At 42.3% G+C, this 121509-nt stretch overlaps 2 protein-coding genes across 10 annotated transcripts in view; both read left to right on the forward strand.

Annotated features, from left to right (window-relative positions):
* The first annotated feature begins 3394 nt into the window (after positions 1–3394).
* NAMPT (nicotinamide phosphoribosyltransferase) lies at positions 3395–65528 on the forward strand. 8 transcript variants are annotated; one of them, XM_043497124.1, is made up of 14 exons: positions 4166–4296; positions 30761–30996; positions 31118–31220; positions 31609–31765; positions 33430–33533; positions 36306–36434; positions 37071–37229; positions 37664–37800; positions 41112–41337; positions 45555–45674; positions 49124–49141; positions 57400–57540; positions 58219–58353; positions 62691–65528. In XM_043497124.1, the coding sequence occupies exons 2-14, from the start codon at positions 30980–30982 to the stop codon at positions 62802–62804; spliced, it is 1560 nt and encodes a 519-aa protein (XP_043353059.1). In that variant the 5' UTR covers positions 4166–4296; positions 30761–30979; the 3' UTR covers positions 62805–65528. The 8 variants fall into 8 exon arrangements, with proteins under 8 accessions (XP_038256931.1, XP_043353077.1, XP_043353059.1 ...); XM_038400994.2 differs by lacking the exon at positions 49124–49141; XM_043497118.1 differs by lacking the exons at positions 4166–4296; positions 30761–30996 and adding an exon at positions 5221–5368.
* Positions 65529–119836: 54308 nt separating this feature from the next.
* SYPL1 (synaptophysin like 1) overlaps positions 119837–121509 on the forward strand; it is a 9917-nt gene continuing 8244 nt past the window's right edge. The window contains exons 1-2 of one of the 2 annotated variants that reach the window (XM_038418705.2): positions 119837–120175; positions 121337–121455. In XM_038418705.2, coding sequence (XP_038274633.1) covers positions 120107–120175; positions 121337–121455 — 188 coding nt within the window. In that variant the 5' untranslated portion in view covers positions 119837–120106. Of the gene's footprint in view, positions 120176–120367; positions 120531–121336; positions 121456–121509 lie in introns of those variants that run through there. The other variant, XM_043497153.1, reaches the window with a different exon arrangement.

Consider the following 121509-nt stretch of genomic DNA (forward strand, 5'->3'; position numbering starts at 1 on the left):
TGGGGGGAGAAATACCATGGGGAAATAGTTTTACTTTGTGTAATGACTCATCCATTCCCAGTCTCTATTCAAGCCTAAGTTAATTGTATCCAGTTTGCAATTAATTCCAATTCAGCAGTCTCTCGTTGGAGTCTGTTTTTGAAGCTTTTTGTTGAAGTATAGCCACTCTTAGGTCTGTGATCGACTGACCAGAGAGATTGAAGTGTTCTCCAACTGGTTTTTGAATGTTATAATTCTTGACGTCTGATTGTGTCCATTCATTCTTTTACGTAGAGACTGTCCAGTTTGGCCAATGTACATGGCAGAGGGGCATTGCTGGCACATGATGGCATATATCACATTGGTAGATGCGCAGGTGAACGAGCCTCTGATAGTGTGGCTGATGTGATTAGACCCTATGATGGTATCCCCTGAATAGATATGTGGACAGAGTTGGCAACGGGCTTTGTTGCAAGGATAGGTTCCTGGGTTAGTGGTTCTGTTGTGTGGTGTGTGGTTGCTGGTGAGTATTTGCTTCAGATTGGGGGGCTGTCTGTAAGCAAGGACTGGCCTGTCTCCCAAGATCTGTGAGAGTGATGGGTCGTCCTTCAGGATAGGTTGTAGATCCTTGATGATGCGTTGGAGAGGTTTTAGTTGGGGGCTGAAGGTAATGGCTAGTGGCGTTCTGTTATTTTCTTTGTTGGGCCTGTCCTGTAGTAGGTGACTTCTGGGTACTCTTCTGGCTCTGTCAATCTGTTTCTTCACTTCAGCACATGGGTATTGTAGTTGTAGGAATGCATGATAGGCAGCTCTCCAACACCACTTTCTACAAGCCATTACCCTCTGATCCCACTGAGAGTTACCAAAAGAAACTACAGCATTTGCTCAAGAAACTCCCTGAAAAAGCACAAGAACAAATCCGCACAGACACACCCCTAGAACCCCGACCTGGGGTATTCTATCTGCTACCCAAGATCCATAAACCTGGAAATCCTGGATGCCCCATCATCTCAGGCATTGGCACCCTGACAGCAGGATTGTCTGACTATGTAGACTCCCTCCTCAGGCCCTACGTTACCAGCACTCCCAGCTATCTTCGAGACACCACTGACTTCCTGAGGAAACTACAGTCCATTGGTGATCTTCCTAAAAACACCATCCTAGCCACTATGGATGTAGAAGCCCTCTACACCAACATTCCACACAAAGATGGACTACAAGCCGTCAGGAACAGTATCCCCGATACTGTCACGGCTAACCTGGTGGCTGAACTTTGTGACTTTGTCCTCACCCATAACTATTTCACATTTGGTGACAATGTATACCTTCAAATCAGTGGCACTGCGATGGGTACCCGCATGGCCCCACAGTATGCCAACATTTTTATGGCTGACTTTGAACAACACTTTCTCAGCTCTCGTCCCCTAATGCCCATACTCTACTTGCGCTACATTGATGACATCTTCATCATCTGGACCCATGGAAAAGAAGCTCTTGAGGAATTCCACCATGATTTCAACAATTTCCATCCCACCATCAACCTCAGCCTGGACCAGTCCACACAAGAGATCCACTTCCTGGACACTACGGTGCTAATAAGCGATGGTCACATAAACATCACCCTATATCGGAAACCTACTGACCGCTATTCCTACCTACATGCCTCTAGCTTTCATCCAGATCATACCACTCGATCCATTGTCTACAGCCAAGCGCTACGATATAACCGCATTTGCTCCAACCCCTCAGACAGAGACAAACACCTACAAGATCTCTATCATGCATTCCTACAACTACAATACCCACCTGCTGAAGTGAAGAAACAGATTGACAGAGCCAGAAGAGTACCCAGAAGTCACCTACAACAGGACAGGCCAACAAAGAAAATAACAGAACGCCACTAGCCATCACCTTCAGCCCCCAACTAAAACCTCTCCAACGCATCATCAAGGATCTACAACCTATCCTGAAGGACGACCCATCACTCTCACAGATCTTGGGAGACAGGCCAGTCCTTGCTTACAGACAACCCCCCCAATCTGAAGCAAACACTCACCAGCAACCACACACCACACAACAGAACCACAAACCCAGGAACCTATCCTTGCAACAAAGCCTGTTGCCAATTCTGTCCACATATCTATTCAGGGGATACCATCATAGGGCCTAATCACATCAGCCACACTATCAGAGGCTCGTTCACCTGCGCATCGACCAATGTGATATATGCCATCATGTGCCAGCAATGCCCCTCTGCCATGTACATTGGCCAAACTGGACAGTCTCTACGTAAAAGAATGAATGGACACAAATCAGACGTCAAGAATTATAACATTCAAAAACCAGTTGGAGAACACTTCAATCTCTCTGGTCACTCGATCACAGACCTAAGAGTGCTATACTTCAACAAAAAGCTTCAAAAACAAACTCCAACGAGAAACTGCTGAATTGGAATTAATTTGCAAATTGGATACAATTAACTTAGGCTTGAATAGAGACTGGGACTGGATGAGTCATTACACAAAGTAAAACTATTTCCCCATGGTATTTCTCCCCCCCACTGTTCCTCTGATATTCTTGTTAACTGCTGAAATTAGCCTACCTTGCTTGTCACCATGAAAGGTTTTCCTCCTTTCCCCCCCCCCGCTGCTGGTGATGGCTTATCTTAAGTGATCACTCTCCTTACAGTATGTTTGATAAACCCATTGTTTCATGTTCTCTGTGTGTGTGTATATAAATCTCTCCTCTGTTTTTTCCACCAAATGCATCCGATGAAGTGAGCTGTAGCTCACGAAAGCTTATGCTCTAATAAATTTGTTAGTCTCTAAGGTGCCACAAGTACTCCTTTTCTTTTTGCGAATACAGACTAACACGGCTGCTACTCTGAAATCAGTGATGATTGAATCTGGTGATATTCAATACAAAATGACCTCTCACCCATGCGCTAGTAGGTGTTCCTATCACATCACACTGACTCAGACTTTCTAGACTTCAAGCTTGGGGGGTGGGTGGGTGTGTGGGTGTGTACTGACCATCTCCCACTCTGTCCAGGAGGCTCCTGTTTACAACCAAAAAGTTCCTGATTTATCTCCTGGAGGAGGGGCAGCTGGGCTAACTCTGAACCCCACGTGCCAGGCAGGCCAATCGCTCAAATGTGGCCTGGCTGCCGTGACGAAGGAGCTCGACAGAGCGTTACACGGGAGGTCAACCAGCGAGGGGGGCGCAGAGGCGCTGGTCGTGGTAGGCTTGTGCGTGCAGCGCTCAGGAGAGCTGTGGCAGCAGACGCCTCCCCTCGGGAAGAGGGACCTCTCCGGACACACCACCCTGCAGGGACCGCCCGCTCCGGCGTAGGAGCAGGGTCCCCGGCGTAGCCGGGGGGCCGGGCCGAGGCTCGCTGAAAGTCAGCAGCGGGCACGTAGGCTCTGTCCCGCGGCGGGGCAGGAGCCGGGGCATTCTTGGCGAGGGACTGGACTCCAGGGCTGAGCCGAAGCGTCTCCCACCAACTTTCTCCCGCAGGCCTTCGCCGATGACCAGTAACTTCTACGGCAGCCCTGAGCCCTCTTCATGCGGGCTTCAGAGGGGACTCCGGGCCGGCCTGCGCGCCCTGCTGCCCTTCGGCAAGCTCCAGCCAGCCCGGCAGCGGCAGCGGGGCTAGGGGGAGCGGCTGCTCCACAGAGCGGGGCTCTCAGCCGCGCTGGCCCCACAGACCCACCCCATCCCCGTGGGCGGGGACCCCGGAGCGGCCAGGGGCGGGGCGGACTGAGCCACTTCCCCGCGCCCACTGCAGCTCCGAAGAATCGAAAGCAGCGAGCTGGGCGCCAGCGCGCATGCGCAAGCACTCCTTCCTCTCTTCCCCCCCTCCCCCCCGGTCACCAGCTCTCCTGACTGAGCGTCTTTCCCGCCCCGGCCGCGCAGCTCAGGGGACCCCCGCCAATAGAAAGAGGGAGTGGAGAGGCTACCCTTGTAGCGTCCCCGCCTCCTTCCTGCCGCTGGGCCATCGAGTCCTATGACGGAGAACGTGACGTGCTGACTCCGCCCCGCTCACTTCGAGCCTGCGTGAAGGCGCAGGCCCCGCCCTCCTCTGAGTGACCTCATAGCCCCATCTCCGCCCCTCGCCGGTCGAAATCTAAGGGGGGCGGGGGAGGAGGAGAGGAGGAGTAGCGGTAGCTCCACCCCCACCCCTCAGGGAGGCTCTTGGCGGCGGCGTAGCTCGTTTGTGATTGTCCCCGCTCGCGGCGGCGGCTCGCGCTCGGCAAGATGGAACGTGCAGCGGCAGGCGCAGAGTTCAACATCCTGCTCGCCACCGACTCCTACAAGGTAGCGGGGCGGCGGGCCTGGCCGGGGTCACCTCTGCGTGCGTGGGCTCGGCCGGCGCGTGGCGCGCAGGGCACCGGGCTCCCGACGGCGCCCGGCCGGAGGCTAGCGGGGCACGGGGGGCGCCGCGCGCGGCGCTGGCGGGACCTGAGGCCGCTGCCCGTCGGGCTGGGCAGGTCGCCGCAGAGCGGCACGGGGCCGGGACTGGAGGGGACCTGGCCCCGGGGGGAGGCTGGCGGAGGGTCCCGGTGGTGGCATGAGGCCGGGGTACCCAGTGGAGGGGGTTGGGTTGCCCCCCGGGGCTCCCCCTAGCTGCAGGGAGGGTGGGGCGGCTGCCGGGGGGTGGCATGAGACCGGGGTGCCCGGTGGAGGAGCCGGGCGGGGGGCTGGGCTGGGCCTGGCAGGGTATCCCCGGTGCTGGGGTGGTGCCCTCCGTAAGCGGGGGCGGGGGGGCGCTGCCAGGAACTGGAGAGTGGAGGCGAGCTGGAAAGTGAAACCGGCGCCGGGTGACGCTCCGCGCTGGCGGGCATTGGCGCCGCCTGCGGCAGGTTTGTGGGGGCCTGAGGCCCGAGGGGGTCAGTGGTACCGCGGGGCCCGCTGGCTGCGCACGGGCAGTTGCCGAGCGCTCAGCGGCAGCATGTCACTTGGGGCGTACTAAGAAAAAACCTCGCGTTTGGAGAGCGACTAGCCTGGGTGCCTAGGAGTGGCAGCAAAGGGGAGATGCTGCTGCCTGGCTCGCCTTGCGCTAAAAAAAAAAAAAAAAAAAAAATCCTCTTGCCAGCTCTAAAGATGGTGTTTTGGGGGATCCCAAAGAAGGGTGGGGCGGGCTGTGTTGAGAAAATTGTAAAGTGAATGTTATTGAAAATCCCTTGTCCCTGTTTCTTTCAGTTCTTTTAAGAAGCTGTTAGTATGTTCCATGTCTAGGTTTTCTCAGTGAGGGCTCCCCTGCTCCCCCATTCAGCTTTGGACAGTGAAGCTGTGCTCGTTGGCTTCACGTTTGTTTCGTTTCTAGTTGTGACTTCACAATGCTGTAAAGGGAACAATCAATGCTAATATTGGGTGTCAGATCCTCCAAGTAAAATCTCCAAACCCAGGTCCTTAGCTGCTCACCTTCCACTGAAATGAATAGGAGTTATGACTAAATCCCCTAATTGGCTTTGAATACCCCAACCTTTGTGTATTTTTTCCCCAAATCCAAATTTGGGGTGTGAGTTAGTTAACAGTGCCCTTAAATTTTACTATTCTTGCTAATATGTTTGTAATTTATAATATACTTACCATATTATTTTTCTCTAAAGCTTTGTTCAGTCTCCCTGTAGAAGTTGTTTGAGAGATGTATTGCTTAGGATCTGGAGGGAAGGGTCTCATTCTAGAGTAGCGAAGAAAAAATATATTTTTAACTGTTAAACTATGTTTAGGCCTGGTCTACACTAGAAAATTAGATCAGTTTAACCAAGTCAGTCAGAGGTTAGGGCTTGTCTACCCTTAAAGTGCTGCTGCTGCTGCGGTGCTTCAGTATAGACATCTACACCAACAGAAGGGGTTCTTTCATCAGCATAGGTAATCCACTTCCCTGAGAGGCAATAGCCAGGTCGACGGGAGAATTCTTCCATCTACCGAGCGCTGTCTACATGGGGACTTAGATCAGTGTAATTACTTCACTCGGGTATGGATTTTTCTCATCCCTGATGGATATAGTTAAACCTACCTAATTTTATAATAGGTTTCAGAGTAGCAGCCGTGTTAGTCTGTATTCGCAAAAAAGAAAAGGAGTACTTGTGGCACCTTAGAGACTAACAAATTTATTAGAGCATAAGCTTTCGTGAGCTACAGCTGTAGCTCACGAAAGCTTATGCTCTAATAAATTTGTTAGTCTCTAAGGTGCCACAAGTACTCCTTTTCTTTTTAATTTATAATGTAGACTAGACCTTAGTGAAACTGCTTTCAAAATTGGTTTATCCCATATATGTTACCCTTCTAGGAACTATGTCAATGAATTTACCATGGCTCTTTTGGGGAGTGGAGGGGGTGTAAGTAGGGCATCCAGATGTCCCGATTTTATAGGGACAGTCCCAATATTCGGGGCTTTTTCTTATATAGGTGCCTATTATCCCTCACACTCTGTCCCGATTCTTCATACTTGCTGTCTGGGCATCCAGGTCTAAGTGAAGTGTAAGTGAACCTTCCAAGTTGGAACCATGTTTGAGGTTAACCACCAGCAGGTCTCAAATACTGCTCTGTAATAAATTTAAAATACTTTTCAGAATCTTTGTGGTATGGATGCAAATTGTGCTGCATGTTCTTAAACTCAATCTATACTAGATGTTTTTTCGTAGATTTCCACTAGTGTAGCTCCACTGGTGGTACAATAGTAGGAGTGCCAGTATAATAGATCAGTTTGCCAGGGTTTAACTGCTGTGTTTAAAATGCTGCTGACTGCCAAGGGATTCCGCTGCAAACTCTTGGAAAAGGCTCGATTAGGCCTGATGCTCCTTAACATGGTTTAAAGCTGGTAGTTTGGACAAAGTTAATGCTATGGTTAGTTTCCTTCAGTGTATACTAGATACAATTGGAAACCTACTTTTTTTTTTAAATATGATGCAAGTTTTATTTCTCGTTATATGCCTACCTCTGATGCTGTAGCTCACGAAGGCTTATGCTCAAATAAATTTTAGTCTCTAGGGTGCCACAAGTACTCCTTTTTCTTAATAAAAAACCTGTAAGAGCTGTTGCACACATATATGATGTCCTTTACTGTATGCACACCTTATAAAAACAGATGCATAATTCAGCCTCTGAGGAAGAAGCCACCTCTGGTTTAAGCTGCTTACTTAGTGTTCCAATCCCAGTGGATGACTTCCAAGCAACCATTGTCAGTGACACATGATTATTTAGCAAAAGCCAGCATGAACAGAATTTTTATAATCTGTCCTAAATGGGGCAAGACTTTTACTGAACTCCTTTCTAGTGGAGAGCACACTCGGCGACTGTCAGCCCTCCATTTCTGGTTTGTTTGTTTTTGTTTTTTGCAGACACAGACTAACACGGCTGCTATTCCTGTCAGCCCTCCGCTCTACCCACCCATGAATTTGAATCTGAGTTTCATTAGCTTTAGTTTCATTGCTGAATGTAATGTGAAGGGTTGGGGAGGGAGGGAGAGGGACTTAGTTGCTGGCTCTCTGCCCATGTAGGACTTTAAAAATAAGTACTGTGAACTGGACTCTGATCTTTTGGTTAAGGAATACCATGTGCACAATCGGCATGTTGTCCCCATTTCCTTGAAAAACATCTCCCTATCTCATACAGTATGGCAAGAAAGTCCTGTTGGGTCACTGGGCCAATCTATCAAAACTAGGGGTGGCAGGGTATTAAAAAGCTTGTTTTGGTATTGTTCTTCTAGATAAGAGTTAATATTTGATGGAGGGATTTCAGAACTTTGCTGCAGGCTAGGCACATTTTTCTGCAGTGCTGAGTTGCAAGGTCAACTTAACATTATAAATTGGACCCCCAGAATTATGCAGCAAGTGCCTCTAGTTTTTTGAAGCAGGAAACTAAGTTATCCTGTCCTTTTTATGGACCAATACCAAGGTAAATATTTTTTATAACACTTTATACTGTATGACACTAAAAACAATTTTCAGAAATAAAGTAAATTTATTTTTACAGATTGTTTCCTTGCACACCTGTATGTGTTTTGCCTTCCTGCAGTTAGTCTAGTATATAGTCCAGCTCTGCCTGCGTCATTCTCAGTATTGGGCAACCTGTTGGATGAACTGTGGAGACATGCACTGTGTACAGGGACCAAGATCAAGAAGGTAGCACATGCAGGCTTATAGGAAAGTGTTTTTTGTTTTTGTTTTTTGTTTTTTTTGTATAGGGTATCACTTTTGGCTCCTGTCGGTAATTGCTATATCGCTAAATGAGATATTTAGTTAATGTTGGGGCATGTGTCTTGCAGAGTGAAAATGGGCCCTTTTAGTCCTTGATTTATCATTGTTAAATAAAGCTTTCAATAGTTATTAAGGTGGTATTATTTTTTAAAAAGAAAAGGAGTACTTGTGGCACCTTAGAGACTAACAAATTTATTAGAGCATAAGTTTTCGTGAGCTACAGCTCACTTCATCGGATGCATTTGTGAGCTGTAGCTCACGAAAGCTTATGCTCTAATAAATTTGTTAGTCTCTAAGGTGCCACAAGTACTCCTTTTCTTTTTGAGAATACAGACTAACACGGCTGCTACTCTGAAACCTGTGATTATTTTTTAAACATCTCTAAACGAATCTTCAGTGTAGGGGAGAAATCTTAATTTGACAAACTGAATAAACAAATTCATATCTGTGAAAGTCAAAAGCAGTTTCTGAAAACTAAACTTTTTAGTTAGCTAGTGTTCTCGTTGATATGCTAAAGCATTTTTAATATCTTAAAAGTGAAGATACATTGCTATGGTTTTACTGTGAACAACATAGCTGAAAAGGGAAAAGTTCTTCTGATTTAAATGCTAGCAGTCTTTAACTAGAGGGTCACATACTTTATTGCTTTCTCTAGGCTGACCACAATGTATGTGTGTCAGTTCTACCTCACAACTCTGTGTGCCTCCCTCCTTCCCCTTTTTATTTCAGGGACTCCCCGCAACTCCCTCTAATCTGTGCCTGGGGCTCTGTGCTCCTTCGTTTTCCCCATGCTCACCATGGCAGAGGCTGTGTGTGGCCGTAATTGTGATATACCAGGGACTGTTGTTGGGGGGGCCCACAGAACCCTTGTGTGGCACTCTGTACCTGAAAGCGGCACTTTGGAACCCCCATATTCACCACTGTCATATAATTGATATGTTTCATACAAAGTATGCCTTGTGAGGTATCATTTTAAAAGTCTTGATCTGTTGAACACTAATATCCTCCTGTTGGGTTGTATGTACTGTCTTGTATGTGAAGTTATGAAATTTGTTGTGTTACTGAAATATGTTGTGAGGCTAGGAATACCCATAACTAGCCTTTCAGGTACAACAGTGGAGTAGCAAAACCCGCTGATGGCCCATTGAAGGGAATCCACTCTCCCAACAACCATCTTAGAGAGAGCATGTATACAATAGAGACAGCTTGACCCACCTCATATCAAAAGATCTTTCCAACAAGTTAGAAGAAACTGTAAAAGAAGAGGAAGTGACCTCATGACTTGCTCTCACTCCCCTCACAACTCAACACCTGGAAACATGTCTGGAGGACAAAGATTTTGAACTGGGAGGGTGGTCCTGGGCTGGAAGGCAGTTCCAGCCTGTGCCTTGAAGATCTGTAATCTGTTTGTACCATCAATCAGGGTGAGATACTGATTGATTCAAATCCTGGTCAGTTTATAGAACTCAGACTGCAAATTTACTTTTTTTTTTAAGTAACCTACTTTGATCTTTATGCTTACTACCTATAATTGCTTAAAATCCTATTTTTCTGTAGTTAATAAATCTGTTTTATATTTTACCTAAACTAGTGTTTTGATTAAAGTGCTTGGGAGATCTCAGGTCAGTTTACAAAGGCTAGTGTGTGTCCTTGTCACATCGAGATAGGGGTGGGGACTGGGTAATGAACTTAAACTGGCCAGGCTTCTAACCAGGGCAAGACGATATAGTTCTAGGGTGCAAGGTTGGGGAGCTGGGGGAATTGGCTGGAGCCTCTCCATTGTTCATTAGTGGCTGGGAGAAGCATTCATGTAACTCAGTTGGGTGTGTCCCTGCCTGTGGATGTCTGTGTAAGGGCAGTACCTGCCAGAAATTTGTAGCTTGCCAACAGCATCACAGTGGTGAGAGGGAGACCCTGCAGGTTGGTGGGACGGTTAGCTCAGCTGTCCTACGTCCAGGTTGCACTCTGGGAACTCCTTAGTGGGCAGATTAATGGGGGAAGACCGAACTCCTGACATGGGTGTGTCAGAACCCCAGCATGGGGTGGGGGTAGGATAAGGACATGAAATGGAGTCCCCTAGTTTAACATGTTACTTCAAAGGTATATTGCACTGCTAGGCATTGTGCTGCCTGCTCACCTGGCTTTGTTAGACCATCTGAAGTTTGTCTTCTCTGTTCTTAATTATCCAAAGTAACTTTTGTCATCAGTAAATTTTTCTACCGTGCTGCTTATCTCCTTTTCCAGATTGTTAATATATTAACACTACTAATTCTTGTACACAACTATGGCCATGTATACACTACAAACTTAGATAAACATAAATTATGTTGGCATAAAGCCACCGCAGTTAGTGTATCACTCATGCGTGTGCATACCTGGCTTCTTGTGTCAGTGCTGCACGTGCTCATCAGGATTGCTTGTGTCAATGCACAGTGTGATGCACCGTGAGTAGGTATCCTAGTGTACCAATCACCTTCTCTGGGTCATTGGCTTTTGGGACATTTAGACAATGGAGGGAGCAGCAGAACAAATCGTGATTGGGAGAAAGGGGATCAAATCCCCATAATGCCATCCATATCCCATATTTTTTCATCTTTAAAATCCCACACACCTGCAGCATTTTTCAGTGTCTATCTCTGACAGAAGCATGGAGCCCATGTAGATATGCACTATGGTCATAAGTGTTGGAAACACAGGACGCACACTCCTTCCATATTTGTAGAGCCTTCGGAAGAACAGCATTGGGGGACATGATGATTTTGTGGCGGACAGTTTCCTGTGGGACACATAGTGAAAACCAATTCACTGCTTTTGGTGGCATTCATTGAGCAGCAGAAGATGGAGTGATGCTTTTGGGCCCAAGAAACAAGCACTGATTGGTTGGATCACATTACTCATTGTCCCAAACCTACATTATAGTGGGTGCCAAACTTTCAGATGCAAAAGGCCACATTCCTGCATCTGTGTGCTGAGCTCATGCCAGCCCGCCAGCTCAGAGACACCAGAATGAGAGTTTCGCTGACAGTTGAGAAACTAATGGTGATCGTATTGTGGAAGCTTGCAGTGCCGGCTTGCTGCCAGTCAGTGGGCAATCATTGTGGAAAATCCACAATGGGGGCTGTTGTCATGCAAGCAAGCAGGGTTGTTAGTTGTCATCTGCTTTGTAGGCCTGTGACTTGGTAACAAGCAGGATGTAGTAGATGGCTTTGCAGTAGCGGGGTTCCTGGACTGCAGCGGTGGGGGGAATAGATGGCATGCATATTGCTATTTTGGCCCGAGCTTATTTTGCCACATAGAAAACTATCCTCTTCTGTTGATGTACTATGATTATAAAAATGTTGGTGGATCACCAGGGACTCTTCGCCAGTAATGATATAGGTTGTCAGTGAAGGTGCATGACATGCATCTTTAAGAATACAGGATTGCTCAGAAAGTTAAAGCAGGTAACCCCCCCTCCCCCCACGACTAGTGGATTACCACTGGTGAGGTTGAAATGCCAGTAATGGTGCTGGGGAACCCTGCCTACTCCTTGCTCTCCTGGCTAATGAAGCTGTACGCTGGCCACCTTGACACCACCAAGGAGAAATTCAGCTACCAGCTCAGCAGGTGTAGAATAACAGTTGAATGTGCTTTTGGTAGATTGAAGAGATGCTGGTGACAGTGTTTACTCACAAGATTGGATCTCAGTGAGGAAAAATATCCCAATGACTTTAGCTTGTTTGTTGTGTCCTGCATAATATCTGTGAGACCTGTGAGGGGGGAAAATGGCTGTTGCGATGGAGAGAGATGGCCGTCGTCTGATTTTGAACAGCCAGACACAAGGGCTATTAGAAGAGCTCAGCGCGGAGCTATGTGGCTGAGGAACGCATTGAAAGAGCACTTTAACAGTCAACCACAGTAATGTGGTGTGTTGGTGCTCTACCTGGCCCTGAAGTTTCAGGGTCTGTAAGGGATTGTGTAGTACTTGGTGTACACTTACAATTATTACAGTGTTTGTCACTGATCCTATGAGTGCTGTCACCCTGTACAATAAACAAGTTGTGGGTGTTTTGAGTAGTGCTAGGCATTCTACAACACATCTCCTGAAATAACACATTAACTTCCAAAAAAACTTGTTCATACCAAAACTAAAAAATACAATTAATGGAACAGAACATAACAAGGAGAAAGAACATTTATGTCTGTTTTAGTCCACTTTGGCTACCATACACTGATCTGTGTACCATACACTGAAGCTGTGGTGTCCTTACTATCCCCTGGTGTGAAATGGGAAGTATAGAGATGTGGCCCATCATGGCACGTGGAATGTTGAGGGGTGTAGGAAGCTGTTGAAATGGATTTCTCCATTGACTGTAACTGGAGGGGAACCTGTGTTTGTTAAACTTGTAGGTCAGCGAGAGTCTTGTACACAACTATGGCCATGTATACACTACAAACTTAGACAAACATCAATTATGTTGGCATAAAGCCACCGCAGTTAGTGTAGCATTTGTATTTGCTGCTGGAGAAGCTCCATTATGTCCTGGTACAGCTTCCTCTCTGTTTCCTGCTGCGACTCTTGGGCCTTTCTCCTGTATGCTTTTTCCTTCTCCATATTGTCTGCAATATTCACCATCCAGGTCCCTCTGTTCATGGTTTGGTGTAACGCTGACTTGCAAGATCTCGGCAAACATGTCCTCCCGAGTCCTGTTCTTTCTCTTCCTTATTGTGGTCAAGCGTTCAAGGCAGCAACAGGAGCAGCTACAGATAAAACATAGTTAACTTTTGCTTTCTGTTATTACTATAAATGATAAGGGTCAGAACTCCTTCCCTTGCTCCCCTAAAATTTTAAATAAGACATGCTTATGAGATTTTGGCTTTGGAGCACCTTGACATTGCACTGCTGTCCAGTCCCATGTCCCGGTCCAGACCCATGTCCAGTCTCAGTATGGCTGAGGAAGGAATTGTTCAATCGCATGAAGCAGTAAAATTTCTGCCTGTTTCCATTGGTTTGAGTACATGGAAATGTCACCAAGTACTGGCACTGTTTTCCACATGCATTGGTGATTTTTTGATCTCTCGCTCCTGAGTATCACAGGCATAAAATGCATAGCTGCTGCTGGTGTCCTGGAGCCGCTTGGGCCTGTATGCTGCTAGCTTGTTTACTGCAGTGGTGCCTGCTGAAGTCAGCACAGACTGGCATGGAAAAGTGTCCTATCATGGAGGAAGAAATAAGGCTGCTGGCCCTAGAAACTGGGAGAGGACTTTCTGTGAAAGTTTCATTGAGATCTCTCAGGAGGATACAAGGTACTTCCCTATGTACATAAACAACTTGTTCTGCAAGTCCTGTCACGTCCCCCAACCCACCAGTCCAGTCTCACCCAACAAGGGTATGAAAAGCAGATACCAACTCTACCTATTTGTTTTACGACCTCTTCTCATACAAATAAAATAATGAAAAATCTATACCTGTCCTGCTAAGTTGGACGGGGTAGCATCTGTACATTTAAACATAGTAATGAAAAATACATTCACACACTTACCCAAGATTCCTTCCCCTGCATCAAGCTCAGCTGGTGGGACTGGTTAGAGTGCGGTGGAGTCTCAAATGGTCCTAGCTCGTGGCGTAGGTGGACCCCACCAGTTGCATGTGCCCTATCTTTCTCCTCTTCGCTGTTCACAGAAGGGGTCTTTTGGCTCTGGCTCCTCCAAGGTATCCATAGTGCTCTGCAGAGCATTGGTGGAGTCTGTCAAGTATTGCAATAGGCCTGTGGCTCAGCAGCAGATCTGTTGGTCTCCCTTTGTAGTTTAGACCAGGCTAGCGAAGGACCCGTATGTTAATTTCTTTGCCATAATAAAAATCAGCCACTTTTTCCTATTGTTTTTCATCTCTTAACCAGTTTCTAATTCATGATGGTTTATAACTTCCCACCCCATGGCTACTCTAGTTTCCTTAATAGCCTCCTGTGAGGCTCGCTATGAAAGCTTATCTGGAATTTCAAAAAAATTTATTGGTTCTTTTATTTAGCCATTATTTTGACAATTTTTTAAAGAATTCTAATCAATTGAAAGAGAACAAAAAAATCATTGTTACAGAAGCTTGGTTTGTCCCCATCATCACATTAAATACTAAAATTTAATTCATAATGATTATTCCAACCAATTTACATGATACTGAAGTAAAACTCACTAAATTAACTGTAACTACTCAGAAAAGCCTGATCTCAAACAATAAACAAAAAAACCCGAGGAGTGATCCTGGGAATTAAAGATTATCACATTTGCCTCACTTGTCCTCCAGTGTAGTAAAAAGTTTTGTTTGGGAAATTGAGGGAGAAGTCCGGGCTCTGTTGAAATCAGTGACAAAATTCTCACTGACTTCAGTGTGGCCAGGATTTCTCTCTGAATATTTTTCTTTAGCAGTTTAGCCACATAATTTTTAAGTCCTTTTGGAATGGTGGTCCTGGTGACTTGGCTTTTAATGTGTTTCTTTGTTCTAGCACTTTTTTTACACCTCAGTTTCTGCCAGTATCCCCTCTTCATTATATAGAAAGAGTTAGGTGTCTCCCAGCCAGAGCTGGGTGAAATTTTCTCAAGAAATAGATTTTTTTTTTTACACTATTTATTTTATTTTTGATGCTCCAAAACTGTGAATTTGTGTCAAATTTGACATAGTTTCAGCCAACAAAAAAGCTGGAGGGAAAACTTCAGTCAAAATGTTTCATTTCTAAATAATGTTTTAGTTCAAAATTGACCAATTGAGAGAGAGAGAGGAAAAGCGCGCACACACACACACACACACACACACACACACACACACACACACACACACACACACACACACACACACACACACACACACACACACACACCTGAAAATGTCTTGTTTGAAATCTTAAGTTTTTCATCTAAACAAAACATTTAAAGAAAAAATTCATTTTGTTTAGAATCAAGCCAGATTTTTTTTCTGGATTTTTCCATTTGGTCCCTGAACTATAAAATCCATTATTAGCTCAGATCTACTTCTAGCATCTTTTACTTAGTGTCTATGCAATGTCCTTATCCTCAGTCTTCCTTAACTGTACCCTTTATGCTGTTAGTCTACCAGTCCTGCTGACTCTTTTTAAGGCTACCTGTTTTTTTTAATGTACTTGGAGATTCTTGTTTACTTTTGTGTCCTTGGCTACTTGATCTTCAAACTCTGTAGACCATATTAGACTTCCTAATTTTCATCTTTCACTCTATCTGGTGCTGGAACAGTTTTTATAGCGGGTGTATTTAGAGCCATTGAACCAAACTGTAAACCCCGTAAATAATGGAAACCCCTTCAAGCCATGGGGTGCTGCAGTACCCCCCGTATCCATAGTTCCAGCACCTGTGCTACCTGTTGTAGTTTGATGCTCTTGTCTATTGACTTCACAAGAATTGGATCCCCTTTTCTGAAGGATTCCTGTTTGGCTCAATTTCAGAGTAGCAACCGTGTTAGTCTGTATTCACAAAAAGAAAAGGAGTACTTGTGGCACCTTAGAGACTAACAAATTTATTAGAGCATAAGCTTTCGAGAGTTACAGCTCACTTCATTGGATGCATTTGGTGGAAAAAAACTGGTTTTTTTCCACTAAAGCTTATGCTCTAATAAATTTGTTACTCTAAGGTGCCACAAGTACTCCTTTTCTTTTTGTTTGGCTCAAATAACTTCTCTGTGTGTATATAAATCTCCCCACTGTATTTTCCACCGAATGCATCCGATGAAGTGAGCTGTAGCTCACGAAAGCTTATGCTCTAATAAATTTGTTAGTCTCTAAGGTGCCACAAGTACTCCTTTTCTTTTTGCGAATACAGACTAACACGGCTGCTACTCTGAAACCGGTTAGATAATACAGTGCTTAAAATGGCGGCAGCTTTTCCATACAGGGCCTCCCAATGTTTATTTTGGTGCTGAAATAGTATTGGTAACAGTGGGGAGAATTCTACATGATATTTCTAGTGTAGACAGGATCTACTGTAACTTAGAGTTGTACAAGGGCTCATTCAAGAGCTATTACTCAGGACAAAGTAGAGAATAGCCTCCTCTGTGTGTTCTAGAATTTGCTAGTTCAAGAAGTCATCTGAAGAAACTGCCTCTGTAAACTTTTCCCTTTGATAATGTTTAACTAGTTTGTTCCGAGTAGTGGTATTTAAGTCAATTTTCAGACAAGTTTGAGAGGATTATATCCCCCTCACTGTTGACAAAGCTCAGTGTGATACAATCCGCAATCTCTAAATTACACTGCAAACATCATAGGTACCAGCCATGCTAGCAACAAAATTGTTTTAGCTATCTTGTAACCATTTCTGACTTTAATGCCTTATTACTTCTCTTTGTAGTTAAATTTTTTTTGTTCTTTAATCAAATTTAATTAAGTGTTGTGAACTGTGTGGGTAACTCTATTTAAGGTGGCAAGTTGTATATTTTTCCCTTACAGGGACAACAGACCTGAAATATCTGAACTGTCCAGGATAGGGCAGGACAGTATAGAATACCCTTTTGGGAGAAGGAAAAGGTGGGAATTCAGGACTGGGAATGTGTTGGGGTCACCCTGCAAGTAATAACTAAAGCTAGTGGGAGACTGAATGAGACTGGTTTTTCTGACAAGCTGTTGGGGGCAGCGTTTACTCTGGGGGAATTCTGCATCACTGTGCACATGCATATTTAATGAGCCCTGCAGATTTCCAATTTTTTGCACAGAAAAAAGCTTCTGCCAAATGTTGCTGCAGTTCTGCCTTTTGCCCACCAGAGGGTGCTGTGGCAATAGAACAAAGTTGCAGCTACCTGCCCGCAATGGAAGAGAGCTTCCTTTGCAGCGCTTGTCAGGCCAGGTCAGGAGATAGACTGTGGGGTTCGGGGGGGGGGATGGTATATGTGTAACATGGGCTCAGAAGGGCTAGTGGGGGAGGACAGACTGGGGCAGGAGCTGAATTGGAGTGGAGATAGACACATGGGGAAGTGGGGCAGAGTTACATAGAGACAGGGCAGTGGCCTCGTCAGGGCACAGACACGTGGGGGCAAGGGGGGGAGTACAGGGAGACCTAGGGACAGGGGAATGGCTGGGAGGGGACACAGACCCGGGGAGGTGGGGCAGAGCTACATAGGGACGGGAGTGTCTGGGTGAGGGCACAGACACATGGATGGGGCAGATGTGCTGGACTGAATGGGAGAGGCTAGGGGTCAGCCAGGGTCTGCATGGGGGAAGCTCCCCAACAATCCCCCCGCTCCCCAAAAAAAACCACAACCAAACCCTGTTCCATACTTTTCCCACCCATACCAACAGCCCTCCAAAGTTCACACCTAGGCTCCTTCCCAGCAATTTACTTCCCTCTCCCTTAGCTCCTCTGTTACTCCTGACTCCCCCAAGCCTTTGCATTGCTTCTGAGGGGTGGGGGGAATTATTACTCAGAGTTCTGTATTAATATGCCTAGTAAGGAATCTATTTGTCAAAAAAGATTTCCTGAATCTTTTTTGTTGTCTGTCTTGTTGCAGACATACTTGCTGACAGGTTTTTGAAATAAATGACCAAAAAGAATTGAAACTGGTGTGATTATATTGTTTTTTACAAAATATGCAGAATTTTAAAATTGTGCACAGAACTTTTAATTTTGTTGCAGAATTTTTAGGCACAGAATTCCACCAGGAATCAGAGTTGCTAAACCAGAGTTGTGGGCCATATGCACTCAGGGTGTGACCTTCATGCTGGCAGGCTGCTTATGAGTGGCCCAGGTAGGAGTTACATCAGCAAGGTATTGTAAGACACCCTACAATTTTGAGTGTCTTACAATACTCTCTGTGATCTGGATTGCACCCTGAAATGTCATAGTGGTATAAGCACTGGTATTAGTTTTAGGTGAGTCTCAAGTATGGTGGCTCGGGAACAGTCCAAGGAAGGTTACAGTTTTCGGTTTGCTTATTTGGGGGTGAGTGATGGAGAACAGAAGCAGGGGTCAGATAAGTAAAGAAACATATGCCCCAAAACAACAAAAAATGGAAGAATTGTGCGCTAATCAGTGCATATTCCTTGGTGGAAAAAAGACAGGAATTGAGAAACCTCTTCATATATTATAACAAAGCCAACAGAGGGCAGGCAGTTTACCAGGACTTACCTGAGGCCGCAGAGTCTACAGCATTGGGAGGAAAGATTTCCCCAGCTAACAAGGGAGCCTAGAATGGATGTGGTTGGGGAGAAGGGGAGGGAGGGAGAGAGAAACTGCAGCAGGAAACCTTCCAAATCCAATGTAAATGGGAAGAGAATGAAAAGGAACAGAGACAAAGAGCATGAGCATCAAAAGTGGCAAACAGAGATGAGAGCTAAGGAGAGGGGGAGGCAGGACAGCAACAGGAAGAAGCACACCCTCAGAGAGAGGAGCAAGAAGCAGCTGCCTATCAACATAAAACAGATGTACAAAATAAATCAAACTGGAGGGGACAGGACCCACAAGCCATGAAGCCCATCAACAAAGCTAAAGAAGAGATAGAGATGGAGACACAGTATAATCTGGAGATGATGGCAAGGCATGGACAGATTCCACTGTCTCCAGTCACTTCTTTCATCCAAGGAACATTCAGCTGGGACAAGTTGTGCCCTGCATACAAGGAATTGCACTGTATTGAAGAATACCTTACTACTTTTGAAAGGCTTTATGTGAGGTTCCAGAGGATGAGAAAGTCCACACACTGATTGCAAAACACTCTGGTGAAGCTTTAAATGTATTCAAAGAAATGCCAATTGATGAAGCTTTGAAATATCCTGACTTTTTACAAGCTCTTTTGCAAAGATTCAAATCGCCCCTGAAGTGAAGGTTGAAATTTAGGTATGAGTCATTGTGAACATGCCTATAAAATGGGTAAAGGGGGAAGAGGGCTGAGGAATATGACCAATTGTTTGAGCTCTTTGTGCAAGAATATTTCCGAAGGATATGTACTGAGGAGGTCAAAATGTATTATGTAGGGCTGTCAAATGATTAAAAAAATGAGTAGCACTGTTAAATAATAATAGAATACCATTTATTTAAATATTTTGATGTTTTCTACGTTTTCAATTAGAACACAGAATACAAAGTTCAGAGTAGCAGCCGTGTTGGTCTGTATTCGCAAAAAGAAAAGGAGTACCCGTGGCACCTTAGAGACTAACAAATTTATTAGAGCATAAGCTTTCGTGAGCTACAGCTCACTTAAGTGTACAGTACTCATCAAAAATAGTATTTGCACTGTAATAAAACAAAAGAAATAGTATTTTTAATTCACCTAATACAAGTACTGTAGTGCAATCTCTTTATCATGAAAGTTGAACTTACAAATATAGAATTATGTACAAAAAACTGCATTAAAAATAAAACAAAGTAAGATTTTAGTCTGCAAGTCCACTCAGTCCTACTTCTTGTTCAGCCAATTGCTCAGATAAACGAGTTTGTTTACTTTTTTTAGGAGATAATGCTGCCCGCTTCTTGTTTACAAGGTCACCAGAAAGTGAGAACAGGTGTTCACACGGCACTGTTTTAGCTGGCATTGCAAGATATTTACATGCCAGCTGCGCTAAAGATTCATATGTACCTTCATACTTCAACCACTGTGCCAGGAGACATGCGTTCATGCTGATGATGGGTTCTGCGCAATAACAGTCCAAAGCAGTACGGACCGATGCATGTTCATTTTCATTATCTGAGTCAGATGCCACCAGCAGAAGGTTGAGAGAGAGAGGTGTGTGTTGTTTGTTTGGTTTTTTTTTTTTTTTAATCAGGTTCTGTAGTTTCTGCATTGGAGCATTGCTCTTTTAAGTCTTCTGAAAGCATGCTCCACACCTCATCCCTCTCAGATTTTGGAATGCATTTCAGATTCTTAAACCTTGGGTGGAGTGCTGTAGCTATCTTTAGAAATCTCACGTTGGTACTTCCTTTGCGTTTTGTGACATCTGCATTGAAAGTGTTTTTAAAACGAACATGTGCTAGATCATCATCCAAGATTGCTGTGAACATGAAATATATGGTGGAATGCTGGTAAAATAGCAGGGGGCATACAATTCTCCCCCACGGAGTTCAGTCGCAAATTTAACGCCTTTTAATAAAAACAAAAAAACAAACCTCATCAGCATGGAAGCATGTCCTCTGGAATGGTGGCCGAAGCATGAAAGGGCATACAAATGTTTAGCATATCTGGCACGTTAATACCTTACAATGCCAGCTACAAATGTGTCATGTAAATGCCTGTTCTCACTTTCTGGTGACGTTGTAAATAAGAAGAGGGCAGCATTATCTCCTATAAATAATGTAAACAAAGTTGTTTGTCTTAGCAATTGGCTGAACAAGAAGTAGGATTGAGTGGACTTGTAGGTTATAAAGTTTTTTACTTTTTTTGGGGGGGGGGCAGTAATGTAACCAAACGTAGAATTTTTTTGTAAGCTGCACTTTCACGATAAAGCGATTGCACTACAGTACTTGTATGAGGTGAATTTTGTCTCAACTTTACAGTGCAAATATTCATCAGAAATATATATTTTGGTTTCAGTTACAACACAGAATACCATATATATATATATATAATGAAAATGTAGAAAAACATCCAAAATATTTAATAAATTTCAATTGGTATTTAACAGTGCGATTAAGACTGCGATTAATCGACAGCCCTAGTATTATGGGATGAGTCTTTACTTTTTTGTACAGGAGTGGCCATTCTGGCAGATTCTTTTGTATGAGCCAAAATATGTAATGAGTGCAAGACAGAGAAGGAGGGATGCAAACCTGGTGTAAAGCTTTTACCTCATTTTACCTCTGGGAAGGAGAAGAGTGGCTGGGAGAGCACAGGTCCTCGAGGTATCTGTAGGTCCTCTGTAGTTTTTGTGAGGCTTGACCCTACGAAGAGAGATATGAAATTTATTGAAATTGCCAATTAATGGTAGAGTGAATGGTAAAAAATGCATAGGGTGGAGATACTCTGGTGCACAAATCTCTCTACTCGGGGAGAGTGTGGTCCAAAAGACTGACATGTTACCTGGCCAGAAGGTAGAGCTTCTGAGGGAAACCTAAAATGCCTGTGCCTTTGGCTAAGGTTCATTTGGAATGGGAAGATTTAAAGGGTGACTTCACTGTGGGCATGCTGAATAGTATGCCTATGGAAATACTTGTGGGAATGATTTTGCATATGACTAAGGCTTTTAATGTTAGGTTTCAGAGTACCAGCCATGTTAGTCTGTATCTGTAAAAAGCAAAGGAGTACTTGTGGCACCTTGGAGACGGACAAATTTATTAGAGCATAAGCTTTCGAAAGCTTATGTTGTAATAAATTTGTTAATCTGTAAGGTGCCACAAGTACTCCTTTGCTTTTAATGTTGTAACTTGTGGGAAAAGGGAATATTGTGCTGAGATTCCAGAGGAAAATGGTAAAGTCCCAGAAATTGCTGAGAGGAGAGACGAAGGTGCTTCCTGGCCCGCTGTCACAGAAGGGGGGGGGGGGGGGAAGTCAGCATATTCCCAGATGTGGGAGGGGTTGAGACCAGCTCCTGCATGGCACAGAAAAGTAGTATGCCCTATGGGAGAAAGCTTCTTCTGTAACACAGGTCAATTTCTATCCCAGTTGTCAGTTGCCAGCATTTTGAAGATGAACAAAGGGGAGACCCCACTCTAGAGAGCATAAGAGGATGTCTCCTAGAGAGTCCCAGAAAGGGGAAATAGGAAAGGTGGTTGTTTTTTTTGAAGAAGGGAGACACTACAGGGAAGCTCCTATGGGAGAAAACCCCTTGAAAACACTACAAGCAGGTAATTGTGCCTGGCCAGGACTGTGGGGAATTAATGTTTCTAGCCTGTGATTTTCCTTTTGCCAATCATTTGGGGGCAAGAGAATCTGAGAGGTTTAAAAAAATTTTTTTTTCTCTACTGGCCAGGGATACAGAATGAAGAATTATTGCAGGTCTTGTGAATTATGACCAAAAAAAGGGAAGGACCTTTCAGACAACAGAAAGTTCCCATATGTTGCTGGCCTGTAAAAGAAGACATTTTATACAGTATCAGTGGACCTTGTGGGTCCTGTGCCTATCCAAAAGGGAAAGAACTATATCCCGTTGGTAGTGGATTTTGTCACTAGATATCCTGAAGCAATTGCTCTGACTAACATAGAAGCTGATTCTGTGACTCAAGTCCGGTTCACTATTTTTAGCAGAGTGGGTTTCCTTAAAGGGATTTTATCTGACCGCGAGTCCTATTTCATGTCTCGGCTATTCAGTGAGCTATGGAAGTTGTGTGGGGTGAAACAACTGAAGGCATCCCCATATCATCCAGAGGCAAATGGTCTGGTGAAATTCAGTGGAACTCTTCAATCTGTGCTGGGAATGTATGCAAAGAAGAGTTCAAGACTGGGACGAATTGTTGCATTATTTGCTATTCTCTTACAGAGAGGTACCCCAAAAATCAACAAGGTTCTTCCCCATTTGATCTCCTGCATGGAAGGAATATTAGAGGACCTTTAGATCTCAGACTCCTGGGAATTGGACACTGAGGCAAAAGAAGAGCAGTAATAGAATATGTACAAAGGTTCAGAAAAGAGTTTGCCATGATTGGCCTGTCACAATAAACAATACCCAACGAAAGGTGTGCTATGATTAACTTACATGTAAATGCTCTTTTGAAATAGGAGATTTGGTGTTAGTTTTAAGCCCTGTGGAAAAAATACAAAATTCTTAGGAACGATCTTTTGAGGTATCAGGAGAGGCGAATGAAGACACATATGTTAAAAAGCCTCATGGTAATGCTGTCCTACAACTAGTACATGTAAACTGACCCAAGGCTGCAGAGCTGGGGTGACACAGCCTCACTGATTGCCCTCTAAAATATCATAGACTCCAGTCAGCCTAATTTCAGTTAGCTTAATTTCAATACCTGGAAAGATAATAGAACAAATTTATTAAACTATGCATTTATAAGCATCTAGAGGATAATAGGGAATAGTCAATAAATCATGCCAAGTCAACCTAATTTCTGTCTTTGAGAGGGTTAGTGGATGGAGGGGAAGCTGTGGATGTGGTACCTTGATTTTAGTAAGGCTTTTGACACATTTCCACATGACATTGTCCTCTTGGCTTACTGTCAAACTGGAAGGATGTATCTAGTGGGGTCTGGTACTAGTCAAAATTTACATTAGTGACATGCTTAATGGAATGGAGAATATGCTTATGAAATATGTGGCTACACCAAGCTGGGAAAGATTGCTAGCACTTGTAAGTGTAAGATTACAATTCAAAAGGACCTTGACAAATTGGAGAATTGGTTGGAAATCAACAAGACATAATTCAGTAAAAACAAGTGCAAAGAGCAGTATTTAGGATGAAAAAATCAAATCCTCAAGTACAAAATGAGGAAACACTGGCTAGGTGGATACTGCTGGAAAGGATATGGAGGTTATAATGGATCACAAATTGAATGAGTCAACAGAGTTACAATTGTGAAAATGGCTTTAATATTCTGGGGTACATTAACAGGAACGTCGTGTAAGATGCGGAATGTAATTGTCGTCCTCTTCTTGGCACTGGTGAGGCCTCAGCTGGAATACTATCCATTTCTGGGTGCTACTTTAAGAAAGATGTCCAGAGGAGAGCAACAAAAATGATAGGAGGTTTAGCAAATGTGACTTAAGAGGAAAGGCTTAAAAAGCTAGTTGTCGTTAGTCTGGAGAAAAGACAATGAAGGACGGATCTGATAAATCTTCAGATATGTTAAGTGTTATAAAGATGGTGGTGATCAGTTGGTCTTCATGTCCACTGAAGGCAGGACAAGAAATAATTGCCTTAATCTGCAGCATAGGAGATTTTGGTTAGATGCCAGGAAAAATTTTCTAACTAAAAGGATAATTAATCTCCCTGGCTACTGGACTAGAGCCTAATTGTTTAGCAAACCAATTTACAACATTTTTTTTTTTTTAAAAACCTTAATAAAGTCCTTTTCTAAAACTTTTGATAAAGCTGTTAGGCCAAGCCAAACTGACCTCTGTGCTCCCAGAGAAAGTGATTGTTAGCCAAATAATTTTTAAACATTGTTTCCAACTGGCTAGATCTGTAGTTGAAAATCCTGCCAAATGTGGCTACCCATTCTTCTCCTTCTCTCTGCCCCAACTACTGTTGAAGCTAGTTACATCAGTAAGACAATATATTCTAGCATCCATTAAAATAAGGTGCCTATCGTGCTAGCTTATGCCAGGCGTCAAACTCATGGGCCTTGTTGGTGCTGGAGAAATTTTCAATTAACTACAACAGGGTCTGATGCGAGTTTAGGTGAACTTTTGGGAGTCCCATTGTAAACAAATTTCTGCTGACCAGATATATCTTTGGTGTACACAGAGGTAACCATTTTTATCATCTGTCTCGCCTTCTGTTAACACGTTTGAACCTTGCTAGGCACCAGGAATGATCCTGAATCTAGTTCTGCTTGGGTGTGTCTCCTCTTGAGAGTGTGTTAAAACAACTCTGGAATGATTAAAGTGGATGGGCTATATAGTTTTGAAAGCCGTTTCATTAACAGGCTTAAAGTCTGTTGGGTTCCTCTAGATTATGCTAGTGTGGCATTAGTTTTTTGTTTTTTTGTTTTTCTTTTTCAAAGAAAACATTGCTGGCTTTCTAAGGCCAGGTCTATACTACCACTTACTTTGCTATAACTTATGTCATTCAGAGGTCTGAATAAGCCAGCCCTGAGCGACATAAATTACACAGACCTAAGCGCTGATGTGGACAGTGCTATGTTGATGGGAGAGCTTCTCCTGCTGACATACTATCACCTTTCGCGGAGGTGGATTTATTATGTTGACAGGAGAGCTCGCTAGACACACTACAGCAGCGCAGCTGCACCAATTTAGCACTTCAAGTGTAGACTAGTCCTTAGTCTGTGTGACTGCAGTATTTACTTCAGTATCGTTTCCTTTCATTTATGGTGAATATCTATGTATTTCATCTCAAAGTTGTATTTAGCCGCTTCTCAGAGCTGGTTTGCCCACAGTTTGAGCTTCAATTTAACAATCTAGTTTAGTTAAATTGGGTGTTGCATCAGAGTCTTTGCTCAAGTTGCAGTTTAGACTTTGTCTACATATCACCGTGTCACAGGGTGGGTATACCCTTAGGGTAGGCAAGGAAGGGTTTTTTAGCCCTGCGGCTGAGTCCTAATGACCACCCTAAGCCTCAGGGCTGCATGGCCTAGTGCTGGAGCCAGTATGGCAGCCCTCCTCCGCGGGGCCTATTGGCCAGGGCCAGTATGGCAGCCCTCCTCTGCGGGGTCAAGGGGGAAATGGGCTGCCAGGCCGAGGTGGGTGGTGGCCAGGGTAGGGGACCTGGGCCCTCCCTGCTCCACCCATGGCCCTGATAGCGGCAAACTGATTTCTCACTTGGTCATCAGGGATTCATCCAAAACATGATTTCTTTGTCCCAGTTTAACCACTGGACCAATATCTAGTTCCCCATGGCTACTTCCAACTCTATTTTCCAGCACTGCCATCTACAGGTCTCCTGGGTCTCTGGGATCATCGGTTGGCAAAGCTCCCAATGGTTCCATCTACTCTTGGGCTTCTGTGGGCAGCTGGGCATGCTCCTGGATCCATTTGTTTGTTTTGACATCTGGGGCTCCAGCAGCTCCCGGGAAGGAGCCTGCAGTGTGCAATCTCCTTCTTCAGTGATCAGGGGAGACTGAGCTGGGCTGCTCCCTTTTATACTGAGGCTCCAGTTGGAGCATGCCCAGCAGTGGTGAGGCGGCGTGTCTTCCTCTGCCTACAATAGGGGGTTAACCCTTTCTCATCTAGCGTGGGCTGGTACACCCCATCACACGCCAAGTCTGATTTAACAGTGTGAGATCATTGAGATATATTTTTCTTTTGAAGGTCCTTGCCTGATTACCTTGAGTTTTTCTATTGAACTGCATAGTTACTTTTTTCAGAGTAGCAGCCGTGTTAGTCTGTATTTGCAAAAAGAAAAGGAGTACTTGTGGCACCTTAGAGACTAACCAATTTATTTGAGCATAAGCTTTCATGAGCTACAGCTCACTTCATCGGATGCATTCGGTGGAAAATACAGTACTGTATTTTCCACCGAATGCATCCGATGAAGTGAGCTGTAGCTCATGAAAGCTTATGCTCAAATAAATTGGTTAGTCTCTGAGCATAAGCTTTCATGAGCTGTATCAGTCAGTACTGTATTTTCCACCGAATGCATCCGATGAAGTGAGAAGTGAGCTGTAGCTCACGAAAGCTTATGCTCAAATAAATTGGTTAGTCTCTAAGGTGCCACAAGTCCTCCTTTTTCTTTTTATAGTTACTTTTGTTATCAAAAGTTCGTCGTCGTAGGTCATTTTAAATTTGAGTGCTCTGTCCCTTTATATCAACAAATCTTCATCCCTAATCAGTCACCTACAAGTCTCTACCATTTGCAAAATGTATCAAGTTACTCCTGGGTGACAGAATAGTCAACAGTAATTTTTTCCTAAACTGGTCTGTAGGACACATGGAAACTCAGGTGAGATGTTCTCCACATCTCACTCAGTTATTCTGAATGTAGGGTTTTTTTCAGTGTCTTGCATTTTCTCTTGTCTACCTGGAAATGGAAAAAAGTGATTGTAACATTCTTTTGACATTTTTATAGTCAAGTGCCTTATGATACTGATTTTTATTGCTTTCTTTGTTGTCTGTATCCTTTCTGCAGTGTTTTTATTCACTAATGTTTTGTCCTTCTCAAAGCTGTGTTCTACTAAACACAATCTCTGTATTATTCTTGCTGATTGTCACAATGGTGATTTGTATTTACTTGTAAATACATGGTAAAGTCTACAGGCCCTAACGAGATTGAGGCTCTGTTATGTTGGGTATTTGTACAGACACTTGGGGAATGTCTACATTGTGAAGTTGTTGACAAAACTTCTGTCTTTCATGGGTACTTAAAGGCCCCTCCCCCCCGCAAAAGACAAAAGTTTTGCCATCGCAAGTGGCAGCGTGAACGCGGCTTTGCTGGCAGGAGCGCTCTCCTGCCGACAAAGCTAATGCCATTCGTGCTGACAAAGAGTGTTTACACACGCTGACTTTTAGCGATAAGGCTGTGTCATGTAGACAAGCACTTAGTAGGATACAGTCCCTACCCCAAGAAGCTTACCGTGGAATATATGAGGCTGAAAGAGTGGGCTAAAGAAAGGACTAATGTCCTCATTTTACAGATGAGGAACAGAATGATTTAGAGATTTGACCAATTTCACACCGGCAGAGCTTAAAATTGAACCGGATCTCCTGAGATCCAGTGCCACATCTTAACCACAAGACCAGCCTTCCCCTCTGCTTAACTTCTAACATGTTAATATAGTTTGACTATAATAAACAATTAGAACTGCATAGCCTCGAAGTGCTATACTTTCCATTTTTCTGAACAATGAAGTGTGCTAGGCACCTTACAAGGACGCATTCTATACTTTGAAGATCTTTCAATCTTCAAATAAGACAAAGCAAGTGAGAACAATGAACAACATCAGTTTTAATATGTGGGAGGGAGCATACATTGCATATGTCGTGCTACAAATATAATGCAATGATTACTTAAGTATGCTGACAGGTTTCAGAGTAGCAGCAGTGTTAGTCTGTATCCACAAAAAGAACAGGCTTGTGGCACCTTAGAGACTAACAAATTTATTTGAGCATAAGCTTTTGTGGGCTATAACCCACATCATTGGATGCATAGAATGGAACATATAGTAAGAAGATATTTATACACTAATTGAATCTATTTCCCCATGTTGAGTATCCTCACACCTTCGTGTCAACTGTCCGAAATGGGCCATCTTGATTATTACTTCAAAAGGTTTGTTTTTTCTCCTGTTGATAATAGCTCCTCTTAATTAATTAACCTCTTAAAGCTGATACTTCCACCTTTTCATGTTCTCTGTATGTACAAATATCTTCTTACTATATGTTCCATTCTATGCAACCGATGAAGTGGGCTGTAGCCCAGGAAAGTTTATGCTCAAATAAATGTTAGTCTCTAAGGTGCCACAAGTACTACTGTTTTTTAACTGAAGTATAATGTGTCTTAAAATTACAAAGACATATATACCTTGTTCAGTCCATTTAAATTATTTCTTAGTACCCAGTGATCAAGATAAAAAATTTTAACCTTAGAAATTTAATTGAGCTTGAAATCTGTCAATGACTTTTTAAATATTTGAGGCTATGTAATTGACTATTACATTACACAGCATTTCTCTGTGACTATAACTCTCCAAGGATTTAAAACTAAATGAAAAGGTTTTCTTTGGGAAGCAGCTTGGTATATATCTTCAGGTAAGGGAATATTTTTCCCAAAGAAACTTAAGAGGGGAAAATCCATTAACTTTGATATTTTTGAATAAAAAACTAATCTGGTTATTAGTAATCCTGTCTGACTTCAGCCTGCAAACTGTAGTTTACACTTTTTGCACCTTATTCTGTGATCACATTGCATATTTCAAGCTAAGCAGCATTGTGCCAGTTTAGTATTTCTTTGGGAAACTTCCAAAGAACACTTTCTGTAGATGGAGCAGGAAGTAGTGTTTCCGATTCATTATGACCTTGTTCTCACTAAGGCTGTGTATATACTGCGCAGCTTACAGTGGCACAGGTGTGCTGCTAAAGCCTTACCACTGTAAGGCACATGTTGTAGCCACTCTGTCATCCAAAGAGAGCTCTCCTGCTGACAAAAGAAAACCATCCCCAATGAGGGGGAGTCGCGTTGTTGGCAGGAGAGCGTCTCCTGCTGACAAAGCGCTGTCCACACCGGCGCTTGTCATCGGTAAAACTTCTGTCAGTCTGGGGGGTGGTTCTTCCCCGCCCCCCCCCCCCCCACACCCTGGAGCAACAACAGTTTTACAGACGAAAGTGTAGTGTAGATATAGAAGCAGCTTGGGATCTTTCAGGTTGCAGTACAAAATCTAGGTACCAGTAGGTACTGGATCAGAGCCCAGTATAAGTATAGTTAAAATAGTAGGTGTAAATACTAAATTTCAGTATGCAGACAAACTTAATATCCATCACGCTACGGTGATGTAAATCAACAAAACCAGAAAAATGCCTAATGAAGGATCTAATCCTGCAAATTTACACACGCACTAGAAAGTTAATCACATGATTAGTCCCATTCACTTCAGTGTGAAACCTGTCTGGCACAGAATATTAAACATCCAATATCTTGTAATAGCCAAACCTGTTGTTGGTTCCATGCATCCTCTTTTCTTAAAGATCAAGTAATATAATTTTAGTGATCAAACATATTTGTTTATGTATAAACATTAAGTGGAAGTAAGTGTTCAATATACCTTAATTTTTTTCAAATCCTTCCAATTGTAGCACTTTTTCTTCCATACAGGTGTAATTATGCTTGAAGAATTGTTCAGTAAAAGTGGCAATGTCTTTTAAATTCTATATAATGTTTTCTGACTTCTCAAATTAAAACATATCATTTTCCTTGGCTGAATCTAAAAATCCAGTTGTTTGTTGTTCTGACATCTCAGGTAATGCACATTTTGCATTTGGAGTAATTGTGTTTGATACTTGAGCCAGCTTATGATCCTTTAGCTGTATTGGTTCTGCAGTACTTTCATTATTTGAAGTAAATCCAGATACTTAAATACTCTGCCATACTGCCCATGCTTAAAACTTGGGGTTTGAATTTTCCAAGGCCAAAGATGAATAAAAACTTTCATTTTTTATACTTTTTGTGATTTTATTAAACATTCCCTTACAGCATTGGATACCCAAACGCAACAGCATTGTGCTGGTATATGAAAACCAGAAAGTGAAACTGGCCAGTCTAGTTCACTGTCCAAGCTCAGTGAAATGCAAAAAATAGAACAGCATAAATGATGATGAAAAGGAAAATTGGATTTTTAAAATCTTTTAATCTACAGTTTTAGTAATACAGGTAAGGGAAAAATTAAATATTTAATCTTGAAAGTGTCAGATACTTATTGGAAAATAAGCTGGGAAACACTTTTATAAAAGATATAACAAAACAGAAAAATACTTAAGAATTATCACTTCAGTGTCTTTAAAATCCTCTTAATTTGGAAGTAGTAGCAGGGGAAAAATTATTTATAATACCTTGTTCAAACCTAGAAATCTGTCTTCATAGAGATATCCAAACACATCTTGCACTTTTCCTCCAATTTTCTGTCCTGAGCAGTGATGACACCTCTCCTTTCTTATATATTTTTTTTCTGCTGTAAAGCGTGTAGGTGTATATTAGTGTATGGTGTATAAGTATATATTCTGACAGAGCAAAAAATTGTGAAAATTAGCTGATTTATGACATTTAGATAGTAGAATTTGTAAACCAGCCCAAGTTTTCCAATTTACACCATCGTATACCCTTCCTATCTTACATGCAGCTGTAGGTTGTATGTGTAATTTTAACACTTTAAGAGGAATACCAGCTTTGCAAGTTAAAGGCTAAAATGGCCCATCTATGGGAAAGGAAGAAATAGTTACTTGAAGTATAATAGATCTGTATAATGTACATGCTAAGATAGTTCCCATCAGTATTTGATAGAATGCTAGGCACATTTATAACCTTTTGTGTTCACATGCTCAGCTCCCACTAAACATTCACTGTTGGAGTGGAAGATAAGCTTTTATGGAAAGTTTGAGCAAAATCCCTTTAGTAATTTCAGTGGGGAAAATACGACTTTTCCGTTGAAGAAGAAAATCAACCCACTTATTTCACACAACTAGCAGCAATAACTGTGGCTAGAGAGCTGGCATGGACATAATCAGAGCTAGAAAAATCTACTCCTCTGTTCACCCAGGATAGATGGGAAGCTTTTTTGGGTAAGTGCCATCAGCTTCTTCAGAATCTGAACTGCTTAAAGAACTGTTTCTAGCCTTATGACTATGATAACCTGCAAATGTGAATTGAGCATAAACCGAAGCAGTGCTAACTTCTCAACAGGCAAACATCTTCCGTTCCACTGCTGCTACCAGGTTTGCAAAGGCACAGCAGAACGAAAACTGACCAGTCTTGTCACTTTTCATTGCTGCTATTCAAAACTCAGGTCAGTTTCACTCTGCTGATATAGGGAAACCTACTGTATGAGTAGAAGCAGAGGTGGGCACTAAAGCTATTTATTAGACAGAAACATTGGAAAACAGATGGGGAAAGGAGTAAAATAGGAGAAATTGGGTTGAGCAATCAGAAATCCAAGGGAGGGGTAAACCGGTAGAGAGATCCCGCAACCATCCTCCCAGCTACTAGTATGGATGTAGTGGGGAAATGAGAGAATGTTCCTCATTTCTAGCCTGAAAGAGTTGGGGTCATTCCAAAGTCATATGTAGAGAAGGAACTCTGCTGAAAACTCTAACGAGTCTTGTTTGTTTGTGATCTCTTGTCTGTTCTGTGGTGGTGTACTTTTTGAGCTCTTACTGAGGTTTTTCTTAATGTAGGTTACACATTATAAGCAATATCCACCTAATACAAGCAAAGTTTATTCCTACTTTGAATGTCGTGAAAAGAAGACTGAGAACTCCAGATTAAAGAAGGTGAAATATGAGGAAACAGTTTTTTACGGGTTGCAGTACATTCTAAATAAGTACTTAAAAGGTATTTGTCTCATAATTTCAGCAAAAACATAAATCTCCATATTTTTCTCCAAACTTCTTGAATTCTGATAGTTGAAGCAGTTTTTGGATTATTTTAGCTCAGTGTTTGTTTTTTAAATTTGAAATCTCATTTTATTCTCATGACTCTCAAAAAGAGATGTCATCTTTCATAAAATGGTCTTCTACATTCAGTGCCTTCTATTTTTGTTAGGTATCAGAGATATTCAGCAAACTAAAAACTACAAAAATGAATAACAAGTATTTTTATCTTTGAAGATGTTAGTGTTTTAGATAAATGGTCATCTGAAACATCAAAACTTAAAAGATCAGAACCAAAGATAAGTTACCTGGAATCATTAAAAAAGGTAGCAACACCACTCTCTCTTTGAGAGTCAATTAAGATTTGGAGGAAAATAAGTTTTATGTTCAAAACTTGAAAAATGTACAGTCTGTATTTGCTAATTATATGCATGTTTTAGTAACTTGTGTTTAAGTGTATTTTCCTTTAAATCTAGTAATGATCTATAACAATTTTAATTGTGTGGTAGCTAAGTGTGCATTTTTCTCCCAGACCACTTAAGTGTACATCTTAAAACTTCACATTGCATTATAAACTCGTGTTTGGAGGTACAATTTGTTTTTTGCACTTCAAGTAAAAACCATGTATTGTGATTCTTCCTGTAATTTCATTTTCTGTTATACCAAAAAATATTTTTCCTTCATCATTGGTCTCAGACTGTGTGGCATTGGTGGAGTCTTGGTTAGGATTTGCAATCTCAGTTCTTGCCAAATGTTGGCACTCCAGTAAAAAAATCATTTGGCAATCCCATATCATTCACTGTGAAAAGCGTAGGGTCTGAACTTCCTCTTTTTTTTTTACCTCCTTGAATTAGGAAAATTGTCTCAAAATAATCACAGCATGATCAGTATACTTAGTCTCCAAAATCTCATTCTGGGGTGGGTTGGCAGAGACTAGCTGACATTACTATAACAGCTCCTATAGAGATCGAAAGGATTACAGAACACTACTAAACTTAATTCATTTTAGCATTTATGGAATGTGCCAGGTTAATAGTCCTGTAGATTGAAGTCCCCTGTTTAGCCACAAAAAGAGTATGACAGAGGCAATAGCATTGCAAGCTTCCTCAGAGTGTCCTGCTAAGGTGCCTCAATCCTGTTTTTGAAGGGATCATCAGTGTGGAGGAACGTAGCTTCTTATCCACGCTAATTCAGACTTTGGGTGCTTTACTGAGTGTTGTGACTCCTTCTCTGGGAATTGTGTTGAGGGCATCAACGCATTTCATGTAGATGCTGACCAGCCATCCGTTGATGATGACCTCAAATTATTACCACCCTGAGCTGAATTTGAACTACTGATCTATAAGTGAAAGGTCTTCTATTCCAATACCAATTTTCTTAGCCATCCTGTCTCTCTTACAATACAACTTTAAAGCCAAAAATGATGCTTGTAAGCATAGCATTTGCTATTACATGTTTGCCCTTCAAAAGCTCTTTGGACACAAAGTAACTTTTTCATGTCTGGGAGGAGTCTTTGATAATGAAAGCCTCATCTTTTATTTATTCATAAAGAGCTGCTTAATAATGCTTGGCATTAAAAAATTATCACGTTGTCTGAACTTACTTTTAAGCTATTTTTCATTGCAGGCAAAGTGATAACCAAAGAGAAAATCCAGGAAGCCAAAGAGGTATACAGGGAGCATTTTCAAGATGATGTCTTCAATGAAAAGGGATGGAGCTATATTCTTGAGGTACAAAATATTCTTGAGGTATATTTTAATTCACGGTAATTCTAGGTAGAATTTGTGAATCGGAGGATTAGTTATTTCCGTCTTTAGGATCACTGCTGTAGTCTGCAAGGACTAGCAGCTGTCACAGAATAATCAAATAATTGTAAATCCATGAAGCAAAGTAGTTTTCATCCTTACAAATTCCAAATATGGCTTTGTGGGTAATAGGGATTTATTGCTGCCGTCACCTGCTAGTATGAGTTGGGGCTCGTTGGCAAATTTCAATATGTAATACAATATTTAGTGCCTGGTTATGTCATTTAAATCACTTTCTCTAATTAATCATAGTAGTGCTTTCTGCATTAGAAGAAAAGCTACAACTTTTTGCATGAGCAAATAGTAAATGGAGAAAATACATTTTAATTGTTATATGAAAATCGGGTGTCTAAATTTTGTCGTGCTACTTAAAATAAGTTTCTCTATGAGATATAGAGAATAGTTAGAAGTTATTTTGGAGATTTTGTCTCAGAAAAATTATCTTTGAAAATGTTTTCTTAATGTATAATTTTTTTTCAAAGAAATGAGAGCTTTTTCCCTTTTAAGTGTGGGCAGATTTGTTCCAGACTTTCCACTCCCTGAAGCTTGCTGCCTTTCCAATTTTTATGATAGACTAAACTATTTCTTCGAAAGCATTGCATATTTCATTAGTGATCGTGACTGCGGTATTTGATGGTATGTGGGTATGAACATATTGGCGTGTCTGGATGTCCTTCAGCAACCAAAATGGACAATAAGAATGGAAATTCTCCACTTTCACAAAGTGTAACATTAGTGACCAGATGAATCAAACTATTTTTCTCCATTCTACCATTAACTCAAGAATGCTAAAGTGTGTGTGTGTGTGTGTGTGTGTCCACTTCTGTTCATAGATCCTTTGAATACATTAAGATTTTTCCATATTACTTCTCCTCCTGAAGAGAACCAGAACTTATTTTACTGTTTAATCACTTGGTTTCCTTTTTCCTCTTTAGTTTGTCCCTTTTTAACACCATTAGCTCACCAATAAATAATTTAAAGCCTTATTGTAAGACAGTCTTTACTAGGCTTCTGTCTTGGGAGGTTGTAATAGGCTGGGTCATCTTTGGTCAGTCTGGTTAACTGGTTCCTTGCAGTATATAAATATGATAAGGCTCTTAAACAGGAAAGGACTCAGATGATACTTCTAAAACTCTAGTGATTTCTTGGAAATACCTGGATTTCTTGGATGCATCTCCATGAGAAAGTGAAGCAGTGAGGGCAAAAGATCTATCTGGCTTTAAGATTCTACTCGATAAGTTTATGGAGGAGATGGTATGATGGGATAATGTGATTTTGGTAATTAATTGATCTTTAAATATTCAGGATAAATAGGTCTAATCCCCTGAGATGGGATATTAGATGGGTGGGATCTGAGTTACCCAGGAAAGAATTTTCTGTAGTATCTGGCTGATGAATCTTGCCCATATGCTCAGGGTTTAACTGATCGCCATATTTGGGGTCGGGAAGGAATTTTCCTCCAGGGCAGATTGGAAGAGGCCCTGGAGGTTTTTTGCCTTCCTCTGTAGTATGGGGCACGGGTCACTTGAGGGAGGATTCTCTGCTCCTTGAAGTCTTTAAACCATGATTTGAGGACTTCAATAGCTCAGATATAGGTGAGGTTTTTCGTAGGAGTGGGTGGGTGAGATTCTGTGGCCTGCGTTGTGCAGGAGATCGGACTAGATGATCAGAATGGTCTGTTCTGACCTTAGTATCAATGAAAGTGCTTCTGAAATTCTGAATGGAAGTGTTTTATTTTTAAAAAAATTATTCTGATTAATCTTTGATAACTGGAGCTGTTGAAGCAGCATTTTGACATGCATTGGGATATCGCTGGCGAATGTGTTTTGATACTAGCTACAAAACTGCACCATTTTTCTAAAGCAGTACCATTTTGGTACATATGTTCATTTTAACACACTTTTGTACCCTTAATGGAAAGACTCCTAAGGCATGTTCCTTTAGGTCTACCCAACCTGCTACTCATCAGTTTAGTTCATCGTGCTATTTCAGTAGCTTATAATAGTTATTTTACAGTTGCTGTCTCATAATTTATTCATTGCAAACAGGCTGCTACATCATATATTCCACAGAGTGTTGAATATTTCAAACATGAAAGTTAATATTGACAATTGTTTTGAAATTGAAAGAACAAAATTTTGGGAGACTGGATTCCATGGTCAGTGGATAGAGTAGATGAAACTTTTTTAGAAAGAATGTACACTGAATCCCATTTAAAGATATTAGTTCTCTTAAAACAAATGTCTGCACCAAAACATAATGAGACCATTTAAAAAAATAGATGCCAGTTGGCGTAACCATCAATGTAAAACACCACAGAAAACTGAATGGCAAAGATCTGTTAAATGAATGCTTCTGTGGACCAATTTTTTTTTTTTTTTTTTTTTTTTTTAAACAGCAGGGTCTCCTTAAAGGAGTGTGTTCAAAGAATAACATTGTTAAATATCCTTTGGTGGACCATGGTTATTCATTTGGTGGAAATGGTGCTTTTTAAAATTTATAGGTTTTGGCGTATTTGAGTGGTGGGGGCTGTTGGGGGTTTTTTTGTTTTTTGTTTTTTTTAATATTTAGATTTTTCACTGTAAATACTTTCTTTTTAGCAAATATAAAGCCTGACTTTGCTCCACTGAAGTCAATGGAAGCAGGGCTAGCCCAGCTGTTCCTACTGTCTAATGCTACTATTAATTTCTCTTACAGAAGTATGAAGGGCATCTTCCGATAGAAGTAAAGGCTGTTCCTGAAGGCTCAGTCATTCCCAGAGGAAATGTACTATTCACAGTAGAAAACACGGATCCAGAGTGCTATTGGCTCACTAACTGGATTGAGGTCAGTCTTTAAAAATGAAGCTTTCATTAAAAATGAAGAATAGGTTCACAGTCATTCTACTTGGGTTTAGGGTAAGATCTCTGGAACCAGCTGGTTTCTGTTTTCAAAAGATGTCTGTCTGTCTCTTGAAGCCTGCTGCAGAAGTGTTGTATGATAGGCTTATTTAATAAATAGGGGAAATTCACAACAGTGCTCAGACATGTTGTGGGGATTGACTTTTGTGTGCATTGGTCTGAAGCTCAAGAAGTTTGACTTCTACAGTGAGTAGTTGCTTGGCCCACCTCACAATAAAAAGGACTTATTTAAATTAAATCTGACTCTTAGGCAAACTATTTTGGACACAGCCAATATTTCTTGGCTCATTTCTAAAACAGTGTAAAAAGAGTGTAATTGTAAGTTAATAGATGGTAGAATTGGGAAGTGATTTCCCAATAAGTCACTCGTGCATATGTTGACACCGTTTGCTGTACCTAATTTTGCTAAGTCTTTGCAGTGCCCATATAGATTTCCCCCTTGGTTTATTGCCAGTAGCCCCAGTTGTGCTTGGCTCATTGCCAAGTGGGGATTTTTTGAGTCTTGATCAAGCATATTTCATTTATGTGCACCTGATAACAATGGGGTTTTTTGTTGTTGTAGACTATTCTTGTTCAGTCATGGTATCCAATCACAGTAGCCACAAATTCCAGGGAGCAGAAGAAAATTTTGGCAAAGTATTTGCTAGAGACATCTGGCAGCTTAGAAGGACTGGAGTACAAACTGCATGACTTTGGCTACAGAGGAGTTTCTTCACAAGAGGTAACACTAATTTGCCCAATAGCTTGAGAAGTCTAATTCTATTTAAACAAATGTAGTACAGCCAGGAATTTATAGTATTTTGGCACAAATATCTTTTGACTATTTGACTCTTTGGTGTCTTGTAATGTTATGAAAGTCTGGATTATTGGAGCAGTGTGTATTGGGAGTACTTTATTGAGAACATTTTTCCTTCTCTTCGTACCTCCAGGTACAAAATTAAAGAAACTGCAGTTTACTTAAATATCAAGACCTGGAGGACTTTTCTCTTTATGGAAATGATCTTCTGGATAGTATGAGACTGTGTTTAAACTAAATACAGGAGAAACTAGAATTAAACAAGAGATTTGCTGTAACAGAACTAATCCTGTACGATACTTAATGATTAGGCTTCATGATTTGGCACTGTAATTTAAAGTCATGTCTCTGTTTCTCAGACAGCAGGAATAGGAGCATCTGCTCACTTGGTAAACTTTAAAGGAACTGACACAGTAGCAGGAATTGCTTTAATTAAAAAGTACTATGGAACGAAAGACCCTGTTCCAGGATATTCTATTCCAGCTGCTGAACACAGGTAAAATCCCCCCTCCCCCAGTTGTTTGAAATCTTTTCTGAATTTCGTTATTTCTAGTATTAACACAACTATTTTTCCATGTCCTTTCTTTGCATGTGGAAATGCTTGCTTCACTCCACGTAGCGAGGCAGATAAAACCTCTTCAGTCTTTTTGTGTGGCACACTGTATGAGTAGATACTAGTCCAGCTGTTAAGGCAGAAGTGAACCTTGCCAGCTGATGCATGATGAACCTTGCCAGCTAATGTACTGATCTATTTTTTTTAAGAAACTTATTTAGGTTCAAAATGAGACTGAAACTTGGGGGGGGGGGGTTGAGTCAAGTTGTAAAGTCATAGCTAAAACATATAGAACACTTGTATTCTCAATGGGCAGCAATTTGATACTGGGTTCCAATTCTTTAGTACAGGTCTTTAAAAATATATGAGAAGTCATGAAAGTTGCCAGTGTCAGCACTCTCAACTCAAGACCTCTTTCCCAAGAAGAGGTAGTTATGGTATGGTATAATAAGCTTCCCATCATGTCAGGACCCTGGCTGAAGAATTAGTCCTATCTATGTGATCAATCCTTGATCTCTACTGACCCTGCCAAGAAGGATGAGAATTGTGAGAGTGGTGGTTATATTCTGAACACTCTTATGAGACTGACACTCATTCATTTCAAACATTGTATCAGAGTCGTTAGCTGGTAACTTTCAGCCACTGGTGACCTGTACTGGATTTTGATACAGAGATGAAAGTCTCAATCTCATTTACTTGTGCTATCCAGTCTACCCTCTTAAATGGATAAAAACTTTGCACCACTCATTATTCTTAGTGAATAAAAGTTTAGTGTTTAGTTTAATAACTATTCTAATCTGGTAAACTGGGGTACGTGATTCCATTTTGAACACTGGATTTACTTTGTATAGTGGTCATCTCTGAGCAGTAAATATCTGTCCAGGTCAGCATTTCTGGAGCAATCTAAGTATGGGATTTAATGACTAATTGGAAATCTAGAGAACTATTGTATAAATTGGTGGAAGTTCAACAGGTTGCCCAGTGCTTTCGATTTTTTTAAGGCTTGGCAGAAGTAACTAAATTTAAAGTGTAATTTAAGAAAATATACTGAACAGCTGTAATAAATGTTCTGTGCAGTTCAGTGGCATGTTAAAGTGAACAGCTTAAGTAGTCCCAGTTGAGATTCTGTTTGACAAATGCATATTGCAGCCATTCTCTCCAAGCCACTAATGAGTTTGAGAGGCTCGTGCAAGCCGCTTCTCAGATTGTTCCAAGATCTCCGGGATTGGAGTGCTGTCAATGCTGTGCTTGTAGCTGGCACCTTGCCGTGCATGTTCCCATTATTGCCACAGCTCCTCTTGGAAAAGAAACTTCCTTTTTGCATCTGTTTGCCAACATTGCTGAGGGTGCCTGTGGGGGGAAGAGAGCCACCAGAGTGGATAAATGCTTTTAGTTTTTAAAAAAATCTATTTTAAATTTTAATTGGGACTGTTTGTGGTGCTAGTTCGTACCATGTTATAGTCTTAAATCACTAAATAGGATGTTTCATACTTGTTTTAGCTTCCTAATTATTTGTAGAATTTCAGATATTGCATGCTCTTTTCTACTGGGAAATTTCACAATTAACGTGCTCGTCTATTGCTGAAAAAGGCAATTCCAGGGCCTCATTAACATCCTTTTATATGGTAACAACAGAAACACAAATTTACAAAACAAATAGCTCGTGCTGTCTTTGTAGTCAACACCACCTTCTAAATATTTTCCAAAAGTCGTGAAAGCAGAAATGCTTTGACCTTGCTATACTCCTTATATTAGTTTCGCAGTTTTGAAGTCAATAGGATTATTGCTCGTAGGTCACTTGGTTGCTTTTGAAAATCCTGACCCTTAAAAGATTTAAATACGGGTCACGGAGCTTTAACCGTAGGCTTTTATTTTTGAAAATTTTGGCCTGTTTGTATGCAAGTTAGCAATGACTTTGTTAATGTTGTGGAAAATCTAACACCCTGATCCTGCAAATGCTTACACATCTGCTTAATTTAACTGTTGTGAATCATCTCAGTTCATTTGTAACTGCACAATCAGGGCCGACATAGTGATCCATTGCTAACACTAAAGCAGTTTTTTTTCTGAAGTGACAGATTTTTGTGCCACCAAGAGAAGTTTTTACTGATGTATAATTTTAGTGCCAAGTGCTGCAAACATATAAGCATGTTGCTTAACTTCAAGCACGAGTAGTTTCATTGTAGTCAATAGGACTATTTGATGTAAGTAGTTCTGTATCTGGTTTAGTGTTAGAAGTATTTAAGGCCTTGATGCTGCAGAGTTTTACAAAACTGCACAGGTAAAAAATAAGATTCCCATCTGGTATCAGCATTTTAAAAAAAAAAAAAAAAAACCAGCAATTATAGGTAAATCCCTTCACCCTGGCATGCATTACACCCCCCCACACCCCCCCAGCTAGGGTGCTCCTGCAGGAGGAGAAGGAGGTGGAGCTGAGCTGCTGCTGAACAGCCAATCTGTCAGGCTGGAGGATGAAGGAGCTAGTCCTGAAAGGAAGCCAGGTGCATGCCCCCTGCTAGCAAAATACTTACTAGCTCATCCACTCCCCAGCAGTAGAGGACTCTCTCCTTACTCCTCCTCCTCTTCCCTCCCTCCGGCCACACACACACACACACACACACACAGAGGCCAGAGTGCTGCTTCCTGTTCAGCCTGGTTCCATAGTCTTATGGATGCCTGCTCCCCACTCTGCTGCCTCTGCAAGGGCTCTTCCTTCACTCACTCCACCACTATCTGCAAAAGGGGGGACAGGACACAGAACCTCAAGCACCGCCACCAGCAAGAGGGATCTCTTCCATCATATCCTGTACCCAGTTTTGGGAAATCAGCTTGCAGCCAAGTAGAGGGAGATTTTATTTATTCTACACTGCTCTAATCTACAGAGTAATTAACCAGCCACTAGTTAGGCTTGGTCTCCAAGTTGGGAAATGTAGACAGGAGCCCTCTACAAAGTACAATAGACCTCAGATTGAAGGGGATGGGTGAAGTTTGTTGGGTCGCTGCCTAAGAAGATAGTAAGATGTTAAGGCAGAACCATTTTTGAGAGATTCCCTTCTAAAACTATTAGCAGCAATACATTGATTCACCCTCTTTTATAGTTCATATAAACTTCTTGAAGATATTTAAAGGACTGTCAGTTTGTATTATAGTTTGGCTTTAGTTAGAGTACCTTTTACATACAGAAAAATACAAAATATGTGATTTGGCTGACTCATGAACTTCAGTCTAATGCAGATCTTCCACTGATTTTCCAGTACCATAACCGCTTGGGGGAAAGACCATGAGAAAGATGCTTTTGAACACATAGTGACACAGTTTGCTTCAGTGCCTGTATCTGTGGTCAGTGACAGCTATGACATCTACAATGCTTGTGAAAAAATATGGGGTGAGGACTTAAGGCATTTAATTGTATCCAGAAGTCCAAAGGCACCACTGATTATTAGACCAGATTCTGGAAATCCTCTTGACACTGTGTTAAAGGTAATACTTTTAAAATAATCCTTCCTATGTAGAATTTTGAAATGGCTGTCTAACACATTTGGGAAATTTTATTATTGATGATCTAAAACTATTACTGCACTAGGGTATTTCATGTGTGATAAATCCAAAAATGTCCCTAATTAACCTTATCTGAGGAAACTCTGTTCCACATTCCAAATAGCTTGGTTTTTACCAAGCCAGTTATTCAACTGCTTACAGTTTTTAAAGCCATTTTTGGGTCCCTTTTAGAACTCTGCAAGATTAGTCAGTGTATATACTGTTCTTCAAGCAGTTTTGAAATTCTCAGTTGTGATGCAGAAAGATTCAGGGATAATACAACATATATTATTGTCTCAGCACTTTCCAATAAGAAGTAAAATAGGAGGCTGACTAAGTATTAATCAAATGCCGAGCTAAAGTGACCTTTCTCACCACTTAAGAAAAGCCTGAAAATCCAGAGTCACTTAACATTGAACGTTAAATTACACATGCTGCACCTACCAGAAAAACTCCAGACCCTGTCAGACTTGCATTTAAACCGGAGACGCTTGCTCTTGAACAACCAAAGAGCCACTTCATCATACAGAACTGTAGAATAAGAATGGCCATGCTGGGTCAGACCAAAGGTCCACCTAGCCCAGTATCCTGTCTTCCGAGAGTGGCCAATGCCAGGTGCCCCTGAGGGAATGAACCAAACAGGTAGTCATCAAGTGATCCATTTCCTGTCGCTCATTCCCAGCTTCTGGCAAACAGTTTTGAGAGCCTTTTGTAGCTCTTCGCAGTCTGACCCTGGGACTTAATTATCTTGAGTAGTTTTGTATCATCTGCAAATTTTGTCACCTCACTGTTTGCCCCTTTTTTTTCAGATCATTTATTAATATGTTGAATAGGACTGGTCCCAGTATAGATCCCTGGGGTACATCGCTATTTACCTCTCTAATTTATTCCTACCCTTTTTGTTTCCTATCTTTTTAACCAGTTACCAATCCATGAGTGGACCTTCCCTCTTATCCCATGACAGCTTACTTTGCTTAAGACCCTGTGGTGAGGGACCTTGTTAATCATATTCTGAAAATCCAAGTACACTATATCCACTGAATCCCCGTTGTCCACATGCTTATTGACCCCCTTAAAGAATTCTAGCAGATTGGTGAGGCATGATTTCCCTTTACAAAAACCATGTTGACTCTTGCCCAACAAATTATGTTCATCTATGTGTCTGTCAATTTTGTTCTTGACTATAGTTTCAATCAGTTTGCCTGGTACTGAAATCAGGGTCACCAGTGTCTGTAATTGCCGGGATCATCTCTGGAGCCCTTTATTAAAATTGGCATCACATTAGCTATCCTCCAGTCATTTGGAACAGAAGCTGATTTAAATGATAGGTTACATACTACAGTTAGTAGTTCTTCAATTTCACATTTGAGTTCCTTCAGAACTCTTGGGTGAATACCATCTGGTCCTGGTGACTTATTACTGTTTAGTTTTATCAGTTTGTTCCAAAACCTCCTCTAATGGCCCCTCAATCTGAGACTGGTTTCTCAGATTTGTCACCTAAAGAGAATGTCACAGGTTTGGGAATCCTTCTCATATCCTCAGCTATGAAGATTGATGCAAAGAATTCATTTAGTTTCTCCGCAATGGCCTTATCATCCTTGAGTGCTCCTTCAGCATCTCAATTGTCCAGTGGCCCCACTAGTTGTTTAGCAGGCTTCCTGCTTCTGATGTACTTAAATTTTTTGCAATTGCTTTTTGAGTCTTTAGCTAGCTGTTCTTTGCATTTGTTTTTGGCCTTCCTAATTATATTTTTACACTTCATTTGCCAGAGTTTATGCTCCTTTTAATTTTCGTCACTAGGATTTAACTTCCACTTTTTAAAGGATGCCTTTTTGTGTCTCACTGCTTCTTTTACTTTGTTTAGCCACAGTGGCACTTTTTTGTTTCTCTTACTATGTTTTTAATTTGGGGTATACATTTAAGTTGAACCTCTCATGGTGTCTTTTTTAAAATTTTCCACACAGCTTGCAGGGATTTTACTTTTGGTGCTGTACCTTTTTAGCTTCTGTTTAACTAACCTCATTTTTTGTGTAGTTTCCCTTTCTGAAATTAAATGCTACAATGTTGGCTGCTGTGGTGTTTTCCCCACGACAGGGATGTTAAATTTAATTATATTATGGTCACTATTACCAAGGGGTCTAGCTATATTCACCTCTTGGACCAGATTCTTTGCTCCACTTACGACTAAATCAAGAATTGCCTCTCCTCTTGTGGATTACAGGACTAGCTGCTCCAAGAATCAGTCATTTAAGGTGTCAAGAAACTATCTCCTGTCCTGAGGTGACATGTACCCAGTCAATATGGGGATAGTTGAAATCCCCTATTATTGTTGAGTTTTTAATTTTAATAGCCTCTCTCATCTCCCTGAGCATTTCAGTCACTATAGCCATCCTGGTCAGGTGGTCAGTAATATATCCCTACTGCTATATTCTTATTATTAGAGCATGGAATTGCTAACCATAGAGATTCTATGGTACGATTTGTTTCATTTAAGATTTTTACTTTATTTGATTCTACTCTTTTTCTTTCACATATAGTGCCACTCCTACACCAGCAAGACCTGTTCTATCCTTCTGATATATTTTGTACCCTGGTGTTACTGTGTCACATTGATGATCCTTATTCCACCAAGTTTCTGTGATGCCTATTATATCAATACCTTCATTTAATACAAGGCACTATAGTTCACCCATCCTATTATTTAGACTCTAGCATTCATATATAAGCACTTTCAAAACTTGTCACTTTTTAGCTGTCTGCCATTACATGATGTAATTGAACGGGACTTTTTTTCATTTGACTGTTTCTCATCAGATCCTACCTGTATTATTTTTTTCTTCCATCCTCTCCTCTTACTAGAGCATAGAGGATCTCCATTAATAGATCCTCCCCTAAGGGATATCTCTGTCTGAACCACATGCTCCTCCACACTTGTCGGCTTTTCCCCAGGCCTTAGTTCAAAAACTGCTCTAAGACACTGTTTAATTTTAAGTGTCAGCAATCTGGTTCTAATCAGGTTTAGGTGGAGCCTATCCTTCCTGTATAGGCTCCCCTTTTCCCCAAAATTTCCCCAGTTCCTAATAAATCTAAATCCCTCCTCCCTATGTCATCGTCTCATCCATGCATTTAGACCCTGAAGTTCTGCCTGTCTAACTGGTGCTACATGTGGAACCGGAAGCACTTCAGAGAATGCTACCAGGGAGGTCCTGGACTTCAATCTCTTACCTAGCAGCCTAAATTTGTCCTCCAGGACCTCTCTCCTATCCTTCCCTATGTCATTGGTACCTACATATACCACAACTACTGGCTCCTCCCCAGTACTACACATAAGTCTATCTAGATGCCTCGAGAGATGTGCAACTTTTTCCCCAGGCAGGCAAGTCACCATGTGGTTTTCCCGGTCATCGCATTATGCCACACAAGAAATCTAAAGCTATTTAGAACACAGACACTTGAATGTAGAAATCATATCATAGAAGCTAACAATACCATTCCATTAGAGTAACTTTCAGTGCTATTATATGTTGGCTATCTATTAGGACAAATACAGATTTAACCTGTCTGGGTATCTTTCCCCCCCCCCCCCCCAAGGGCAAGTGCTAGATCACCATAGGAACTTTGCTTAATCTCTCTTTCTCAGAACCATGAAAAAAGTCAGTGTGGATCAGGATCTAAATTTTGAGTATTGCTAGTTAAACTGAGACCTCTGACAGCAATCCTTAATCCATGAGGCGTATGGTGCTAACAGATCTGAGAAACGTGAAGGGCACATCCACTGTTTGCATTGTGTAAAGTAAAGAGATGTGTTTTTTTTTAAAAAAAAAAAAAAACAAAAACAGAAAACGAGAGAATAACATGCTGGTCGACCTACTGAGGAGAGTCTAGCTGCCAATTTGTGGTTGAGCAACAAGAGGTGGGGATTGGGTGTGATTAGTCCTCTTTAGCCATGTGACTATACAGACCCTATTGTCTCCTAAGCCATTTTCTTCTAAACCACCCTCTGCACAATGGCTGAAGTATTTAAAGTACAGCATGGCTTTGCTCTGAGCCATGTACTCAAAATGCTAACAATTAATTCTATTAAGTTTAATGGATTTGGCATTTAACTTTGCTAGAGTGAGAGAAGTAGAAACAGAATTGCTTCCGTTTTGTTTTTACAGGTTTTGGAGATCTTAGGAAAGAAGTTCCCTGTTGTAGAAAATGCAAAAGGCTACAAGGTGTTGCCCCCTTATATCAGAGTTATTCAGGGAGATGGTGTGGATATCAACACGCTGCAAGAGGTATGAAGTTTCTTAATATATCAGGTGAAATTGGCAGTGTCCTCCTTTAATCTGGAGTCTATTACAATTAGTCAGATGTTAATGGTTCTTTACTGACCCATTCCTATCTTTCATTCTGGACACTGCTTACAAACCCTAACACACAAATTAATTTTATTAAAATCATGAGGAATTTAAAAAAATACGTTTCCTAGTCTCATGGTTGTAATTTTTATTCTCCTCTATCGCCTCATTGTTTGTTTGTTTGTTTACTTTAAACCCTCCCATGTTGAAACTAATTAGAATTAAACGCAGAGCAAAGATCTATCCTTTTATTTGTCTTTAGTGTGCCAGTCATGACTTGTGCTGTGGCAACAGTAGTAATTAACTAGTTTGGATTGTTAGGTTGTTAATATGTCTGCATTCAAACTTTCAAGGTGTACTTGTGCTTTTTGAAGGAGATACTTTTGAAAGCAAATGCAAAAGTGTCTACAAACCATTGTTAGTATAAAATATGGTGGGGGTGGCATCTTTAAAAGCCCAGCTAATGAGAATAATTGAGCAATCCATGTTTTATGCAAAATTATACCACATTAAACTGCTGGTGCCCGATAGTCTGAGATGGACACATCATTTCTTACTGTTAAAATTAAAAAGTACAATTTCAGCGAAATAGAAGCCGAAGTTATTACCTCCTGGAAACTCTAGTGACAAACTTGCAAGTGTCTGTGAAAGGAAGTGCAGAGCAGGATTGGTTGATCTTATTTCTGCACTTCATCAGTTACTTGATATTAAGAGTCAGGCCATCACAAGATTAATGCCTTTTGCTTTGAAAATGAATAGCAGCATTGCACAGGGCATTCATCGTCTTCACTTGAGTAAATACTGCTGCAGGCTGCAAAATAAATTAGGAAATACTCAGTTCAGTGAAACCTCTTAGATATTGGAAACTCAGGAACTCCAGTTCACCAGGTTTGAGCAGCTTTGCATTCTTTTAAATTAAGGACTAGAGAAACTAGACCACAGAAGTGGGAGTAAAGCATTTGTTCAGTTTGATAACCCATGTATAATCTGAGATCCATGAACATGAACCCAAACAACAAAGCTACAAAGCTATTTACGTGTCACTGACAAATCCTCAGAGAAAGCATGCTAGTTGGGATATTAAGTAACAGAATCATTGGTGGGAAGATTGCCTTGTAATGGAAAACCGCTAACAAACTCATGCTATGACAGCCCTGAAAAGCAAATCTGATTTTCTTGATTTGTTTGACAGAAACAGTGATTTAATGAGAATAGTCTTGCTGTATAATGCACAACTGTGATAACAGCAAGCACGAAATAACTGAATCTGGATATTCTACTCCTGATGGCTTTCTGCACCAAAAAAAATAGAAATTCTACACACAGTATTTCAAAATTCTGCAAGTTTTATTTGTCAAATACATGCGGACGCTCCAGCGTTGCACTGGGGAATGCAGGCCACTGGTGCACAGAGGTAGGATATCACTCTGCAGCTCTCAACCAGGGACATGGCTCAGCAGTGAAGCTGCACCCAACCCTGACACAGTGCAAGGGCCGAGCCTGTCCCAGAAACACCCCAGGCCCCTGCCCCTGTGTGCCAGGTGTGGGAAGGCAGGCTTAGCCCAGCAGGATCCAAGTATGGAGCGGCTTAGTGTGGGGGGGATTCAGTGTGGATTAAGAGGGTTCTGTTTGGGGTAATCAGGATGCACATGGGCTTGCTGGAGTTCTGGGTGCAATGGTAATGGGATTCTGCATGGGGGTCCAGGTGAAGGTGTTTGGGGCTCAGGAGGGGGTTTGTGTGGGGTGGTTCAGTGAGGGGTCCAAATGCAGGGGAGTGAGGCTCAATGGGGAATAGGGATCCAGGTGCAACTAGTTGGGGCTTAATAGAGTGGGGATCCAGGTGCGGGTGGCTTGTTGGGGTTGTCCAGATGCAGGGGGAGTGGGGCTCGGCAGGGGATGGGAGGGTCTGGATGCACGGGGGTTGGGCAGATGGGGATCAGCTCCCCCTACAGTGATCCCTCCCTCTGCAGCTAAGGAGCGATGGGTGAGGAGTTTGCAGAACTTTCTGCAGCCTGTGGAGAAATTTGGGGATGGGTTTGACCCGGCCCTGGATGCTGTGCAGTGGAAGAGGAAGTCCCATTCTCCCCAGCCAGGGCTAGCAGCTGAACCTGGCACAGGGTAGGAGCCACCAGCCGGGTCTTCCCCAGTCCCCCCCCCCTTGCCCCATAGTGATTTTACCTCTGTGCTGGCTGCTCTGGGCACCCAAAACATACTGCTGGGGAGGGTCGCATGACTGCTTTTGTGGCTTCCCCATCAGAAAGTCATTTTTCGGTGGGGAAGCAAAGAAATCTGTGGGGGACATGAATTCTGTGCATGCGCAGTGGCGCAGCATTCCCCTAGGAGTGTTATTCTCTCAAACTTCTCCAGCATCTGTTCTTGGAGACCATAAACTCCATTTAACTACTGTTAAACAGAATTCAGTTGTGAATTAGAATATAATGGGCCATATTCATTGCTGGTTTGACTCCATTGATGTCTGATGGTGCTACACTAGCAATGAATTTGGCCCACTAAATTCAGAGTCTTTCCAGAAGAAAGCCAGTGAGCTTCTGGTAAGACTTTTTTTTCCTTAACCTGACAAAATTCTAGGAGGCAACAATTAGTGCAATACTAGTCTATCACAAAATCATAACTAGTCTTTAAAATATATATTTATGCAGGAAAGGAGGTGGAACCTTGTTCAGGATATGGAGATTCAGTGCTGTGCGGCAAGGTGTAAATAGGACAGGAAAAACTGTTTCTAATACCTAATGTGAGAGGAAATGGACACAAGGGATAAGTCTGTATTTAAATTAGTTTCCTATTCAGATCCCAAAAATGTAGGATATAAAAATATATATACTAATTCTTCCCCTTCCCTTCCCCCCCCCCAAGCCTTTTAGCAGCATAGCATTACCTGCGAGAACAAAAACAGTCATAACACTTAGTATAAGAGAACCAAGTTTATACTTATTTAAAACTGCAAAGGCATTCTTACTCCTGTTTAAATAACACTACATCTCCCATGCTGATGTATAGGATATCAATGCTGGGATTGCTTTAAAGAGGCACTTTCAATTATTTTACATAGAAATGTAGGTTTCATGTAGAATAAAACATTTTTAAATAGTTTTACATGATCTTATCTGTATATACATATTCATAGTGATTACTTTTCTTTTAAACTCCTTGAAAGTTTGTTTTAACTTTAAACATTCCACATCAGTGTTGGAATCTCAAATGTAACTACAGTGTCATGTACCAGGTACAGTACAGTGGTGATGGGCATGCTATGAAAACCTAGAATGGGAAATTAACTGATCAGTCCAGTTCACTGTCCAAACTAGTTGAAACAAAAACAGCAGGAAGAATGTAAACTGGATTTTTAAAATTCTTTGTTTTAATAGGGGGTACTGGTAGCACAGGTAAGGAACCTTCTGTTTGACTTCTTATTTTGATGATTTCACTTTTAAGTCATTCCAATCTGCTAACTGCAAAATATACTAGACCTTCAAGAGATTATCTTTTGAGCATTCAATTTCCAACCATATTTAAATTCTCATACTAGAGAATCCTCTAGTTTGGGATCATGACTGATGGACTAACAATACCTACAATGGAATTGGTTAGCTCAGCAGCTCTCAAACTGAGAGTCAGGACCCAAAGTGGGTTGCGACCCCGTATTAATGGGGTTGCTAGGGTTTCCATTAGCCTTGCTGGGGCCCAGTGCTGAAGCCAAAGCCCAAGCCCCACTGCTTGGAGCCAAAGCCCAAAGGCTTCAACTCTGGGTGATGGGGCTCAGGTTACAGGGGGTTACTGGGGCTGAAGCCCTTGAGCTTTGGCTTTGGCCCCCTGCCTGGGGTTTGGGCTTTGGGTTTCCCCACTTAGGGTGGCGAGGCTTGGGGGAGCTCAGGCTTCGGTCCCCCCTTCTGAGGCCATGTAGTAATTTTTTATTGTCAGAAGCAGGTTGTGTTGGAATGAAGTTTTGAGAACCCCTGGGTAAGCTGGTCAAAATTTGGACACCTGAATTGCTCCCTCTGTATGAGCTGGAAAGTACAACATGCTCTCTGTCTGTCTGCCTTCACCACAATGAGAAACTCTTCTGTGTGGCATTGTTCTGAAGAAAGGCTGCAGACCTCTGAGGTTTTTGGTGGAAGTAATTCCTTTCTCTATTTGCTTCTCCTCCTTCTGCTCCTCTTCTGGAAGCACCAAATGTGGATCTCAGCAGAAGGGTCAGTGGTAGAATCAGAACTTTGCCGTAGCGTTAGGCAGGGTCATCACACACCCCCACACACACCCCATTCTGACCAATGAAGATCCCTCATGATGGGAGTGTGGATGGGCTGAAGCCAACTTTTCATCCAAAGGTGTTTGTTCATCAGCTGAGGTAATCGAGAATGTGTCCACAGCATAAGAATGTCAGCTGTCCAGGGATGCCATTGACAGAATGGGGTGAAGCATGTGGCTGGATGCTGGCTGAAGAAGACCAACCCTGTAGCTGTGATTTCTTGCCCCACTCTACTACACTAGTCAGGCAAAGCCCAGTTATGCCACATTCTGTACTGTTAATGCCTCTTAACCTGGGAATGTCCCCCCAGAATGACTGGTCCTCCCAGGCAGCTTCACGTTCCTGAATGTAATGTTGCTCATGGCCATCTTCTAACAATTTTTTGGAGGTTGTCCTTGAAGGGAGTCTGCACAAGCAGCTCTTCTTCCTAATCTCTTTCAGTTATTCCAGACGCTCTTGGAGAATCTCCCTCATTCAGACCCAATTAACAACTCTGAGTCATTTGTCCTCCTCTGGTTCCCCTTCAGCAAATGGCTTCTAGGAAAGCCTCTAATCCTCCAAGGAAGGAGACTCCCTTCCTGCTCTTACTCCTTTCTAGGAAGTAGTGTCCAAATCAGAGTCCCCTAGTCATTGGCACCAGAGGAGTGAAGTTCATTGTTAAAACCAATATGATTTTTAGATATTTAGAAGAGAAATTTTCAGGATGCCTAAAGAAGATTCCATTAAAAGGAAGTACTACAGGGTGGTCGACATTCCTTTCTCCTTGTCAGGTTGAGGAATCTGTATATGCTGAAACTGAGGCAGTGGAAATTCTCTAAAGAGATGTGTGTGTTAGAGGGAGATGTTGCCCCTAAAGACCTGGTGGGAAGAAGTCTGGAGCATAACCTTGAGATGTTATGTCTCAGCTGCTGTGCTGTGTGCACTGCCTTTTCCTATACCACTACCTGTTGGCTTCCCTGTCATGGCTTTAGGCTTTAAACATATCCTGTAAGGATAAGTCTAGAACTCTAGTGCTCCTCTATGTGGATGGTCCACTTCTAAATTGATGCCATGTCTGCACTACCTACTTATGTTGACTCAAGTTACGTCAGCATACAGCTGCCATAGTTAGTACATCGCTTGTGCACATGTGTAGATGGCTCCTTGTGTCAATGGTGTGCATACCCACCAGGAACCCTTGTATCGATGCAGAATGTGGTGTATCATGGGTAGGTATCCCATCTTCCAGTGCACTGTCTTTTGGGAATTTTGGCAAAGCATGATGGAGCCGAAACAAGTTGGGCAGGGGTGACTAGGAGCATGGGGTCAACTTCCCATAATGCATTATTCTCATCCAATAATTTCATCTGTCCCATAATTTTTGCACCGCCTTTTCAAAATCCCACAAACCCACATGGGCATCCTTGGTTTTGGCTATCTCCGATAGAAACGTGGAGCCTGTACAGCTCTGCACTGTTGTCAAGAATGTTGCAAGCACAGGGGACATCATCCTGCAGTATTTGCAGAGTCGCAAGAAGAAACACAGGGAACATGACGATTCCTTGGAGAGCATATTGCTTTGGGACACAGTGCGAAACAATTGAAGTGGTTGGTGGTGGTCATGGAGCAGCTGCAGATGCTGGAGCACTGGTTCTGGGTAAGAGAAACAAGCAATGACTGGTGGGATCTCCTCATCATGCAGATTTGGGATGATGAGCCATGGCTTTAGAACTTTTAGATGCGCAAGACCACATACCTGGATCTGTGTGCTAAGCTCGCCTTAGCTCTCCCATACAGGAACACCAAAATGAGAGCTGCAAGGACAGTGGAGAAGTGAGTGGCAATTGCACTGTGGAAACTTGCAGTGCCAAGTTCATCAGTAATCAATTTGGAGTCAGGAAATCCACCATGGGGGCTATTGTCACAGAAATGTGCAGGACCATCAAGTGCCTCCTGCTATGCAGGACTCTGACTCTCTGCAATATGCAGGACATAGTAATGGATTTTCAGCAATGGGGATCCAGAACTACAGTGGGGTGATAGATGACATGCATATCCCTATTTTGGCTTCAGACCACCTTGCCACAGAATATGTCAAAGAAAGAGCTACTTTTCCATGGTAATGCAAGCGCTGGTGGATCACTGAGGATGCTTTACCAATATGACTATGGGCTGGTCAAGGAGGGTGCATGATGCTCACATCTTTAAGAACACAGATTACCATTGGCAATGTTGAAATGCCAGTAATGATCCTTGAGAACTCAGCCTTCCCATGGCTCATGAAGCCAGACACCTCGACAGCACCACGAAACACCTTGGCTACTGGCTCACCTGGTGTAGAGTAACAGTTGAATGTGTCTTTCTTTGGTAATTTGAAGGGTTGCTGGTGGTGGTGGTTACTCAGGCGATTGGATCTTGGTGAGAAAAATATCCCAATGGTTAGCTGCCTACTGTGTGCTGTATAGTATCTGTGAAGCAAAGGGGAAAAAGTTTTCACCAAGCGGCAGGTGGAGTGGCTGTCTGCTGAATTTGAACAGCCAGGCATAAGGACTATTAGAGGAGCTCAGTGCAGAGCTATACAGCTAAGGGAGGCATTGAAATAGCATTTTAATACTGAACCAGAGTAGTGTGTGTTGGTGTACTGTGCTCTAGCTGGCCCTTCTGTTTGCAGCCCGGTATGAATTGTGTGGTAACAGCTTTATATGTAGGAACTTTGCATTGTCAGTGCACTTATTAATGCTTGTGAATGATCTTTTTGAGTTGAGACACTGCGCAGTAACAGGTAACTGGTCGCTTTCAGAACTTCTCAGCACCAGTCAGTGTATGTTTTAAACTAATAACGACGAATAAGGCTAAGAGTTTGTCATAGATATTTTCAGTAAAAGTCAGACAGGTCACAGGCAACAAAGAAAAAATTCACAGAAGCCTGTGACCCGTCTGACTTTCACTAAAAATATCCATGACAAAATGGGGAGGTCAGCTGCAGGGTCCCCACACCGCCTGCTGGAAGCACTGCCTGTGGGGGCTCCAAGGTCCCTGCGGTGGCCGGGAACTGTGGGGGCCCCATCACCGTTGCTGTCATCCCAGCTGCAACTCCCAGTTGCTGTGGGCTGAAGTCAGAGGTCGCTGGAAGTCACAGAATCTGTGACTTCCGCCACCTCCGTGGAAAAATCGTAGCCCTAATGACTGAATTATGTTACAAAAAACAGAATTTCATTCTGAACAAAATATGTGAAAAAACAGGCAATTTAAACATTTAAAACTTAAGTAATTAAGAGAACAGAACGTATGAAGGGGAAAGAACATTTATGTCCATTTCAGCTACACACACGGATCTGTGAAAGCCATAGGTGGTGTATATCTGATTGTCTTCAGTGTCCCAGAGTGGAGTGGTAGGAGTACTTTAGCGAGCCCTGATACCATGTGGAATATTGAGTGGTGTATAGGGAGATCTCAGTATTGAGTTTGCCGTGGGCTGCAGAGGGAGGCAAGCACAGAATTGTTGAACCCACCAGTCCACTAGAGTCTGCAGCATCTTCGTTTTGTTTCCTGAGAAGTCCCAGTATGTCCTGTTGCATGTCCCTCTCCTTTTCCTGCATCTTTCTCCTCTCTACTCCATCCTTACCCAGGCTATCGGCAATGGTGATCCTCCAGGCCCTATGCTCGGTGTTCAGTACCCCACTGGCTTGCAGGATCTCCTGGAATGTGTCACCCTGAGACCTCTTCTTTCTCCTGCTTGTCTGACTCAGGCATTCTGCAGGTGTGGAGGGGGAGAACCTGAAGGCCACAATGGCAGCAGCAGTAGATGAAACAAAAAGGTACTATTGTTAGTGTATTCATTAGGGAAAGCAAAACTTAAAATGTTGAACATTCCCTTTACTCCCAAAAAGTTGTAAGCACTCCCATTCTCCCTTCTGCTTGCAATTGTTTGTGCATTGCTCAGCACCAGCCAGGGTGAGTATGGCCCACCAGGGGAAGGGGAAATGAGGTAGTAATAGCTCGGTTGCATGATTCTGGTAGTATAGGGCAATGTTGGTGAATACTGGCACTGTTTTCCACAGGCGGTGGTGATTTTAGCTGATACCTCACTCCTGAGGGTAACAGAGGCAGAGACCATGCAGCTGCTCCTGGTGACCTGATGCTGCCCAGGCCCATATCCTGCTAGCTTGTGCCTGCTGAATTTATCTCTGGGTGCTGTGGGAAAATGTCCTACTACAATGGAAAAAATAAGGCAGCCCTCACTAGAAACATTTTGGCAGAGGATTGCAGAGTACCTCCATGGAAGTTGCATTGAGATCTTTCCGGAGGATTTATGGGACATCCCTGTGCATATAATGCTCCGCATGGCCACCCTGCCTAAATCTAGAGGAGAATGAAAAGCAGATAGTAACTCTTCCTATCTCGGTTGTACCACTGTCTCTTCTAGCATGAGTAAATTTAATGAGATGTCAAAAGATGTGTTCTGCTACTTTGGCGGAGGGGAAGCATTCCTGTAATTTTAAAATTTAAATTACATGTTTATCCGAAGTTCCTTCCCCTGCATTGGGCTTGCTGTGCTCAACTGGTGGGACTGGCTGGACTGCGGTGGAGTCAAAAACAGACCCTGGCTCGCTGTGCACTGGATCCTCCCAGTCTCCTGTCCCCCTCCCCCCCCATACTCTTCCTCTTCTACCTCCGCCTCCTTGCAGTTCACAGCAGGGGCCTGTGACTTGGACTTCTCTCGGGTAGCCACAGTGCTGGTGGGGGTGGGGTCTCCACGGAGGCTAAAATGCAACTCCTTGTGAAAGTGGTAGGTCTGCAGCTCGGCACCAGATCAATTGTTGGCCTTCTGGTATGCATGCTGTGGTTCCTTGGCTCTCATGTGGCACTGCTGCTGCTCCTTGTTGTTGTTGCCCTTCTCCCACATCCCTAGAGCCATCTATTCAGAGACGTCCACGTTTCTGTGACTGGTTCAGAGCTCTGCCTGCACTGCCTCGCCTCCCCTCCCCACAGGCCCAGGAGACCCAGTTCTTCCTGTCTGTTCAGCAGCTGGAGGCAAGCAATGGTTGATGTAAATAACGCAGCGTCTACCCTCGCACTGCATCAACCCAAGTACATCGCCCGTGGCTCTGTGCCTCTCGGGGAGGTGGTGTTATTAAGTTGGTGTAACCGGGCACTTGTGTTGGCAGTAGTCCAATTTAAGTGAAGACACATGCACAACTAGGTCAAAGTACTCTGCCTTGCATCGACCTAACTTTGTAGTGTAGACCAGGCCTGAGATTGGCTGGCAAAGTCTACCATAGTATGAACGTTAGCCCGCTGACAGAGTGTTCCTTTTTTGTAGGTTTCAGAGTGGTAGCCGTTTTAGTCTGTATCAGCAAAAAAAGAGTACGTGTGGCACCTTAAAGACTAACAAATTTATTTGGGCATAAGCTTTCGTGGGCTAAAACCCACTTCATCAGATGCATGCAGTGGAAAATACAGTAGGAAGATGTATACACACAGAGAACATGAAAAAATGTGTGTTGCCATACCAACTATAATGAGACTAATCAATTAAGGTTGGCTAACTTTTGTAGTGATGATCAGGATGGCCCATTTCAAACAGTTGACAAGAAGGTGTGAATAACAGTGTGGGGGGGGGAAATAGCATGGGGAAATAGTTTTCACTTTGTGTAATGACCCTTCAGCCTGCTAGACCTCTCCTTTTAAAGGAGCCACTGCAGCTCTGCAAACAGTCATGTTCAGTGTCACTGCCTTCCGGATTCCCTGTCATAAGTTAAGGCCCTGAACAAATCATGCAAGGCGAAAGTTGGGCATGTTAAATATCCTGAAAAGGCTGCTGAAGATCTTGCTGCTTTGGACTGCTAGATATTTTTAGTCTGCCATTCTCCCCTAATTAGAGAGACAAAGTGGCTAAGGTAATGCCTTTTATTGGACCAAAGTCTGTTGGTGAGAGACAAGCTTACACTGAGCTCTTCTTCAGGTCTGGGAAACATGCTCAAAGTCACGCTTAAATACAAAGTTGTTTAACATACATTTCAAGGACCATTCAACAGTCTCTCTAACCCACTAAACACCCTCTTCCCCCCCTCCCCCCAGCTACTTCCCTCCTTCATTTCCCCCCTGTGACTGGAGAGGTGTTAACTGACCACTTCACCTTGAATGGCCCATTGAAATACTGTATGTTTTAACTAATGCTAAACAACCTGTTCCACCTGGTATTTAGCTGTCACTCTTGGAGCATGTTTCCCAAACCTGAAGAAGAGCTCAGTGAGACAAGCTTTCCAGCTTCCACCAACAAAAATTGGTCCAATAAAAGCTATTAACTCACCCGCCTTGTGTCTCTAATATCCTGGGACCAACACGGCTACAACAACACTGCATATTCTCCCCCAATCTCTTTTCATTTAGCTCTTCCCCTTCCCTTTCTCTGGATGGCCTCGTCACTTCTCATCAGTCATGACTACAGGCTAGGGATTGTCTGTGTGAGAGAGTAAATACTTTTAATGTAATGTAATTTAAGTGTAAACTGTCCCTTCATAACAGAAGAATCCTCTCATCTGGGACTTTCGCACTCTGGCTAGTAGAATGTTTATAGGTGGTTCCAAGCACTGGAAGTTTCTTGACCTGGGTTGTGACATGCTTTCCAAGCTCATATAGGGGAGCAGTTCAGGAAAACAGATCTTTCTTTCTGTTACCAATCAACTTCTCTGGCCATTGTGAGTAGGACTAATACAGCAATCATGACTCTAGACTCGAGGGTTCTTGTGTTATGAGAAGATACATTTATGGTAAGTTTTTAAAATTGTCTGATGGGATTGCATTTAACTTTTTTTCTGATAACTCTCAGAAAAGATGGCAAAACAGCTGAATATGCCAAACAAGAATTGCTCGAGAACTATTGCTCTATTGCAGTTCCGGGTAGAGGCAAGCAAAGCCCCTCTCTTGGTGTTGGTGGGTGAAATGATCACTTTGTTTCAGAACACATCCTATAACTTGAGCTTCTTTGGAATCTAGCGTTGGCCCACAATTTTGACAACCATCAGAAGGCTCTTGAATGCCACCATAAAGGATTAATTTGGGCAAAGAAATAATACGCTTTAGGGGTCTATGGCTGGGTGTTGCATTACTGTACTACTCTTGTCTTGGGAAGGGAGCGGGAGGTGTTTTATATTGCATGTTACAGTGCAGATAACAGTTCTCCAGCAGTAACATTTTTATAATCTCAGACTAAAGTATCAATTAAAAATTCAAACAGCATGCCAGGTATTGACAATATTTTACATATATCTTCTTGAACCTGAATGCTAGCTGGCTTAATTGTCTGTAAAAGAGCATCTTCTCAAAATGTGCAATAAAAAATTATGGAAAATGACATTTATCAGCCCAGCTCTTAAAGTACATTCTTTTATCACTGTTTCTTTTTCTTATCAGATTGTGGAGGGAATGAAGAAGAATAAATGGAGTATTGAAAATGTTTCCTTTGGATCTGGTGGAGCTTTGCTGCAGAAATTAACTAGGGATCTCTTGAATTGTTCCTTCAAATGCAGTTATGTGGTGACCAATGGCCTTGGGGTATGACCTCTAATTTTTTCACTCATTTTATCGCATATGAACTACAGTAGAACTCCCGAGTTATGGCCATCTCTGGAATGGAGATTGTCCATAACTCTGAAAGGTTCGTAAGTCTGAACAAAACACAGCTCTGGCTCCAGCAGTTCACACTCGGGGCCAGGTTCCAGATACAGCTATGCAGCTTCCTTGCAGGCAGCTTCTTTCTGGGAAAGCTTGTCCCCCACCCGATTGGCCAATGGAGGGTAAGTGAAAACAACACCCAGGGCTTACAGGAAAGCAGTGCAGACCCCAATGCTGCTCCTGCTTCGGCTGGCAGTGGGGGCTCGCAGCTTTGCCTGCGAATCACAGCATCTTCAACTCCTAGCTGTAAGTGGGTGCCTCGCGCATGGTGGTGGGGACAGTAAGCCCACATGTGCCCACCTTTAAAATGCAATACAGGCACACTACAGTATTTTCTTTTGCTGTTGTCTCCGCTTCCGCCTGGTTGGTTACTTCCAGTTTCACATGGTGTCTGGTTGACCAGTCAGTCCGTAATTCTGGTGTTCGTATCTTTGAGGTTTTACTATATTTGTATTGCTTCACATTTCAATCACATATTAGCACCATCTGCATGATGTGCATGAGCACTCGTTTGAATATCTCCTCTTATACTAACTTCTTCTCACTTTTGATTTCCAGGTGAATGTCTTTAAGGATCCAGTAGCAGATCCTAACAAAAGGTCAAAGAAAGGTCGACTCTCTTTACATAGGACACCCAATGGAGATTTTGTTACATTAGAGGAAGGCAAGGGGGATCTTGAAGAATATGGTCATGTATGTATTCTGACTTCCCCAGAAGTAGATGACTTTGTTCCAATGCTAACCCAAACTGAGAGAAAGTAGCTTAGATAGTTAAGCTTGATTTTGAGATTTTTCAGTCTTCTTTATATTCAACCAATAACCTGTATCAAATAATCCCAGAAGCTCCATCTGTAGCAAAATCAGTATAACCTGCGTTGTAGATATCACTTAGTTTTACTCTCTAATATTTTCAGTTGGGATTATAGGAAAGGAATGGGGAAAATTGCCTTCCTTTTTCCAGATCTGAACAGTCTGTTGGTGAAATGTATAATATTTTTACAGTGCAACCTCTGTAATACTCCTTAATATTTAAATGGCTTTTGTCAACTGGAGTCTACCAGAAACTGGATTTTTAAAAATCCATTTAAAAAAGAACCCTCTAGAGAACATGTCCTCATTTATTTCCTTTTTAAAAAATTAAGGCTTTCTGGTATGTTCATAAAAGCCAAGCTGCTGTTCTTGTCCTGTTCTCAAACCCTTTTTAGCTCCATTCTGTCTACGATGTCGTATCTGCTCTGCGGCATTATATACTGTATCACTGAGCATAGCCTTCAAAACTGCATTAGTCATCTAAAAATTTAAACTCAAAATTTAATTGTGCCATAAACTTTGATTAATCCCTTTGATTAATCACTGTACTCTGGAGGCCACAGAATATCTCAGTAAATGCATCTTATTTCACCAATTTCCCCCCACCCCCTTTACAACATAAATCCAGTGTGTTCTCTTCAAGATGTACCTGGGACGTCAATGATCCATTTTACCATTAGGATGACCGCAGGCCTTCTCAGTGAATTGATCTGAATCACTGAGCATTAGCACACTCCTATTAGATGTTTTGGACGCAAAAGGGACTTGGGCGGGATGTTTTCAACCTCTCTCACAGAAGGACTCTTCTCATCTTCCCATTTTCAAAATGATCCCATCCCCAGTTGGGTGTTGTACACCTGCACTGACTGGCACCTACCCACTCTTTCTTATCTTTCTGCTTCAGCACCCCAGTATGTGCTTTTCCCTTCCTGCCTCTTACCTAATTTGAGGGGAGGAGGCAGGATCCAGCTGTAGGGAGAAGTGGGGTACATTGGAAGGCCTCATACAGCCACATCACACCCCTAGTAGCCCCAAAATAACCCAGGAAATTGGCCAGATGCAAAGTGACATCTGAGAACTGCCTAACTTGCTACGGGTTAAATATTACATTATGGATGATTTTGCAAATTGTGATTTTGTGTGGAATTTTTAAAAGCACTTGGCGTAGGCCTAATTCTGTTCATGTTGAGATCTGAGAGAAAACTTCCTTTAACTTCAAAGGGAAGAGTTAGGCCAGTTCTGAGCACTTAAGAAAATGCCGCCCTTGGAGACTTTCAGACAAGGATTTATAAACTAGCCTTGCAATGCTTCTGCCAGTTGGTATTTCTCCACTCTTCAGATGGAGAAAAGCAGAAATTAAATGACTTGCCCAAAGTGTTGAGCTAAATCTGAGGCAAATCGGAGAGTAAATCTGGCCCTCCTGGCTTCTAGCCATTTCATTGCACTGCATGTACTCATAATACTTGATGAGGATTTAAAAGTTCACTGCCTTTTGGAACGCTGAGTCATGTTCAGATAGACACTAAACAACATTTGGGTGTAAAAGTGAGAACAGGTAGTTGTAGTTGATCAGTAGTGCCAGGCTCAGTAGATTTGAAGGAGAGGAAGGAGGTGACTTAGTGCATAGGCCAAGAGAAGCAGTTTCAAATGTAGAGTTCAGCAAAGAGGGGAGATGGGATAGGATATGAGTTGAATGCAGGACGAAACAACTACTGAGAGCTCTGCATTGGCTTGACATTTAAAATGGGCTCTTGAATTTGGTATAGAAGGGATGTATGCAGGGGCTGTGATATGCATGCTAAGAGAGGAAGAGGAAACATTTGGTTGGAGTCTTAAATTGAAGAGCGAGGTGGTGAAAAATGTATATGCTGTCAGCTGTTGCCCAGGCTTTGTGAATAGCCACAGTGCTTGATTGGCAAAGAGACATTGGATTATTGGATTTTGATTTCTTACTGAGGAAAGGACTTTTTCTTGGAGGGGGAGTGACCGTTCTTGTCTCTTGCAGCCACTTTGCCCAGTAGCCACTTTCTTCTGAATGTTAACCCTACCTCTTTGAGGAAGCAGTTAAGACATGAGTTACCAGACATGTTACGCTTGGTGCAAGTGATCACAACAGGCACTAAAGAAACCCCTTACAGGCAGTTGTGTACAAATAGTAGGGGCCCTTATAAAGGGATCAAATGTGTGAATTGTCAGCAGCATATGGCAGCTGGCAGGACAGTGCAATGGCAGGGCAGTTTTTGGGGAGAGATTGGAGAAGTCATGCAATCCTTTGGTCTTTTTCGATCAACTAACTGTCTCCAGGTAAAGAAGTGGCTGTATACAGGAAACTTCCTAAGTAGTATTTATGCACAGATTTTTAGAATCTTTGTTTTCCAGGTTACACTAACATACAAGTGAGGGTAGAGGCAGCTATATAACACCTCTTCACTGCAGAACAGTTTGTCATAGAAGCCACCTGCTGTATCTTGAAGAGTAAGAGAAAGGTGTAGTCGTATAGACTTACCTGTTCACAAGCAAGGAAGGCATGGACAACAAGAGTCTTTATCAACAGAGCAAAGCAATAGGCAGTAGCAATATTTGGAAACCTATGCAGAACTTTGAATATTGTTGTATTGCAGTCAATTTCTGCCACTCTAGATATTGGCTTCTAGTAAATATATATCACTTTTACCTTTAGATTTCTCAAGCAGATATATAATTTCTAGGGCTGTCGAATAATCTGTTAACTCATGCGATTAAAAAAAAATTGTGATTAAAAATTAATCGCAATTAATAGCAGTGTTAATAGAATGCCAATTGAAATTTATTAAATATTTTGGATGTTTTTCTACATTTTCATATATACTGTGTTGTAGTTGAAATCAAAGTGTATATTTTTGACAAATATTTACACTGTAAAAAGTAGTATTTTTCAATTCACCTCATACAAGTACTGTAATGCAATCTTTTTGTCGTGAAAATGCAACTTACAAATGTAGATTTTTTTTTTGTTGTAAAATTGCACTCAAACAAAAAAAATGTAAAACTTCAGAGCCTACAAGTTTGCTCAGTCCTATTTCTTGTTTAGCCAATCGCTAAGACAAACAAACAAGTTTTACATTTATGGGAGATAATGCTGCTCTCTTCTTATTTACAGTGCCACCAGAAAGTGAGAATAGGCATTTGCATGGCACTTTTGTAGGAGGTGGTATATTTTGGTAACACTTTGAGTAAACACACTTGTCCGTCCTGGAGGTATCTAGCTTTCAATCATAGGAGGTAGGCCTTATCACAACACAATTCGGGATCCGCAAAGCTTTGAGTCTGTTCAAAATCAGGCAAAATATGGTCCTCCATCTCTAGTAAGTACAATGGGTAAGGAAGAAAGATTTGCTGCCTACTGCATTGAAGTGGCTTATTCATTTAAATGGAAGCGGAATACAAAATACTTACTGCTCCCCAGGCCTGGTTGACTAAAATTGCAGATCTGTGTGATGGCATCTACGCTTGTTCAAATTAACACTCTCTATACAGAGTTTGGCTTTTGTTACACTTCTAACTCACAGCTTGTTTCTTTGGTGATGCTCTGTTTAATACAAGGATATATGCAAAGGAGATTTCTGCGAGGTGCTGCAAACAGCTTTTCCAGTAGCTATTCCAGAGGGGAAAAGTGTGTTGGTCTTTCTACGCACTGAGGGAAGTGAATGTTGGATCGCATCCTTAGTTCTAATATCAGAATTGCACTCAGGTGTTGGTCAAGTGAGCTTCACCTTTCGTATTAATAGCTCTAGCCAAGTGTATAAAATATCTTCCCCACTCTTAGTTTGTGCTTTCAGCAGTGGCCTGGCACAAGAGGTTGATGTCTTAATTTATTTTGAGATTGTGTATACTAATTCTTTGTACTATAAACACTACACATGCATAATATGGCTAAAATATTTATAAGATTTTAATAATGTTAGAATGTTAGTGTTACAAATAGAAACACAAAAGCTAGTCTCTTAGCAACTAAGGCCCCAATCTCACAAACACTTTACGTGGGTGCTCATTTTTACATATCAGTAAGTCACATTGATGTCAGGGCTACTCGTATGTAAAGTTGACCAGTGCATAAGTGTTTGCAGGATCATATAAAAGTTTACATCTGACAGTGTAACTAGTATACATGTGTGTTCAGCATCTCTTCTTGAAAGAGATCTTATTTCATGTTCACTGAAACAAAGTGGTGTGTCTTACAGGATCTCCTTCATACGGTCTTCAAGAATGGAAAGGTAATGAAGTCTTACTCGTTTGATGAAGTAAGGAAAAATGCCAGACTGAAGGACAGTGAACTAGAAGTGGCACCTCATTAAGTTTAATTCCATGTCTCTCTGTGTAATGAGTATGTACTGCATAGCTAACGAGTTTGTTGTACAGATCTGTGTGTTTGTGTTTTTTGATGCATTATAGCCAAATTATTTGTTGGTTTATGGACATACTACCTTTTTTCTTTCCTTTTTGGCACCAATCTTTAGAAAAGAGGAAATTAGGAAATGGTACTTACAATGTAAAATCTATTTAATGCTGAAGTGTGCTTTTTAGGGCCCTTTGCCAGTAGTGATTCAATCTGGTATTGATCTTTTCACAAATGAGACAGAGCAGAGAAACATTTTTATATGGAACAGAATATCACAAAATGGATTTACATGAAATTATCATGATTACTTTGTTTATATTTAACTTGTATTTTTGTACAAACAAGATTGTGTAAAATATATTTAAAGTTTCAATAATTAAGTCTTTCCAACTTTTCATGATTTTTATGAGCACAGACTTTCAAGAAAATATTTTGGAGGAAAAATCATTGCCTTTTGTCCATTAATCAGCAAATAAAAATGGCCTTAAAGTTTCTTGTGACATTGTACCATTTGAAGGTTAAATCAGGACTTGTACGTACTTAAGACCCATAGAATTGCTGACCTCACTGTTCCTTGTAGTTTATCTGTAGTAGTCATTCTACATTAAAGAAAATTACTGTTCTTGCTGGAATCTTTAGGTACTATAAACATATAGGCCTTGCTAGCAGTGTATGGTATGTAAATGGAATGCCAAATTTTGAAAGAATTCTCTACTGCAACTTCTCTTGTCAAGTATAGTCCACTTGGCATATGCACCTCAATATTTTAAGAGTAAAGTTTTTAAGAGAGATCCTCTTCCACTACAAAATATACTTGTAAAATACTGAAATACGGAAGCGGTGTATTTTAAAGTAATTATACTTCTGGGTTTATTTTTCATATATTGTAAGTGACATGACTTTAAAGTGAAATACTGGACTGGGTAGTGCACTTTTTTTACTTTTTTGTATTTTTTTCATTGATTTGCCTTTTAGCAGACTGGATGTTAAATTGTATAAATATGTTTAACTATTTTTTGTTAAACAACTTTAATAAAATATTACGCTAGACAAACTCCTTTTACATGAATCCCCCCGGGGGGACATGATGAAAACAAAAGATATGAAAGGTACTTTTTAGTCCGCTGCGCTTGATTTTATTCACTCTGCATATGCTTGCTTGAACACCTGCTGGAGAACAAAACTGTCAATGATTTTTAGACAAACCATAGCAAATTTTCAGATGTTTGACTCTACTGTAGAGTGGCTCTTATGAGAAAATGAATCCCTCCTTTTTTAGAAAAGCAATGGTTTCTGTAACGTTATCCATGCTAAAGAGCAACTAAGTCACTGATCATTATACAGGTGTTGCATTTGGTTCTGGCTCTAATGTATTAGCAAGCCATGTTACAGGGCAAATGGTTTAGAAGAGATCAAACAATTTAGACCAATTGAAATAATACAAAATATACTTTTATTTGAAGGAAGATTAAAAAGCCATACTTTATTGTTCTTACTGTCACACCAAAAAGGGCCACATCAAAGAACTTGCCATGTTTCTAGGATGTTTCCGGGATTTGAAGTTAAAACACTTAAGCCCAGTTGCAATAGTTTGTTTTATTTGTTTTAAAAAAAGTTTTCACTCTTACTGTATGTGATTATACACTTCGGTGATGTAGAGTTTTAGTAAGATGATAAACACTGACCTTTCACACCCTGGATCTGCATTCTATTGCTGTTACCCATATTGTTCATGTTTGGTCAGGAAATATTTTAACTCCAGAGATAGGATTAGTAACAGTTAAATAGAATAGAGACTTTCACTCCTCCATATGATATGTATTAGAGAATTTTATGATGTATGGTTTAAAAAAAAATACCTGCTTTCATCCTGTACCAATAAAGATTTTGATAACTATTGACTACCCATAACTGATATTTTTGTAATTAAGAGCTGGATATGCTATGAAAGCACTTTTCTTTTTGTCTACCATGAAGTACACAAGTGACTGTTTGATATTATATCTAGATTTCAGTTTATTTCCTAAGCTGTGCATGTCACTTCCAGAAAGTAGTCTTTCATTTTAAAATAATGTTAGTACTTTTACCACCTGGTGCTAGTCAATCCTCAACTCTTGCCACCACGTGTTTGGCAGTTGACATTTCAGACACCAAAGGGTTGATAGTGATGTCAAATATAACCTACTACAGTGCTTGAACCTTACAATATCGTAATTCTTCCATACTGAAGCAAACAGCATGTTTGGGTTTGCTTTAAATAATTAGATTCGTAGCCATTGAGAGATTTTAATTATCCCCATTTAATTATAGTACAGTGTTTGTATTTAAAAATAGGAGTTGGATGTTTTGTGTTAATACTCTAAATAATTTATTTAGTATTTAGCATAAGAAATGGATTTTATAGGACTATTTTTTTTTTCCTGAGATGCATGGCTATGAAACTGATGCTAAATCTTTTTGTAACAAGATCTATCTTAGAAGATCTGAGGAGAAAATAGAAAAGTATTTGTTTTATTTGCCAAAATTCAAAACGTAAAGTTTAAACTGTTTTTCTAGTTTTACATTCTTCCTTAACTTGTTTAGGGGAGAGTAAATATTCTTCACTTAAATCTTGTGTTAAATGTACTCAACATCAAATACAAATATGTAATAAAATGGAAATAAAGTTTAGTTCTGGTAGCGAAACACTAATATCCATTTGACTTTGTTTTAAACCTGTGATGTTGGACGTCAGAGTTCTTCCACGTGCACCCATTGCCAGCAGTTTGGACAGAGTGAAATTGAGGTGCCATGATAATCTTCTATATAGGATAACCATACAAAGTGAAAGTTTACATAAGTGATACTCAAACTGAGGCTAACCAGCCACAAATGGCTTTTCAATGTGTCTCCTGCAGCTGTTTGCAGCACACAATATTAAAACACTGTGATTTTAATTATTAACCAATCAGTATGCTTTTACTATGTTAACCAAGTGTAATTGATAAAATACTTGGTCAGTCATTTTGCTGTGAGAATTGTGTGTATATATATATAAATAGTAAATGAAACCATGAATTTGCAGTACTCTGGCTCTTTTGGGTAATGTTTATTACTAATTTGTCTTGTGAACTACTGAAGTCTGAGTATCACTGGTTTACGTTATGTATTAGACTTAAAACACATTCTGGAAGGAGGTGGAGCAGGTTACATGTATCCCATGTTACAGGACTTGAGCAAATTCCTACTCTAACGCCTTATTCCACTTTTAGGTTTTATATGTATTTGAAGCTGGACCACTCTTCTATGATCTTGATATACAGTCGCCAGAACACTTGGGGTTTTTATACCTAAGGGCTTATCGCCCTTTATATTTCACACAATTCTAAATCAAGTGAATGTCCTCGGACTTGACAGTTTCAGAATAAAGCTGCTGAAAATTTGTTCAGAAGCCCATCAACCAGCCCCATCAAAAATGTAATGTAAATGCTTATGGGACAAAATGCTTATTGCCAGACCCAAAAATTAAATGAGTTAAGCATAACAGTGAAAGAAAATTTTACTTTGAAATCCCCTGTGCCCTACCTGCAGAAGCTTAAAGAACTGATGAGCATACCCTGTCAATACAAGCTCTCTAATGAGGCTGTACAGAATTTTGAAACAGGGCAGCCCTGATCTTAGTGACTTCTCTGGCCTACAGTAACAAGCTGCTTAGGGTTAGACATTTCAGTCTTCTGAGCATGGTTTCTCAAAAGAGTGTATGTACTATATACTGTAGCTAGGACCACACAGCTGACTGTACAGCCGACTGTCTTGGTAAGCTAGTTAAGCCATCCCATTACAATGCTCCAGGCTTCTGATTCCATCATAGTCCCACTTTTTGTGAGTTAAGTTATTACTTGTTCTCAGGTATGTAAAATGTTCTTTGTGTTGTGTCCTCATAGACAGGTTTCAGAGTAGCAGCCGTGTTGGTCTGTATCCACAAAAAGAAAAGGAGGACTTGTGGCACCTTAGCGACTAACACATTTTATTTGAGCATAAGCTTTCGTGAGCTACAGCTCACTTCATCAGATGCATGCAATGGAAAATACAGTGGGGAGACTTTATATACACAGAGAACATGAAACAATGAGTGTTACCATACACACTGTAACGAGAGTGATCAGGTAAGGTGAGCTATTACCAGCAGCAGAGCTTGTATCTGTATGAAGGAGACTCTCGGGAAAACTTCCAACCTAAAATAGCCCTAAAAATGGATGTGCTTTTTCCCTGCTTCCCCTGTCCCCCAGCCCGGACATAAAATAGTACCTAGATTGAGCTGCTTAAGGTAGGAACCTTGCCTATTTGTCAAAGTGTCCATTACATACTATATTAATGGTTAAAAATAATAGTTTCATACATGTCTGGGGTATAAATTGTCTATTTCTGATTTATACCCTCCTTTTTGGGATGAGGTAATAAGGGAGTGGGTCAATTGAATTATAGGGGCATTAAACCAATTTTAAAGTGAAGCTAAAAAGAGCATAATGAATGCACAGTTTAAGAACGGAGGTGGTGGGCTGGTTTGTTTCTAGCCTGTGTTTATGAGCCCTGCAGAGCCAGAAAGATTCATGTAAATGTATGTACAGATGCAACAGTGAGTTAAGAACCAAAACTTAGACCCCAGAGCCTTCAGACTGGAGCACTTTGTGGCTTCAGTGCTATAGCAACAAACGCACACCTCTTCAGTGTATGAGTCAAGCCGGGTGCATTTTTTCCAAGAGGAGCAAGGCTGATGGGAAGGCAGCTGTGGAAGCTCCTGCGGAAATGGGATGGCTCAGCCGCTGTTCTCAGCTTATCCATTGCAAGCCCCTGGCTGTGCTGTTAACAAAAGCAAACAAAGAGCCTCTTTGTTGCCTGTGAAGACTTTGAGGAAAACACCAGGCCAAAGACCCCTGTGACACCCGAAAGGGGAGATCAGAACATAAGAACCTGTGTGACCGTTTACTTCTGTCACGCTTGTCACTTTAGCCAAGAAGAAGGAAATAAGTGGATCTGGGTAACGGCTTATGACTGTCTAAAGTTGTATGGCCTTAGCACATTTTTTGAAAGATCTGCACCCTATTCCTGTTTCATGTCCCCTTGCTTGAGTCCCACATTTGTAGCAACAGGCTCTACCGTTTACAAGGCTGTTAGCATTTTTAGACTCAAAATTGAGTCCATTGTAATGCTGGCTAACAAATAGGTATTGGAATCATTCTCTGTGTAAGGAGGCTCCATTTCATGGAGGTGTTTGGGGGTCAGAGAGAGGTGTGGATTGTGGGGTTTTATATTAGTGTCATTGCAATGGGTTTATATAACCAGCTTCTCCCCTTTCCCTCCTGTTTTCAGTTTCTTGCCTCTTGTTTGTTTAAACTCATTGAAGGTGAACTGCCTGCCTTCTGTGTTCTTTCTGTGTGTGTGTGTTGCGGGGGGGGGGGGGATGTTGCTGACTCCCTTACACTGTAACTGTTGCTCCAGTTAGTGTGTGTGGGCTACTCTTGGTTTCCCTGTGACGTTTCCTAGGGGCTAGAAAGCCTATATTCAAGTTGTGAAGGTTTCATCTCCAGGGAGGTACAATGCATTCTTCAGTCCTGGAGAACCCCGACGGAGTCCTATAGACCCAAGTCTCCTGCTTGAAGCCTGAAGGTTGTCTCCTGAAAGACCATGTCCTTGCCCAGAGAATGGATAGAATCCCTATGAGGGAGACTTTGCACTTAGTTATCCATCTCCACTGTCTCCCAAGGCACATAATGACAAACTCATGACTTCTTTAGCCTCATTCCTCCTTACAAAGGAATATGAATCAGATTTACTGTAATTGCAGTTGTGGGCTCTAAGCATTCTGTTCAGTCAGTTTTCCTCCCCTTACTGATAGCACAGTTAACCTCTGTTAGTAGTTTTTAAATGGACCATCAGCCCTGGTGTCTGAGGTTCTCAGACACTGTCTGTTCTTTTTATAATACTTGCTTTTCTCTGCTTAACTTGTAAGGGAAGAGTATTGGGATCTGTGACAGTCTTCTATTGAAGAGCACCCTGGGTGGTGTAGCAGATGAGTCCTGAACAGCTTAAAATAACTAGGAATGCAGTTAGGGAGGCTGCTTTTGAGCAGAAAGGCTTGTTTGATTTAATCTACAACGTTGATCTTTCATTTAAGTATTCAATAGCTGGTTTTTAAATATACTTTTTATTGTCCCAGATCATAGTGTCGAAAATGCTGGTCTCCCATTTGTCAGAAGGGTGGAGTTTATGAATCCAGTCTCTGATCAGTGGGGAAAGCAGCATCTCCTCTCTCTCCAGAAGTATTTTAACTTTGTCCTCCCTTCCCCATCCCCCTTGCCCCTAAGGGTATGTCTACACTATGAAATTAGATCAAATTTATAGAAGTCAGTTTTGTAGAAAGCGTTTTTATACAGTCGAGTGTGTGTCCCCACACAAATGCTCTAAGTGCATGGAGTCGGCGGACTGTGTCCACAGTACTGAGGCAACCGTCGACTTCCGGAGCTTTGCACTGTGGGTAGCTATCCCACAGTTCCTGCAGTCTCCACCGCCCATTTGAATTCTGGGTAGAAATCCCAGTGCCTGATGCGGCTAAAACATTGTCGCAGGTGGTTCTGGGTACATATCGTCAGGCCCCCGTTCCCTCCCTCCCTCCCTCCTTAAAAGCAAGGGCAGATAATTGTTTTGCACCTTTTTTCTTGAGTTACCTGTGCAGATGCCATACCACGGCAAGCATGGAGTCTGCTCAGGTAACCGTCACCGTACGTCTCCTGGGTGCTGGCGGACGTGGTACTGCATTGCTACACAGCAGCAGTTTATTGCCTTTTGGCAGCAGACAGTGCAGTATGACTGGTAGCCGTTGTCAACGTAGTCCTGGGTGCTCTTTTAACCGGGTGTCTGGGCAAACATGGGAGTGACTAAGCCAGGTCATTTCCCTTGTTTCGTCTCATGGCGATTGAGTCCTACCGGCAGTGCACTGTCTTTTAATCTGCAGCCAGCAGAAGACGATGGCCAGTAGTCATACTGCACCGTCTGCTGCCGAGCACCCAGGAGGTGACGATGGCTAGCAGTCGTACTGCACAGTCTGCTGCCAGCATGATGTATAAAGATAGATGAAGTGTCTCAAAACAAGAAATAGACCAGATTTGTTTTGTATTCATTTTCTCCTCCTTCCCTTTGTGAAATCAACAGCCTGCTAAACCCAGTTTTGAGCTCTATCCTTGAGGCGGCCATGCAGTTTCTCGCAAAGCCACCCCCTTTGTTGATTTTTAATTCCCTGTAAGCCAACCCTGTAAGCTATGTCGTCAGTCACCCCTCCCTCCGTCAGGGCAACAGCAGACAATCGTTCCGCGCCTTTTTTCTGTGCAGACGCCATACCACAGCAAGCATGGAGCCTGCTCAGATCACTTTGGTGATTAGGAGCACACTAAACACCACACGCATTATCCAGAAGTATATGCAGCACCAAAACCTGGCAAAGCAAAACCAGGCGAGTAGGCGACCTCAGCACGGTGATGAAAGTGATAAGGATATGGACACAGACTTCTCTCAAAGCACGGGCCCTGCCAATGTGGGCATCATGGTGCTAATGGGGCAGGTTCATGCGATGGAACACCGATTCTGGGCTTGGGAAACAAGCACAGACTGGTGGGACCGCATAGTGTTGCAGGTCTGGGACAATTCCCAGTGGCTGCAAAACTTTCGCATGCGTAAGGGCACTTTCATGGAACTTTGTGACTTGCTTTCCCCTGCCCTGAGGCGCAAGAATATCAAGATGAGAGCAGCCCTCACAGTTGAGCAGCGAGTGGCAATAGTCCTGTGGAAGCTTGCAATGCCAGACAGCTACAGGTCAGTCGGGAATCAATTTGGAGTGAGCAAATCTACTGTAGGGGCTGCTGTGATGCAAATAGCCAATGCAATCAAAGATCTGCTGATTCCAAGGGTAGTGACCCTGGGAAATATGCAGATCATAGGGGATGGCTTTGCTGCAATGGGATTCCCTAACTGTGGTGTGGCCATAGACGGAACCCATATCCCTATCTTGGCACCGGAGCACCAAGCCGGCGAGTACATAAACCGCAAGGGGTACTTTTCAATAGTGCTGAAAGCACTGGTGGATCACAAGGGATGTTTCACCAACATCAACGTGGGATGGCCAGGAAAGGTACATGATGCTCACATCTTCAGGAACTCCTGGTCTGTTTAAAAAGCTGCAGGAAGGGACTTTCTTCCCAGACCAGAAAATAACCATTGGGGATGTTGAAACGCCTATAGTTATCCTTGGGGACCCAGCCTACCCCTTAATGCCATGACTCATGAAGCCATACATAGGCAGCCTGGAGAGTAGTCAGGAGCTGTTCAACTATAGGCTGAGCAAGTGCAGAATGGTGGTAAATGTGCATTTGGACGCTTAAAAGCGTGCTGGCGCAGTTTACTGACTCAATTAGACCTCAGCAAAACCAATATTCCCACTGTTTATTACTGCTTGCTGTGCGCTCCACAATATCTGTGAGGGTAAGGGGGAGATGTTTATGGTGGGGTGGGAGGTTGAGGCAAATCGCCTGGCTGCTGGTTACACACAGCCAGACACCAGGGGGGTGAGAAGAGCACAGGAGGGTGCGGTGCGCATCCGAGAAGCTTTGAAAACCAGTTTCATGACTGGCCAGGCTACAATGTGAAAGTTCTTTTTGTTTCTCCTTGATGGAATACCCCCCCCCCTTGGTTCACTCTACTTTCCCTGTAAGCTAACCACCCTCCCCGCCTCCCTTCGATCACCGCTTGCAGAGGCAGTAAAGTCATTGTTGCTTCACATTCATGCATTCTTTATTAATTCATCACACAAATGGGGGGATAATTACCAAGGTAGCCCAGGAGGGGTGGTGGAGGAGGGACGGACAAGGCCACACAGCACTTTAAAAGTTTAAAACGTATTGAATGCAGGCCTTCTGTTACTTGGGCAATCCTCTGGGGTGGAGTAGCTGGGTGGCCAGAGGCCTTCCCACTGCATTCTTGGGTGTCTGGGTGAGGAGACTATGGAACTTGGGGAGGAGGGCAGTTGGTTACACGGGCTGTAGCGGCGGTCTGTGCTCCTGCTGCCTTTCCTGCAGCTCAACCATATGCTGGAGCATATTAGTTTGATTCTCCAGCAGCCTCAGCATTGAATCCTCCCTCCTCTCATCACGCTGCCACCACCTTTCAGCTTCAGCCTTCTCTTCAGTCTGCCACCTCTTCTCCCGGTCATTTTGTGCTTTCCTGCACTCTGACATTGTCTGCCTCCATGCATTCATCTGTGCTCTGTCAGTGTGGGAGGACAGCATGAGCTCAGAGAACATTTCATCGTGAGTGCGTTTTTTTTCCGCCTTCTAATCTTCACTAGCCTCTGGGAAGGAGAAGATCTTGTGATCCTTGAAACACATGCAGCTGGTGGAGGAAAAAAAAGGGACAGTGGTATTTGAAAAGACACATTTTATAGAACAATGGGTACACTCTTTCACGGTAAACCTTGCTGTTAACATTACGTACATAGCACATGTGCTTTTGTTACAAGGTCGCATTTTTGCTTCCCCCCCTCCCGCCCGCATGGCTAACAGCAGGGAACATTTCTGTTCAGCCATAGGCAAACAGCCCAGCAGGAATGGGCACATCTGAATATCCCCTTAAGAAAAACACCCTATTTCAACCAGGTGACCATGAATGATATCTTGCTCCTGAGGATAATACAGAGAGATAAAGAATGTATGTTTGAACACCAGCAAACATACACTGCAATGCTTTGTTCTACAATGATTCCCGAGTATGTGCTACTGGCCTGGAGTGGTAAAGTGTCCTACCATGGTGGATGGAATAAGGCTGCCCTGCCCAGAAACCTTTTGCAAAGGCTTTGGGAGTATATCCAGGAGAGCCACGAATGCCAGGGCAAATTAATCATTAAACATGCTGGCTTTTAAACCTTGTATAGTTTTTTTTAAAAGGTACACTCACCAGAGGTCCCTTCTGTGCCTGGCGGGTCCGGGAGGCAGCCTTGGGGGGGTACTGGCTCCAGGTCCAGGGTGAGAAACAGTTCCTGGCTGTCAGGAAAACCAGTTTCTCCGCTTGTTTGCTGTGAGCTATCTACAACCTCCTCCTCATCATCTTCCTCGTCCCCAAAACCTGCTTCCGTGTTGCCTCCATCTCCATTGAAGGAGTCAAACAACACGGCTGGGGTAGCGGTGACTGAATCCCCTAAAATGGCATGCTGCTCATCATAGAAGCGGCATGTTTGGGGCTCTGACACGGAGCGGCCGTTCGCCTTTCTGGTACGCTTGCCTCAGCTCCTTAAGTTTCACACGGCACTGCTTCGGGTCCCTGTTATGGCCTCTGTCCTTCATGCCCTGGGAGATTTTCACAAATGTTTTGGCATTTCAAAAACTGGAACGTAGTTCTGATAGCACGGATTCCTCTCCCCACACAGCGATCAGATCCCATATCTCCCGTTCGGTCCATGCTGGAGCTCTTTTGCGATTCTGGGACTCCATCATGGTCACCTCTGCTGATGAGCTCTGCATGGTCACCTGCAGCTTGCCACACTGGCCAAACAGGAAATTGAAATTCAAAAGTTCGTGGGTCTTTTCCTGTCTACCTGGTCAGTGCATCTGAGTTGAGAGCGCTGTCCAGAGCGGTCACAATGGAGCACTCTGGGATAGCTCCCGGAGGCCAATACCATCTAATTGTGTCCACAGTACCCTAAATTTGACCCAGCAAAACCAATTTCAGCACTAATCTCCTTGTCAGGGGTGGAGTAAGGAAATCGATTTTAAGAGCCCTTTAAGTCGGGGGGGGGAAGGGCTTTGTCATGTGGACGAGTGCAGGGTTACATCGATTTAACGCTGCTAAATTCGACCTCAACGCCTAGTGTAGACCAGGGCTAAGAGAAGAATTGGATCTGTTGTTGGTGTCTCTTTGGGTCAAACTGAGAAATGTATGAGTGGGTGTAATTTGCACTTTCTAGCCCCTACAATTTGTGTGGGACAGATTTATTTATTCTAATTTATTCATACCCATTTACTAATGTGTAATTAATTGCATTCCCTTAAATATCACTGATGGCTTTGGCCTATTAAATCTGAAGTTACTCTGTTCCTGTGCTCAGGTCAAATGTGGAATGGAGGAGGCAAACATTCCCTAGGTCCTGCCTGACTCTTTGCTGTAAACTAGAGCAGCCTCAGTGAAACATAGTGGATGCCCTCCTTGAAGACTTGTTGCTGTAGTTTGGTGCACCCTAGTGAAATGTGTATGACACATTTTATAGCACTCGAACAATTGGCCCCTGTATGGATACCTCAGGTGGAAAAGCTCTTCTGTTAAATTAGCAGGTAAGAATGCTAAATAAACAATGAAAGCAATTTTTAAACTTAGAGCATGAAAATGAAGTCATTTTTCAGGATTTTCTGTCCCAGTAACAGAAGCATCACTGTTCACCTGTCTGCGTGCACCAGTGCCCCAGAAATGAACACCCACAAGGCTTATTAGCACTGGAGTATGTTTTTAAAATCCCAATCGTTTGGACTATTACAGGATTTTTATTGTGAAGCAGAGTGTATGCTAAAAGAAGTTGCTATGGGCATGGTGCTTTCTTAACTTTGCTAACTATGAAATTGGATTTTGCCAAATATTTGACAAGCTATGAAAATATTTTCAGTCTTCCACAATTGATGGCACTTGAGGAATTCAAGAGGAAAGATTATGGGAGGGATTTGATGTCTCGGGATGGACTGATGAAATATGAAAACTTTCACCTAGTGGGTCACCAATTTAAATCTAGAATGTTAAGGTAGTTATTAGAAGTTTTCATGGGCCAGCTGTTTGGTTGCCTGTATGAAAGGGGATGTGGTCTTGGTCCATTTCGTCATGGATGAGTGTTCACGCAAACTCGTACCACAATTAGCAAAACTTGGGAAATGAGCTACTGTCATATGTGGAGGTGGTCCTTCCAGAACATGGATAAGCCATTTCGGCTGAGTGATGTGAGGAAACTTCTGCTGTTATTAACACCATCTCTCTTGCTAATAAACAGAATATCAGTCTCTCAAATTTTCATTTTCTCCCCCCACCCCCAAACATTAAATTTTCTTTCTTTCTTTCAAGAAGCAAGTATTTTCTTTAAGCAAGGAGCTGTGTTTGTCAGGGAATTCCAGGTTACAGTTTTCTAGGTTTGTCCCTTGGAAAGAATAGTGCTGAAGTGTTCTTTTCTCCAGCGTGGAAGTTCTCCAGTCTGCAGAAGATGTCACCTTAGTTTAAACATAAGATATTGTTGCGTAGTGTAAAATGTGTCAGAAAAATTGTTAATTTCCAAATTTTCCAAGAGGTTAAATTGCTGGTCTGAAAAACCTTGTGAGTACTTGTGCCTCTACGCTAGAAAAGAGGGCTGAGAGAAGGTCAGGGTGTTTTTTAACTAACCTTGAACTAGTTAGGGCCTTTTCCCTAACATTGGATGTATTCCTATGCCTTTTACCTCAATTGAGCTGGTTGAAGTCTACCCTAAACTTTCCCCTAGAATATGTTTGGACCTGCTCAACTGATGTCAAAGATGTTTTAATGTGCCCACACTAGAAAAAAGGTGGTAACTGGTTAACGCACCCTGATCTAAACTTGACCCATTTTTTTCAAGCCCTCTGTGGGTACTCTTTTTTTTTTTTTTTTTTTTAAAAACAAACAAGACCGTGCTAAACTGCATCAATAATACCATTCTTCCTGAATATTTTGGTTGCTCCTGAATTAGTTAACCTCTCTCACTGATTAGCCTTCTGAACAATGTTACTTCAGGACAATCATCTGTCTTTGTGGCAGTAATAATTCTCCACAAGGCAAAGAGGAAAGTTGCATCTATGTATAAGATTCCACAGTCTTTTCTTCTGCAGACAAAAGCAAATATTTAAATAAATTAAAATGAAAGAGAGAGCTGACCCCTTGCCTTGCTAAGGGACAGGTGAATGTGAGAGGCTGGAGATACCAAGAGGAGTTTGCTGTCTTTATATAAACTCATTCATCCTCTTTGTGTAAAATAACTTTTAAAACAATGTTAAATTTACAGCCATTCTAGTATATGACAAAACTTCCCTGAAGACTCCCACATTCGTTTCCTAAGTGGGCACTTCCTGAGTTACAAGATCTGGGCCTGATCCTGCAAACCTTACACAGACACACAATCCCATTAAACAGTGGGATGCTTGTGTGAGTAAATATGTAAGGGCTGCAGGATTGGGCCTTCTGTGAGCAGAGAAAGTAGTATTAAAATGGCTGCTGGGCACTGTGTTAAATAGCTGTTCTCACTGAAGCCAATGGTAAAACTTGCCTTGTCTTCATTTGGTGCTCATTGAACCCACAATGATACCAACTCTATTCACGGTGATGGAGACTACCATTGTGGCAGTTGTATCTTAAGACAAGTTATGTGTATTCAGTTTTTGATCCATTCTTTACAGTAAATATTTAATTATCTCATGTACTGGAATTAATTCCAGGGGTTTTCCTCTGTTACAATGGGTTCCTGCTTACAGGCAGGTTAAGACAACACCCTGCAGTATGCCAACGGAAATCTACTTTCCAAAGAATACAGAAGGTGACTGCATAGTTTGTAATGCTGTTATTCTGCTTCTATTGCCCATAATCACAATGCTTCTGTTAAAAGATAATCATGGTGATGCAGAGCATTTGGTATGACTGCAGTAGAGGAAATTCTGCCAAGGTCAGGGCCGGCTCCAGGCACCAGCGAAGGAAGCAGGTGCCAGGGGCGGCCAATAAAAAGGGGTAGCACTCCGTGTGTTATTGGGGCAGTACGTCCAGGTCTTCGGCTGCAATTCGGCAGTGAGTTCTCCATTCCCTCTCTTCCTCTTCAGCGGCAGCTCAATCGGTTTTTTGTTTGTTTGTTTGTTTTTGTTTTCCCTTCGTTACTTGGGGTGGCAAAAAAGCTGGAGCCGGCCCTGGTCGAGGTCAAGGTGTGTTGATAAACTTAGGTCAATACACCTCTGCTGGAATCTGGTATTTTCTTGTACCTGACTTTTCCCTTGGTCACTAGCCTCTTACAATATCCTAGAGTCCTTATGATTTCCTGGCAGCCAAGTTTGATTTGCCCTTACAAAGATTTTAGAAATCTTTCTTTAAATAAAGAAAACACTGGATGAAGTTGACCATCTGGTCTTGCCATCATCTTTTAGTGCTTTGAAATGCAGATGTTGTTGCAGCGTGATTAGCACTGAATCTTGGGGGTTGGAGGAGGGAATCTTTTATAAAATGTCTCATTTAAAATACTGCACAACTCAATATGCTGCCAATCGACACTCAGAATCTTGTCTTTCTTTGCATTTGCAGTAGGGTTATGTAAATATTTGTGAACTCCATGATATTTGGTGAACTTCATTATGTTTCAGGGGCTCTACTTTGTATTATAACCTTCAATTTGGAGTGTGAATGTCATGTTGTGTTGCAACATCCTTTGTCAATGCTATGTTGAAAAGATGTCCATGGTTAGCCACTGCAGCTAATGAAGTTCCCAATCACCATGACCTTTCATGCCACTGGTCTTCAACTTCAGCAGCCAAGAGAGTAAAAGTGCCCCTGCACAATGGTTGCCTCACTTTAAAAAAACAAACAAACAAAAAAAACCCAACCACCTTGCTTACTGGCATTCAGGCATCACTAAGACAAACAGTTCTGTGGTGATAGGCAAGTGCTGAAGTGACAAGTATAGCTGAATACCGAGGGTCATAGTCATAAACCTGCATGCAGGGGACGTGGGACTCCGATCACTCAGACTTGTATCCTGGTCAGCAAGGATGTTCAGCAACCCCCCAGGTGACTGAGTAGCCCTTGTTCAGGCCAGCACTGCTCACCCGAGTAAGGGAAGGGGTTAGAGAAAGTGCCCTAAATGTTGCCTCCCGCCTTTAATCTGCCCAGTTCATTGCAGCTAGTGGATCATCCACACAGAAGTCATTCTCTAAAAAAGCAAGAGCCCTCATGTTGGGTCATGGAACATATGGATCCTAATGGACAGAGCAACCCATCGACCTGAAAAATATACATTGTTAACTGTAAGGGACTGAGCTAGATACCACGTTGATATAGCTGCCCTCAGTAAAACCAGACTTGCAAATGAAGGCTCTGTAAAGGAACACCTACTTTTGGAAAAGGAAATCAGCAGAGGAAGACAAAATTTATGGCATTGGTTTGCCATTAAAACAGTTTCCTAAAATCACTGAAGGACTTACCTCTGGGCAAAAATGAATGCCTAATGATTATATGACTTCCTATTGGAAATTCACACTTTGTGACTCTCATCCAGACTTATGCACCAACCATGAACAGTACAGAAGAAATAAAAACTGTTTCATTCTGATTTGGATGACATAATGAAATCTACATTGTAGCCTTATCTATAGTTAGGGGTTACTTTAACCAGTTACCCACCCCATGGTGAGGGTTTACACCCATGTTAATCTGTGAGAGTTCACCCCCCAGCTTGACCACAGTAGAGAAGTTATCAATAGAAGGGGAAGCCCATGGTGCACAACAGGGGCTACATGGTGCTCTTTCTAGAATCATTACTTTTATTAGCCAGCCAAACATATATATATATATATACACACACACACATCTATCTATCTATCTATCTATCTATCCTGGCGTCTCTCCCTGCCCTCCCACACAGGCATGCAGTTTGGGATACGGCTTTTGTAATGTGTTACACTGACACCCCCTGGGCTTGATACATATTTATGAAAGTTTTAACCCCTTTTCTTTATCTGAACTTCCACACCCCACTACTTTTGGAGTGCTCTATTTTTTCATTGAGTATAAGGGGAACTAACAAATTACACTTTCATCTTTGTCACCTAATCACCATAGTAACAGGAAGTCTGACATTTCACCCCAGCTACCAGCTGTCATCTTCTGGTGTCTGCTGATCTCTTTCAGATATTATTATCCAAACTCAGCAGTTATTTTCAAAACATCAGCATATCACAAACATAGACAGACACAAGCTTAGCAGATTTATTAACTTATCTTTGTAATACAGCTAACTTACTCTAAGCTCATAGGACTAATTTGGCTAAGTTAAATATTTTACAAGCCTGTAGGCCTTGTGTTGCACCATGAATTAATACTTATATTTCATCTCTATATCCTAAATATACCCAATATATTTTATCCTTTGCTACACCATCCAATGAAGACAAACTCATGCTTCTGGGAGACTTTGGGTATGTTTACAGTTAAAATACTATAGTGGCGCTGCTGTAGCACTTCAGTGTAGACATTACCTATGCCAATGGGAGGGTTTCTCCCATCAGTATAGGTAGCCCCTCTCTCTCAGAGGCAGTAGCTGGAATGACTGAAGAATTCTTCCATTGACCTAGCACAGCCTACACTGGGGTTAGGTAGGTATACGTACGTCTCACAGAGGTGCAAATTTTTCACAGCCCTGAGAGACGCAGCTATATCAATGTAAGCTCCTAGTGTAGGCCTGGCCTGGAATGCCGGAGTTGGAAAAGACAGTGAGGCTTGGAGTGGTGTAAGAAAGAACAATGGAGTCAGAAAAGTGAAGAGCACTGGTCTTCTAATCAGCAAATGTGATGAACATGAGGTCATTATTATTAGTAACACACTCTACAGGCAAGCCAACAAATACAAAACTTCATGGATGAACCCAACATCGTCGTTTTGGCACCTGATTGACCATATCATTATACAACAAAGAGAGTAATGTGAGGAGCAAACTGTTGGACTGACTACAGGATGATCAGAGCCATTTTCAGTTTACATGTTGATACCCCTCAGCAAAACAATGCTGACCAGTGTAAACTAAAACTGACTATAGCAAAGTTGAGACATCCATTTCATAAACAGAAACTGTGGGAAAACTTAAAGAAAAAATTGATAGCATTACATCACCCCAATAATGCACTTGAAAAGTAGAATATATTCCAAGCAGCCATCTTTCAAGTCTCTGAATAATCTAAGGCTTGGACCACACTACAAAGTTAGGGTGATGTAAGTCACCTTGTGTTGATTTATTTGTACATGTGTCTACACTCAAATTTGTCTCCCACCAACGTATGCACACCATTATGGTGATGCAATAAAACCACCTCCCCAAATGCCATTGAACTATGCTGACCTACTGAGATTGATGCAGTGCGAGTGTAGATACTGCATGATCTATGTTGACCCTAACATCCCTTCAGCAGCTGTCCCACAATGCCTCATTCCCTACAACTGTGATTTCTCTGGCCACAATTTTGAACTCCACAGCCCAGGTGCACAGACCCCGGAAGCCATCTCCTCTGCCTTAAAACACCCTGCATATTTTTGAAATGCCTTTTCCTGATTGCCTTGATGGGCATGCCTAGCAGCACTCCCTAGTTGTGTGCAACGGCCCATGCTAGCTCCACACACTCGCTGCACATGTGAGGGTGCTTGAGACACCCAGAGCTAGCAACAGTGACCAATCACTACCTATCCCAGACCCAGGCCTAGAAGCACGTGGAAATCCAGCAGTTAGGCCTACACGCAACAGAGTGGTGTCTGAGAATGAAACAGGGCCAATATGTGACAGGCTGTGGAAAAACTCTTTCATGGAGCCCCCCTGTCCCCCCCATCAGGTGTACTGTTACAGTTGGGATGCTTCTCTTTGCGTATTCTTAACCCCATCCCTTAACCTCCCCATCCATCCAGGTAGTTCGTTATTTGCTCTCCCCCCACCCCCTGACCAAGTTGTGTCAGCCACAAACCTACCAAAAAAACAGCCTGTTCTGTGTCAGTGGCTATTTGGTATCCTCCTAAAGAATAATGAGGGCTACCTGGCCCCACACAAAATGTGCTCAGCAGAAACTGGGGCACACATTCTGTATGGAGCCATGTTCTTCTATTTATTTACTTTGGTAACACCTGTCAATAAAAAAAGTCTGAACTTTATTGAAATGGACAGCCACCCTCTGCATTCAGCTGGGGGCAAGGAGGACTGCAGTCCATATCCTACCCTCCTCCCAGTTCCCCATTTAAGATGAGGAATATGTTTAGGCTGAGTACCTGGGAGCGAGAGCCATTCGACTGTGGCATAATCTCCTAGAGAGTGCTGGAAGCTACCTGGTAGCTAGGAAATGTAAAGCTGCAGTGGACAACTCTAGCAAGAATGGTCTATATGGAGGACTGCTGCTCTGGCCTAATGTCCTTTTCTGCCCTAGTTTGTGACTGTACAGTCAGAGGGAAGATGGCAGCAAGAATCTATGCAGTGCCATAGTAATGAGGAGGCCTCATTGGTTTGCCCAGGTCCTAAGAGCCTGGGGCTCCATTATCTGAATGAATCAAATGTACAGTTGGTGAGGGAAAGCAGGAGGAAGGTAGACGATGGCTATTGTGGGCCTACTTCTCATTTCCACTGAGCTGTCTTTACGCTGCTCTGGCAATGTTTATAGGGCCTTAAACTGGATGTAAATATAATCAGTACTGCCAACCCATAAATGTTCAAAAATCATGAGTCAGGCTCACCTAAAAATCATGAGATTGGCTTTAAAATCATGAGATTATGTAAAAGTAATTAAAAGATTTGGAGTTATTTTTGTCTTCTGCTTTTTGAGAATCTAAGGTGCACTGGTGTCACATTTTGAAGCTTTCTCCACAACCACAAGGTAGAGAAACTTACTTTTTCTTTAAGAATAAAGGCTGAAATAATCACACATCCACTTGACTCCAGGAGCTGGGGCTAAGGAAAATAATAATTATCATGAGATGCATGACAAAATCATGAGAGTTGGCAACACTGCAATAATGCGCATACACACATTATGGCCCCTTATGCTGCCAGAGAGGTGTAAAGAGTTCTTGGTGTAAATGAGAATCAGGTCCAGTGACCTCTTCGTTGTCTGTGGCCTAGTTGCAGGCTCATTATTCCTTCTGCACCCAGATCATTATACATTATATGAAGCCAATTGGAAGAGCAAGCTGAGATAGACCTTCTGAATAATAATCACTACCAATTTAGGCCTTTTATTTTCCTCTCACCCATCGGGTGCCTATTGACACCTTCAGAACCCACTGCACCCTCAGTCCCTATAGTGCTGTCCATCTTGAACTTCACCAGCTACTATCTTCTCTGTGGGTCAAATCTTCACCCATCTACCCACCTTGCATCCCCCACACACTCCCTCCCGTATCCTTGTTCTGGTGGCTCATGAGGATGTCAGATAAAGGTAGGGACATCCTGGCTGGGTAGAAAAGTAGCATATGATGCTGGATAGGCAGGGAGAAGGTGTTGTAACTATTGTTGTAACAGGACATGTAACTATTGAGCAGGTTATGGTAGGGGATGTACAAACACATAGGAAGAGACAATCCCTGCCCTGAAGAGACAGAATCATTCAGCTAAGCTCTGATAGAGGTAAAAGTAAATCAAGCGTACAAGGTAGCATTAGGATTCCACTCCAGAAGTAGTATACTCCTGTTACCCTTTCACAAGTTACCAAACTTGATCAGTGTTCTGCCAATGCAGCAGTAGATATTAATGGAGCTGGGTCCTTTTTACCTCTTACTTGTATATTTCTGAATAGATTATTTCTGCTGTGCTTCACTACTTGGAGTGTTGGGTATGTACTGTCAGATAAATTGCCCATGTTAAATGTGTTGCGTTCCTGCATACTTCAATTACACACACTTCTAACAAAGTTTTCTTTTCTTTTATTACAGTTTTTCTCATAGGTTGACAATAAGCGATACAGGACTGAATACAAACTATGTCACCACTACTGACTTAACAGAGGGAAAATTAATTTCACAACTGGCAGAAACTAGGAATCTCATTTTATAAACCAGCAGGTCAGAGTGTTTGTAACTAAACCCTTCACAATATTTTTAGCAACTGATCTATGAGATCATTTTGCTATTTTCTGTTGTTTGTGACTCAGTGTTCCAAAAGAAGTGCCCTGAATTGGAAAGAAATATGCACTGCAGGCTTCCAGCCTAGGCATGGCCAGAAGCTAAGCATCACATGCATTATACTCCTTTTCTGATCCATGTTATCCAGTGCTATTCTATTGATAAAATCAGAGCATCAGCAATAGCTTTAGAAGAGGCCTCCTATTGTTCTTCTGAGACAACTAGAGAGCAGATGCCAGCAATAAGGAAGATGAAAACCAGAAGAAGAATATGATACATCCATCTTTCCTGCCCTCAAATCAATGTTCCTGTCACAGGTAGTTTATTGGGACTGGTGTATGGGGTGCTAGACCATACTGTATGTGGTAGGAATGTAAATGGATTTGTTGCACCGTAATAGTCAAAAGACAGTGAGTATGATTCTCAAAGCTTATAGGGCATTTTTGGTGGAGGGACCACAGCTATGGAACTCACTACAGCTTGAGATCATGCTGAGTTAGGGTGACCAGATTTCACAATTTTATAGGGACAGTCCCGATATTTGGGGCTTTTTTTTTATATGGGCTCATATTATCCCCCCACCCCCATCCCGATTTTTCACACTTGCTATCTGGTCACCCTATGCTGAGTCCAAGTGTATTTCCACATTTAGAGCAAGATGGAATGCTCACCTCTTTGGCATTTCCTAATTGGCTATGACATAAGTTGCCCTGCCTAGGCTCTCTTGGAAGCTGGCTGCTGGGATCTGACTACTTTAACTGACCACTGGCTGTAAATGTCAGAGAGGAAAGGAGCTCTCCCATTTAGTGGGTTAACAGTGTGTCTGAGTTTTGTAGGGTAGGTACATAGGGAAAACTAACAAACCTAAAGAGCCCAGCACGTTTATATTTATTTTAGGAGATTTAGAATTGTTGTTATATACAGATGCATCACACAGTGAAATGTACAGTGACAGTCAGACTGGTGGACAAAACATTCCTACTCCAAATGAGCAGAAATAGGGGGATATCAGCATTCTAAAATGGTATAGTGTAGGGGTTCTCAAACTTCATTGCACCGTGAACCCCTTCTGACAATAAAAATTACTTCATGACCCCTGGAGTGGGGACCGAAGCCTGAGCCTGCCCGAGCCATACTGCCCCGGGTGGCGGGGCCAAAGCCTTAGCCCCACAGCTCTGGGCAGGAGGGCTTCAGCCCTGGGCAGGGGGCCTGCAACCTGAGCCCCACCAACCAGGGCTGATGCTCTCGGGCTTTGGTTTTGGCTTCGGCCCTGGGCAATCAGGCTTGGGCTTTAGCCCCAGGCCCCAGCAAGTCTAAACCAGCCCTGGCAACCCCATTCAAAGGGGGTTGTGACCCACCTTGGGGTCCCAACCCAGAGTCTAAGAACTGCTGGCATAGTGGTTTGAGTGACCTAAATAGTTGCTAAACTAGAACACACAGCATTGCAAATGAATGAAAACTTGAAACAACTCAATGACACTTCTGTGATGGTTCCTGGAGTACCAAGGACTGAGAGTCACCTTGTTACCCCTGCCGCCACTGTGAAGGAGTCTTGCTTGTTCTTGGCTGTGTGTCAGCTCCCTGACACCACCAGCCTGTTGGCTGCTCAAATGCTGTCCTCTGGGCAATGCCAGCCCTTACTTTGCCTTCCAGGTTAACAGCAGATGCACTTGAGTCCCATTGAAGCCTTCCCCCGTGGTATCCAGCCCCTGTCACTGGCTACTCGCAGAATGATCAGGTCTTCCGTTCCCAAAGGTACAGTGTACACACCAACCTGTATGATCCAACTCAGGGTTAGCACTTTGCTTAATATCAAAGTTCTTAGATATATTTATAAAGAGAACAAAAATAAGTTTATTATCAAAGACTAAAGATACAGGAAATAGTGAATAAGGATAATGGAAACAAACAGTTACATCTAAAACAAAAATCAGAACATTTTTTCTAGCAATTAAACTTAACAAACAAGTTCCTCTCTTGTCTAAAAAAACTTATCACACCCAAAGTTTTCTGCAGTGCCTTCAACCAAGGTTGGCTGAGATCCCATTTTCATGAATGTAAATACATTGCCCATTTACTTTCTTCATTTACTTTTGCACATAGCCAGGACAACCACCCATGACTTGTTGTTCCTGTGTGCTGTTTCCCTGTTGACTTCATATCTCGTTGCTAGCTTCTGACTTTGTATGTCAATGGGACTCCATTGAGTTACATCCTGACAATGAGATCTACATTTCTTGCCTCTTGTCTAGAGGAAAACATGTTTTTCCACTCTGCCTAGACACAGACTTTAACATGTATTTTCGGTGTATATATACATAACTCCTTACATAGCATCTGTACATAAATGTCACAATGCTATTAATGACCAGTGTGATCTTTTGGCTTTCATTTAAGACCTCACATTACATTCTTTGGTTAACCCCTGTGCCAGCGGGCATTAAGGTGTTCTTGGATCACAATTCTGTCTGACTTTTTAGACTTGCATGATTAGCATGACTATAAATATAGTATAAATATTTCATTCAGTGATATGAGAAGCTTCTTAGCCTCCGACTGCTTTGCTTTGGCTATGATCCCATGGTGCTAGATCACAATCTGTATACTTTGCTTGTCTGGGAATTTTACTTTTGTTTGTACAGAACAATGGGGCCCTGCTCCTGGCTGATAACTCTGGGCATTCCTGTAATATAAACAAAGAACAATAATAATTAATTGGACAGCAGTTAAGTAAAGTTTGTATCTATCTATAAAAGCCCAGGGCTTTCCTCAGCCAGTTTAACATGTTAAAACCACAATTTCCCTTGTCTACACTAGGATTTTAACTCACGGCACTTGGCAACCTGTTGCAGTAGTAACTAACTCTCACTGCTAAAAATGTGTCCCTTAGTTTAAACTTGAATTTTTCTAGCATCATCTTCCAGCCATGGGATCTTGTTAAGCCTTTGTCAGCCAGATTAAGGACCTCTCTCTAGTATCAGATATCTTCTCTCTGTGTAGTTACTTCTAAACCATGATCCAGTTGTTTCATAACCCAGTTGAGCTACTTCAATCTCCCATTGTAAGGAGTTTGTCAGAACTTGAATTATTCTTGTAACTCTTCACAGAACCATCTCCTGTTTTTCAACATCCTTTTAAAAATGTGGCCATCTGAACTGGACATAGTATTTTAATAGTGGGTCTACGGTGTCATGTATACCTCTCTACTTCTGTTCAGTATTCCTCTGTTTATATATCCAAGGATTGTGCTAGCCCCCGTCTCCAAAGTATCACACTGGGAGCATGTGTTTAGCCGGTCATCTCCCATTACCCTTAAGTCCTTTTCAGGGACACTGTTTTCCAGAATACAGTTCTATGACAAAAATTTACTACTTACTCTGAAAATTAACTATAAAATGGGGTGGGGGGGAGAAGAGATTACTTTCCTTTACACACCAATAACTGAATTAAAGGTAAGCTTCAATTATGAACATGAACTTGTACCTCATGGTATGTTTGATACAGAGTCTAACTTATTTCCAGAAAGATCAACTTTCTTTGGGAGATAGTTAGATAAATTATAACACTCCAGTAACCCTTTATAAGCAGTACAGTATAAAACCTCATAAGAATCTTGAGCTGCAGTACAATCTTAAAAATCAAATGGATCTGGTTTACTCACCATTCAGAGATTTATACTTTTCAGAGCATCGGTTTGATCAGCACAATGCATTGTGAGCCCTCCAGTTATGGTATTTTTAAAATCTGATTATGTACCGTTGTACAGTTCTTCAAAGATATAAAGTTTTACAAAGGTGCTCAGTATTTTTAGCATGGAAAAAAGTTGAGTTTTTTGTTTGTTTTTTTGTTTTAATTTCTAGTGGCAAGAGAAAGGTGGTAGGGAAAGACTAAACTGTTTTCTCTCCAGGGAAACTAAACGGATTTTTTGGGTGCTATAAAAGTTGTTATAAAATAATTTAGGCAGTGAGTAGCACTGGTCAGGAATTTTCTAACCAAACTTTTTTACCAAAAAAAAATAAATCATGATTTGTCCAGAACAGAACTGTTGCAGGAAAAGGGTCAATTTTGACAACTTTCCCAATTCTTAAAAAAAAAAAATTTGAAGAAAATGTTCCAAAATTGTTAAAATGTTCCATTTTGACATTTTTGAAATGAAAAGTTATTTTTTGCTTTTAAATAACTATATATTTAGAAATTTTAGTTCATTTACATTTAAAAAAGGTTAAAAAATAAAAAATGGTCAAAATCAAAATGAAACATTTTGCAATTATCAAAATAAAATGTTTTAATTGACCTAATCTGAATTTTTTTTTTGTTTTGAATTATTAGTTAGTGACATTTTTTTGGAAGTTTGTCTTTTTGGCCCAATTTGGGACAAGAAAAAGTTTCAAAACCTCTAACACTCATGGGATGGGTAAACTGTTTTCCATCTAGCTCTAGCAGTGAGGTTGTAACAGGGCCAGTACTTATGTTGATGGTACATCTTCATCTGCATATTCCAGAATAGATTGGTAAATTATGCCTTAATAGTTAGTTATTCCTGTAGATGTCTTCAGCAAAATAGACTTGATTATCTGATTTTTGCCTATGGTTGGTTTAAACATTTTATGATTGATTGTGGAAAGGCGTAGATCTTGACTGTCTTTTGGGGAAGTAATGTCTGCATATTAGCTTCCCCATTAGACATGTGTGTGATGGGGCGCCTGCCTGGGCTCTAAGTGGTTAATAGAGACCTTGGGAGGCTGCACAGGCGGCAGCCAATCAGAGAGGGGCTGTGAGGAGCAGCCAATTAGGGCTGGGCTGGCCCATATAAGAAGAGCTGCAGAGCAGCAGAGTTTCAGTCACTCCCTGGAGCTTAGTATCAGAGGGGTAGCCATATAGGTCTGGATCTGTAAAAGTGGCAAAGAGTCCTGTGGCACTTTGTAGACTAGCAGACGTATTGGAGCATAAGCTTCCGTGGGTGAATACCCACTTCGTTGGATGCATCCGACGAAGTGGGTATTCATCCACGAAAGCTTATGCTCCAATATGTCTGTTAGTCTATAAGGTGCCACAGGACTCTTTTTGTCCCTGAAGCTTGAGGAGGGAGGTAGACTGGCTGTCTTTCAGGCAGAAGGTAGCAAACACCCTGGACAGAGCTGCAGGCAGAGACCCAGGGAGCTAAAGGTAGCACCTTGCAGGCTGCAGGGATCTGCAGGTTGAGGCCTGGAGGTAAGGTCAAAGAGGGTGCTCGGGCCATGGGGAAGAGGCCCAGGGAAAACTACCAAGGAGTTGAAGGGGACTCCACAAGCAGCAGCCATCTTACAGGGTCCCTGGGCTGAGACCCTGAGTAGTGGGCGATCCTGGGTCCCCCCTCCCCCATTCCCTCTCGCCACTGAGGAAGTGGCTGGACTAAGGGACTGTGACATTCCCCTGGAATGGGGGGAGCACAGAGTGTGGCATAGCTAGGGTGTTGTGTCACTGAAGAGGACGCCATGGTCCTGGGAGTGACGTGGGTCCCAGAACAGAAGTGATGGTGGCGAGGCACCACAAGAAGAGGGCGCACTGGAGAGAAGAGTAGGAAGTGCCAGAGTGGTGAGTTCCAAGCGGTCACAATGTGATAGACGTAAGTATTCATATGTAAGTAGAAAGAGTGAAGTAAATGACATAGATGTGACTAGCTATCTACCACAACTAGAAATAGTGAAATAAAATTACGAATGGAAAGTCTCATTTCCAACTCATTTTGATTTGATTTATTTTTTCCCTCAAGCATTTTAATGTGAAGCACAGATATTGCATGTTCTTGTATCTTCTTGGAGCCTAAATCCAACAGTGCTTTTTCATTCACTTTCAGATTTTCTAATTCTTCTCTTCTTGCTCTGGAAACTTCTCCAATCTTCTCACACTTCAGTGCTTCTGAATTCACTTTTTAATTAAACTACCTAAATCAGCAGCTGTTTGAAGTTTCCATTTAAGTGTGTTTCCTTATAAAAAGCAAGAATTCAAAGTGACACATGAATCGCTATTAAAAACTCTGCTGCTTCCAGAAAACAGTGGACAATCCAAAAAGCCTAAAGAATTGGGAGAATAAATACTACTAAGGTAGGCACAGGCCCATTACTCTCCTGCTACTAATGTCAGCATAAGCAGGGGATGTTCTGGACTGAATAATTAGTAACACACTCGCTAGACCTAGGCACGTCCTTTAAAGAGCCAGCACACCCTGATGCAATCAAACATTAAAATGAAGGCGGGGGTAGAGGTAGAGAAGGCAATAAAAATAGGAGAGGAAAGTTTTAGCCATCACCTTTTCTCACTACATTTTCCTGCCCTTTATTATGAACTGATTTTCACACCAGAAAAACACACACGAACACTTACACCGAACTAATGTGTTTTTTCTAAAATACCAAAGGATTCCTCTTGTAATAAGGCTCTCCAGAGCCTGCAAAGTTAAGCCACTAATGCATGTCTCAGCTGGTTAATCTCACTTGCCTTTGGCCTTGCACCTCATAGCATACCCAAGATAAGAATCAATGGCTCATTAATGCACCCTTTCTTGTATCTTATGGCCACAGACAATGATTCACATTTACCTTTCATCCCCTATCAGAAGTTATAACAGAGCAGGTTGTATGTAGGTGGGCCCATCAATTCAAATTTGTAAGTAACAAATTAACGTGCTGGGGCTTTGGCTGTTGGAGAAAACACTAAATGGTCCCCACTCACACCCGCTCAGGATAAGACTTTCTTTTGTTATTGTTATTGAGAGCTGCTGGTGTTGATTTTTGTTCTCTGGCTGCAATGACATTTTAAAACTAGAGGGACAGGGTGGGTGAGGTCATATCTTTTACTGAACCAATTTCGATTGGTGAGAGAGACAAGCTTTCAAATTTACACAGAGCTATTCTTCAGGTCTGGGAAACATGTTTACTACAACACTGCATATTTTAAAACTAGCCAGCCAGTGTATAATCAGTGCAACCCTGTCCTGGATCTGTTCTCTGGATGGATCAAGAGACTTATTTTTCTGAAACCAGAAAACACAAAAATTACTCTCTCTCCTATTTGATCAGTTCCAGGCTGCTCTTGTAGACATTATTATGTTTGGACCTTTGACTGGAATTTATGGCTTCTCTTTAGAAAATAACTGTTTGGGGTTTTTTCACCCTTCTAACCTGGCACAAAGTTTCAAAAAATGTTGGGCCAGCCCCTCAGCTGACATAATGGTCCAGAGGCTCAGCTGCTATCACTTTGTTTAAAAACCTCTAATAACGCTAGTGTGTAGAAAAAGGTCTGCAGGCTTTCCTACATCTCAAACACATAATTGAAATGTCAAAATAATTACAAATGGAATACAGGGAGCTGAAAACAACAACTAAGTTACGGTGTAAAATAACATCAAGGCTGTCCTCAAGCCCAGTGGGAGATCTGAGCTGGCTCTAGTGTTTATTTTAAATATTTCAAGGGCCGCAACATTACCACTATATTTTAAAAATATTAATAAATAATAAAACAAAAACCATGGAATCAACAAGAAATGTGCCAAACTAAACAATCCAAACTATGTGGTATTGCTTCCCGCTTTCCTTTGCCTGTATATCTGTTCTTTTGTTTTATTTATTTATTGTGAGGAGGTACTTATTCTACCCAGATACATTCTTATGCTATTCTACATAGGTTCTGTACTGCCCTCATCAATGTAGTGTCTCAGCATGTCATGAAGCACTTAGTGTGTTGTATAAATAATAATACTGAGCACTTGCTTAGTGTTTTTTTTTATCCATAGATCCTGGCAGTTCCTGCATATTTGTTCAGGGATTTCACTTATTCAGTGTTGCTAACTCTTATGGCTTTTATTGTAAATCTTGCAATATTTGGTGTTTTTCTGAAAAGAACCATTACGTACCTTCTAGTCACTGTGGTTCTTTGCAATCCGTGTGGACCCCATTCCAGGTGTATATATGCCTCACGCAGGAGCTCAGAATGTTGTGACTAGCCGTGTCCTTTGGGAACACACCAATGCAGAGCCTGTCCTTGTGCCTCTGCTCTGAAGGTGTAAAGACAGGACAGCCGCAACTGCCCTCCAGTTCCCTCACTAATGCTGATCCCCATATGTAAAGGACTCTGGGAAGTGGGAATGCAGGGCAGGTTGTGGGAGCCACACTCTAGGTGATGGACAATCAGTGTTCTATCTGGAAGGAGGGACTGAGCAGTCCTGATTGAACAGTGATTGCAATACCACTGTCCTGAAGTTAGCATCTCGCCTTGCAGCTAGATTACAAGCATCATGTTTAATGAAAGTCACTAGTGTACTCCAGTATGGTTGCCTGGCATAGCTTTAAAATAGAAACATTACTGAAACAGACAGAAGCACCCAGCTTGCACTCTTGTGAAGTAAGCTTTCACATTTTGGGGAAGGTGGTGCATCAGCCATCTGGTAGCAAAGTCGAATGCGCTATGTGATCTGTTCAGGTATTCTAGGAGGTTTGAAAAAAGAAAAGGAGTACTTGTGGCACCTTAGAGACTAACATATTTATTTGAGCATAAGCTTTCATGAGCTACAGCTGACTTCATCGGATGCATTCAGTGGAAAATACAGTGGGGAGATTTATATACACAGAGAACATGAAACAATGGGTGTTATCATACACACTGTAAGGAGAAAAAAGAAAAGGAATACTTGTGGCACCTTAGAGACTAACAAATTTATTTGAGCATAAGCTTTCGTGAGCTACAGCTCACATCCAATGAAGTGAGCTGTAGCTCACGAAAGCTTATGCTCAAATAAATTTGCTAGTCTCTAAGGTGCCAAAAGTACTCCTTTTCTTTTTGTGAATACAGACTAACACGGCTGCTACTCTGAAGTCTGTAAGGAGAGTGATCACTTAAGATGAGCTATTACCAGCAAGTGGGGGGGAAGGGGGGGGAAGGGGGGGGAAGAAAACCTTTTGTAGTGATAATCAAGGTGGGCCATTTCCAGCAGTTGACAAGAACGTCTGAAGAACAGTGGGGGATGGGGGGGGGGGGGGGAAATAACATGGGGAAATAGTTTTACTTTGTGTAATGACCTGTCCACTCCCAGTTTGACACTTTGAAAGCCTCTCCATGTGCAGAATGAGGTTTGGGGGGAAAAAAACCTACATAACTAATAGACCAATTTAAGTGCAATTCCAAAATCTTTTTAGGAATAAACTTGTCCCTGTGAAATGTTGTGTAAGAGGGATTAGCCATACAAGCTTGAAGCTCGCTAAGCCTCCTGGCCGATGCAATGGCAATTAAAACTGTATTAAAAGTAAGGTGGTGTAAGCAGAACGCTGCAAGAGGCTTGAATCAGAACTCTATGAGGTTCACCAGGACAATGATTAGAACCCACACAGGGTTCCTTAACTGGTAGGTAAGCATGAAGCACCCTTCAGAAATCAAGATAGCCTAGGATGTGAAAAAATTGAGCAGGAATGGAGAGGGGGGTGACATGCTGACTAAATAAATGCTAGATGAAATATGATGGAACTGAATGGCAGTCCAGACTCTATTAAATGTAGGGATTATTTCAGGATCTGTAGTATGGGAGCCTCCACTGGGTCGACTGCATTGGATTCACCCATATTGAAAATCTTTTTGAACTTGGAGGAATAAATCTTCCTCATGGAGAGCGTCCTGCATTTTAGGAGAATTTCTCACATCTGATGTGAGCAGTCTTTGTTGGTAGCACTCAAATAGCCAATATTCAGGCTTTCAGATGCAGTGACTTGGGTCTGAATGAAGTATCTGATCTCAGTTCTTTGATTTTATGTCTGGACAGTCTGGAAGTGAAATAAGAAACTTTATGGACATCTGCAGAAGATCCAACAGCCAGAATTGTCTCTGATAATACAGATCTATTAACAAAATTGACCAGAGGATGACTATTCTGTTTCACAGAAATTTTCAGGTTTCTAAATTTATTTTCATTCCACACTGGAACAAAAACAAAACTATTGGCTTGGGGTACTTGGAGCCACAGGCTGAAGTGACAGCTCTGCCTGATTCAGAGCACAGTGTTTCATCCCAGATCACTCTAAATCAAGCAGAGCAGGGATTTGAACCTGGGTCTTTAACTTGGGTCTCCCATAGCCCAGGCCAGTATCCTTACCACCCAACTCTAGCATGTCTGTTTCTCCCAACAATTCCTCCAAACCTTCCAAATGAAAGTTTTGTGAAAACCAATATATCTCGCTAAATATTTCAATTAAAATTTTCCAACCTGTTCTAGCCATAAAGATTATCTTGGCTTTGTCCTGTCTAGACTTGCATGTTATTCTGGGAAACAGGGGAATCGGTGCAAGGGTGTGCATGAGTCTGGGGATCCACAGTATGAAAAAGGCATCTTGTAGTGAGACTGGGCTTGTGCTTCCCCTGAAACAAAATGCTGGATGTTTCTTAGTGTCCTTTGGGGCAAACAAGTGCCTTTCATTGGAATATCAGATCTGTGATGGACCTCCACAGTGACCATTGTGGCTGATGATAGATCGTCTGCTTAAAATATGTGTTGGATTATTGCTGACTCCTGGAAGGTGGAGAGGTGTTGGAATTGAAGGAACAAATATGGACACCGTGTAGAATCAAGCATGTGGGTTTATTACATACAGCGCTGACGGAGTGTCACCTCACTTATTAGGCTCAGAGACACTGCCAAACAATTGATTACAATGGATTATATGGATTTTCCATAGGCGGAGGGAAATGAAGGGATAGGATAGATCTAGCCGCAAGACAAGATAAGCACAGTAGCCAATGGTCAAAAGGTTACATAATGTCTCCGTCCATGGTTTCAGGTTAACACATGACAATTAGTACACTGGTGTTTTCCATTAAACAATATATAAAGTGTGTTGTTATAAAATATATATGTTGAATTCTGATTTGGGATCCATAGATAATGAAGTAGCTCCCTTGATTGTCCAACAGGTACTAGGAGTTAAAGCAAAAGGACAAATGAAAAGTATATAGCAATATAGGTTGTCTTTTAATTATTCATTTGTGTTTCTAAGGCAGGTACTGGCAATGGCTAGGAAGATAGGTGCACATCAGTGAGAGGGAGGATATCATATCTCATACTGATATGTTTGAACCTCTTCCATAAACACAAGGCTGGTGTGTAGGAAGGCACCTCTTCTTCAGAAGAAACAGGGACCCTTTCATTCCCATGGTCTGTTCTCAACTTTGAGATAAAGCCCCCAGTTATAATTTCCACCTGGCTTCTTGTTGACAAAGCTTATCTTAGCAAAAAGCAAGGTTGTCCTTTGTTTGTTCTGCTTCTTAGCTAATATTGTTCACTATTTGCTAGGCCTCTGACTTCTTAACCGAACTCTGGATTTTGGGCCTGTAAAAAGAGCTGACACAGTCTATACATCAGGTTAAAAGAAAAGGAGTACTTGTGGCACCTTAGAGACTAACAAATTGTAACATAAACAGCATATGGATTTTAGCCCTTCAGGATTATCTCATGATGATGACACCATGTCCATACTTTAAGAGACCCTTGACACAGGAGTGATGAGCAAGTCCTCCTTGTTTGTTTATGTGGCATTGCAGATGTGTTGTCTGTCAGAATCTGCACGGTGAAATGTTGTAGAACAGTACAGAATGCCATATAGGCTAGTATGATCACTCCTAGCTACAACACATTTATGTGAAGGGCCATGTCTTTCTGGGATCAGATTCCTTGTAATTGTAGGTATCCTAGGTGGGGGCTCCCTGACCTGTGCCTGATGCATACATGACGACAGCTTTTGTTGGAGTGAGAGTGGAGACGAGCACCCCTCTTTGAATGTTCTTGTGCTAACAGGAGGTACTGTGGGACCACTACTGTCTTACTCATATGATGTTTTGTAGGAGAATATACTGACCTTAGCCAAGCTTGTAGGGACTGCAGATTAAGTCTAACTAGCAGTGTCACATAGATACAGACTGATACGTGGTCTAAAAATGCGAGGCAATTTTAAACAGTCATGGTTGGGTTCAATTTGATGGTCAGTACAGATTGTAGTGACCAGAACTTGTTTTCTGGAAGATGTGCTTTCACTGTCTTGGAACTGATCAAAGCTTATAAATGATCTTGTCTGTGATGGGATGATAGATGATTTTTCATTGTTTACCAGGATACCTCCCTGGTTGAACAGCTGGAGGATGTAGTCTCATGCTGCAGAGACTACCTGTTGCGATCTGTTCTTGATCAGTCAATTGTTTGACATGGTAGACATGGATGCCCTGTCTCCTCAGATGAGCTACCACCATAGCTAGGCATTTCATCGAGACCCTTGGTGTGGTGGAGAGACTGAACAGTAGTATCTTGTGTTGGTAATTATTAGGCCCCACCATAAACTGGCAGTACTTCAGTGGGCCAGGTGGCTGGCTGTGTGAAAGTACACATCCTGCATGTGGACAGCCACAAACTGATCTTGAGCCTGAAAAGACAGGATGATGGAGGCAAGCATTGCCATCTGGAATCTGAGGAGGTATATGAATTTGTTCAGTCTCCTCAGAGCTAGGATAGGACAAAGACCCCTTCTCTTTTTGGGGAAAAGGAAATACTGGAAATAGAAACTTCTTGCCTTGTACTCTGAGGTAGTTTCTCTATAACGCCTAGATGAAATAAAGAGGCCGCCACTTTTTTCAGGTGGCTCCTGTGAGAAGGATCACTGAAGAGGGATGGGGAAAGGCATAGGTAGTGGGTAAGGATAGGAATGGGATTGGATAGCCATGGGTGACTACATCTAACACCCGTCTGTCAAATGTGATGGCAGACCAAGTCAGGTGGAAAGGGGCAGGCAGCTTCTGAAGAAAGTGTTTGGTTCTGGAAAGGCCTTGCTGTTGCTCTCAACAGTCCCATCAAACCTGCTGTCTCAGATCAGGTGCAGAATGGGTTACAGATGAGGCTGATGATAGGTCCCTAATAGAGTACCTAAACTTTTTCCTAAAAGGGTAATCAGGATGTCTACTTTGAGAATCGGTAGGGGCATCTATTTTTGCTTTAGTTGGTATCTGTAGGGCTTACAGTAAGGATCTGGGGTGGGGGGTGTATTCCCAGAAAATGTTAAGTGGCCCTAGAGTTCTTGAAGGTATGCAATTAATCATAGAAACATAGGGCTGGAAGAGACTTTGAGAATTCATCTAGGCCTTTCCCCACATTGAGGTAGTAACCCTAGATCATCCCTGACAGATGTTTTTCTAACCTGTTCTTAGAAGCCTCCTGTGACAGGGATTCTACAACCTTCCTTCGAAGCCTATTGCAGTATTTAACTATATAATTAGAAAACTTTTTCATAATATCTAACCGTGATAGGATAGACTAGGCCCAGAGACCCCCGTTGGAGTCTTCAGGGTGCCGCCACACCCATCCCAGGAAAGGAGCAGTGGAGTTAAGTCCTCCAAGCAGCCTAGAGTGGCTGCAGGAAAAGCAGCCAATCAGAGCTGCAGGCAGCAGTCAATCAGGGCCCAGGAGGGCCATATGAAAAGGAGCTGCAGCGCTAGAGATGAGTAGATTCTTGCAGGAGTTTAAGGCATGTAGATGGTGCTCCTGGCTGGCCAAAGGGAACTGCAGCACATAGACAGTTCAATGCTGGCAAGGACCCAGGGGGGAATGAGAGAGCTCCTGGCTGACTGCTGGGCCTGAATACAGAAGAGCCCTTAGGTAAGGATGAAGCACTGGTGAAGACTGGGGCCATGGGGAAGTGGCCCAGGGAACTGAAAGCAGTTTTATTAAAGGGACATAGAGGCACTTCACCTTCAGCCCCCAACTAAAACCTCTCCAATGCATCATCAAGGATCTACAACCTATCCTGAAGGACCCATCACTCTCACAGATCTTGGGAGACAGGCCAGTCCTTGCTTACAGACAGCCCCCCAATCTGAAGCAAATACTCACCAGCAACCACACACCACACAACAGAACCACTAACCCAGGAACCTATCCTTGCAACAAAGCCTGCTGCCAACTCTGCCCACATATCTATTCAGGGGACACCATCATAGGGCCTAATCACATCAGCCACACTATCAGAGGCTCGTTCACCTGCGCATCTACCAATGTGATATATGCCATCATGTGCCAGCAATGCCCCTCTGCCATGTACATTGGCCAAACTGGACAGTCTCTACGTAAAAGAATGAATGGACACAAATCAGACGTCAAGAATTATAACATTCAAAAACCAGTTGGAGAACACTTCAATCTCTCTGGTCACTCGATCACAGACCTAAGAGTGGCTATACTTCAACAAAAAAGCTTCAAAAACAGACTCCGAGAGACTGCTGAATTGGAATTAATTTGCAAACTGGATACAATTAACTTAGGCTTGAATAGAGACTGGGAGTGGATGGGTCATTACATAAAGTAAAACTATTTCCCCCCACTGTTCCTCAGACGTTCTTGTTAACTGCTGGAAATGGATTATCACCTTGATTATCGCCACAAAAGGTTTTCCTTCTCTTCCCCCTGTCTCTCCTGCTGGTAATAGCTCACCTTAAGTGATCACTCTCCTTACAGTGTGTATGATAAAACCCATTGTTTCATGTTCTCTGTGTGTGTGTGTGTGTGTGTGTGTGTGTGTGTGTGTGTGTGTGTAAATCTCCCCACTGTATTTTCCACCAAATGCATCCGATGAAGTGAGCTGTAGCTCACGAAAGCTTATGCTCAAATAAATTTGTTAGTCTCTAAGGTGCCACAAGTACTCCTTTTCTCTTTGCAAATACAGACTAACACGGCTGCTACTTGGACCCAGAGTAGTGGGTGGGCCCAAGTTCTCTCCACCCTCCTCAATAGGCCGCTGGGGAAGTGGCCTAGAATTGGACAGCGATTAAACCTCCAGAAGGGCTCTGAACTGCATAGTGGCCCATCTGGAGAGCTGGGGCCAGAAGGGCCCAGAGAGGGTAAAACCATTGCCTCCAAGCAGAAATCCCTGGGGGTATGGCCTGATACCAGGCTGGGACTGTTTAAAGATTGCAGACACACCCAACCAAAAGGGGGTGCTCATGAGAGATGAGTGCCACACTGTTACACTGACCTAAATCTCCTTTGCTGCAGATTCAGCTGATTAATTCTTGTCTTACCTTCCGTGGATATAAAGAACAATTGATCACTGTCTCTTTATAGCAATCCTTAACATATTTGAAGATCATCCATTCATTCACTGAACAGCTCAATTCCATTAAATGGCAGTTCTTCTATAATGCCTGGCATTTCTTTAGGGTTGCCCAAAACTTGTAGCCACGCCATGGCCCTGGAACTGTCAGCTGTGACGAAGGAATCCATGGCCATCTGCAGGAATGTTTTGGCCACCAAATGGCCTTCTTGTATTATGTCTTTAAGTTCCTCCCTGGTGTCTTATAGGACTGCATCCAGAAACAGTGACACTTTGTTCCATGTGAGGAAATTATACTTAACAAAGAGGGCTTGGAAGTTTGCAATGCAAGGGGGCAGAAGAATATGCCTTTCTCCCAAAGAGGTTTAATTTTGTGAGAAACGCTCTGCTGATTTAGAATTTTCCTGTACCACGAGTGCAATCAGGGATGGTAGATTGGGATGATCATAAAAATGCTCAAATCCCATATGTGGCACTGGATTCTTCTCGACACTCTTGGCTGTAGGAAGAATAGTGGCAGGTGTTTACCATAGCACTTTTGCAGGGTGAAGATTTAATCTTGTTTATATGGAGGGTTATCAAGGCTGGAGCTGAGGAACTCGGAATGTCAAAAAGTTTGAAATTTTTCTTGAATTACTGAAGTCTCAGTATCCAGGTTCTTTGTAATTCTAGCCAGTAGCTCCTGGAATGGTTTGAAATCATTGAGTGCTGGTACCAGAACTGGGGCCACCGCCTCATCTTGAAATGATGATTTCTTAGGAGCAAAGGAAGAGGAGGATACTCCATGTGCTGCTTTGTACTATGTGGGTCCAATCCATTGTGGGTCGTCTGGCTAGAGATGCTGATGGGGAGTGGATCTCTTCCACTTCCTCGAGAGGTGTAAAGGGGATAGACTGCTGGAGGCTTGGGAAGTGGTACCCAAAAAGCCCAAGAGGGCCAGGGGAGCATGTTGTACTGTAGGGCTACCCTGGTTGTGGGTGACAAGCTTTGACACACATGGCCGTAGGCTAGTGATGGGGCTCTAAATGGGGAGCTTCTGATATTTTCCATAGGGTCCTTCCTGATCTTAAGGGAGCCATTTCCATACTCAATGCTGGTGAGAAGATGTACCACAGTGACCATGAGTACAAGTGGATCTCCTTGAGGGGTCATGCTGAGGCGTAACATGACATTGGTACTGGGATGATGGCATGCACTAGGCCGACGAAGATCTTGGTGCTGAGAAAGTCTGGTGGAGATGCAGACTCCTCTGCCAGTATGTACCCTGATGAACTCTGTGATCAACAGTTTTGAACAGGATTCTCTAAATGTAGGTAAACAATTGTTGTTTAGCAATAGGAAATGCTAAGGGCTAGCAGGTCGGGCACTGCAGTTTCAGCTTGCTGCCATGGGCAGTAAAAGGGAACTGACAGGAAGTTGCTGCTGTCCTGTTTATGCCCTCATAGTGGAGGCACAAAGACAGGTTCTGTGTGGGCACAGCCCCAATTGACAGTGCTATTCAAAACATACTGAGCTCACGCACGAGACACATGTATGTCTAGAGTGGGATCCACACTAACACCGCTCAAAGAAGCAGCTCCAGCTTCTGGAATCTTTTAATTACGTGAGAATCTCAGCTCTCTCTTTTTTCTTTTTTTTTAAAGACTCTCTAAAAATTGTTCCTAGCCGTCCTGGAGAACCTGACCCTAGTGCACCAGGGAGGCTCAAAAATGAAAGGCAAATAAACAGAACTCCCTTTTTTTTTTTTTTTTAAACTTTCATGGTTAAATCAATCTCATGAATTCTGAATATTTCAGATTGGCAATACTGCTTATTATGATGAACATTCTGTAAATAACAAAGAATTCTTCTCACTTAGACTGGTGTAAATCAGGAGTAACATTACTGAAGCAAACAAAGTTACATTACTGTAAGTGAGAAGAGAATCAGGCCCCTTGTATCAATCACTCTTTTCCCTGTCTCTGTCAACAGCTCATAATCAATAATGAACTGTTGAGTACCCATAGCAATTCCCTTCTTTTATATGTTTTAAAGAGAGTGTAATAAATAGGGCTGTTGATTAATTGCTGTTAACTCATGCGATTAACTCAAAAAAATTAATCACAATTAAAAAAATTAATCATGATTAATCGCATTGTTAAACAATAGAATATTAATTGAAATTTACTAAATATTTTTGGATGTTTTTCTACATTTTCAAATATATTGATTTCTATTACAACACAGAATACTAAGTATACAGAGCTCACTTGATATTTTTGATTACAAATAATTGCACTTTAAAAATGATAAACAAAAGAAACAGTAGTTTTCAATTCACCTCATATAAGCACTGCAGTGCAATCTCTTATTGTGAAAGTGTAACTTACAAATGTAGATATTTTTTGTTGCATAACTGCACCCAAAAACAAAACAATGTAAAATTTAGAGCCTACAAGTCCACTCAGTCCTACTTGTTGTTCAGCCAATTGCTAAGACAAACACGTTTGTTTACATTTATGGGAGATAATGCTGCCTGCTTCTTATTTACAATGTCACCTGAAAGTGAGAACAGGCATTCGCATGGCACTTTTGTAGCCAGCACTGCAAGGTATATACGTGCCAGATATGCTAAACATTCATATGCCCCTTCATGCTTCGGCCACCATGCCAGAGGAGATGCTTCCATGCATATGATGCTCATTGAAAAATAATGTGTTCATTAAATTTGTGACGGAACTCCTTGGGAGAGAATTGGATGTCCCCTGCTCTGTTTTACCCTCATTCTGCCATATATTTCATGTTATAGCAGGTTTCAGAGTAGCAGCCGTGTTAGTCTGTATTCGCAAAAAGAAAAGGAGTACTTGTGGCACCTTAGAGACTAACAAATTTATTAGAGCATAAGCTTTCGTGAGCTACAGCTCACCAGTCTCAGATGATGACCCAGCACATGTTCGTTTTGTCAATTTTTCTATGAAAGTGTTCTTAAAACGCAAAAAAGGTACCAATGTGCGATTTCTAAAGATAGCCACAGCATTGGACCTAAGGTTTAAGAATATGAAGTGCCTTCCAAAATCTGAGAGGGACGAGGTGTGGAGCATGCTTTCAGAAGTTTTAAAAGAACAACACTCAGATGGGGAAACTACAGAACCTGAACCACCAAAAAAGAAAATCAACCTTCTACTGGTGGCATCTGACTCAGATTATGAAAATGAACATGTGTTGGTCTGCTCTGCTTTGGATCATTATTGAACAGATGTCATCATCAGCATGGACACATGTCCTCTGGAATGGTGGTTGAAGCATGAAGGGACATATGAATCTTTAGCAGATCTGGCAAGTAAATATCTTGCAACGCTGGCTACAACAGTGCCGTACAAACACCTGTTCTCACTTTCAGGTGACACTAAACAAGAAGCGGGCAGCTTTATCTCCAGCAAATTGCAACCAAACTTCTTTTGTCTGAGCCATTGGCTGAAGTAGGACTGAGTGGACTTGTAGGTTTTACATTGTTTTATTTTTGAATGCAGTTATTTTTTGTACATAATTCTACACTTGTAAGTTCAACTTTCATGACAGAGATTGCCCTACAGTACTTGTATTAGATGAATTGAAAAATACTATTTCTTTTGTTTTTTACAGTACAAATATTTGTAATTAAAAATAAATATTAAGTGAGCACTATACACTTTGTTTTGTAACTGAAATAAATATATTTGAAAATGTAGAAAACATTAAAAAAATTAAATAAATGGTATTCTATTATTGTTTAACAATGCGATTAATCGCGAATAACTTTTTAATCACTTGACAGCCCTAGTAACAACTTGTGTCTGTAACAAAACAAGCTGAAATGTTTGCAGAAATAACAAAAAAAATTGCCATTAACAATGACAACTGGAAATATTACTATGGAAACAAAACTACTGTTTGGTGTAAATAAGGATATTGAGGAGTTTTGGTGGGGAACATTGATTTGCCTCTGCAGTCTAAAGCTACAAGACACTTAGCAAATTTTTCTGCTTCTGATTTTGTTCAAAAGTTAAAACTTGTTTAGATTATTGGTGACAGGTTTGACTAAACATTAGACTTTTTTTTTTCTAAAACCCAATGAGAGTAAACTGAAACAAACTAGTGCTCCATCCCTGCCAAGAGGACAATTTTAGAATATTCATGTGTGTGCCAAAACCCATAGAAGGCTACATCTTCCACTGAGTAAACAGGAAGATCATGAAGAGAAACTAAAACTGAGCCAACGCCAGTACCAGAAAACATCCGGTTTTCCAAAATTTCCTGCCAAAAGTAGTTTTGTCCGTCAGTGTCTTACTCTGACTTTCCAGAAGGCACCACGGGATTTAAGAATCCAAGCAGTTGCTGTCATAGAATAGAATATCTGGGTTGGAAGGGACCTCGGGAGGTCATCTAGTCCAGTGGTTCTCAAAGCCGGTCCGCCGCTTTTTCAGGGAAAGCCCCTGGTGCACCGGACCGGTTTGTTTACCTGCCACGCCCATTGGTTCAGCCGATCACGGCTCCAACTGGCCACGGTTTGCTGCTCCAGGCCAATGGGGGCTGCGGGAAGGACGGCCAGCACGTCCCTTGGCCCGTGCAGCTTCCCACAGCCCCCATTGGCTTGGAGCGGCGAACTGCAGCCAGTGGGAGCCACGATCGGCCGAACCCACGGGTGCGGCAGGTAAACAAACCGGTCCGGCGCGCCAGGAGCTTTCCCTGAACAAGTGGCGGACTGCCTTTAATAACCACTAATCTAGTCTAACCCCCTGCTCAAAGCAGGGCCAATCCCCAATTTTTGCCCCAGATCCCTAAATGGCGCCCTCAAGGATTCACAACCCTGGGTTTAGCAGGCTATGCTCAAACCACTGAGCTATCCCTCCCCCAAAAGTGACTGATCTGTGAATATCTGTCTCAAGAGCACTGGAAACGAAACTAAGTATTGATGGAAAATCCCTATTAGTTTCTTTCTTAGTTGAATTGCTATGCAGCTTAATGACTAATTTTTCTATTCAGAATTATGCATCTTGTAGATAAGAAGCTAGACATTTTTAGGGCTTGATTCTCCAGTGCCTGGCACCTTGTGTAGCTATTTACACTTGTGCAAAGTGATTGTAAAATGTTACCCTTCAGAGTGAAATAAAGGATGAAGCTGAAGCTATTTTCACTGAGTTCACATTTTTTCTGGCAACCAGAAGAGGCTCCAGCATCAACATTATTGTTGTAGCAAAAGTACAAGGAAATAAGTGATTTCCTGTTAGAATGTGTTTCCATTGCTTTGTCTGTGCTATACTGTAACTACTCACTGAGCTCCACCCTGAGCGGTAACTCTTTTCCCAATCATACCATGCCACAGAAAAACAGATGGTCAAGGTAGGGCGGAAGGAGAGGGGGAGGAAAATTCCACAATAATGCTCTCCTGGAGTTTCCTCCAAATGGTTCCCCAGAGGGCAGGTTTTATTCTGGAGCCCTGGACCTGCAGAAGGTCCTCATGAGATCCAAGGCTGGAAAAGAGTGCTGAGAAGGTGACTTCTCAAGCCTGTGCACACATGGGAGAAGTGTGAGTCATGTACTGTGGTTTTAAGGTGACCAGATGTCCCGATTTTATAGGGACAGTCCCGATTTGGGGGGCTTTTTCTTATATGGGCACCTATTACCCCCCCACCCCCATTCTGATATTTTACTTTTTTTTGGTTACCCTATGTGGTTTTCTGTGCCTGCAAGTCTAGAGCATGCCATTTGTTAAGTATAGACAAGACTGCATTGATGACTGTGGTTCAGAGTCCTGTATTACAACTATGTACCCAGAGCTCCCCCTGCAGGACGACTCAAGCAAGCTCCCATGGGACAGCCAGTTCAAGCAAATGAAATAGAAAGGGGGTGCAGCGGAGACTCTGTCACTCTGATTTCCCCAACGTGCATGAGTTAATATCCACTGAGAGCGCTGGTCATCACAAAGCAACTAACACTGCACATGATGTGGTCCTAGAGGGTTAGCTGTAAATAACCCATTAGTAAGGCTACGTTTTAGTTGCAGGTATTTTTAATAAAAGTCATGGACTGGTCACGGGCCGTAAACAAAAAATCACAGGCCTGTGACCTGTCCATGACTTTTACTAAAAATATCCACCCTGACTAAAACTTGAGCAGGGGCCTTGGGTGCTGGGGGTGGTGTCCAGGGGTGCCATGGGTGCTAGCAGGAGGTGGCCCAGGACCTCCCAATAGTACGGGGGGGGGGTGGGGCAGGCTGTGGCGCGCTGGTACTGAGGGGGAGGGTTCAGGTTGTGGTACGCAGCCCGGGACCCCTGCTGGTGCTGGGGGGGGGAGGGGAGGTTGGCAGGGCTTCCTACCCCACTCCGTGTCCCTGCAGTTCCTAGGTGGCGAAGGCAAGCAGGGGCTCTGCTACTCCTGCCACAAGCGCCAGCTCCCATTGGCCGGGAACTGCAGCCACTGGGAGCTGCGGGGGTGGGGCCTGCAGGCACGGGCAGCACACGGCACACAGACCCCTTTGCTATCTAGGAGCTGCAGGGGGGGCCACACCAGTGAGAGCCAGGGAGCACCCCCAGGAGGTAAGCACCCCTCCCCTACACTCACCAGTTCCTCGTCCCTAGCCCTGAGCCCCCTCTCACATACCCAAACTGCTGCTGCTGTCCCAGGGGCTGCCTGGCTCGGGCGGCCCCTGAGCCAGCACCACCAACTGCAGAAGTCATGGAAAGTCACGGAATCCGTGACCTCCATAACAGACTCGCAGCCTTACCCATTAGCATTTCAATCTATCCTCGAGGGATGGGGTCCCCAAGCACCTTGACTGAAATCACCCAGCCATTTTTGTTGGGTACAGGAATTGGGTTTGCTACCGTTCAGTTCATTCTTTAACTTTTTTGAATGAGAATTAAATATCTCCTAGTTTTGACTGATCTCGGTTCTCAGATACCATTGTCCAGCCTCTACGAGCTCCGGCTTCATTCTTGTATATTTATATATTAGAATAAAGCATCACCAGCATGCTAGGAGCCTTACAGTACGAAGACAAGGTCCCTACACCAAAAATGCTTACGATCTCAACATAGGCCAGCACTATAATTTTCTGCTCAGCCTTCACCCAGGGATTGCTCAGTGTCCTCTGATAATAAAAAACAACCCCCTGGCTGCTTAACTATTTATTTACTAGCATTAGGGCAAGCTCATTGAGTTGCTTACCCTTTGCAGTCCTTTTTCTGGGTCTTATAAGGCAAATGGGCTGTGTCATGTCCCGGAAGAAGGAATTTGCTTGTGTGCTATGTCTTGTATGCTGTCTTAAACATATGCATCCATCACTTTTTAAATAAACACCAGAAGGAAAAAAACATGCCGCTGCCCATTGCATGCAAAGCTCACAGCCATCAACAGCCACCTTTTGAAAGAACAAAGTAAAAATCAATGTGCCCTTGCACCAGTTCAAACAGGATAGAATTTGACCTTCTTTACAATGAAACAACTCTTGCAGAAAAAAGTCACTAATGATTTTGCAGTGCCCCAGGGCAGTTGTGGGGGCCACTATATCTGAACCCTCGCTCTGCGGAGTCCCATGGACAATCCTTTGTATTGCTAGCTTGAGGCCATTGCCTGTGTTTTGTTCTACTTTCTCAGCCTCGCTGCAGTGGTTGGCTGTTCTGAATTCACCTTGAATGAAATTCACATCTGTACAGAGGGTCAGCACAAGACCTTTAGCGTTGCCTATAAGGCCACATCTGCATTAAAGCAGCATAGTTCTGGTGCCATAGTTACACCAATGTAAACCTGTAGAGAAAATGCACCCTATAGTGACCAAATGGGGTTTTCTGCCACTGTAGAAACAACATCACCATGAGCAACGGTAGCTAAATTGACTAAATCATTCTTCTCCGACCTGGCTGTACCTACATCAGGAGTTAGGTCAACATAGCTAGAGTGCTCAGGGCTGTGGATTTTTCACACCCTGAACACTATAGCTATGTCGAACTGAATTTTAGGTGTAGACCAGGCCGAAGACTCAAGTAATACCTACATATCACTTATATAGGTCTTGTGCTGGCTCTCTGCACAAGGGTGCATGTCACCTCATCTGGGACCTTTTCCATTATCTTTGGGGAATCGGTCATTGCAGGGTTGAGCTTCCATCGGCAATCACTGCAATATTGCCAATTCTTTTGATCACATATCTCATGATATTTGGTGTTCTTCTCAAAGCCCCAGCTCCTGGTGTCATGGAATTATGTGAAGATATCAGCTTTCATTAAAAGAGAAAAGTACATTTTTCCCCCCTAATCCTCGTGGCTGCAAAGAAAAGCTTTCAAATGTGAACCCCAAAGGCTCAAAAACCTGAAAGCAAATAAAAGGAACCTGAAACATCTTATTTTAAAATCTCATGGGGGGTGGGAGTGGCTCTTGATTTTTTTGTATGTCTGGGCTTAGCACTTCTGCAATGGGATGACTGAACAGTGAGAGAAGAAGGTACTCTTGGCACTTGCTCTTTCCTTCTTCCCTGCCTACTCCCATTTCTTTTCCCTTTAATTCTCTGGGATTTTGTTTACTCCTCTGTATGCCTATCAATTCATAGATGCCATTGGAGGAGCATGTTGTTGACCGGTCATATGAGGTTGGAGTCCTGGAGATTTTTCCAGTGTTACGAAATGTTTTCCTTGCATCTGCCAAAGCTAACAGCCACTGAATGTATGCCACTGGAAATGTACAAGGACACGTGCCAAGAATGCAGAGTTCCTCTGAGAGAGGAATGTCAGAGTTCGGTAAGTGTGAAAGAACACGGCACACTCAGTGCCAGTAGGAAAGAACTTTGGGCAGGCATGTGATGTAGAGATTGTTACATTTCCATCCTAGAGGAGTTGACTGAGAGGAGCAATCTTTGCCCGCAGAAATCTCCATCACAAGTGCTTGGGCCTCGCATTTAAATGAGAATGTTAAAAGTAACAAGGGAGAATGTGGAAAGTAGGGCATTTTCATACAGAAATCATGGCCCAGATTCTGAGGTCCAGCTGACCTGTGTTCAGTGCAGGACTGAGGTGTGCGGGACAAAGGTGGCATTATGCCAACTTTGCAGAGGTAGTCAAACCAGAGCAGTCTTAGGGCTCCTCTATGTTGCACCTGGCTGCTTGTGAACCCAAGGGGCTGTTCCAGCAGCTGAAGGATGACCAGAGTACAGCTATGTTTTAGCTATAGCCACTGTTCTCCAGGAATGCTGCTGGGGCCAGAAGGGGGTGGTGAAGAGTTGTTATTCCAGCTCTGTGCCACCTGGGGAAATCCTTTGGAGGTCAATCAAAACTGGTTCCATGGCCCCTCTGCACTGCTGGAGTGCTGTAGAATCTGGCCCATTGTTTTTTAATTATATGTGGGGCACCTAGATTCTATGGTAATGGGCACATGAGAGCTAATGCTTATCATAGCACTTCTTCAGCCAGCGATCTCAAAGCACTTTACAGAAGTAAGTATCACTATCCCCATTGTACAAAGAGGAAACTAAGGTGCCGACATTTGCTCACAGTTGCACTGCAAGTCGATGGCAGAACCAGTAACTATGGGGGAGTCAGTAGCAAGACTTCCCTTCTAAGCCCTGTTTTCTATTTCTCTCTATCTTTTTATTGGAACAATTGCTTTGTTTGTGCAGTATGATGAATAGCTAATGAAATAGTTTGCACACTGGGATACTTACAGAAGGTTTTATTCTGAGGATTTGGACAGCATTGCATTAAAGATGTTTATTTGCTACATACTCTAAAATCACGTGTATCAAATTTCTGCCTCATGGCTTACACTATGTGGCCTCCGGGTTCCCATTGGTGGGGAGTTTTTGGAACCTCAACCATCCCACTCAGAGGCAGTTCTTTGAGCCTCATGAATGGAGCAGTTTTAACTCATTGGAGATTTTCATGGCTAGAATGATTTCAGAATTTTCATCTTGATGGAATGAAGCCATAGAATAGGAAGGGATCAGGCAAACAAGAAATCTTCATTAGCCTGGGAAGTGTCCTGCTTGTTTGCTGCTATTAGCTATTTCTGGAGGACTCCGCTATGTACATTGGTCAAACTGGACAGTCTCTACGTAAAATAATAAATGGACACAAATCAGATGTCAAGAATTATAACATTCAAAAACCAGTCGGAGAACACTTCAATCTCTTTGGTCACTCGATTACAGACCTAAAAGTTGCAATTCTTCAACAAAAAGCTTCAAAAACAGACTCCAACGAGAGACTGCTGAATTTGAATTAATTTGCAAACTGGACACCAGTACATTAGGCTTGAATAAAGACTGGGAGTGGATGTGTCATTACACAAAGTACAACTATTTCCCCATGTTTATTCCCCCCCCCCACACTGTTCCTCACACGTTCTTGTCAACTGCTGGAAATGGCCCACCTTGATTATCACTACAAAAGGTTTTTTGTTAGGTTTTTTTTTCTCTCCTGCTGGTAATAGCTCACCTTACCTTATCACTCTTATTACAGTGTGTATGGAAACACCCATTGTTTCATGTTCTCTGTGCATATAAAATCTCCAACTGTATTTTCCACTGCATGCATCCTATGAAGTAAGCTGTCGCCACGAAAGCTTATGCTCAAAATTTGTTAGTCTCTAAGGTGCCATAAGTACTCCTTTTCTTTTTGCAGATACAGACTAACCCGGCTGCTACCCTGAAACCAGAAACTAAGAAGATTCTCAGACACGAAGCTTGGTTAAACTGGAGTCATTTCTACACAAAAAAAACTTCCAAGAACATTGTACTTACTATTATTTAACCCAAGCATTAAGGCTCTGGGCCTGCCTGGCAGGCAGCAGTGTGGAAGATTTTTCTCTCTGCAATATTGCTTGCTGCTTTGGTTTCCTGCCAGGTTCCTTTATCAACTAAGGAGTTCAAGTAGCTTTGTTTGCTCCATTTTGTCAAAGGTTTCATTTTCTTCCCAAAACATGGAAGAAGAGTGTGACACATAGGAGTGCTGGTAAATAACTGATTTCTATTTCCTGGCTCTGATCACATGATGTGGGTCACATTTTAAAAGGTTTTACCCAGTCACATTGCAAGGGTCAATATCCATTTACTTCCCTGTCTACTGTTAGACACATCAGGGGCTGAAGCAATCCTGAAGGGAAGTCATTAGCCTATATCTGCCAAAAGTACAGTTTGTGATTTCTGTATCAAGTTGCACTTGAACTGAAAGTACTCTTTCATTTTGAAGTCTAGACATGATCTCCTGAATTGTTGTCATGGGGTAGCACTTGTGCTTAATAGCTTTATTCAAATCTCTTAGGTCTACACAATTTATAGGGGTTTTTTTATTCTTGGTTGTTTTTTCCCCCTGGTGACTATATCTTGAACCCAGTCAGATATCTGAATTTGCTCAATAGCAAAACATCTAATTTATTGTTCTGTCTAGTTCAGCTTTTGCTTTATTTCTTAGTATATTGGGATTTTAATTTTTGCAAACTGGATCTATATATTATACTATCTTCAGTGCATCCCGTTCCTTTAAACACCTCATCAGATTCTTTAAGAATACTCGGCGCATCCTGTTCTGTAGACAAACCATACATCCATTGATCATCTGCATTTGTAGATGGCTCTTCAACACAAGTGCATGAAACCTCATTTCCCATTATTTTAAATTCTTCAGCAAGGTATTTGTGCTGTTTCAGAGATTGATCTTTATTTCTTGACTCCGCCTCATAACATGGGTTAGAATTATAAAAGTTTATAACCCTGTTAAATGGCAGAAGTCCATATCCACTGATTCCAGTGGTTATTGTTACAAAGATAAATTAGTAACTAGTTGTAGAGCTGGTCAAATTATTCATTGTGAATATTAAAGTCCAATATACAGCAACATCCACTCTGTGTGTGTGTGTGTGTGTGTGTGTGTGTGTGTGTGTTTATTTATATATAAAAAAAAAACAGGGTCTGAATGAGTTTTCCCCTGACACCTGAACTGGGAGGAGGAGAGACTTCAGGAGCAAACTGTATTTACATGAACACATCTACTCTGCCAAGATATCCAGCAGATAGAGCTATGTTGCTCAAAGTAATCAACTTTGGCTGGTGTTGGGTTACAAATCACTTTAGTACTGAATACAGGGGTAGTGAAATGCTGTTATCAATGTTGTTGTCTTTATTGTATGAATAAAGGGGAGCAGAACTGTGCTTAACTTGTCCCAAATGAGGGGGTCACCCTCAGATGAAAGGTACTCGTTAAGCCAGGGGCTCAAATGCCAGAGCCCTGTGAAAGTAAGAGGGGTGGGAACAGGTGTCCTGGCCAGGAGGTGTGGACTCTCCCTAAGGGTCTGTGGTCTGGTTTAACCTGTTCCTCCCCACTGTTCAAAGATTGAGCTAAAAAGGCTTCAGGAGGAGCCTTTTGTTATGTCAAGTACTCAATAAGAACTGAAATCACTTGTGGTGGGGCAGTGTTTCTGCCCAGCCTGCAAAAAGCTGAAAATCGCTAAGAGACTGACCTACAGACATCACAACAGAGAGGCAGGTGGCAGCAGAAGATGACTGACTGGCAGCCAGCCAACGTGGCAAGTAGTCAGCTGGCGGGCCAGCCAGAGCAAGTGCTCAACTGGCAGAGCAAGCTAGGTGCCTTCTTCCCTGGGTGGGAGGTGAACTCACACAGATGCACCTCTGAACCCTAGGTCCTCACTGACCAAGGACAACCACTGTGAGTGGCTTATGGTCAGGGAGTGGAAGGGGCACAGTACAGGAGCTTTTGGTTGTAGAACTCAAGAACATGAGGCAGAAGACTCGGCCTTATGCACTCTGGGGTGGGTGTTCTGCTCACAGTTTTAGGTTTACTAATCCTGCTTGTGACATTTTTCCTAATTAATGTTGAGTGACTTCCCTCTTTCCATTAAAAGTTTCTTTCCTACACTCAGACTCTGTGCTTGTGAGAGAGGAAGTATTGCTTCTGAGGCACCTTGGAGTGCTGTGTAATTTTCCCAGGTTACTCGTGGGGGCTCAAGCCGGTTCTGTGTTGTATAGTTGAAAAGGAACCCCTAGATATTGAACCCGGTCCTGCTTGCCACTGGCTCCACCTAGCAGGGTTACATATAACTTGATCGTCTTCAAAACCTTCCAGCTTTTTTTAATCAGGAATATGTCATTTCAGACTCAAGATACTTCTCTACACTTCTATCACAAATTGAAGTGTTTTAAAAATATTATTGTGTGTTTTAAAAGATTAGGTTTAGCATATTCCGGCCTGAGTTGCCAACACTATGTCAAGACTATTTATCTTATACACATGCTATTTATACCCTGAGGTTGATTGGGTTATTGGTTTGGGGGGGGGGTTTGACATAACATTCAGTATTTAGATATCGTTTCAAGATAGTTAGTCTTGAGCCCTAAAATGATGATGATCTTTTTTAAGTCCAATAATGTGTTAAGAATATTTTCATATGGTAGTAATAGTCCTGTTTGCTCTGGAATATCTTGGTTTATTTTATGCCTATGTGTCGCATACTATTTTGAAATCATGCAAAACAGAGACTACTATGCCAAAGTCAATATTATTACTAATAGCAAAACAAACCATAAACAACATGACTTCATAATGATGCCATTAACTCATCCTTAGTCAACTGTGGGGATATCTATGATCTCAGAAAAGACAAACTAATGAATTCAACTCGGCTGTATAATGAAATTATAAATAAATTGCCAAACAGATTTGATTTGAAATGCAGGGAATGTTCATAGCAATATCAGCCCAAGGTATAAAGTGGATGCTGCATTTTTTTTCCAACCACCTGGATATTATAAAGGTGCTTGAAGATGTTGGTGGCTTGGGATATGCAGGGCGTCAGACTACATGACCTGGTGGCTGCTTCTGGTCTTAAATACTATGACTCTAAATACATTAAAATGCAGATGCTTTCAAGCTCTCCTAGCCCCAAAAGCTAGTACATTATGAGAGGATATTTGAGGCCTAAAAGTTGTGTATTTGTGAGTCAAATAAAAGTTATATAATCCTTTAACCTCCTCAGTTTGTCTCTTATTGTGTATGCACAGCACTTTGTACTAGGGAACAACAGCCTTGGATGGTGCTTTTATGAATCACTGTAATACAAATAATAATTACTATCTACTTTATATGAAGTTGCACATGAAAAGGTCTTATGCAGGACCAAATGAACAGATATAGCATGTGCTACCCATAGTGCATTTTAGAAACAGAGGGGGACACATCTAAAGTTTCTTAGGACCAAACAATAGAATAATTGAAGTACAGATTTCAAGAGCTAAATAGAGACCAATTCTAAAAAAACGAGCATATTTTAAACAATCTTCTATTAAATTGCATATCTGCAGCCAGACCACCTCAACCTGTGATTTTACAAACTAAGCAGAGTCAGACTTGGTCAGTACTTGGATGGGAAAACCCAACGGTGCTGGTGGTATTTAAGGAGGTGGTACTCTTCTTTCTGACTCAATACTGATCCTAGTGTGATCTTGGGGGAATATTGTGATCTCCAGGTGCTGCCTTTTATGTGAGAGGTAAAACAGAGTCTGACTAGTTTGTAATTCTTAATGATCCCAGGGCTCTTTATGTAAGAATTGAGTTCTCAGCCCTGAAGTGCAGTCTAAATGCCAATCTGACACCTTGAGTTCCCCCTCTGCTTGGAGAAAGATACCAGATTTCCCTTCACTTTGTGTCCTAAATTCTTGTTTAATGTTGTTCTTCAGAACAGGCATTTTTCTCCCTCATTGCAGGCAGGGAGGATGCTAGATCAGGCAACATATCTGATTTGCTTTTGGGCTTGGTTTGGGGGTTTTTGTTTTGTGTCTGTCAGGGTAAATAGGCCTAATCCCCTTAGATGGGATATTAGATGGATGGGATCTGAGTTACCCAGGAAAGAATTTTCTGTAGTATCTGGCTGGTGAATCTTGCCCATATGCTCAGGGTTTAGCTGATCGCCATATTTGAGGTCGGGAAGGAATTTTCCTCCAGGGCAGATTGGAAGAGGCCCTGGAGGTTTTTCACCTTCCTCTGTAGCATGGGACATGGATCACTTGAGGGAGGATTCTCTGCTCCTTGAAGTCTTTAAACCACAATTTGAGGACTTCAATAGCTCAGACATAGGTGAGGTTTTTCGTAGGAGTGGGTGGGTGAGATTCTGTGGCCTGCGTTGTGCAGGAGGTCGGACTAGATGATCAGAATGGTCTCTTCTGACCTTAGTATCTATGAATCTGTCTCCCCTTTCAGCTGGGTTGAGGAGAAAGATGCAAGTTGGGCCATGGAAACAAGGAAAGTTGGCAGAAACAAAGAATAAAGGGCCTGAAGATGTAAAATTGGTCAAACTGTTGTTAAGTGTAGCAAACATTTTCTAAGTGGGGGGAAATAGTAAGGAAAAAAAGGAGGCAGGACTTTATGGAGAATTATAACAAGGCAGTGGAAGTTCAGGATCTCTACCTTAGTCTTTCACGCTCACGGCTCTGCCTCTTCTCTGTACTTAGTGGAAAGAGGATCCTCGATCAGTTACTGGACTAGCAAACATGTTATTCGTAGATGTTGCCGTGTATATCCCCCACATGCAGATAACAGATTACTTTCAAAATTAAAAGTGATTATTTTTCAGAGATTGTTGCCAGACAACACAGGAAAGCTTGAAGGGAGGAGTTAACAAATGGCTATAATTCATTACAAAAGTAAAATAGGAGTTCCTTAACTCAGTGGTGGCGTTATTCACCTGCAAACGATGCAATTGCAGGGAGCCCCAAAGCAGTGAAGGGCCCCTGAAAGCCAGCTAGGTGTCAGCTGCTCCATCCTGGTTAGCGCTACCTAGGGCTCAAAATGTCGTCTCCTTACAGCGTACCCTTGCACGTATTGTATATGTGAGTTCACTAGTAGGGGCCCCAAAATTGAGCTTTGCAGGGGGCCCTTCAGGACAAACCTCACCATTGCCTTAAATAAGATGTTCTTTACTAAAGATACAAATTATTTACACATGGCAGTTGGGGGCAGGCAGATGGTACAAGCCCTGGATGCAGCGACAGCTGTCAGTCAGTGCCTCTCCAGAATTTTTTATGTATAGGTTTAATGTGCTAGGTAGCCACAAGAGGGCACAGATACTCTTCCATAGGAAAGGTCTGTCAGTCTCAGTTACTGTTTAGCTAACTGAAGGTTTATGAAAGTGTCAGAAACTATAGGTTGGATTGTGATAAATTCTTAGAAGATGTGAGTGGACATTCAGATTCTACATCAATTGATTAATACTTTTTCTGTTTTCCAGGGAGGGGAGGAGGTTACTTGTAAAGAGGCAAAACCTGCTTCTGCCCTACAGGCACAGTAGCCAACTTTCACATGCCCATCTTTCACAATAAGCCAAAAAACAAGCTAATCCCATTTCAAAACAAGGCCAAAGCAAGCCAATCCCTAAGAACCCCAACACTAGATCCCCCACCCGGCCCCCAGGTGCAGTCTGGGACTGCAGTTCCCTGAGGAACTAAGGAATATCACAACCCTCAGCACTTTCTGCACCAAGTGCAATGTGCAGTTCTTTAATCTGGCCTTCTCTAACACAATTCCAGAGCATCATGTGCCTAAAAAAATAAACAAAAATTCTACTAGAACAAAATCCTACGTAGCACATACACTTCTGCCCTGGGAAGAGGATAAGAGGAAGAACAAACCATTTGCGACCAATGTTACTCATATTGCTTAATATGCAGTCATGCAGTAGTCATGTCAATCCCAGGATAGTAGAGACAAGGTGGGTGAAGTAATATTTATTGGACCAACTTCTGTTGGTGAGAGAGACAAGCTTTTGCATTACAGAGATCTGAGACCTGAAGAAGAACTCTGTGTAACTCAAAAGCTTGCGCCTCTCTCTCTCTCACCAACAGAAGTTGGTCCAATAATAGACATTACTTCACCCACCTTGTCTCTCTAATATTGTTTAATACAAAACTGGAATACAAAACTGAATACTACTACAATGAGGGCGGTAAAAGAATCAGAATGGAATGTAATAGAGATGACAGTACAATACACTAATATTTTGACATTTCTGCGAATATTGCCAACCAACAACAAATGAAGCCTGCTCTATTTCATTCCTGTGCTGTGCTAATTAGAACATAAAAACGGCCATGCTGGGTCAGACCAAAGGTCTGACCCGGTATCCTGTCTTCCGACAGTGGCCAATGCCAGGTGCCCCTGAGGGAATGAACAGAACAGGTAATCATCAAGTGATCCATCCCCTGTCGCTCATTCCCAGCCTTTGGCGAACAGAAGCTAGGGACACCATCCCTGCCTATCCTGGCTAATAGCCATTGATGGACCTAGCCTCTGTGAATTTATCTAGTTCTTTTTTTAACCCTATTATAGTCTTGGCTTTCACAATATCCTCTGGCAGAGTTCCACAGGTTGACTGTGAGTTATGTGAAGAAATACTTCCTTTTGTTTGTTTTAAACCTGCTGCCTATTAATTTCATTTGGTAACCCCTAGTTCTTGTGTTATGAGAAGGAGTAAATAACAATTCCTTATTTACTTTCTCCACACTAGTCACGATTTTAAAGACTTCTATCATATCTCCCCTTAGTCGTCTCTTTTCCAAGCTGAAAAGTCCCAGTCTTATTAATCTCTCTTCATATGGAAGCTGTTCCATATCCCTAATCATTTTTGTTGCCCTTTTCTGAACCTTTTCCAATGCCAATATATCTTTTTTGAGATGGGGTGATCACATCTGCATGCAGTATTCAATTAGACAATGACTGGAGTAAGTTGCCATACTATATTGCTTCACTGCAGTTACCATCATGCATGAAAATACCCATATTTGATTTATTCCATCCCTTAAATTAACAGTTACTGATATTACGGCCACTTTCCAGGGGCTGGTTTTAATAATTTAGGTACGTGAGTGCTTAATTTGTGCCAGGGCTTCCCAGGGCTGAGCCCCGGCATCTCTAGGCTTGGCAGTTCATAGCCCCAGCATCTCTGGGCTTAACCCATCAGTTATGAAAGTAAAAAATTTGCTTGAGCCCCAGCACCTCTTGCATTACAAATTAAGCACCAAGGCACATCTATTAACAACAGTCTTCCTGGGACTTACCTTTAAGCTTACTTTTGGGCTTACCCAAATGCTTCAGCTAGTTCAAAATCATAGAATATCAGGGTTGGAAGGGACCTCAGGAGATCATCTAGTCCACCCCCCTGCTCAAAGCAGGACCATGAGCAGGACAGACTGGGAACATGTTACACCACTGCTCTGTACTGGCTGCCAGCTGTAATTCAAGGTCCTGGTCACAAACTAAAAAGATTTTAGGTATTCGGGTCCCCGTTATCTCAGAGGTTGAGATATGTTTTTGGAGGGAGCATTTTGACGGTCTGTCTCACAAGGGTATGAAGCCAATGACAGTGAGGGACAGAGCTTTCTTAGCAGATCCTCGCTTTGGGAACTGACTCCCACTAAATATCTGAGCCCGAACCCAGCAACCTTTATAGCACTCTGTAAGATGAATCTCTTTGTTTAGGCTTTTCAATAAATGCAGTTCTGTTAATGGTATCTAGGTCACCAGTTAGGTTTCCTAATTTAGGTTTCTGCACAAAATTGTGTTGCTTATGCTGAAGACATAGAGTATATGGTGCTAAAATACCTCAAGGGGTAGAATGTAGGATTAGCAGAGGAAAGATCTTTTTTAAACATCATAGGGAAATATCCCATGTGGATTGGGAGGATATATTAGTTAGCCCATTCTTTTCTGCTGGAGGCACCAGGCAGAGAGGTATACACCCAAAGACCATTATGGGTTTTTGTAAGCAGAGCTGGGGCCAAATGCAAAGGAGCCATTCTTCACCTGAGGGCTTTGTCTACAAGAGCATTTTTCTTAAAATTTCCCAAGGGTGGGAATATCTACAGCATTGCTTTAACAACAACATTGGCATGCCAGGAATTAAATCAGGTCCAACAACAGTTTGTAGATACTATTAGAAGAATAATACAACTACAATATCAAGCCTCACTTGCATTTCATATCAAATGATCCTACTCTATTCATTTTATGAGCTATAGTATGGGCACGTATCTCTCAAGGATAAGTGCATCCAGTGATGACACACAGGGATAAATTATGTAACTTCAAATACTATATTGTGTGTGTGAGTCGTTATGCTCATTGGCACAAGTGAGAGTGAATGAGAGAAGGTGCCAGCCAAGAAAAAAGTGAGGAGGTTGCCAGACCAGGCAGCTATTTTTGTAAAGCAGTCAGTGAAAGAACCATCCTCGTCATGGCTTCAGGCTTGGACTACTTCCAGGAACCAGTAGTGGCACACAGACCTCGCAAGGTCTGCATCCTCTCCTTCCATATGAGAAGAAACTCCAGTGAGATCCTCATGTCTCTGGTGCCAGTTCCTGCAGCAGTCCAGGTCGGTGCCTGTGTAATGATTGGTTCTTCCCCCAATCTCACAGGCAACCTCCTGGCCTGGCAGCCTCCCCTTCTCCTTCCCTCCCTGGCTGGATCCTTGTGTCTTTGTATGACAGAAACATACCAGGTTTCAGAGTAGCAGCCGTGTTAGTCTGTATTCGCAAAAAGAAAAGGAGTACTTGTGGCACCTTAGAGACTAACAAATTTATTAGAGCATAAGCTTTCGTGAGCTACAGCTCACTGCATCCGATGAAGTGAGCTGTAGCTCACGAAAGCTTATGCTCTAATAAATTTGTTAGTCTCTAAGGTGCCACAAGTACTCCTTTTCTTTTTGAGAAACATACCCGTCACATTCCCAGAAGCAGGTAGGATGGCAACCTCTGAGGTACAAAAAACTAGGACTTCCAGCGTTATTCTGAGTCTATAAAAATGGACAGCTGGCAGTTGGTACTGAATACCCTTACAGATTTCCCAGGACAGCTACCTCAAAAAAGGGACAATTTTGGGAAAACAGAAGCATGGGATTTCAAACTCAAGGAAGAATTGAGCATTGCATAGGCTACATTTGAGGGGGATTATGTTAAGGATTATCATAATTTTTGCCATTATTCTTCATAATTGTACGTTTATTCTTCAGCAGAAGCTGAAGTTATAAAATCTTCTCATAAAGAATTGCCCTTTTAAAAAATGGCTGTGTCTTCCATTGTTCTCAAAGGGATTGAAGCCACAGGCTGTTCTCAGTTAAGATGGTTACCACCTCCACTCACCAGTTCCTCACAGAGTTCTTCTCCACCTCCTGACACCACAAGGGGCCATTGTCTTCTCCGAGGGCAGCTTGACTTCACTCCCATAGGAGGAAAGATGACACCCCTCTTGAGGGCAGCCTGTGGCCTCAGTCCCACTGAGAACAATGAGAGATCATGACCATTATGAAAAAGGACAATGCTCCATGAGCTTCACTAAAGATTTTAATTCTTCAGCCTGTGATGAAGAATAACCTTCAGTTACAAAATCTAACAGCAAAAAATTACCATTAACTAAAAAAACTAAACAATTCTTCAAATGTAGCCTAGGCACAAGATTTCAGTGGGTTTTAATTAAATGGGAAGTTTAACAAGTCTGCATTATTCTATTACAGAGATCATTCAAGACCAAATCAAAGTGTGGCTTAAGGTGCTAAATTTCTTAAAGGACTCATTTTAAATCAATTTTAACTTATAAATTAACAGATTTACTTGGAAAGATTTACTTGGAAAGTTTATGCTCAAATAAATTTGTTAGTCTCTAAGGTGCCACAAGTACTCCTATTCTTTTTGCAGATTTACTTGGAAATACTCAGAAAATTCGGTCTATACTCAAAAAAGTAGGTGCTGTAAATGTGGGGAAAATAACTTGTATTTTTTCATCTATTACAAAGAGGTTGAATCCCACTTCAAGTGGAAAACTCAATTCACCCTTACATATGGAGCTGCAACTTGTGCCTCCATAACAATAATACACTCCTTATCTCCCCAGAAGCAGAGGATTGCAACCCCTCTATTTCCAGTCCACAATCAAGTACCTAGTTCCTTGCACACGTCCTCCTTAAGCTGGAAAAGGCGAGGGACAGGGCATTGGAACATTTACCCAGTGGACTGTCCCAGCATGACTGCCTCTCCCCTCCACCCCACTTTTTGATCCATAATCAAAAAAATCCAAATCCCACAGTCTTTTGCTTATGGTGGGTCATGGGAAGATTTTTTTTCAGCTATTTTATGACTGAAGAAAGCTTCTGAACCAGCAGCCTTCACACTCACAGGGAGCCCCTAAACCAGCAGTTCTCACACAGTCACTGGGATCCAGCTGGAGCCCCGGTAAGGGAAAGAAGAAGTAGCTTGTTGCCTGCAACTCCCTCCTATAGCTGTGGCTACAGTGGCAGTTTCCTTTGCCCTTATTTTACTCTTACTACCCTTCATCCAATCTGAAACGGGCTGTTCACTTTGCCCACAATGTTTGTCTCTGAGACAGGGCTCAGATAGGGCTATGATGGAGCTGGCTTTGTCACCCCTTGTAGCAGTGGTGCTTTTCAACAGAATTTTAAGGGGATTCTAAAATCTTTAATGGATGCTTTCTATTTATCCAATAATTCTAATTCCATTGAGGGATCCAATTTAGACTTTAGGTGTAGCATGTTGCTTAAGTACTGGAGCTGAATACTGTGCAGGGAGAAATGGAAGGGAAGGAGAAACCTCCCCACCCCAGGAGCACCAATGTCCCCCTCATTCCACAAGCTACCCATCCCAGGAGAACCAGCCCCACCTCAGGCCAGCAGCCTTCCTCACCCCCATTCACTTAGCACCACGTCTGACAAGCTCCAACCTCCCCCACATTTTGTCTGACAATTCTTACAATGGCTGTGACCCTAACTCTACCATCCTTTGGATAGGGCAACACTGTCTCAAGTGACAGCAGAGCCCTCATGCCCACAGAAGAGCCCCAACTGGCAGTAGGATCCTTGCACACACCCTGATGCCCTAAGCCTTTAAGCAACAGTGAGGCTCTCCCTACCTGAGTGAGCCCCTAGGCTGCTCTCAGCCATGTAAATAGAAGCCTTGGAACAGGGAGGCAACACTAGCACTGGGCGGGGCCAGCTGCAGCTGCCACTCACCCAAGCCCATTGTGAGATGACAGTCGGGGTGCGGCGGGACTGGCTCCAGGGAGTAGCTGGGCGGGGCCTAGTCAGGCAGGCCCTATAGGGACCAGCAGAGGGCTCCTCCCTGGCTGCCAGCAGTGGGTGGTTAATGTGTGGGCTGCTCAAGCCAGGGGGTTACTTGCAGGCCTCATAGTCTGTTTCTCCCTTCCCCTTGCTCACTGATCTTTCTCCCCAGAAAATGACTGGCCTTCAGGTCAATCTCAGCCCGCTGCTGGAGCCGCTTGGCTTCATGAAGGTCCTTGAGTGGGTGAGTCTGGAGTAGAGTGAGCTGGGGGGGTTGTTTTTTCTTAGAGCAGCTGAGCTATAAGGGAGTGAACCTACATTCCCCTTGTAGGTTGCAAACTCCCTGGCTGGGCTGGGCTTGTAGGGGAACAGTAGCCTTTTCTATGGGGTAGGGATGTTGATGAGGCCAAGCGCTTGCAGGTGTGGGCTTGGGCATGGCCTGGTTGGTGAGGGGTTTCCTGGCTCTCCAAGGTGGCAGTGCCTCAGAGAACTAGCCAGATCTCTTATTCTCCACTACAAGTATCTTCACCACAAAATAACTTCTTAGCTGGTGTTTGTGACAGAGCTGTGCCTGCCTCACTTCATTTAAAGAGAAACCGGTATAACTGCAGCATATTTGTGCTGCTGGGGTGTCTGTGTGGTGGGTCTTCTGTTTGTTGGGGTGAGGAAGGGGAAACAAGAACTATTGACCAAGATCTAGGAAGAAACTCTGCTTCCTGGCAGTGGAAGCCTTGGGCCTGTGTTTTTGTTGTTGGTTTTCTGGGCAGTGGAGGTTGGGAGGGGAATGTTAATAAATAATGTTCTAAGCACAGGTAGCTTCCACTGATGTGAAGTTGGAGTTGTAGGGGGCTGGCATCTCTGAAGCAGGCCCTGTTTCTCTGGGTAATTGCCCAAAATTGTGTTTTGCTATTTCACTGACACTAATTAACAAAGGCAGTGAAAGTTTAAAATAATTCTCTATTTTAAAAGCAGACCTCTCTAGGTATTACAAATGCCTTGGATTCGTGAAACTAAAATTAAAATCTTACTTTTCCCCCAACTTTATTTTCTTTTAAAGTTAGTGAGTGTAAAAAAGTAAGGACTACTAGTTTTCGCTATTGGGTTAAAGTTGGTGTCACTCTTTTCTTTAGACCATAGTGGAGTGCTTAAATCCAAACCACCTCTCTTTTGAAATGGAAAGAGAGTAATTCTGGTGAAACTTGACTGCACTACTTGTAGAAAAATGCTGTGGCAATGACAATGCTTGTTTGAATCAGACCTTTGCTGATGGAGCACTATACACCAACTCTTATTTGGGAATGATCATTTAATACAAATGTAAATAAATGGTGTCTTCCTCCCATTATTGACTGTACTAGATTTCATACAGTCTGAGAATACTAATATATTGTTTCAATTTCTATAGATTTTTTCCATCTTTGTTTTTGCCACCTGTGGAGGTTATAAAGGTACAACTACAATTTTAGTTTCTTGTAAAGGTGTTGTGAACAAAACAGTTACAGCTGCTTTTGCTTATCCATTCAGGTGAGTCTATTCTTTTACTTCCTTCCTGTCCTCACCACTGCCCACTAATTTTAT

Source organism: Dermochelys coriacea, chromosome 1, assembly GCF_009764565.3.
Source record: "Dermochelys coriacea isolate rDerCor1 chromosome 1, rDerCor1.pri.v4, whole genome shotgun sequence".
Lineage (NCBI taxonomy): Eukaryota > Metazoa > Chordata > Testudines > Dermochelyidae > Dermochelys > Dermochelys coriacea.

Excerpts from the sequence above, each read along its gene's own strand:
- NAMPT (XM_043497118.1), top strand. The coding sequence starts at position 5,340 with ATGCTAATATTGGGTGTCAGATCCTCCAA. Across the intron at positions 31,766-33,429 it reads TCTAAATAAGTACTTAAAAG|GCAAAGTGATAACCAAAGAG; the intron begins GTATTTGTCTCA and ends TTTTCATTGCAG. Across the intron at positions 41,338-45,554 it reads CTCTTGACACTGTGTTAAAG|GTTTTGGAGATCTTAGGAAA; the intron begins GTAATACTTTTA and ends TTGTTTTTACAG.